Source organism: Spermophilus citellus, assembly GCF_964194105.1.
Source record: "Spermophilus citellus genome assembly, chromosome: 3".
In the NCBI taxonomy this organism is placed as follows: domain Eukaryota; kingdom Metazoa; phylum Chordata; class Mammalia; order Rodentia; family Sciuridae; genus Spermophilus; species Spermophilus citellus.
This window is the reverse complement of record NC_138184.1, coordinates 199,854,857-199,982,608: the sequence shown is the minus strand read 5'-3', so window position 1 is coordinate 199,982,608 and position 127,752 is coordinate 199,854,857. Positions and strand designations below refer to the sequence as shown.

Here is a 127,752-nt window from a genome sequence, read left to right as displayed (position 1 = left end):
CTACTTATGTTCATTTTTTTAAAAAGCTCGATCATTAATAATTGGTTCAGGTTTCTAATTCATTTCTTTAATTTCAGTGTGCTTTTTCAAACTCATTAAACAGGAATAGATCTCTAAGTTACAGTGAGTAAGGAATAATTTAGTTGTTAGGGCTTGTAAGGATAATCTCTTCTTCTACCAGAAAGTTTAAGCATCACGGTATATATGTAGTTTTACTTGAAGATTTTTAAAATTTAATTATTATTTCTGTAGCACTGGGTTTATGTGCTACTGATGTGTTTCCACTAATTGAGGAATATTTCTTGGACAGAAGTGTGTGTTTTTTCCTTTTCTCTCTTCTTCTGCCCTTACTTAATCTTTTGACATTTCCCGGATAGACAATTGTAATGATTCATTGCTCTGCCTCCTAGACTGCAGCCTTATAAGTAGAGAATAGTACAGTTATAAATCAAAAACTTCCAAGTACTGTGATCACATTATTCTTGCTCATGTAGCTTGCCAATGAGTAGAGTGCATTTTAATTTAGCTTGTAAGTTTTATCACCTGAAAAAGATTCTTCCTGATGAAACAATTGAAAAAGAAAGATGACCAGTAACTTACATCTTTCAGTAGTGATTGCCATGTGATTATATATAAGCTTTTCTCTCTTATTTGAACTCAGGCCTAAAACTTAACTGATAAGCCCTATTTCTTCATCACATGTTCTTATTTAATATACAAAATTATTTTTTAGGTATAACTATATTTAATAATTAAAATATAGCATATTTATACTTAAAATTATTTAATATGTCTTTATAAGTAAGAGTTATTGTGGAAGTGGGCACAATGATATGCATCTGTGTATGGTAAATGTTCTAAATTTTTTTCTGCATCGATTCATGTACTGACCAGTTTCTTTACTCAGTCATGAGATTCTTCAAATAAGATGTTTAAAAACATATTTGGATATGCTAAAATTGAGGTAAAAACCACAAAAGTTTCTTCACTTAGACTTTCTGTAATAAAAATTACATTCAGAAATCAGCCATCTGGCTCCAAAAGGAACTTGCCTGACTCAGTTCTACCTGGATCTTTCCTTTTTCCTTGTGCCGTACCTTCCCATTTTGTGGATAGCCAGCAGGAGTATTAAAAAGTCAGCCTACACCTAAAATCACTTATTGTACCTCTGAGAAAGATCATATTAGTTGCTTTAGGTGCTCGTAGTAAAATAACGTTAACATCTTACTGGTCAGTTGTAATGTAAATTAACTATTAAAAATCTTTAAATGGGTGAATTTTTTTCCCCACAAATGTTATATTTCAGGTGTCAGCATAGGAAGCTCTTAAGCTTAGGTGTGTCTGTAGATTTTAATTTTTTTTTAAACTAAATTGTAAACCATAAGGATGACTAGATGGATATCCATAGGACAGAGGGCAGGGCCTTTGAGGCATAGACACTAAATGAAAGTCAGTGTCTCAAAGAATGTTTGCAGTTTCTAGGAGAATACCCTTCTTTCTTTAAATTTGTACTTTTATCAATCTAGCAAATCTTGGGGAACCAAGTTAAAGATTTTTCTGCTGAACAATATTAAATTGCTATTTGCTCTCATTTTTTTACCTACAAAATTGATGTTTTGTCAGCTTTTTGCTGCCATCACCAAAAGACGTGACAAGAACAAATTTAGAGGAGGAAAAGTGTATTTTGGGGCTTATAGTTTAAGGGGTGTCAGTCCATAGATGGTTGACCTCACTGTTTTGGGCCCAAGGTGAGGCAGAACATCATGGTGAAAGAGTGTGGCAGAGAAAACTGGCTCAGGACATCACACCAGGGAGCAGAGTAAAAACTCCCCTCACCACTGACAAAATATAAACCCTATGAGCATGCCCCTACTGACCCTCCTCCAGGGACACATGAACATCCAGTTGATCCCTATCAGAGGATTAATGCACCAATTAGGTCAAGGCTCTCATAACCCAATCATTTCACCTCTAAACTTTCATACATTGTCTCACAGAGGAGGTTTTGGGGGACACCTTATATCTAAACCATAACAGACAGTTTCATATGTTCCAACCTAATAGCTTCTCTTGCTTAAAAAAAAAAAAAAAAGAAGAAAAGAAACTTGATTCATTACCTGAAGAGTTGGTATTAACAACTATTTCAAATATTGTAAATCTTAACTTTGGTTATATTTAGGATAGTTTCAAAGATTGACAAAAACTTATGACATTCATTTTTGAAAAGCACTTTTAAATATTTTTCTTTTAACAAAATTCCTTCTAGTATCTTGGATTAATGTCCCTAGCTGACATACCTAACAGTTAGTTTGATTTTTAATTTTCCATCTCCCTCCTTTACAATGTGTATTTCTAAGGACAAGAATCTTTCTGTTTCATTCTACTATAGTATCCCTGGATGCTTTAACAATGCTTCTCTCAGTTACCATTTCCTGAATTAGTGAATGCTGTAAAACCATTCCACTTACTAACCACAGAAATAGAAAATTTTCTTAAAAGATGCATTAATAAAGTAGAAAAAAGGCAATTTTTTTCAAAAGTCGAGAGCATTAAAAGCTATAAAACAGATTAGAAATAATTTATCTAAATCCTATTTATAATATAATTTTAAAATATTCTAGAGAATAAAAATGAAATAGAGCAACATTTTAAAAGGCATTGGTTACCCAGAAGTTGTTTTTATCTTTTGTAATTCATAATCTCCATACGTAAAGATAATTATAATTTTGTTAATTTTCAGCTTTTTGTATTAGCTTTTATATCATTGATATCTAGTAGTAACTATTAAAACACATTTAAAAGAATTTTCTAATAATGAAAATTGCTAAAAAATATTGTTCTCATAAAAATATTGGGTTTTTTCTTTTTTTTTTTTCTAATTCTAGAACTATCACAGGTTGGTAACTTGTAATCTCCAATGACAATAATAAAGCCAGTTCTTAGCTAATGGCCAACACTCTCCATATTATCACCTATCTCTTCTTAATAAGAATATCAGCTCACCATAGACAATACTGCTTTTCCCCTTCTTAGTTTTCACTCTTTTTATCTGCCTAAATCAATCTGATTTTTAAAAATATTTTTTAGTTGTAGATGAGCACAATGTCTATTTATTTAAATATTTATTTTTATGTGGGGCTGAGGATCAACCCAGTGCCTTATGCATGCAATGGCAAGTACTCTACCACTGAGCTACAACCCCAGCCCAAATGCAACTTATTTTTAAAAGTTGAATTTAAACTTTGTTTACATAATCAGCTTTTTTGCTGCTGTGTCTAAAAGACCCAACCAACACTATTGTAGAAGAGGAAGTTTATTTGGGGGCTCACAGTTACAGAGATCTAGAAGATAGCCAGCTCCATTCCTTGGGACTCCAGGAGAGGCAGAACATCATGGAGGAAGAGTGTGGTGGAGGGAAATGGCTCACATGGTGATCAGAAAGCAGAGAGAAGGGTCTCCACTTGCCAGATACAAATATGAACCCCCAAAGCCACACACCTAATGCCCCACCTCCAGCTAAATCCCACCTGCCTCCAGTTACCATTCAGTTAATCCCATCAGATAATTGATTCACTGATTGGGTTAAGGCTCTCTCATAGCCCAGTCATTTATTCTCTGAACCTTCTTGCATTGTCTTACGTGAGCTTTTAGGAGACACCTCACATCCAAACAATAACAAACTTCATCTCTGTGAAACCAAGTACTGAATCATCTTTTAAACTATTCTAACATTAATCATCTGGTCCCTTATTTTTGTCCTATCTTCCATTCCTTAAGTAAGGTTGCAACTCCAGGGTAAAGATAGTATGGACACAGTAAGGTGCTGTCCACAAAGTAAATATAGAAAGAAAGCCTTGACAATGAACTAAGAAGTTCTGAATTCATTTTTCCTATCTTGAAAACAAAATTCCTCTTCCCCTTGTGTTCCCAAAGGAATGCTGTTTTCAAGATCAATGAGAACGTACATTGCTAAATCCAACAATCATTTCTAGTTGTTATGCTACTTGACTCATGGGCAGCATTTAACAGTTGATGTATTGCCTCCTCTTCCAAGCATTTCTTTGCCATGCTTCCATGACAACCCCATTTTTGTTTTATTTCTGCCCTGATAGGAGATAGCCATTCCTTCAGTCTCTTCATACCCCCTACCTCCAAACTGGAATTCCCAAAGCTCAGTCCTCAGATTTCTACCCATACCCATTCCTTAAGTGATGTCAACTAATCAGGTGACTTTAAATATCATCTCTGTGCTTATGACTACCAATTCTATAGACATGAACCTTTTCCCCAAAATTCAGCCTCACCTCCACCTGCTTGCTTTATCCCACCTGAATAGCTAGAGAACATCTCATATGTAAGAAGCCTGAATCCAAACCCTAATATCCCTATTACTGTCCCCACAAAAACAGACAAATAAAAGCTCCCACAGTCTTTCCCATCTTAGCAAATAGCAATTACATAGTTTAGACAAAAGATTGAAGGGTCATTTTGATGCCTTTTTTCGCACACCCCATGTCTTGGGCTAAATAGTCTTTCCAGCTTCCTTTTCACAGTGTATCCATATTTAGCAACATTTCATTACCTCCAATGTGATCATTTTGTTCCAAAACAGTATCAACTGTTGTTTCTTGGATTAATGTCCCTAGCTGACATACCTAACAGTTAGTTTGATTTTTAATTTTCCATCTCCCTCCTTTACAATGTGTATTTCTAAGGACAAGAATCTTTCTGTTTCATTCTACTATAGTATCCCTGGATGCTTTAACAATGCTTCTCTCAGTTACCATTTCCTGAATTAGTGAATGCTGTAAAACCATTCCACTTACTAACCACAGTTTTTGAAGCTGCTAGACAGCCCTGCATTTGATGAGACATTTGGGAAAAAAAAATTCTTTTGGGATATGGACAAAAGGCTAAAGATATATTCTATTTGGCTGTCATAAAAATATAATTTAATATATAATATTATATAATTTAATATATAATATAACCCCAATAAAGTGGGGTCTTTCTACTCGATGGCAACTCGCCCTCACTATGGTTCCTGACATTTCCTTTTTTCTCACTTTTTATTGGGGTCAAATGTGAGGTGTCATTTGTTATTGTACTTCACTAATTTTTTTCTTGTAGTAGTGAATTATTTCTTTGCACTCAAGTATCTGTTAAAGTAAGAAGATGAAAAAGTAAATCAAGAAAGCCATGAGAGGTGGGGTTGTGGCTCAATGGTAGAGTTCTCACCTAGCATGTGAGGCCCTGGGTTCGATCCTCAGCACCACATACATACATACATACATACATACATACATACATAAATGTTTAAAAAAAAAACATGAATTTAAAAGAGAGATTACATTTGTGTGTGTGTGTGGGGGGGGGTAAGTAAAAAGTATTCCTCCATGTTCAGTAGGGAAACCATGACTATCAAAAGACCATTATGACGGCTCCAGAGGCTGAAGCAGGAGAATTGAGAGTTCAAAGCCAGCCTCAGCAAAAGCAAGACACTAAGCAACTCAGTGAGATTCTGTCTCTAAATAAAATACAAATAGGGCTGGGGATGTGACACAGTGGTAGAGTGCCCATGAGTTCAATCTCTGGTACAAAAAAAAAAAAAAAAAAAAAAAAACCCTTATGAAACTATAGTAAAAACCAGGACCCAGTACATAGAAATGTATATGTGAATGCCAATGTAGATAAAAACAGATTATTGAATTGAATAAAAGCCTGAAATTTCTACAGGACTTGATTTCACATGAAAAACTTTAAACAGTAATGTTGCGAAATTCAGATATATAATAAGTGAAAAAAATTGCATCAAAACAAGTTACACACTGTGAATTTTTTTGGGGGGGGAGAGAGTAGACCAGGATTGAACTCAGGGGCACTTGACCACTGAGCCACATCCCCAGCCCTATTTTGTATTTTATTTAGAGACAGGGTCTCACTGAATTGCTTAGCACCTCCTGGTTGCTGAAGCTAAGGCTGGCTTTGAACTCTCCATCCCCCTGCCTCAGCTTCATGAGTCACTGGAATTATAGGCATACACCACCAAGCCAGCACACAGTGTGAATTTTGACTGGTAGAAATTATATGCCAAAACGAAATAAGCTTTTAAAAATGACTAACTGGAAAAACTTGTTTCCCTCAGCATATTCAAATGTGCCTGAGACCTTACAGGGGGAAAAAAATTGTGAAAGGTATAGTTTGTGCCATTTTCTATTGCCGTGGATAAAAATCCAGATGGCAGTTATATTTGTGTTTTCTGTGAGAACTCTAATGTAACCAAGTGATTCAAAAAGTCTTATCAGGTTCATAATAAGGAAATGGCTCATTAATGGATTGTTCTGATAGAATCTTAAAGTTTTATATAGGCTTATCTTAATAAAGTTAATTAGTAAGTATGATAAATGGCTATTGTGAGATCCATGGACTTACAAAGTGAAATTGAAATTAAAAATTTCTGTAGTGACATGGAACTTAAGTCCACTCATCCTGTGAAAATGACTTCATAACTAAAACTGTTAAGATAGTCGTTGATATCACAAACTGTGTTCCATGGCTTGTATTACAGACAGTTCAGTATTTAGCTTATGAATTGAATATACCACATAGGAGTCTTCTGTGTGACAGGAAGTTATCCAACATTGTCCTTAGAAAATTTTGGAATGATTGAAGGAGATTAAAGTCTTCACATCATTCTAGGGAAAATGACTCCTATAGTTTAATCACAAATACTGAAATATAAACCTATCTTATCACTTTGAATATTACTCTGCAAAAGAATGCTGAAGTTCCAGACTTGGTGGTGCACGCCTCTAATCCCAGTGGCTTAGGAGGCTGAGGCAGAAGGGTCACAAGTTCAAAGCCAGTCCCAGCAACTTAGCAAGGCCCTAAGCAACTTAGCAAGATCTTGTCTCAAAATTTAAAAAAATTAAAAGGACTGGGGATTTGGCTCAATGGTTAGCAACCCTAAGTTCAATCCCATGTACCCCCCCCAAAATTTTTTTTTTTACTTATTTACATTCATGAATTGAGTTATAGGCTATAAAGTTGGGTTTCTTTCCACTAAATGTAGAATTTTTTAGTTTATATATGTTCTCAAGAACCATCCAGTTATTTCATTCCTAGGAACTGTATCTACTTTTTATTACCAGTACCATACAGTTTTGATCACTGTAGATCTGTAGTATGTCTTGAAATCTAGAATTGCCAGCCTCCAGTTTAGTTCTTTTTGCTTAAGATTATTTGGGCTATTTTGGGGGGTCTTTTTTGCTTTCATACGAACCTTGGGATTGTTTTTGCTACTTCTATGAAGAATATCATTGGTATTTTGAGAATTGCATTGAATCTGTAAATCACTTTGGGTTATATAGACATAACTTCTTCTAATAAATGAATGTGAGATGTCTTTTCTCTATAAGTGTATGTGCGATTTCTTTCATCAGTGTTTTGTAATTTCTATTGTAAGAATCATTTCCTTGGTTAAGTTTATTCTTAGGTATTTATTCATTTATTTAATAGCTATTGTGTTCAGGTTGGATTTAATAATTTCTTTCTCAGCCAATTCATTATTATATAAAAATGATACTAATTATAGCTTGATTTTTACATCCTGCAAGTTTACTAAATTTGTTTACCAGTTTTTTTGGTGGAGTGAGTCCTTAATTTTTCAATTATATAATCATATATGCAAACAGTGATAATTTTACTTCTCCCCTATTCTGCTTGTATGCCTTTTTTTCTTTCTCTTGCCTAATTGTATCTAATATTTTGAAGTATTTCATATATATAATTTGGTCAGGGTTTTATCATGAAGAAGTGTTGAATTTTATCAAATGCTTTTTCTGCATCTTTTGAAATATGATTTTTATCCATCATTCTGTTGATATTATTAATTACCTTTACTGATTTGTGTATATTGACCAATCCTTGCATCCCTTGGATAAATACCATGGTGAATGATCTTTTTGATATGTTGTTGGATTTGATTTACTAGTAGTTCTTTGAGAATTTTTGTGTCTGTGTTCATCAGGAATATTGGTCATAGTTTTCCTTTTTTGTTGTCATCTGGTTTTGGTGTCATGTTAATGCTTGCCTCTAGAATGAGTACAGTAGTTCCCTACCTTTCAGTTTTTTGGAATTATTTGAGAAGAATTGGTATTCTTTAAAACTTAGGTAGAACACAGTGGAGAAACCATCCAGCGCTGGGCCTTCCTTTGTCAGGAGAATTTTTTTTTTTAATTGTAAGAATCATGTTTTATTTATATTGTGATCTTGCCCAAAAGAAAAATACACTTTATTCATTCGTTCAACAAATAGATTCTGAGTACCTACTATTTATGTATAGGCATTTTGCTAAGAGACACAAGGATGCCCTGTCAAAGAATTGGTTGCATAGAGCAATAACTCAGGAAAGTTTTGTATTAACTTATGTCATAATACAATAGCATTGCATTTAGATACTGTGGTCCAGTAAAAATGATAGCTAGAGAGAAAGTGCCTAGGAGGGAAGGTCCCTGGGATATAGGAAGGGTATGTACCATGATCTTTGTCAGAAGAACTTTTTAATTCTGATCCAGTTTCATTGCTTGTTATTGGTCTGTTAGCTTTTTCTATTTTTTTATAGTTGTTTTGGTAAATTAGAAGTGTCTAGAAATTCGCCCATTTATTCTACGTTTTCCAACTTGTGAACATATGGTTGTCCATAAAGGCCCTAATGATCCTTTGTATTCTTGTGTTATCAAGTGTGATATCTGTTTTCATCTCTGATTTTATTTGTTTAGGTCTTCTCTGTTTTTTTCTTGGTTTGTCTAAGTTTTGGGTTGTCAATTTTTTTATCTTTTAAAAACCTAACTCATTTGTTTATTTGTATCTTGATTTCCTTCATTTCTGCTCTGATCTTTGTTATTTCTTTCACTAATTTGGGGGTTGGTTTGCATTTTTCTTGTTCCTTGATTTGCATCATTAAGCTGTTTATTTATTTATTTATTCAGTATAAGAGCTTATTACCAAGAACTGCCCTCTTAGTACTGCTTTTGCTGTATTCCATAAGTTTTGTTATGTTGTGTTTCCCTTTTCATTTGTTTTAAGGAATTTTCTAATTTTTCTTTTAATTTCCTTGATGACTCATTGATTGTTCTACAGCTTGTTGTTTAGTCTTCATGTATTTGTGTAATTTCTTAAGTTTCTTTAGTTGTTGGTTTCTAGTTTTATTTCATTATATTCTAGAAAGATACATGCTATGACTTCAAGTATTCAAATTTGTCGAGACTGTTTTGTGGCCTAAATACACAGTCTATTCTAAGACTGTTCTTTGTGCTAATGAGAAGGATGTGTATTTTACAGCTGTTGAATCAAATGTTCTGTAAATGTTTAGGTCCATTTGGTGTATAGTATTGTTTAACCCTGAATTTCTGTGTTGATTTATTTTTGTCTGAATGAACTGTTCATTGATGAAAGTGGGTTTTTAAGTCCCATTATTGTCGTATTGAAGCCTTTCTCTCGAATTTGATCTAATGTTTCCTTTATAAAATTTGGTGCTTCATCATTAGGTGCATACACATTTATAATCATATCTTCTTATTAAACGAATCCTTTGATCATTCTGTAGTGATCTTCTCTGTCTCTTTTTAAAGTTTTTGTCTTAAAATTTATTTTGATAGAAGTATAGCTATCCTGCTCACTTTTGTTTTCTATTTGCATGTGCTATTTTTTTTTCCAATTTTGCACTTGCAGTCTGTGTGTGAAGTGAGTTTCGTACAAGGAACACATCTCTGGGTCTTAGTTTTCTAATCCATTCAGCCAGCCTGTATTTTTTCAGTTGGGGAACTTAGTCCATTTACCTTCCAGTTTATTATTGATAAAAAGACTCTTATTATTTTATTAATTCTCTCTAGTTTTTTTGAATATCTTGTGTTGTTTTTTCCTCTTGTTCATTTTTTCTGGTTTGGTTTTACTGTATTGATAAGATTTGATTCTTTTTTTTTTTTTCTCTTTAGTGTGTCTGCTCTTCTTGTGCATTTTATACTTGTGTTTTCATGATGGTAGTTATCTTTCTTTCATTTTTGAATGTAGGACTCCCTGAAGCGTCTTTTGTAAGGCTGTCTGGTGGTTATGAATCCTCTCAGTTTTACTTCAATTCTACAATGTTCTGCGGTGAGAATGTTTTCTGGTGAAGTCCATATGGACCTCTTAGGTCTGGACCTGGACCATATCTTTCCCAATTTGGGAAAGTTTTCAGATATTAATTTATTGAAAGATTTTCTAACTCTTTTCTCATCAGATTCTGGAACTCCCAAAATTTGAACATTTGTTTAATGGCATCCCATAACTGAGTCTCAGAGGCTGCCTTCACTTTTTTATTTTAAAAAAAAAATTTTTTTTTTGTCTGACTGGGATATTTCAAAAGACTTGTTTCCAACTTCTGATAGTTTTTTTTTTTTTTTTGGCTCAATTTAGTCTGTCATTGAAGCTTTTAGCTGTATTTTTTTAATATCACTTATTGAGTTCATTTCCATGATTTCTGTTTGGTTCTTGTTCACAATCTCTGTGCTAAATTTCTCATTCATATCATAAATTTTTCTCCTACTTCATTGAACTGTCTCTTATCTCTCATTGAATTTCCTTATCATTCTTGTCAATTTCTAATCAAGCATTTCCTCAATCCCCTTTTCTTTGGGGTCTTTTGCTAAAAAGTTATTATGTTCCTTGGAGCCATCTTGTTATCTTGATTTTCATACCTCTTGTATCCCCACGTTGATACTTGTGTATTGGTGGGTTAGTTGTTTCTATCATTTTTAAGGGGTAGTTATTGTAGTAAAGCCTTCTTCTGAATATGCATCTTTGGATGTCAGTTGGGCAGGCCACTTTACTTTTTACTTTTGCTTCCAGTTAGACACCATGATATGGTCTCCCTGTAGTTTCTTCAGCTGTACCTGATGATGGCAGAAACAGGGATTTTAGATGCATGCTCCCAATTCCATTGCTGATGTACAGACCAGAAGCACCCAGCAACAGGGGCGGGGTGCAGGCACAGGGGCACTCACCCTCAATTCCAGCAACCAATCACAGGCCAGAAATAGGGCTGTTGGGTTTTTTGTTTGTTTTGGATTGGGTTTTAATTATTTTCTTCATTTTATTTTCTTTCTGCCTCCATAAGTTCTTGATTTTTTACTCAATTTTTTTTCATAAAATCAAGTAAAACAAGCCAGTACTTGTTTTATTTTGTTTAATAAGCCACCATTTCAAAGAAGGAATGTGTCCTTTTTGTGAGATCAGACTAGAAGATAATTAATATTCTGAGTAGCAAGAGATTTGGGGGTGGGGTTGTTTTGTCTTTCAGGAGGTGGGTAACTCAGGAGAAAATAGTGGGTTATTTCTAGTATAGAGAGAAAACAGGAACTAAACTAGAACTAAGAATTTGCCATTGATTTTCTTGCCTCCTTGCATCTTGTGCCCACCTTAAGACTCTGGCATTAGAAAAAGTGATAGAAGAAACATTTTGTTGAAGTTTGAGGGATTCATCACTTCCAAAGTGCATGTATGTGCAAAGGAAATGGAAGAGAAGCTTTTTCTCAGAGACTGTAAAATTTAAAGTGGAAACTCTGAAGAGGTGATATATGGGTAAGAATATTCTGGGAGAGGTTTAATGGAGTAATGGGAATGGTAAACATACAATTGGATATTTACACACATTATTAAGTTACAGTCATATCAAGATGAAATGGATACAAGATACACACACACATTCAGAGAAAGAAAGGAAGCCTGGGAATGGATTTTATTATAAAAGATATTAAAATAAGGTAACAGCTTTGTTTTACATTACAGGGGAAAGATAGAAATATTCTTTAAATAATCCCGGGACGATTGCTTAATTATGGGGGTAAGAAGATTAGATTCCCATTGTTATTCTTTATATCAAAAGAAATGAAAATGATTAATGGGTTTGAAGATATGTAAAATAAGACATAGAAAATGTAAGTGAATATCTCATTTCTAGATGAGAAATAGTTCATTAAGAAAAAATCAAAAGGTAAAACCAGAATTGCTACATTCCATTACATGAAAATTTAAAACTTGAGCATGCCAGGAGACATAAATAGAAAAAAATTACAACCTGGAAAGTTTTATCATATGAATATTTAACAAAAAATTAATATCCTGAGTATATAGAGAGGTCTTATGATTCAGAAATACCAGGGTGTTTTCCAAATTTCAGTTGGTTCCTAATTTTATACAAAAAGGTCACTTCATTCAGATACCTTGATGTATATTTCACAAATAATTTAACTTGGAAGAACGTCAAGAAACCAGAGTACCAAAGCTAGGCTTTCTAAGGATAATTTTTGGGAATCAGGAAAAAGGGGACAAATTTTCTTAATGGCCATTATGTTATGCCTTCCTAAACATTTTCCAGTCTAAAATCAATTAAGAGTGGGTTTTACTGAGCAGGAATTTGGAGACTAAATGGCCCATCTGTCTGTGTAGGATCATGAATTCAATTTTTTTTCCCCTAAAGAGAATTTTGGCCTAACTGTAGAGTTATATTCTTAAGTTTCCCCAAAAGATGTCACTCCTACACCATCCAGTGTCCTGCTGAGACCACTCTTTTCCTAGAACCCCAAGATACTTGAACTCTAGCTATAAGACATCCATTACTGACTGAACCCCAGCTAGCTAATATTTATCATCAATGGGATTAATTGTGTCAAAAACTTTATAATGGACTATTAAAAATTTGCTTTCTATTACTTCCTCATATTCTTTAAAATATACCCCAGAATTAAACACCTAACAAAGATCACCTGGACAATAATTTCCCTCCTTACCCCTGGAATTCTCTTGAATTTGAAGTCATTGATCAGAATTGGAGGACATTCTACAAGAGTTCTATGAAATTAGTCATTGTGTCAACTGTAAGAATATTGTTGGTTATGTTACACAATGAGCTCTTTTTGTGGACTTCCCATTATTTCATTCTAGCCATATTGGAGTATTTGTGCTTCTTCTGAGTTTGCTACCATGTTCTGGACACTGTGACTTGGCTTTTTATTTTTGCTGATAAAAACTTAAGATAAATTTGTGCTTTATCCCCAAATCCAGGACACTTTGGTATTCATTATTTATATTAGCGTTATTTTCATTTTTTTCCTTTCCTACTTCAGATGATGTTGTCTGGTTATAGTTTGCCTTGACCTATAAACTGCTTTACATCCTTTCTTGAAATTAAATGTCTTCAGACCACACCAGCCAGGATGAGTAATAGAGTCATATTATACAAATAGTACTAATTTCACCTTAGTGCTCATGCTTAGACACTTAGTAACTTATCTCCCCATTATTCTTCCTGCTGGCTCCTAAAATGTCTCCATAGCAGATATTTAGTTTTCTGCAATTCTCTTTATAAAAATAAGACTGTTCATTTCATGTATTCTTTCCTTCTCAGCCAATATTATTTTCCTTTTTTTTCTTAAGATTATCAAAAATTCTAGTAGTATCTATTCCTATTTCTCCCCAAACTGCCAATTCTGTTTCACTTTTTTAAGGTTGCTGCTCTGAGGACCCAGTGCCAGGCTACAGCCTCGAGATGGTGGTACACACTTGCCCTCAGTACAAAGCTGTAACCTCCTCTGAGGATATTTGCTTCTTACTGCCACTTTGTCATGCTACTGCCCGGGAAGTGGCTCACTTTAGACCATGAGTCAGATGCGCTCTCTCCACTGGAATGTCTTCTCAGCTGCCTGTATTTCTTGTATGCCAGGGGATGCCAGAGGATTGAGGGAAAATGCTGTTTCTTGTGGCTTAGTTTTCCTGGCCCTTCAGAAAAATATGAGACACTGTAACAACCTGATGTGATGGTGTGATGGTACTTAGAAGGAGGAAGGTCTTCCTCCTACCTAAGCCTTACCTTATACGTGGCAACCTTTGGAGAAATGGCAATATTACTTTTAGGGAAGCTCAAATCTATAAATTTCCAATCTATGATCTGTGTCAAAATGGGCAGCTACCAATGGCAGTGAAGGGAAGAGTAAGAAGTAACGTGGAACTCAAAGGTGTTGAGTAGACCACACAAAAGGGTAGACTATTTCTCTCCTTATCCCTTTTTCCAAGTACACTAAAAAGAAGCAATATTAAAGAGGCCTCTTCTATGCATAGGTCAAGAAAGAATACAGTATTGAATATAATATTGAAGCTCAGGGACATTTATATATTGGAAAGCAATTTTTTGAAGAAAAACAATTTTAGTTTTTGTGCCAATGGGAGAATTAAACTTAAGTTATTTGCAGTTTTTAAATTGTTTTTCTTAGTACAATGCCTGTTCATTTCCTTTATCTTTTTGTACTATAAAGGCTTATCTTGGTGATCTATAACCATTCTTTGTATAATAAGTATGACAACCTTTGGTCTGATTTTGCACATAACATTTCATTTCCCAGTTGCTGTTTCTTATCTCTTATCATGAATAATTTTAACTTCTTACATAAATTTTAATTTTTAAAACTCCAGTCCATACATGTTTTCTGTTTTTGCACAGCCCTTTCCTACTTAAGGTCCTTCTAAAAGCTGGCTTCTTTTTTTAGCCCTTGGTATATAGCCAGAGAAGTTTCCTTAGGTGTGGACGGTGTTGCTTCCAGAATTTGAAGCAGATTCCCATGCTCTAGGCGCTTCCTTTTTTGTAGTAGATGATACAAGTTGCAGCAATGTGGGGTTGGTTGGGGTTTGCTTGTTGTTATTATTGTTTTTGTGCACATGTCTGTGCACACCCCTGACTGCTGAATTCCTAAAATGTTTACTTAGAGCTGGGTGCCATGGCACAGGCCTATAATGCCAGCAACTAGGGTGGCTGAGGCAGGAGGCTTGAAAGTTCAAGTCCAGCCGGGGTTATTTATTTATTTATTTATTTTTTTTTTTAAAGAGAGAGTGAGAGAGGAGAGAGAGAGAGAGAGAGAGAGAGAGAGAGAGAGAGAGAGAGAGAGAATTTTTAATATTTATTTTTTAGTTCTCGGCAGACACAACATCTTTGTTGGTATGTGGTGCTGAGGATCGAACCCGGGCCACACGCATGCCAGGCGAGCTCGCTACCGCTTGAGCCACATCCCCAGCCCAGCCGGGGTTATTTAGCAAAACTTGTTTCAGAATAAAATAATAAAATGGCTGGGGGTGTAGCAGAGTGATAAATCACACCTGAGCTCAATCCCCAGTATCAGAAAACACAACAGAGTTTATTTAAGAGCCAGGGTTATTAATAGTTTAATGGCATATTTTCCTCACTCTAGAGTGCATATGTTTTACCAAGACCTCCAGTACCGTACCAGCATGATGTTTTCAACACATCAGTGCAATATTTTGTGAGATGTATGAAGAGTCCAGAATTTCTTCAGAATACCTTATGACAGTGATGAGAGTTACTATAGCCTAGATGCAAATGAATATTGTTTCTTTTATGTGAGTGCAAACTTTTTCTGGTTGAAATAGAAGGAGCACGTTGATTAAACCAGGGGACATGTACCTGAGGCCTCACATGTCTGCTCTAGCAGTGAAACCATGTCTGGGTTTCAGTAATTTCACAAATGTGATTGGGTTCCCACTTGGTTGTAGTACTGTTAATCCACATGATCCATCTGGTTTCTGCAGGACCAGACTGGTGAATTAACTAGAGTTCTGAAAGGTCAACTCTGCACCTTTTGGAACTTTAATGATTGTGCTAATAACTACCACCACCCTTGAGATAGGAAATTTTTTAAATTTACCATCATTTCCAATGGAGGAGTGGTATTAAAATTTTCCACTGGGCCTTATACTCTGTAATAGCTCTCACCTCCTAGGCAAAGGACCCAACTGGGACTAACCCCTGCTTCCAAGTATGTAAATTCCAGTTATGCACTCAGAGAAATAAGCACTGGGTGGATCCATGGGTCTATGAACTCACTTTAGCCAGGACCCTATTTACCACTTAACCCGGGGGTCCTCCCTACTGCCCCGGGTCTCTGCATGTCAATGTCAAATAGGCCTCAAATGTCTGGTTATCCCACTTTTCACAGCAAAGATCACATGAGTAAATGTCCATATATACTCTATGATATATAGTTTTCACAGCTTCATAGGGCCCTTTCTCTTGGACAACTCTTTAGTCACTGGGTTCCAGATCTGAACAAAGTCTTAAGTTTGGAAACTAAACAAGAGATTTAAATGGTGACATTTTACCAGGCTGCTTCTCTCAACCTTCTTCTCCATTCTTACCTTCTGGTTGTCGATGTTAAGTAGCATAGCAGTACCTGCCCATATATTTCCCCCTGGTATACCATATTATCTATCTATACTACTACTTGTCACCAATACTCCTTTGACTTTTCCTAAGACTTCAATGGTTACAGTTGTTCTGACAATATGTGCCACCATCTATATTGTTTGAAGGCCAATGAACTTTATCATGAATAATAAGCGTAGGTCTTCATATGTCCCCATCTGTGTTGCAGAGTCCCAGGTTTCACATATGGGATACTCACCTAGCATCACAGACCTGCCTTGGCTGAGCATTTAAAGCTCTCTGGGGCTCCATCACTCAAGTTATTAATCCTGCACTTCCTCCTCAGCTTGTCTGTTTTCTCACTGCCAAATAGAAATCTCTCTTTGTGAGTTAATTTTTGGTAACTCGTGGCTAGAAAACTTAACTGTCCTCAGTTTCCTCATTATTTATCTGCAGAACATACATTCAACTGACTTAAAAACCTACTATTTCCACTGTTCTTGTAGTCATTGTTCTTCCCCAAAGCTTCAAGTTCCACAGTGGTCACATTGATGAGAGTTCTCTCCTCCATGAGGACACTGCACCAAATCATCACCAGTGAAAACTTCAGCAATTAAGCCATCATTTTATGCAAAGGACTCCAAAGTCTACATTCTACTTACTAAGGGATCCTCATTGCCAGCTGAGCATGAGTGAGCCAGTACCCTAGCTTCATTTACCATCTACATCTCACACCGTCTACATCCAGGCACCAGTGATGTTGATTTAGGTCCCCTGGAAGCAGATAGAATTAGACGTGCAATAGTTTTACCAAGGGAAATGCCTGTGGAGAGTAAAGGAGAAGTACCAGGGCTCATCAGAGAAGGTCATTAGCTCACAATTCAGATCTGACCTTTGCATTTGGATGCCAATACAGGCCTGACACTTAAAGAAAAGCGAGGTAAGATGTCCCTCACAGTGCCGGGCAGCTTTGGGAAAGTTGACTAGAATGATAGAACCCCAGATCTAACATTGCCTACCTGAGGTGTCAAAGGTTGAGCAGCAGTGTACTGGCTCTGGTACCCCCTGCCATGTCCAGTCAGGCCTGGGATCAGCAGCCCAGGGAAAGTCAGCACTTCTCACAAAGTCCAGCAGTTGGAGGTCCACCCACTACCCTCCTCCTAGTGTCATGTTTAAAGGAAAATCTGAGCAGTGTGTTTCCATGGCAGTCACAAAGAATAATGAGGGAAAGATTTGTTGTTAAGAACCGCAAAATTCACAATTAAATTCATATGCCACCTCTAAGAAAAACTGGGAATAGAGTCATTCATATGTGTGTATATATACATATATCTCAATATCATAGTACAGTGGACATAGAACTTTTAATAAGCAAGAAAGAAAATATAGTATGTGTCTAATGTCTTGACAGAGAAAGTGTAGCTTAAGCATAGAAACAACAGAAAGCAAAATGTATACGATAATACTAGTTTATGAGATAAATGTTTCTCTTAGTTGAAAAAAATGCCATAAACAAAATTTAAAATCAAAATTGAAGAAAATGTTAAAAAAAAAAAGAATAGACCTACTTTTCGCATCCTTACATAAAGGACCCTTACAATTTTTTTAAAGAAGGTTTTCTCCAGCTTATGGCTGGTCTGTAGTTTATGATCCCACATAGTACCTTGCTTCATTCCAGGGCTTCAGTCTCCATTACATACATAGTTTAACTTGGAGGGCATATCAGGAAGCAGCACCACTCAAAGCTAGTTCTTCTATGGAAGCTTTATGGAGTTCTGTCTCTTTTTGAAATGTTCTGCAGTGGACTTTTGGTTACAACTTCCTTAAACATTTTATGGAATAAAATTATTGAGTCTGTGCTATATGGAGCAGAAATTTGGACCTTCAATGCCCCATCTGTCTCTGAATAGAAAAAAATTCAAAGTTTTTTTTTTTCCCCCTGTGGTAAATCTTGGCCAGTTCTTACCCATTGCCTCAGCTTATCATAGTGTAGCTGTGTAACTACTCTGGTTAGGATTTCAATATGCAAAGGAAACCTTCCTCCTAACCCTACCTTCCTAAATAGATAATTCCTGAATTTACACTCTCAGCCAACTTAACATAATAACTATGCCCCAGATATTTGCCAGGGGTTTTACACTTTTAAATTTATTCTGATAAATATATTTTTTAGTCTTACTACTTGCATCTTATTTATGATTTTTTTAATTTGTTTATTGCTCTTTAGTGCTGTGACTTATTTTTCTTTTCTAATGTTGTAACAGTCTGGTTTTTATTTCTTTTCTATAGATTTGAGCCTTTCACGCTGCTTCTACCATACCAGTGGTTATTGTTCATTCTTGCCTTCAAGTTCTAATAGTATTTGAGTGGTGTCACATATAAGGAACAAATATATTATGGGAACAGAAATTAAAATTGTAGCAAGTACATCATTTTCCACATGAAGCATGTGTGACTTCATTTTTGGCAAGGTGCTAGCTTTGAAAATACCAATGGAGTTATAAGAGGAGATCTGAAAGAAGACACCAGAGGATTGCCAGGCTCCTCTCTCTTAGCATTCTGGTCATTAAAATACCAGGGGAGCTATGTGGAGAGAGCAGAAATAGGAATGTATACTGCCACCAGCCTTGCCCTCTAGGGCTTCTTCCAAGGGCAAGTCCTCCGTTACTTCTTTTGACATGTTTATTTTTGAACAGGTAATGTATTTAGATGGTTCAAAAGGCAAAAATATTAAGGCAAAAGTGGAAAACTTTGTTTTTCCTTCACAGCCCCTCATCTGCCTAATTCTTATGACTACTGCTTACCAACTCCATATAGCCACACCGACTGGCTTCTTCTGTATTCTTATAAAATTCCTTTATATACTACCAGGAAATAGGAACATATACTCCCTATTTTTCCTCTCTTTAGCATAAACTGTACCAGATTCTATACTTTCTTTTCATCTAACAATATTCCTTTGAATCTTTTCCCATCAATGCATAATTTGCCCATTCTCTGTTCCTGATGCATGGTGTGGATGGTATAGGTGTAATATTCATCAGTCCCAGTTCCCTACTGAAGGCTCGTTCCAACCAAGTACTATTAAATATAATACTGCATTGAATATCCTTATTTACATATTATTTTCCACTCATAGAAGTTTCCAGCTATGGAACTACTGGATCATAGGGTACATGCATTTTTAATTTTTATATACTATAAAGTTAGATTGCTTTCCTTAGGGACCCTAGGAATTTATACTTCCAGCAATAACACATCAGTGCTGTCTCCACCAAAACAACAGCTCCCCTCACCTACCCCACCTGAAGAGCCGAGAAAACTGTGATACTTGAGGCAATGAAGTTTTGGGGTAGTTTGTTACATATCAGAATTGTAGCAATGGATAACTGACACATTAAGAAATAAGGTATATGGCATATTCTGTTTGAAGGATACCTCCCCATCCCATCTTTCAATTTTTAGGTACTTGGAATTTCTCACAAAATAGGCTTTATAGGCGTGTGAGTCATTCCATTGCAGAGTTGGTAGACAACATTATGTCTTTTTTTTTTTTCTCCAAAGAGAGAGTGAAAGAGGAGAGAGAGAGAGAGAGCGAGAGAGAGAGAGAGAGAATTTTTCAATATTTATTATTCTTTAGCTCTCGGCGGACACAACATCCCCGTTGGCACGTGGTGCTGAGGCTCGAACCCGGGCCGCACGCACGCCAGGCGAGCGCGCCACCGCCCGAGCCACACCCCCAGCCCCAACATTATGTCTTGTTAGGAATTGCATGGATAATCAATAAAGAACTCTTCTATCTCAATGATCCTGCTTTTCTTGGCCTGGAAGCTCATGGTCTCAATATTCAGATATCTGAACATAAGAAGGAGCAATTTTAATTATTCATTTCAATGTTCTAATAATTTTCAGACACAAGAGATCACCAGAGATAAATTAGGTCATAACTCTATTTGCTTTTGAAATGTGTTTGCTCCTCTTCAGGTTTGTCTAAGATAGCCTTGTGTTACACATTCACCTGGAACTAGCCTGGACTTCATTATCTTCATCCATGGATCTCACACAGAACCTTTGAATACTTCCCACTGACATAGACATTACCAAGTATTAGCATACATGGCTTGTTAATGTTTCACTATCTGTTGTATCCCATAAAATTTGTTTCAGAGGATTATTACAAACTTATATACACAAAAAATTGGCAGATAGATGACACTGAAAACTTCTGAGATGGCACATCAAACCTGCTCTTTGCCTTAGTAAGAGATGGCCTTTATAGCTAGGAAAAAAAATGTTCAAAACTGAACTCTTGATTTTATCCTTGGATATCTATTCTTTTCCCAGCCTTTACAAACTCAGTTAATTAATTTAAAAATGTATATATACCTGAGAAGTAAGGTCATAATTCCAGAAGTCATCTTGATTCGTCCTTTCCCGACATTTCTTTAATCCTGACATCAGAAAATTTTATCAATTCTACATTCAAATTATTTCTCAAAGAGAAGCACTTCTATTCACTTCTTCTTCCATCTTAAGCACAAGAACAGTTGCTCTTTCCCTTTTGCATTAATTTCTTGCTGTTTCATTCTTGTGGTTTTAAGAATTTTCATTGTGAGATAATTTCAGATTTGCAAAAAGTTCTAAGTGTAGTAGAGCTATTCCCAAACATTAATATTTACTAAATATGAATATTTTACTGTACTTGCTTTATTCCTTTCTGTCTATAATTCATCCATGCATGCACACAGTTTTCTATAATAGCTGACAATAAGTTGCAGACATGATTCCCCCTTTTACCTTTGGTCTTAAAAATAGCATTCCATTATGTGATCTCAGTTTAATCATCAATACCAGGAATGCTAGGAATCTAACATTCATATAATCCTATTATATAATCCACATACTTTATTCACATTTTAAAAATTGTCCCAATAAGGTACCTTTTCTGATTCAGGATTCACTTTGAACTCACACATTGTAAGTAACTAACATAACCAAGTGTTAGTGTCCTTTAATCTGGAGTATCAGATGGAGATCAATTTTGGTCTCCATGAGCTGAATAGTTTTGAAGAGTAAGACTCATTATTTTATAGAACATCCTTAAATTTGGTACTGTGGGATTTCTTCTTATTTGGATTTATGTTAGGCATTATTGACAGGACTACCCCAGAAATGGTGTTGTGTTGCTTTCATTGCATCATATCAAGAGACACATGGTACCAATGTGTCCCATTGTTGGTCATGCTAACTTTGAACACTTGGTTAAAATAGTGTTTTTTTCAAGTTTCTTCACAGTAAATTGACTGTTTTATCCTTTGTAATTGCTTGAGTTGAATTGTGTTCACCCAAAAGATGTAGATCAAAGTAAGATCTCACGCAGATATTTGCACACCTGTGTTCACTGCAGCACTATTCACAATAGCCAAAGGGTGAAAGCAACCGTATGTCTATAGACAAATGAATAGATAAAGAAAATACACGAGATACAGACAATGGAGTATTATGCAGAAATTCTATACATGCTATAATATGGATGAGCCTAGTGAAATAAGGCAGACATGAAAGAACAAATACTTTATTATTCCACTTATATGAAGACTGAAGTGATAAAGTAGAGAGGTGGTTACCAGATGGGGGACAATTAGTGCTTAATGGTATGAATTTCAGATTTTCAAGATGAAAAGGTTTTATCTGTTGCACAATGATGTGAACGTACTTAACACTACTAAAGTGGAGCCACAACTATTGAACTGTATGTCAGAATGTTTAACACAGTAAATGTGTCAAATAATGTTATGTGTATTATTTTTTACCATTATGAAAAAAGAATTCTAAGACAAAAGTGCTCATTCTAGGTGGTAATCAAAGAAATATTGATTGAAACCAATACCAGCAATAGATGTTATTAATTTTGTCATTTTTGCCAACCCATCTTTGTACAAGTAAGGGTGTAAAATGGCTTTACTTTTTAAAAAGCATTTGGCAATTAATTTATTAAATGTGAAAAAAATATGAAGTCCTAACCCCCACTACCTAAAAATATGAATTTCTTTGGAAATAGGATCATAGATGTAATTAGTTAAAGATATGGTCATTCTGGAGCATGGTTGGCTCTCAACCCAATTTGACTGATATCTCAATAAAAAGAGGAGAATGGATTGGGGTTGTAGCTCAGTGGTAGAGCACTTGCCTAGCATGTGTGAGGCACTGGGTTCGATCCTCAGCACTACACACAAAAAAAAGAAAGTAAAAGTATTGTGTTTATCTAAAAACTAAAAAAAAAAAAAGGAGAAAAGACACAGAGACACGGACAGAAACAAGAGAATGTCTTTTTGACAGAGACAGAGATGCAAGCACTGCAGCCTCAAGCTAAGGCACACTAAAGATTGCCACAGATCAGCAGAAGTTAGGAATAGGCAAGGAAAGATTCTCCCTGACAGATTCCAGAGGGAACAAGACTCCTCTGGCACCTCGTTCCATTCCAGTTTTCCAGCCTCCATAACTGCAAGACAATGCATTTATGTTATTTTAAACCAAGTCTGTGGTATTTTGGTACAGCTGCCCTAGAAAATTAATGGGAGATCATTTTAGGCTAGAAGATGAATCTGTTTTCCACATGTATAATTTCCACATGTATAATGATTGAAGGTGTATGTGTGTGTGTGTGTGTGTGTGTGTGTGTGTACATGTATTTGTTTTCTAGCTCTGTCCAGTAGGATGGCTTGGAAGCAATAATATCCTACAACACTTCACATCCAAATCTTGGTTTCTAGATCCAGGACTCTTAGAAGAAATGAATAATTTCAGGACTGTAGTAGGAAAGTACTAGATGAGCCCCAAATATCTACTTGTTCTAGAGAAGGAGAAGATGCTCAAAGAATAATGAAGATTTGTCAAAAGAATTCAGATGTCAGCAAGGCATTCACCATGGCCAAATACAGGCCAACTTGATTAATGAAATAAATACAATAAAGTACTATGGACTAGGGATGAATCCCAGCAACTAAATAGATATACGTATGCACACATTTGTGCCAACACACACACACAACTTCTATGAGTTTATTAAAAGCTATGGGATTCATGACGATGACTTCCAATACCAGTCCAATACTGCAGAGTTTAACATTTCCCCTTTCCTTATTGTAACTCCCTTTACCAAAGGTAAGAAAGGTAACTCTGACTCTCCATAAAATCCTTCTTTGTGTACACAATCCTGAAAGAAAAATAGCTTTCAGAATCATGAACCCACACTGCCATTAAAAAGTAAAACTACTAGAGTGTTATATGTTTACAGTTCTTTTCATTTTTGTGTTGATAGTCAAAACACTGTATTCCAGTTAAATAAAGTTAGTTCTAACCCCATCACTTAAGTATGGTTAAGTTATTCATTTTAAGTGTGTTGAATTCATTTGTGATTGTTTCTTATTGTGGATGTTCATATCCTTGGGACATTTATTTACTTATTTTATTTGAGTATGTGAAATATTAATGAGTCTAAATATAAAACAAACACCAAAATATAAAACAAACACTCAAAGAGGAGTTATCCTTCACCTTTCACCCTTTCTTCTCCATTTCCATCCCCACCCCCCTTAGGCAGCCAATCTTGGTTTGGGGTTTAATCCTTCCTGTGGGGATTCCCTCCGCCCCCTCCTCTCACCCCCGACAACAAGCACAGTCATCATGAATATTTCTCTTATTTCCCATTGTTTTTCTTCTTCTTTCTTTCTTTTCTTTTCTTTTTTTTTTTTTTTTTGTATAAAATACTACAGGAACTTTTCTACTTTGCATGTATTTAACAATGTAGCTTGGAAATCACTTTGTAAAGCAATTACTAGAGATAGTCTTCATTCTTTTTTACTTTATTATATAGATATTCATTATATAGATTTCTAGATATGGCCTTTAAGTCATTTCCAAAATACAACTGCTACAATGAACAACTGTGCAAACCTATTTCAATACTGTTGGAAATGTGTATTACTGCAAGTGGGACTTCTGGGTCAAGACACACACACACACATGTAGTTTTCTTAGCTCTTTCCAAATTTTCTGAAGCTGTTGCATCAATTTCCTTTTCACTACCAATATCTGAAAATATTTGTTTCCTTACAACGTAAGTGATAGAAAGTTTTGTCATCCTTTTTGAGTTTTTACTGATCTGAAAAGTAGGAAATAGCATCTGAATACAACTTTAAATTGAATTTTCCTAATTATGAGTGGATTTAAACATTTCCATGTTTGACCATTTATAGAGCTTTAATAATTTGTTCATGTCATTTGTCCATTTTTTGGAATAAACTATAAATACGTAGTTTCTGAGTACTGTGAATTCTTCTAGGGAATCATTGAAGTTTTCATTGCAGTTATTTTCCTGTTTACTTCAGAATTTATTTGTTTCTTATCATTTGTCTCTCTTTATTTGGGTGAGAGATTGTTTTCATTCTTTTCCTTTGGATGTATTTAAAATAACTGTGTTAAAAGCCTTGGTCTAGTAGGTGCAACCTCTGTGCTTTCTGGAACAGTTTCTTTTCCTTTTTCTTTTTAGTGATTCTGGGGCTTAAATATAGGGCCTTGTGCATGCTGGGCAAGTGCTTTTCCACTGGTTTCTTGACAGTTCCTGTTGACTGCTTTATTTACTGTGTATTGGCCAGACTTTATTTCTTTGTTTTTGTTTTGTTTTGTTTTGTTTTGTTTTGTGTGTGTGTGTGTGTGTGTGTGTGTGTGTGTGTGAAAACTGGATATTTTAAATAATATAACACGGCAACCCTGGAAATCAGATTCTCCTCCTTGCTTCTGTCCTCCACAGAGTTTAATGCTTGTTTTGTGAATTTTCCAAACTAATCCCATAAAGTCTGTGTTCTGTCGTGTGTGGCTACTTAGTCTTTGCTTAGTTATTTTAGTGGTCAGCTAATATTTAGATTTCCTTAACTGCTTTTGCCAAGGGGCTTTGTGTGCATGCTTGCAAATCCTTTAAAGACTCAAATAAGCCGGTGGTAACTCTACTTAGTGTTCACCACCTGATTGCACAGAGCCTCCAAGTCGTGAGCATGCATATAGCCCTATGCATGCCTGTGGCCGTATAGATTCCAGGACCATATTAAAACTTTCCAAACCCTCTATGGACATTTCATTTCCCCCAGGTTTTCCTTTTAAGCTCTTTGGTTACTCTATTGTTTTCCTCAACTACCTCTGGTACCTGGAAATTTTTTGCCACATGTCCCAAGGAAAAAGTTTTCCTACTGAGAGAACTCTTGAGTCAGTGTCAAAGGCAGCTTGTAAGTAATTCATTCAGGGATCCACCAGATGGGTAAAATAAAACACGTGTCCTCAGCAGAGGTTCTGAAGGCACTCGGGCCTCATTTTGTCCTGTTTGGTGACTACCTCCTTGCTAGCTTCCACAGTGATTACCTGCTGTGTAGTTTGCAAAGCTACTGTGTGGAGCTACAGAGGGAAGAATGGGAATGCAGTAAAGTGACATGAATCTTGCTGTTCTTAACAAGCTCTCTTAAATAAACCCTCCTTAGGTTGCTGCAAGGATTTGATTAATTTCCAGAGTTTTGAAAATTTTAACTCTCACAATTCTGGCCAGTTTTCTCCTTTGCTGAGGAGAGAATTTTCAGCAATCTTTACCATCTTGGTGGACCCAGTGCAATTTTTAAATATAAGTTGGATCATGTTAATTTTCAGCTTCAAATGGTTTCCAATGCTCTTAGAATAAAATCCAAACTCCTTGATCCATGAGTATAAAACTAATAGAATTCTGTTTGCATTTCCAGAATTATCCCTAGTCCACTTCCCCTCTTTCAATATACTTCAACTTTATAGAGCTCCTTCATGTTCTTAGGACTGAAGTGTCCCCCAACCCAATGGCCTATCATACATAGAGAATTGGCTTCTGGCCATTTTGCTAGTCCTCCCCCACCCCCCAGTTGGCCTTATTTTCACCCAAGATTCAACTACATCAGAGAAGAGCCCATTCCTCTGTCAGCCATCATAGGAAAACTGAATTTTATCTCAGAGGCTCTCTGCTCTGAGAGGTCTAAATCCTGTCCATCAGGATACAGGGTTCTGATTAGCCAGACCTGGGCACCTGTGCCAGGTCTCTTGCCAAGGCAAATGGAAGCACCATATTACAAGTACGGCAGGGAATGATGGCCAAGAGAAAGACATGCACATATGGTTGCCAAAGAAGGGTGAATCAATACTGGGCAGAAACTGCCACCTCCTGCTTCCACTACATTATCTTTGGGTTTGGACTCAAGCTATTTCCTCTGATGAGGGTGCTAAGCACAACTGGCACATGCTCATGTTTTCTCTTCAGCTAGACCTATTCTGATCATTCAATCTAAGTAGTTCCCTTTCCTCATTCTTTATTACAATCCTCTTTTTAAACCTTCATAAACTTGAGATCAGACATCAGATTAATTCCCTCAAAAAATATTTATTTAGCACCAACTAGTGCCAGATAGTGTACTAGACTTTGTTTATGGTCTTTCATAACACTCTGTTTTATTAACCACTGCATGATTCAAAGCCTAGAGCATAAACAAGTATTCACTCAATGAATGAATGAATGAAATGGCCCTGATAGTCAAATTGATTCAGTAAGATTTTGAAATATTTAAAATAGAAATAGAAATCTATTATTCTGCCAAACCAGTGTATCTCAATCTTTCCTCATCATCTTACCACTTAACTTATTTCAGAAATACTTGGGGACCAGGAGAATCTTAATCACCTAAAATCAAACATAAAAACTACATGATACACTAAGAGGAACTGTGAGATGAATGGAAAGTGAGACAATCTCACCACAGAAATTGTTGTAGCATATGGACAAACTTTAAACATGTAAGATTTATTAACAAAGAAATAAAATTTCTACAAAATAATAAGCAATATTACATTTTAATTTGTGAAATGTTAATTCAAATACCATTCCTGACTTTCTCTGACCATTACATTCTGGCAATTATGCAGCCTCACTTACTTGTCCTATCATAGGACTCACTGCAACACATTTCAGCTACCTGGGGATACTCGGGGGACTCATCAACTCCCATGGCTTCAATGACTACCTATGCTCAGGTGACTCATCAGTCACAGCAGCAGCCCACACCTCTATTCCAAACTTCAAATTCATATCTCGACTTTCCTACTTCTCTTATTTTTTTTCAAAGGCACCTAAAGTTCACCTTGCGTAAAATTGAACTCATATAGTTTTCTTCAGTCCTGGTTCTAACTCAGCAGTGTCTATCACAACTATAGCACCACTGTTTGACCAAGAAAACCTACTCATCAGAATTGATCCCTTTTTGTTCCTTGACACCATTTCCAAAGTATTAATGTACAAGCAACCACTATTTTACCTCTTAAATAGTTCTCGAATCTCCTACCACTATCATTTCTCCACTTATATCTATGATAACCTTGGTCTATCCATACCCCTTCACTCACCTAATTCATCTATTCTCTACACAACGGTTGGATTACTCACATAAAAATGCAAAATACATGTGACAGAATCCCTACAATTTTTTTAACCAATAAATTAAGGATTATTAGGCTAAGCAACAATCAAGGGGACATTATTTGAAATTTTCCTCTTCATCAAAATATTAAGTCAGAGGAAAGATCACTTTTTAGGTGGATTTATAGAGACTAAAGTTATTATCAACGATTTGTAAGATGCAAGCCAATGGTTTCATCCCCAATTCCTCAATATGGCCATTAAAAACCAACATAACTCCAATTGCATTTTCTAATCCCCAGCACAGCACTTTACTAGAATAGGTGAGTAAAGTTCTTGATTCTCCATCCACAGCTCCTTGTTTGTTGATGGTGCATTACCTTATTCCTGCTCACTTGGGCAACCAGAACACTGATTTCACCTGGCAGGGGCAGCAGTTTATTAAAGCTGTCTCTGTGTCACAGTGGAGTCCTCTGGAGCCTTGATGACCTAAAATGTGACCCTGACACAATACATTTACAACCTACAGCTGATTGCTCCTGGAGAACAGTGAGTGACAATGCCCTAGTTATCTTAGAAAGAAATGAGTTAGAGATCCCTCTTCAAGAAACAAAAGAACCAACATTCTCTGGTAAGTCCCAGAAAGAAGTGGGGGTTCCACTACCAATGACATGACAAAGTATTCTTCTCAACAGAAGGCAAGTTGCTGCACAAAATAAAAACAGCTAATCTTTTTTGGATTTTGGAATCGGGTTGAGATCACATTTGTGTGACTTTTGACCAATTAACAGGTAACACAGAAATGTGCCCAGAGCAGAAAAAAGGAGGTTTTCCTGATGGTCAAGTTTGCAATAAAAGCTGCCGTGCTAGCTGGCCTGATGACCATGTCTAACAAACAGTGTCCAAGATGCATGCCAAGAGACCAACATGGTATGAGGAAGCTCTGTAAAACTATGAACATCAAAGTTACCAGAGGAGACCCTGTGGCACTTAACCATATCACTATCAGTAACTCTTCTTTCTGTGCAAATACCTCCTGGGCTGTTTCTAAAACCAAATATCTGATTATGAACTCAGGTAAGTATGTACCCTGGGCTATCCTGCTTGAAGCAGATGTTATCAGTTCCATAATCTACATTAACACTGGGTTTCCTCTAGAACACTCTAAGAAGTATGATATAAAACAACAAGAGCAAGAACAAGAATATAGGTGGGATTATATCCACACCTATAATCCCAGCTACTTTGCAGGTAAAGGCAGAAGGATAGCAAATTCAAGGCCAATCTGGGCAACGTAGTTGTCAGACTCTGTCTCAATGTGAATTTTTTAAATAAAAGAGTGGAGGATAGAGTTCAGTGGTAGAGTGCTTGGTTACCATCATGAGACCCTGGGTTCAATTCCCAGTACCAGGAAAACACAGATACACACATACACACACACACACACACACACACACACACACACACACAAAAAAAAAAAAAAAAGCTTTTCAGTCTACAAGAGTTAAAGCACTGTTTAAATGGGTTGATCAGTTGGAGCATAGACGCATAGCCTTATATAGTCATAAGAATTACTTAATAAAATCTTGTTCAGAGAAGATGAATACATGAACCTATTCTGAAGTAAATTTGACCAGACATTAGGCTCCATTAATGTTTATTTTAAAGATCACTTTTTATTGTAACAAATATAAAGTCATCAATGTCTTACAAATTGTCAAAAATGATTTAAGTACAAAAAAAATACATTAGTAAAACCAAAGTTATATTGTATTATTTGGCACATACTTAATACTGTCAACATGCACACCATATGCCAGAAAAGCTCATGCATTATTGGAAGAAAAGAGAAATAAGATGCAACTGCTATAACTGTGTGATTATAAATTCATTGCTTCAGTCAGTTTTCTTTCTTCAGGGATACCATTTACCTGCAAGGTGCAAGAATGAATATGAGCATGAGTTAAGCAAGATACAGACACTTTTAGATTCGGGGCAGTGTGAATTATGGCAAGAAGAAATTTTCTATCTTCTTAACATAATTTAAAGTAATTACATTGCATTATTTCTTTGCATTTCATTAAAGAACAATTTCTAAATTAGCCATCCCCTCCCCTTCTTGGACCAAAGCTGGAATGTTCTGTATTTCTCAAAAGGTATGGCCTGAAAATTCCTCCCACAATAAACAAACAGAAAGAGGTTGCCTGCGGGATGTATGACTGTACCTTTTAATCGTGGCTTTTAAAAAATACCATGTGGGTTGGAAGGGCAGAGAAAATGAGAAAACCTGAAGGGACATCAAACCTAATGGCCTGGGCCTGGGCCAGAAGGCAGTGCTATTGTCAGCTTCTAACTGCTCTATTATCCCAGTTAGTGCTCAAGTCCAGGAATACAACGCCAGCAGCTACTTCACTTCTTAAACTTTAGATGAGAATTTAAAAGAAAACAACAAATTACATGAAACAAGCTTCAAAATCTACTCTCCCCTGATAACTTCCATTTGGTAGCTACAAGTAAAATTACTTGCTATCCAAGAGACAAATTTGTGCCTAAATTACCTTCATGGCATAGTGCTTAGAGGTACTTGGAAAAAGACAGTTATTGTTTCATGATAATCATGTAGCTGCCTCATTATGGTAGGATAACCAGGATGAAAGAACAGAAAGACTCAACCGTACTCATGAAAGTACATAAACAGCACCACATCCATGCATTTGCAGACAGAACAGAATAATTTAGAAATAGAAAAACATTTTTTTTTCATTTTTATAATGAACAGAATGGGAACAAGGAATGTAACTGTGCCCACTTAGCTCCCCTCTCCAGGAGGCCTGACTCCACTTAGTTACCAGTGTGTCAGAGGTAGAAACACAACAATTTTTCATAATTATGCAAAATGCTAAGGTGGCTTCTCTTCTGAAGCACTTAGACACTGGAGCCTCATTGATAAAACAAGAAAACAACCAAGAGGAGACAGTGCATTTCAGTCAATAACATGATCCAAATTGCAGAAAAACATAAGGAAACAAGAAGGTAATTGGTCATGGTGCTAACTAAAAATGAGATCCATGCTTTCTTCACTCAAGCAAAATGCCTGCTCCCCAAAACCTGCTTTAGAAAAATAATTTTGAAAATTAACTTGAACATCCTGAACTCCCCTTGGGCAAAGTCTTTGGCTCTTACCACATTGGCTCTGGCATAAATTCTTCTTGTATTTGGAAAAGTTCCCTATTACTAAAAAGCAGTACACTAACAAGTCTACTTGCTAAAAATCTATTGTGATTATCAAACTGGTAACATCTGTGAAAATCATCCCTAATATTATCTACTTAAGCTTTCTACTTCTCCTCATGAGTAAGTAAAATATGGATCTTTATTTTTATATACTTTTTTTTTCTAGAAATTATCTCCCTTTTCCTCACCTGTCTCTGAAATAATCAAGAATCAGAAGACAAATATTTCAGGAGACATAAAAGTCTATGAGATTAATGAGGAAGAGGTTCTCTTATTCCTATTATAGAAATATTCCTTTAATTTTTTTTCTGCTTTTAAAAAATAGCCATGAAATTAATGGTAGTAAGGATTCATTTTTTTTTCTCTATTTAGGTGACACACATTTACAACCAAGTTTGTTTCTTCATCAATCTCCTGAATGCTTACAAAGTAAACACCACCACATCAATATATTGAACAGTCTTGTTGGAACACATTAGCATTTGATTAAAACAAGCATCAAAATTGTGGGGAAAAATTCTGATAAACATAATATCATAATTAAAATCTGATGAAAATTTTTATTGTACTTGCCTCAAATCTTTGAAAAGTTGTCAAACGAAAATCTCCTTAAATTCCCGAAAGCAGTAATAATAGAGAAGATAATTTCTGAATGAAAACATCCAATACATTTCTACATGTGCCTGAAGTTTTTAAGACTAACTTAATAGTTTCCCTACCACAAAGCCACTATTCATACTTAGAATTCCACACTCAACTTACATTTTTAAAACTTTTCTTGCTTTTCCAAAAGAGCTACAAAGGCATTACTGGTTGCCTGGCAATTAGAACTAGGAATCAACCACTAATTAGAAGACAATCATGAATAAGTTATCTACTTGGTACTGAAATGAATGAAATAATTGGCTGTGGAAAATTTTTAGGGACACTTGAAAGACATAAACTTAAAGAAAGCAAGTCTTAGGGAAATAGAATAGTTTAGGGAGAATTGTCCGCCATCTTGTCGTCACTGGTCATGTTATAACAGCTTTCTAAAGCAGCTTTAAAACCAGGCCAACCATTTTTCACTTATCCCCCTGAAGCCTCAGTGATTAGTCACAAAGGTTTCCTTTTGTAAGAATCAGTTTCAAGCTGCTCACTTACTGAGACAAATCCTGGATGCATCCAAGCTAAAAATCTTTCATACCAAGGGGAAGAATAGGGTGCTTGGCTAAAGGAAGGGGATTTTATTCAGTCTTCCTTAATTAGACAGGACCTCCATGGATGCTTTTGCTGTAAGATCATTTACTCTGTGTTTATCATTCTGATGCCAATCTATGCAATAATCTAAGCTATTATTCTGAGGTTCTAAGTCTGATTAAGAAATGATACAAGTGTTTTGCCTTACTTGGTGAAGCAAAAACTTCATAAATTATATAGTGCTACAATTATCTTTTAATCTATTAGCTTCATCCACAAACATCTACTTAGTATTTTTAGTACTCACCTGTAGTCTGCTGTTGGGGAATCTGAGTCTGGTGTGGCAAGTTCCTAGAAATGATTAACATTATTGAGTAAAACAGTGTTTGCACACATGTAAATAGAGAGCAGACATATTAGGACAAAAATCTGCAGGAGATAAATTCCCATGTCCTGTAATCCAACATAACTCCTCTCCCACTTCAAGAGTTTATAGATGAGGAAACAGGCCTAAGATGGATAAATGATAGCAATTTTGATAATATTCGTGGAATTTTTACTACATGCTCTAATTTATCTACTAACAACCCTAAGAGGTAGGTATTGTTATTTTTTTCCATTTTACAAATGAAGAAATAGGCTTAGAGGTTCAAGGCCACATGGCTAGAAAGCAGTGGATAAAGATGTGAACACAGTGATTGCAGAAATTGTGTTCTTAACTTTCATTCTTTCAGATCTAGATCTAGAAAACACACACACACACACACACACACACACACACACACATTCATACACCATCCCTGGTCATGTCACAACAGCTTTTTAAAGCATATTACCACCTTCAATCACTTTTCCCAAACCTGTGCTTTTTTATCCTCATGCCAGGGAATGGCTACACACCCAAACATGTTATTCGAAATGCAGAAGTCATCCTCAACCCTCCCCTCTCGTTCAGTTCCTACATTCAATCACTTGGGATCTTAATACCTTTCTCCTGATCTCAGCTGAATCTCTCCCCTGCTTCCCTATAGCCACTACCAAATTGGTTGAAATCATTACCATTGCTCATGTAAATTCCCACAATCTGTCTGACTTATTTCATTGTTCACATTCCTGCTCCCTATAATCCACTCTGTGTATTGCTGTCAGAATGATCTTCTAAAACACAAATCTGATTTTGTCATTCAAATAACACACATCTCATATTCCTTATATCTACCTGCAAATTGAGTTTCAGGTTTCTTAGTGCAGCCATCAGTATTCTGGTCTCTATGAAAATACTTCATCGGCTTGAAACAGAACAACTAACCACCACAGCCACAACCATGTCCTACATCCAACCAGCACCGATTTGTCTTTGCAAAGTCAACTCAAAATTGGTTACAGCAGACATGTATTACTCTTATGAGTGAAAAATTTCCATAAGGAATGTTATCCAAATATTTATCATATTTTTTTCAATTAAAAAATAACATGCCTCCTCTTCTCTAAGCACCCCACCCCTAATTAGGTTACCATTTAGTAAGCATTCATACACAGGTTTTCATTGTATTTCTCTGCAAATAATATTTCATCGCCCCAAAGTGCCTAATAAGTAAGGATCATTCTATGTAATATCTCCAATAGGAATATGCAATGTTTTAGTGAAGATGCTTACAAAGACTCATACAATACATGTATTTGTGAGCATGCATATATATCCATTTGATGTTTCAAATTCGGTTATTTCTACTAGTTTAGGAAAATGTACAATTTGAGTTCTATGTGGAAGAAACTCCAGGAACCTGCTCTTGCTACAGAGTAAGGTTTGATCCAAGCCAGAGAATTTCAGGTTTTTGTTTCTCTTCAGCAGTGGAATTCCTTTTAATTAAAATCCTAAGCAGAACTCTGATGTACAAAGGAGATAAATGTGAGGTTTCTCTGGGTTGAAACAAGGGAGCCAGAATTCCTGCCTGCTTTGTTTCCTTTGCCCTATATGTTGGCCCCTAAAGCCTGTCTAAGAAACCTCCAAGAAACAAAGTTTGCAAATCATTGATCTGAAGCATTTCAGCCAGGCAAATATTATGTTTCAAATATAATGATCTAAAGTGAAAAACGGTGCATGCCAATTAAATAGTGTTTAAACTCTTAATCTAAGTTAATGCCTTTGAGTGATTTTTTTTTAAAAATTCGGTTTCATTTTAAATATATTGTTTAAGGAAATAACAAAATCAATTCTAATTTAAGGAAATTATTTAATAATCTATTCTAATGATGATATTCTTTTTTGCTGTTGTGTATTAACCACACTTATGTTCATGTGGTCTATGGGAGTATTTCTTTTGCTTTGTTCTTCAATATACCACACAATGTATATAGGTTTGGGTCACAAAAGTAAAAAAGATGAAGTTAGAAGCCACAAAAAGGAACTAAGTTCAGATTTAAAGATGGAAAAGCAACCACCTTTACTACCAAAGTCACAGTGCAATTACATGAGCATTGGGGGTTGGGGAGGAGATGTGTAATTGACTGGGCTCATTCTACATTCTAAACTGATAGAGTGCTCCCTCTGCACACCTACACACACCACACACAAGCACATCTTCACTATCATCTTTAATTCTACCTTGTCCATTAAAGAATTAAAGCAACACATTTTTGACAAAGAGGACCAGGAAAGCATAGAACACAGCTGTCAAACACAGCTGTGGTTGGTAAACAAAGACACAGGTTTCTTGAAAGCCTAGATTAAGCACACTCCAAATTCAAAATCAGTATTGGAATGACTGGCTGGATCCCCTCTTGTTGGCCTTCCCAAAGTCCTCTTCTGTGGAATTCTGCTTGGAAATCGCTCATCAGTCAATCCATGCCCTGTCATTTCTTCTCTAGCCTCCACATTTTCCTCTTCCACAAAACTGCTAAACTTTCTAAATCACAATGGTCTTAGCTAGGTGACAATAAATGGTTGGTTAAGAAAGTGTCACACACAAACTAGCAAGAAATTCAGAAAAGATATCTGAGAAAGTGATTGTGTGTACTACCTTGGTTTGGGGATTTAAAAAAATCTGCAATATGTGTCACAGTTGGCTATGTTTGCATGATGCACATGCACTCTGAAACTTCAACTGAAACGATAGATGAGTTATATAGCAAAAGTGCTTATGTGTGCAAAAAGGTGCTCAACCGAAAAAATGTTGAGGTTCAACTTCCCCCATCTAAGGTGTGTACATCTAGCTATTTTTGCAAAATGGCTGCCCAAACTTGTGACTGCCTGTGAGTCTGAGTGTCAGAGTGTTAATGTATCTATGATGGGCATATTCAAAGTGGTGTATTCCACTAAAGAACTGAAGGGAGGTACCTCCAAAGAGCACTGCTTCAGGCATACTGGAAAAATGCCTAAGACTAACTCTACTGGAGTTAAGACACAGAGAATGCAGGAAGAGAGTGGGAGTGTTTCCATCCTTGCTGAAAGCAGGCTGCTACAGTCAATTATACTGGAGAGTGGGGGTTGACTTCAAATAGAGGCCCTATAATCCTTCGAAGAAAAGACCTTTATACAGTCATAAAACTACTTAGAATAATTAAGTTATTAATGGACAAACTGAAAGGTTATAATGTGTAAACTGCAGCATTATGCAGAAAGTTAAGAAAACTAATTCTCGGAATTATTAGCATTAATTATTTTCTAATTTTATTGCCATAATTACATGCATTTAAACAGAAAATTGTGTAAATTAGTCATTGCAAAAAGTTCATTCTTTAAGAAAGCAAAGGTAATAACTTGCAAATTAAGAAATAAGTGATTTGGGGGAGTACACAATTATTTGTTATTTGTACAATTGTTTCAAGGTAATTTGACATTCTTGGATACCCTGTAGAGTAATTCTATGAGTAAGGTGGATGATTATCAACCAATTACATTGCTACTTGCTCTAAGACTCAAAAGCAAAGTAATTTGCATAAAGCCATAGAATCTATGCCAGACTTGAAAGAAAACCACATTAGTTATGTAGAATACAAAACATTTCTCTTTTGAAATCTTATGAATACATTTAAAAATGAAAATAGTAATATATTTTAAGAATTTCCCACTATTTAAGGAAAACTTATATTCCTCAACCTTGATTTTGCCACACACACACAAAAAAAAAATCTGTAAAAAAGGTGATAAAAAGGTGACTTAGGTATACAACTACTTTTGTTAAGGAATCAGGTTATTGCCTGGAAGATGGAAGGGAGGGAGGAAGATCACAAACAAACTGTAAACATAATTCTTAATTTCCTTGATTTTAGTTAAAATTAATGTAGTATTCTATATGACATATAAAGGAGAAAGAGACATTCATCTGTTTCTTTTAACTTTCCTCCTGCTTGTATAAAGACAAGCATAAACCTATCACAGCTTTAAATTGAAGCAGTACAAACCTATAGACTCAAAATCCATCAAAGGACATTGCATCTATCCCTTTTAGGGTTTACTCACTGAATTAAAAAAAAAAATTAAAGTCAATGACTCTGAAACATCCCTGGTTGCTTGAGAATTTTTGTCAAAAGGAAATGATTATCTTGCTCCCCTGAAACAGTCTCTTCAACTGATCTCAACTTTTAGTTAAACTTAATTTTTTATTTATGGAATTTTACCATGAATAAAATGTTGGTTCTCATTACCACCAAGGGGAAGACATAATGATACAATACTTCAGTAAAAACTAAAATGATTAGTTACTATCTGTAATTAAAAGGCATAATTCTACCTTTATACTTGTTAATTTGCAAAATATTAGGCACAATCTACCTCCTGTTTTTGAGGGACACCCAATTATCCTGGATTAGGTATTTAATGAATAAGGAAGATTTTTGTACAGTCAATTAAAATCTTCCTGGAAAATGTGGGGCACTTTCCCATAATATTCCCATAATATTCACTCACTACATAAGTGTGCTCTATGAAGATACCTCCCACGCAGGAAAAATCTGTTGGTAATGAAGTGGTTAAAAGAAAATAATAAAAAGGAGGCAGATTTTCCCCCTAAAAGGCAACATAATTCCTCACAAATTTAACAATATCTTATTTTTTAGAATACTGAATATTTGGGATTCTCCACTAATGTTTTTTTCCAAAAGCATAAAATTGCCAACTGACTATACTTTCAGAGTAGTATTTAGGTTTTCAGGGGATAGCATTTTTTCTGTCCCATTCAGACACTGTTTTCTAATCAGGGATAATCTCTCACTTGCTCACGATGTTTAGTTCAAGCAATTTAAGGAGGTGTGGAAAAGTCTAGAGACTGATATGCTTAAATCTACAAACAGCCTAAACTTTCTAGACAAAACCCAGTGTCCTGCTTCTTGTTCATACTTCAACACATAGTCCTCAGGGGCATTTAGAAAAAAAAAAAAAGTTCCTCCTTTAAAACTCCAGGTGGAGGTCTGTGAGAAAACAAACACTTCTTCCCACTCTCCCTATACCCCCACCAGAAACACCGGAGGCTCTGGATTTCCAAATCCTAAACTTAAGTCCTTTAAATCAGGGATTCTCTACCTTTTTCCTGTTCTTCCATAACATATGCCTCCACTAGATTCCAAATCTCCAGACTCAGGCCTCTGAGATCTGCACTACAGAAGTTTTACAGCAACTGACTTGCAATGGTGGTTTGGGGACAACTACATTAGACTCTCAACTTTAAGATATAAATTTCTATGAGTTGAAATATTTTTTTCATTTAAATATTTACAAAAGTTTATCTTGAGGGATATCAAGCAAATCTGTAATAGATTTTTGATATTAAGCCTTTGGTCACAAACATAATCTGTAACCACAACAATGATTCTTTGGGCAAAGGCAATGTACACTTAAGAATTACTTTACAATGTGATTTCCAGAAATGAATTGTAAATAAAGAGACTGCCAGTAGGGATAAAAATTTTTTTCTACTATCCATAGTAACATTTACTTACTACAAAGATAGCTGCAAAGACAACTTAGTACAGGTGATGCAGAAAGTCTGACCGGTTAAGAGGATTCGGACATTCTACAGAACAGCCGGCTAGAGCCTCTAACCACAATCGAGGCCACTGGACACGAGGAAGGTCTAATGAACTGCCCAGACCAGAGAAAAGTAGGGAGATATGATGACTGTTGTGTCCTAGAGAGTATCTTGGAAAAGAAAAATAACAGTAGTGGAAAAACTAGTGAAATCTTAAAAAAAAAAAAAAAGTCTGAATCTAGGTAACAGTAAAGTACCAATAACAAGTACTTTGTGGTGATTATCTATTTGCCATTATCTACAAGGTGTTCACAATGGGAGAAACTAGCTGATAGTATTTGAGAAATGTTTGTATTGTCTTTGCAGCTTTCTTGTACCTCTAAAATTAAAAATATATATTAAAGAATAAGTACATTAGTAAAGTAAATTGACATTATATTTCTAAGACTATGTGATAATTTATAGCCTGCTCATAATTCTTCTGTGATTTGAGAAGCAAAAGGAACACTACAAAATGAAAGCTCTCCTTTCCATGTGCTACATTTTCCAATTCTACCCTAGCTTCCCTTTCTACCACCTCTTTACTGTAAGCTAGATCCAAAATCCCTGAGGTCAATGACCATACTATCTATCTCTGAGTAGAGATCAGGATAGGTAAATAATCTAATCTCAGCACTGACCTAATTTAGTTTTGTCTCTTATCACTGTCTCAATAAATCATCTACAAATGATTGAACACTTTTTTTTTTTTGCTGGATAATTCACAGTGCCAATCTGGAGCCCTGTAAAGCATTTTATCAAAAAGGAAAATATTATTATGTAATTGACAACAGTGGCAGCCCCTCATTACACAGCTGTCATGAATTCTCTATACCTCTGATGTGAATCAACTTTTTCAAAATACCAAGCTAACATCTATGCAAATTTTATTTTTCCTTTCTTTTTTTCAGTGGTGGGAATTGAACTCAGAGGCCACTGAGATATATTCCTAACTCTTTTTATTTTTTCATTTTCTGAGGCAGCGTCTTATTGTGTTGCTCAGGCTGACCTTGAACTTGTGATCCTCCTGCCTCAGCCTCCTGAGTAGTGGGATTAACAGTCATGTACCAACTTGTCCAGCTATACTCAACTTTGAATGTTCTTGAGTCTTGCTTAGACACCCACATAAATATTTAGCCATATCCTTACACCTGAATGTTTCTGGTGTCAAGTCTGAAGAATAAACACAACATCCAGTAGCTGGCCAAGTTATTTAATAATGATAAATTCAGAACACTTCGTACGACTATGTGAATATGTAAAGATGAAACTCATGCCCTTTTGAGAAAGGGTTAATTAGTAAATACAAGGTAGCATTATCCAAGCACATGCCTAGTTATCAGGCACTGTAATGCCTCATCAAATACAAAATCTCATTTTAGTTCTGAGAATTCAGTTCCATCCAAATGACCAAAATATTTATGTGTCTATTTGATGCTGAAATAAAACTTTTAGAAAAACAGCTATGTTTTTCAGTTGAAGAGTAAAAGTTGAATTTGTGTAAAGGACAGCTAAGATGAACCTGATACAACAAGTCCCCTATTATCTGGCATGGTTGGAAAATGAGGTTAATCACATATTCTGGCTTATAGGGAGTTACCATAGAGACCATGCACATATTATCCATTTCCAAGAATAAAAGAAAGATAATATACACTCAAAACTGAAACGACACCGAATGTAATTTAATTTTCCTCTGATGAGTCAGACACACTTGATGATCCTGCAGTACCTCAGAATAATCATTGTGAACATCATCAATTATCTATGTACCCTATTTATATAGAAGTGCTAGTTAATGGAGCTTTTCCATTAGCAGAAATTTGAATAATACAAAGGTTTTCAGAACTTAAAAACACATGTAGGTTGAAATTGTTGCAAATTCAATATAATAACCTATCGCATTTGCAAATAGATCTGATAGACATAATGACAGTATTGATGGGGTTATGGAAGGACCAGGAAGGTGCATTTGGTCTTAAACTAGACAGGAAATTTTATTTTGCTTGTAAGAGTAAAACATTGCAAAATTCTAGTCACAGGAATCAAAATAATTTTGATGGAACTATTCTTATTCTCATATATATGGTTAAAAAGGGTAAAATGGTAAAACTCTTAAATGATACAAGTCTTAAAAAATGACAAAAGTCTTTTTTCTCTTCCCTTAAAACTTCATTAGCAGAGTTTTAATTATTTACAAACATTTTCAAGTTTCCCTGCTTATTATAGTAGTTTTGTATTCTATAATTTTAGAGCAATGTTAGCTGAATACCAACCTTGTTTCATGGGTTTACAAAGCACACATAAAATGGTCTAAGAATTCCCATAGCTTAAAAAACAAACAAAACCTGGTTTCCAAGTATATTTGACTGTTTCATTTCCTTTTTTTTTTTTTTTTCCCTGGTACTGGGGATTGAACCCAGGGGCATTCAACCACTGAGCCACATCCCCAGCCGCCCCACCCTTTTTAAAATTTATTACAGATTGGAATTTCAGGTGTGTGCCACCATGTCCAGCTGACCATTTCAATTTTAAAGACTACCTATTAGTATTTCACTGACACTCTAAACAATGTAAGAAATATTAGTCAAAAAAAAAATAAGGAAAGCCAGTCTCAGTAACTCAGTGAGGCCCTAAGAAACTTAGCAAGACCCTATCTCAAAATAAAAAATGAAAAGGGCTGGGGATATGGCTTAGTGGGTTCAACACTGGCATCAAAAAAAAATATTCCTTTCATTTTAAAAATTAATGATAAAGTCATTCCCAATTTTCATCTCAAAAAGGCATAAGATATGGCTAAGTTGTGCATTATTACAATGTTCTTGAAATTTTACTAATGATGATCCATAACAGAAGGGTGACTGATCTTTAGAGAGCATAGAAATCTCTCTCATTCATTCACCACACCTAAATTTTGTGGAACTTAAATACTTAGTTCAACCTGGCATAATGTTTCCAAAAACCTCAGATTTTTCTATGTCTAATTTTCCTCCACCATTAAGAAAAAAAAAGACTTGAATTATTCTCTCTCTCTCTCTCTCTCTCTCTCTCTCTCACACACACACACACACACACACACACACAATCTATCCTTTGCTTATATGACCCTGAGTAAATGATATTAGAGAACTGTAGGAAGATATTTATAACATATTTGAATTTCCAAAGTATTTTGGGCAAGTTCATCTAGGCTGACTGTTTACACTATCCATCTCCGTCATTGTTTAATCTTTAAATACTACATGCATTTTACCTGATTACAAAATAAGCACTCTTGATGGAAAAGGTACCCAGCCTGGTTTCCAGACACATTTTTAAACCATGTTTATTTTCATTTTATAATCTAAGGTGTGTGGGTAGTGGGGAGAAAGAGAGAAAGGGAGAGATTTTTTGCATATACATTCCATTTACCTTGAAAAATAAGGAGGACCTCATAAGTCACCTTTGTGACTTTCAGCACTTTGGGCAATTGAATTCAAGTAATTTAACAGATGATTTAAAAAATATTCTTAAAAATAAATGATAGCTTGTGCTAGGGTTGTGGCTCAGCGGTAGAGCGCTCACCTAGCACGTGAGAGGCACTGGGTTCAATCCTCAGCACCACATAAAAATAAATAACTAAAATAAAGGTATTGTAGCCAACTACAACTAAAAAATAAAAACTTTTAAAATATGATAGCTTTACCTACTATTTTATATATCAAACTCTAGCTCTGAGACACAGAAAATTCCTCAGCCTCCCTTCCCATATACCTGTCCTTTTCACAGTCCTCCGGCAGGTTCTCTGACCAGATCTTCCAAAAGAAGAAAAGATTTAAGATACTAAAATATGTTTATAAACTTTTATAAACGTTTATAAAACTGCTCATTTTGATATACAAGCAGACCACACACACACAAAAAAAGAAAAAAACCCCTAAAAACCCTTTATCCTGAAAAAAAATTTAGATGACATAGGGCTGATAATAAAAAGAATAAAAAAGATTAACAAAACCAAATAGTTCTAACATTCTAAAAATCCATCAGTTTGCAATACTTTCGTACATGGTTCTCTTTTCATAATTAACTCATTTTTAAGCAAAGATATATAATGGTTTATTATCAGTATTAATGTCTTAAACATTAAGGTGAATGCAGTCTTGTTTGGATTACTGAAGAAGAAAAAGAATTTCCTGGAAGTATTTCTACTCTGTTTGTTTCAGGCTAGTAAGAATGCTAGCTACATTATCAATGAACTTTTTGTATTGTCTCTTCCAATTATAAACAAAAGCAAAATCAAGGAAAGCTCTGGTCTTTATAGACATTAGTAAGTATATATGGGCACTTTAGTGGCTCTGGCTCTGAGGCAATACTTACTGCTGTGTTTGCATCAGGGGCATATTCGTGCTATCGTAGCTGTCTGTGTGTAGAGGAGGAATGATCTCCCCAGTTACGGGGTGAAACACAGGAAGCGTCGACAGGGGCCATGCAATCTCTCTGTTCTTGGACATATCTCGTAGCTCCTTTGTAGATTTCTGAATAGCACTATGATGGACCAATTGGATGCTATGTCAAAAGAAAAGAAAAACAAACAACAACATATATTTAAAATCACATATTAGCCTGATACTTCATCAATTTAAAAAAGTTATAAAAATGCTTTTTCTTCTAAAATAACAAGACATTATTGTTCTTTGGGCATTTTATACATCTCACATACTTTTAACAGAGCAGAACTGAAAATTACAAACTGATTCTGAAGTAATCTCAAATTAAACTAATCTATGAAGCACTATGTTCATATTACAGCCCTTAGTAACAAACTAGTTTTCTATTTAGTTTCTATGATTAAGATACAACTACAATAACTTTTATTTTGTGGCTTCTGGTGGGGCATTTATAAATACTCACAGAAGTTTCATTTTATAGTAGGTTATTACTGTAGATTCAGGAAAACTTGTATGAAAGGTCTTTTCGTCTGTTCTCTGGTTTATAGAAATGCAGATTGGGAAATCACATAATATAAATGGCAAGTTAATATTCTGAATCTGAAGTATTTTAGGTTTAACTTTTTATCTAGGTAAGCATAGTTCTCAAACCCTTTTTATGTTTAGTTTCTATCCCTCCTAAATATCTCTATTTAGAAAGCAGCTTTCACATTCATAAAATAAACTATGAAAGATGATGAATGAAAAAAAAAGCATGACACACATGTATGGAGCATGATGGGCAATGGAGAAGTGGAAAAAATGATAAGAACAGGAAAGAAGACACTTACTCTGGTGTTTGCATGTTTCTCTTTTCCCTAGAAACAAAACAAAATTTATGAATTAAATAATAGCATTGATATTTGGAACATTAAGACTATATGCTCATGGAATCTTGCATGATGTGGAAATGCTGACAGTGTTACTTTTAAATGCAACCAGGCAGCATTTGCCACCAGGTTTATGATATTACTTGGATGAATACACACACAGCGATGGAATACTGATGAGAAACACACAGAAAATGAAAAAAAATGGAGATTAAGAATCAAGCTCTTGATTGAAATAAATTCTATGACATAATGAAATCAGGCTATATGTAAAAATGGAAGAACTTGTTACTTGCTGCTTTATTAATTTTTTATCCTTTGCTTTGTTACCCTGACTTCCAGATAATCTCAGGAGGTTACCTTAATTGACATAGATGTCCTCAAAGTACTAACTATTCATGAAGACTCATTACTCAAATTTTAGCTTATTTTTCTTAATTAACTCCTAAACTGTTTTTTAAAAATATATTTTAAACATTTAGATTGTGACACCCTGTTTGACAGCAGAATGATTTCATGAATGCTGACCATCACTCTGATCAAACTAAGACAATTCGTTTATTTAAAGGGCAATTACCATGTCAATAGATTCCACAGTCTCTGCTCACAAAAGATGGCTTGTGTAACCAAAGTATCTAGTCTCAATTATTCTTGGGACTGTTTTGCCAGCATGAATTTATATCTAGCCTTAATAATTTTTGAATAAAGTAATTATGGGCCCTAATTTGGTTTACTAGACTCAAAACTATTTTAATTCATTTTAAAGGAATAAAGTACTACAGTTTGACTTGAACACAATTTCAATTCATTTATAAAGTATTATATGAACTAAATGAAACTTTGCTCTTAATGGAATCATCTAGGTTGCTATCTTAGCAGGCTCTCTAATTTTTTTATTAGTGTTTTAAAGTACTCACACGCCTTCCCGTCGGCAGCACATGATATAAGCAAGTATTAGAAAAAGGACCAGTGCTACTGCCGAGGGCACAGCCAGTGTAATTAGGAAATCCGTGTAATAGTCTCTGCTTTTCAAAGAATCAGAAGGGGGTTTGTACTCTCCACCATCAGGCAAAATCCCCTCTCCACGAATCACTTCCTGATAAGTGGACACTTGCTTTGTTTTATCAACCTGATACAAAAGAAGACAATTATACACCAAATTAATAGCTGCAAACATTAATGAGATTTTTAAGATCTAGACACACCAAAACATTCTTTGACAAATTACCTTAAAAAGCCATCTTTTCCAATTATGTTATCACCTTGAATTTCCAATTATTTATTGGAGTCAGGGAGAGATAATGAATGAAAGTAATAAAGGCTTTATCTTGGCTTATTTTCTGCATAATTCTCTCAACATATATACATTTGCCTCACGTGTAGACATACATAATAAATGTATGTACATGTGTGTGTAATTTTCTGTTTCCTCCAAAGCAGAAGTTCTTTACAGTACTGTGTAAATTTCTTGTTTTCTAGTGACAAACCTCAGTGCAGATGTTAACAAACCACAAAATGGCTGATGAACTGGTATGAAGGTTTAGTTTCTAGGGTCAATCAGTGAAAGAGAGGAAGAGAAAAGAAAAACAAAAAGGATAGTTTCCCAAACTGTTCTTGATCTTTCTGCAACCCAGCTGACACGTTTTTAGAAAAGATAGTTATGGAATATGAAACCCTTCCAATGCTATAGTTTTACTAAATTCTATCCCAGGATCCAAGAAATGCAGACTTGCATTATGTTAATTTACCTCCATGTTAATGAAACTGCTTTCACAACAGAGTTGTATTTAATGATAGTATGGTTTTTAGTAAAGGGTGTTAAAAGGGTACCTGTGTAAAATCTGTTGCAGCATTTGCTACCAGAAAAAAAATGTTGGGGAGAATTATTTATGGCATTACTTAATATCCTCTCCCAAAAGAGTACACTTGAAGAATTTTGTTAATAATGCAATGCTTTATTTCTGCCAAGGAATTGATGTTCTGTGTCCTTCTTAAGAATGGAAACTAAATAAGTGATGAATTTCCTCTTTAAAAAAATATTTTTAGTTATACATGGACATCTTTATTTTTTTAAAATTTATTTTTATGTGGTGCTAAGGATCAAACCCAGTGCCTCACATGTAAGAGGCAAGTGTTCTGCCACTGAGCCACAACCCCAGCCCTGAATTTCCTTTTTTATCCTGGACATTAGTATACTTGTTTTCAAACATGACTTTACTATCTATTATAAAGTTTAGGTCCCAATATTATCATTTTTAAGTTCTCTATTTATTATATGACTTTTATTTAAGCCTTCTGAAATCTTTTGTGGCATATAAACAACTACATGTAAAATTAAAAAATGAAAATTCCCAACCTTTCCATTATCGTAAAAACTAAAATGTTCAAAGCATAAGTCATTTTTAAGCTTTCAGAAATCAGATAATATTCCTACACATAGGCTCATGTTACAACCCCAAGTAAAATAGCATTGCTAGGGTCTGCCTCTGACTCTGTTGAGAGGAATCTATTTAAGTTATGATAGCAGCTGCTCAGTCCTTCACACCCTTGTATGTTTAGCACCATGACTGAGTTTTTCAAACTCAATATTTGCCTCTAATGCACATAAACCATAGCAAGAGAACAATTTAATTTGATTTAAGAAGGTAAAGGGCATTATTTCTCTAAGATGCCAAGGACATGAGAAGAGTAGTTCAGGGCAAAAGGCCACAGGGAGTGCTAAGTATTGCAACGTGAGTAACATGTTCTCCAGTACTGGAGCCTGGCAAGCTGCCTGCAGTGGGCTCTCTAAGACATGAAGTGACAGTTGTGTTTATGTGTCGATAACTTTGTTCAAATGTCAACTTTAAACTTAGATCTAATTCATTCGCTGCCAATCATAAAGAGCTGACAAAAGTTAAATCTAAAGGTCACAAACAAATTAAGACAACTTTGGTACCTCTCAGTTAGCAGGATCACAGTATTATAAAGAGATATACAAAAAATACAACTAGTATACACATATAAAAGTATTTTATATATATATTTATATAGATATAAAACTTCACATTTTTCTAAATCTTACAGCATGCAAATTAAAAAGTGGTATAAAATATAAAAATATTTGATGTTTATGAATTTATTCTTAAGAGTGTAAGTAAGATACTAACTTTCCTCACTTGGAATTGTTTCTTGAACCTTAAACTTTTCACACAATTTGTGTTTCCAGGACATTGAGAGCATAATATTGGCTTACTTTCAGATTTATTATAGTACTCCATTCTCTCCCTCCAAAGTAAGGTAGTGGTAGCAAATTTCAGAAGAGACTTTTACACAAACCATGCTGACTCCATAAGCTATGCTGATTAACAGCAACCTGCAAGTCCAACAGGTTCATTTGGACCACCTGTCAAGCTAATCCAACCTCAGCAACTATTCAAAGGTAAAGTGAGAACAATAATGGAGATACTCTTTCCTAAATGGAGGCAGTGTCAACGAATTTACCAAATCCTTAAAGTCAAGCAAGTCCATTGCAGTTAACAAAGTAAACACAGGATTTGTTTCTAAAAGCTATTCAGGTTTTAGTCAAACATTACGTCCAGCCACATCCCTCCTAACTACATTTGCAAAAATAAAAGTAAGCAAAAACTCACCAATGAAATTTTGCACCAGTCAATGTAAAATTGAGTACGAAATTTTTTATCACAAGTTATTACAGGCTCCATTTCTTGACTGCATCTCAATTGATTCTGTGGATTTTCAACTTCTCGTAAACAAGAAGAAAATGGGACATCGGCACCAACCATGACATAAACACTGTAAAAATGTGAAACTCTCAAGTTATCCTTTAAGAAAATTGAAAACACTGAAAAACAATCTCCCCTGAAAGCAGGATTTATCCTTTTGAATTGAGGGATTAACTAGAATCATCCCTAAGGTAAGAGCCTAGGCTTTAAAAGCAGTGATTCATGTAGGGGCTTCCTTTCAGTCATTCCTCCATTCAACCAATATTTACTGAATGCCTTGGTGTACCAGATACTCTATGCATTCTACATTAATTTCCATAAATTTTATTTCATCCTTTTTATTTCATTCAAAATAATCGTGGTCATATTCTGACTACTATATTTCATAGACTACTTACATCAAAAATATTCTTAAGCTGAATTGTTTAGAAAATTAACTATCACTAAAATAATAAATAATCATAAATAAAACATTTTTGCTTGATTTCAATATATATAGTAAGATTGTGAAATGGCATCCCTGGAGATATTAGGCTCCAATCATGCTTTGTTATTCTACTCAACCATCCTGTCCACTTTTACAGTACACAAACCCCTAACACTTGGTCTCTTGTTATGAGACCTTCTCTAAATCATTTATCTAAAAACTTAAGAACTGTTGTTTGGTAATTACAAACAAGAAAAACAAATTTTATATTTTTGGTGTGTATCTTAGCAATGATGACGAAAGAACTCTACTTAAATGACATGATTTCATAATAAAACAGAATGTAGTTAGCAGTAGCATTTAAATAATCTTGGAACAGTTTGAAAATATGGAATCTCACTTGCCATTCAAAGGAAAGAAAAAAACAAGAAATTACTCTAAATAAAGATTATTTATTTTCTTAATGTTTATAGCTAATTATAAAATGAAATAAAACTATTAAAATTGCAGCTATCCTTTTTGCAGAAATTTACAAACTTACCCTAAAATTCACATGAAAATTTCAAGAAACCCAGAGTAGGCAAAAAAACTCCCAAAAATGTGACTAAGAAAAATAAGTTTAGAGGACTCATAATTGATGATTTTAAAACTTAATCAAGACAGTATGGCACTGACATAGAGACAGACATGATCAATGGACTAGAATTCAGAGTCTAGAAATAAACTCTAGTATTTAGTAAACCAATTATCATCACAGATACCAAAACAATTCAGTGGGGAAAAATTTTTTTACAACTAATGGTGCTAGAAAAACTACATATTCATGTACAAAAGAATGAAGTTTGACTCCCTATCTCACACCACATATACAAAAATAACTCAAAATAGATCAAAGAAGACCTCTGGTTTCTGATCCAGTAAATAAAAAGCTTGGAAGGTACTATACCATACTAACAACAAGTTTTTAAAAACTGAACAAATTGAAAAATAAACAATTATTTTTAGATCTGTAGGAGAAGAGAGTTCACAAGGCAAATGGCTGCCCCTAAATTTGGAGAGACCAATAAGCAAATACAAAGAATCATACTTTACTGTAGAAGAATCTTGCAAGTTAAAACCTCTGGAGAACCAGTGCTAGGGTAGGAAAACCTGAACTATAATTGACAGAGGCTCATTGTAGAAAAGTCTGACAGTTAAAACTCCAGAGGAATCCAGTTATTGGAAGCCCCTTTCCCTCAGTGATACGTACACACACCTATGTGAGTTTTATCTCCAGGAGCTCTACCAGGTTCTTATACTAATATTCACAATCTGCTTTTGCTTTCAGCAGGAGGAGAAGAAAAATGTATTATGTATTAAAATACATAAAATCATTCTGTTCTTCTTAACAAGACTTGTCTTTAAGAGAAACTTACCAGAGACTAACCTGCTAGGGATATATTAGAGCCTAACTGACTGGGGAAGGGAAATAACCAAATATGACCAGATCTATCCTTCCACAAAGATAAAGGTAAATGCCCAACCAGGCTACTTCAGCCATTCTGTCCAACATAAAGTGTAGTTCACATGAGAGGCCCGGGTGATAGTCACAGTTCAGAGACATAAGCTCATTAAACGACTAAGAAATAACCCATGACTATAGAATGGTTCCCTGCCACCACATCTCATTACTAAAGGCTGTAATTTATTTCTATTTACCCAACATTAGTCCAGTTATCAAGAAAAAAATTACCAAATTTACTAAATGCATAGCTTGACGGGACTGAATAAGCATCAGAAACACACTCTCAGAGATGTCAGGAATGCTGAAGTCATCAATATGAAATCAGAACAACTACTACTAATATGCAAAGAACTCTAATGAGTAAAGTGGACCGGCCTTGTAAGAAATGTTAAAAGAAATTGGTTAGAGCGACAGAAAATGATATAGGTCAGAAACTCAGAATGCTTATAAAGAAAAGTGGGGCATCAGAAAAGGAATAAGTGAAGCTAAAATGAAAACTTTTGTTTTTATTATTCTTAATTGATACAATAGACAATAACTTGTTCAAAATAATAATAGCAACAATAATGCTTATATATAGCTAAGTGTGTATGGGTGCTTATATACAAACAAAATGGTTGAAAGCTATGTTACAAGAGATGTGAGGGAGGAAAAGGGAATATTTTATTATTGTAAAATATTTGTACTATCATGAAGTTTTACAGTGTTACCTGAAAGTGGACTTGGATTAGTTGTACATACATATTGCAACCACTAAAAAAGGGAGAAAAAGAAGTACAATGTGTAGGAGGAGAAAAAATGGCTAAGACTGGAGGATTGAGAGTTCAAAGCCAGCCTCATGCTAACTCATTGAGACCCTGTCTCAAAAAAAAAAAAAAAATAGGGCTGGGGATGTTGCTCAGTGCTTGAATGGCCCTGAGTTCAATCCCCAGTAACAACAACAACAACAACAAAAAATCCCAATTAAAATTTAAAAAAGTAGAAAACAAAAATATGAAAACGAACAAGGGCAACTAATAGAAATATAGTCTATAGTAATTTAATTAATAGTTATTTTAAATAGCAATGGTCAAATTCACCATTTGGGACAGATTGCCAGAGATTTTAAAAACAAAATACAATTATATGTTGTCTATAAGAAATCTATTTTAACTATAAAAACACACCAATGAAAGTACATGGGTGGAGAAAGATATGGCATGCTAGCACTAATCAAAAGAAAGTGGGAATGAGGCTGGGAATATAACTTAGTAGTAGAACATGTACTTATTATGCACTGGGTTTAATTCTAAGCACAAAACCAACAAACAAAAGGAGGAATAGCTATAGCAAGGAAAGTTGTCATGGGGGAAAAACGGGTATTACCTACTAAAAAAGGCATCAATTCTCCAATAACAATCCTTAATGCATTTTGTTAAATAATAGACCGTCAGCATACATGAGTCAAAAACTGATAAAAACTGCAAGGAGAAATGGATGAATTCACTATGATAGAGATTTCCATATTCTTCTATCAGAAAGAATACTGCTGGACACAGCCAGCAGGTGGAAAATCAGTATACACATAGTTAAGCTCAACATCATCTATTAGATTAAATAGATATCCATAGAGTATGCCATCTAATAACAACAGCAACAAACATTCTTCCCTAGGTCACATGGAACATTCACCAACATTCTGGGCTATAAACACACCTAAAAAAATTGAAAAGAATAGATAGCATGCAATATCTGCTCTCAGATCCTGGCAGAATTAATTAGACATTAAGATCAAAAAATAACTAGAAAATTCTAAAGTACTTGGAGATTAAGCAAACACACTTCTAAATACACATGTATCAAAGAAGAATCTTAAGAGAAATTTTTAAATATTTTGAATTAAATGAATTGAATGAAAATAGAACCAAAATATATCAAAATTTGTGGAATGCAGCAAAAGCAATACTTGGCAATGGATTATGGCATAGAAAGTATATATTAGAAAAAAGAAAGACCTAAAATCAATTAGCTAAGCTTTTAGCTTAGGGAACTAGGAAAAGAACAAAAGGTTAAATCCAAAGTACAGAGAAGAAACAATAAAATTAGAGGAGGAAGTTGGGCATAGTGGCACACGCCTATAATCCTAGAGACTTGGAAGGCTGAGACAGGAGTATTGCAAATTCAAGGCCAGCCTCAGCAATTTAGCAAGGTCCTAAGCAATATAGTGAGACACTGTATCAAAATACAAAAGGCTGGGGATGTGGCTCAGTGGTAAACTGCCTCTGGGTTCAATTTCACTATCAAAAAGAGAGAGAGGAGAGAAAGGAAAATGGGGGGGGGGAATTAATTAAACTGAAACAGCTAGTTCTTTGGGGGGGGCAATAAAACTGATAAGCCAGGAAAACTGGAAAGAGAGAGAATTTCTAATACCAAAAATAAAGGACAGACATCATTAGAGATATTATGGGTATAAAATAATAATCAAAGAATATCACGAACAACTCTATATCCACAAAGTTGATAATTCAGATGAAATAGAAAAATTCCTTGGTAGAAACAACCTGTCAAAACTCATACAAGGAGAAATAGACAATATTTACAGGTTTTATCAAGTAAACAAATTGAATCAATAATTAATGAGCTTCCAAATAAAAAAGAACCAGGCCTAGAGGGGTTCATTATTGCATTCTTCCACATGTTTAAGGAAGAAACTGCGCAAATTCTCTAAAATCTCCCAGAAGATTGAAGTCAAAAGAATATTTTCTACACCATTTTTTTTTTGGCTTAAACAACATAAATTTATTTCTCATAGATTTAGAGTCTGGAAAATGTGAGACGAGGGTTCTACACCATTTTTTAAGGCCTACATTTTAATACTAAAATCAGACAAAGACATTATAAGAAAACAAAAGACCAATACCTCTCATGAAAATAGATACTAAATTCTCAATAAAATATTAGCAAATTGAGTCCAATTTTTTTTAAAGAGAGAGAGAGAGAGAGAGAGAATTTTTTAATATTTATTTTTTAGTTATCGGCAGACACAACATCTTTATTTGTACGTGGTGCTGAGGATCGAACCCGGGCCGCACGCATGCCAGGCGAGCGCACTACCGCTTGAGCCACATTCCCAGCCCGAGTCCAATTTTGTTTAAAAGAAATTATAAACAATGACCAAGGAGTTATGCAAGGTTAGTTCAATAATTGAAAATAGATCGATATGATTTATCAGATTAATGGAATAAAGAAGGAAAAACACATGATCTTATTAGTAAATAAAAAGAATTATCTATTAATTAAGAATTATCTATTATTAAGCATGATCCTATTAATAGAAAAAGCATTTAAAAAAATCCAATATCCACGAATGATAAAAACTCTCAGTAAACTAGGAATACAGGAGGAACTTCCTTAATTTAGTACAGATTATTTACAACAAACAAACAAACAAGAAGAAGAACAAAAAGCCTTACAGCTAACATTATACCAAATGGTGAGAAACTGAGATCTTTCCTATTAATATCAAGAACAAATCAAGATGTCACGTCTCACTACTAGTTTTGAATGTCATAATGGAAGTCCTAACTAATGCAATAAAAAAAGGAAATTAGGGGCTATGGTTGTAGCTCAGTGGTAGAGGGCTTGCCTAGCATGCATGAGGCACTGGGTTCAATCCCCCCACCACATAGAAAAAAACAAATAAAATAAAGGTATTGTGTCCATCTACAACTAAAATATATGTATATATTAAAAACAAAGAAAAGGAAATTAAAAGTATACAGATTTGGAAGGAAGAAATAAAACAGTCTTTGTTCAACAAATGATATGATACAAAAGAACAGATTTAAAAACCCCTAATAGGTCTGTAAGATTGTAGAATACAAAGGTTAATATACAAAAGTAAATTATTTCCCTACACATCAGGATGAATAGGTGGAATTTGAAATTAAAACACCATTCCACTTACATTAGCATTCAACAAAAGTAAATACTTAAATAAAACAAAATGTGTACAAGAAAAAAAATGTGTACAAGATACAGATGAGTAAAATTATAAAACTCCAATAAAAGAAATCACAGAACTAAATAAATGGAGAGACATTTATTCTCATGTTCTCTTCCATGGATAGAAGACTCACCACTATCAAGATATCATTCTTCCCTAATTAATCTACAGAGCTGATATAGTTCCAATAAAAATCCCAGCAAATCATTTTGTGGATACAGACAAACTTATTCTAAAGTTCACATGGAGAGACAAAAGACAAAGAATGTCCAACAGGATACTGAAACAGAAGAACAACTTGGAGAACTTATACTACCACAACTCAAAAATTCCTGAAAGCTACAATAATCAGAATGGTATTGTACTAACAAATAATAGGAGTGATATATATATATATATATATATTATATATATATATATATATATATATATATATATATTTATATATTTATAAATATATATATAATTATTTTTTGTATATATATTTGCACAAAATGTATATGTATATATACACAAAATTTAAAAATAATAAAATAAATATAAATAAATAAAATTAAAATAATAGGAAAATAGTTAATGGAACAGAACAGAGACCCCAGAAACAGACTCACATAAAATTGATCTTTGACAAAGGAGTCAAGAAAACATACTGGAAGAAATTAAGTCTTTTAAATAAATGATTCTAAGCATCTGGACATATACCTGAAAAAAATAAATCTAGACACAAACCTTATACCCTTCACACATATTAATTCAAAATGGATTATAAACCTAAGTACAAAATGAAAAACTATAGAACTACTAGAAGATAACAGAAAAAAATAGGTATAACCATGAGTTTAGTGATAATTTTTTAGATACAACAGCCAAAGCATGATTCATGAAAAACAAAGAACTGATAAGATGGACTTCATAAAATTAAAATTTCTGCCCTGCAAAATACATGTCAAAAAAAAAAAATGAGAAGACAAGCCACAGCCTGGGAGAAATATTTGCAAAACACGTAACTGGTTTTCAGAGAAACCTGTTATTCAAGATACACAAAGAACTCTAAAACAATAAATGAAAACCTGATGTAAAAAATGAACCAAAGATCTTAACAGACCCCTCACTTAAGACATATGATGGCAAATAAGCATATGAAAAGATGCTTCCCACACATGTCATCAGGGAAATTCAAACTAAAATAACAACGAAATATAACCATGTATTCAAATCCAGAACATTGTCAACACCAAATGATGGTGAGGATACAGAGTAACAGGTGCTTTCTTTCACTGCTGATGGAAATAAAATATGGTACAGCCACTTTGGAAGATAGTTTGGTTGCTAGTTACCAAACTAAATATACTCTTCCCTATGATCCAGTTATCCCTCTCCTTAGTATTTTACCCACAGGAGCTGAAACTTAGGTCCATACAAAAACCTGAACACAGATATCTCAGCAACTTTTTAAAATTTGTTCTAATTAGTTATACATCATAACAGTAAAATGCATTTTGACATCATACATATATGGAGTATAACTTCTCATTCTTGTAATGTCTGGGAACTTTGTAATAATGTCCAATTCATTCTACTATCCTTCCTACCTCATGTTCCCTCCCCTACCTTCACTCCCCTTTGCTATTCTAAAATACCTCTATCCCCTCAACACCCTAACTGTGAATTAGCATCTGCATATCAGAGAAAACATTTGGCCTTTGGTTTTTTGGTATTGGCTTATTTTGCTTAGCAAGATATCCTCCAGCTCCATTCATTTACCTGCAAATGCCATAATTTCATTCTTCTTTAAGGCCGAGTAATATTACATTGTATATATATATATACCACATTTTCTTTATCTATTCATTTGCTGAAGGGCACCTAGGTTGTTTCCAAAGGTTAGCTACTGCGAATTGAGCTGCTATAAACATTGATCTGACAGCATCACTATAGTATGCTGATTTTAAGTCCTTTGGGTATATACTAAGGAATAGGATAGCTGGGTCAAATAGGTAGTTCTGTTCCAAGTTTTCTGAGGAATCTCCATACTAATTTCCATAACGGTTGCACCAATTTTCAGTCCCACCAGCAATGCATGAGTGTAACTTTTCCCCCACATCCTTGCAAACATGGCTGCATTCTGCCTGGAGTGAGATGAAATCTTAGAGTAGTTTTGATTTGCATTTCTCCATTTGCTAGAGATGTTGAACATTTTTCATATATTTGTTGATTAATTGTATTTCTCCATCTTGGGACATCAGCCAGGGTCTATCGCAACTTTATTCATAATTGTCAAAACTAAGGGGCAAAAAAAAAAAAAAAACCTAAGGGGCAACCAAGATGTCCTTTAGTTGGTGAATAAAGTGTGGTATATCCAGAAAATGAACTATTATTCAGTGCTAAAAAAAGAATGAGCAATCAAGCCATGAAAAGACATGGAAGAAACTTAAACGCATGTATAAAAGAAGCTAATCTGAAAGAGCTAAATATTGTATGATTCCGACTATATGACATTATGGAGAAAGCAAACTATGGAAACATTAAAAAGATTAACAGACGCCTCACTTAAGACATATGATGGCAAATAAGCATATGAAAAGATGTTTCCCACACATGTCAAGGGGTAGGGGAGAAAAAAGGGATGAAGAGATGAAGCATAGATGATTTTTAGGGCAGTGAAATTACTCTGTATGATATTATAAAGGTGTATATAGGCCGTTATATGTGTCCAAAACCTACAATGAATACCACCAAAGTGAAAACTAATGTCAACTATGGACTTGGGATGATGATGTGTCAATTGAAGATTCATCAGTTACAACAAATAGACCATTCTGGTGGAGGATGTTGATACTGGGGAAGGCTATTCATGTGTTAGGACAGTGTTTTATTTGGGAAATCTCTGTATCTCTGTTAAATTTTTCTGTGAACCTAGAAATCTTCTAAAAATAGTCTACTTAAAAATAGGTATCAAAGACTAAAATTAAAAGTGAAAACTATGAAATTCTGAGAAGACAACAGGCATAAATCTTTGTGATGTTGGATCAGGCAATAGTTTCTTAGATGTGACATCAAAAACTCCAGAAATAACTGAAAAAATATATATAAGTAAACTTTATCAAAATTAAAATATTTTATGTTTCAAAAAATATCAAAGTAAATACAACTCACAGAATTGGAGAAAATACTTGCAAATCATCATTTATCTTAATAAGTTGTTATTTTTTAAAAAGAAATGAAATAAAAATGTACCACAAAAATTAAAAGCTAGTAAGAAATAACTATGAAGTCATGGTTGACCCTGAGATGACAACTGTGTTCTAGAATACAGTGACAAAAATTCATTTGCTCTTTATGTCAAATTTATATTAGGACTTAAATTTTATTTAAAAGAACATTTTTTAAAACTATGGTACCTTTAGGAAACAAATATTAAACAAAGGACTGAAATTAATGATCAAATTTAAAATTCAGGAAAAAAAACTGAGGTGAGAAATTAGTGGAAAAGTTTTTAGATGATCACTGAATATAAACACATTCCATTTAAACAAGTTAATACTTTTAAGCTTCACATAAAGCCAATTTCTATCTTATTACCTGCTTGGCCAACACCATATTTTTTCTTTGTTAATTGTGAAATATGTTTGTAAACAGAGACAAATGGATGTTTCTTGCAACTGTTAACAGCCCTCTTGCTTGAACATGATAGTAATTTGCATTTATAATAAGATTTTTAATTAATTTATTTAAAGACAACATAAATGGGCATAAGAGTTTTTGATGCTGTGCAATGTTTTTTCTCTTAAATTATAAAAGCAATATAATAATATTACAGAAAACTTAGGATATAAAAACAAAACTCATTTACATTACCAAGCTAACTATTTTCATTTTCCAATGTACCTTGCAGAATATTTTTCAAATGCTTATATTTTAACGTAATTGCAATCATTTCTAAAATATAATTTTGTATCCTGCTTTTTTGCTTAATGCATCATAAGCATTTTCCATATTGTAGTCTTCATAATTATAGCTTTATGGCAATATAATTTTTTAAGTGCACATGATTTATTCAGCAATTATTTCAGAGTTGGACATGTAGTTGCTTCCAATTTTTTTGATGTTATAAATAATATTGCAAAGACTCTCTCTGCATATTCTTTAATGTTACTATCTTAAAAGAGATGCCTAGATGTGGAAACATTTTTATGACAGTTGACATGTACTGCCAAATTACTTTCATCTGCACTTGGATGATCCATAAACTTCTCTAACTTAATATGTTCCGAACTGAGCTCATCATCACCCCACCCCACCTCCACCTGTTCCCCCTTCTGTCTCCTTCTCCCTCTGTGATTGGCATTCCCAGATGCTCAAGTCATGAACTCAAGCACCATCATCTTTGACTCTTCTCCTTCTCTCTGCATTTCAATCCATCATCAGTCTCTGACATTTACCCTGAAATAACTCTCGGGCACATGTGTCCACTTTATTCCATTTCCCTGCTACAACTCTGGTTCTAGTCACCATAACCTCACACAGGGAATAAAGCAACAGCACTGTAATCTTTCTTCTTAAACCCAGTCTTTGCCATTGTCCTAAGGGAGCCCTTTGCTGAATGAATGAATGAATAGCATTATACGAGTTAAAAACACACAAAAGAACACAAATATTATGTTCAAGAGCAGTAGGTGTTGAATTTGCCTTACAAGTTAAAAAAAAGTAAATTTATTATTTCCTTTGTAGAATGAGTAAGTTTGAACATGTTGGCTTTTTAAAATAAATACATAAATTGTATGAGGTCTTATGTAATAAGAACAACTCTACACTATACATGCTAAAATTACATTTTTCAAAATCTGTTTGCCTTTTAGGTAAGTTTTTGATATGAAGAAATTTAAAATTTTTATGCAGTGAAATGAGGATGATCTTTAACTTTTTGACCTTAGCACATATGTGTTTTCAATATTTCAAATGTGTGTTATTGGCTTAGATGGGGTTATATTAGCAACTGCAAGGCCCTCAATGAATGTTAACAAAACAGGGTGTGCTTCAAAATGGTAGGAAATCGTGCACACTAGAAGAATTGTTTCTTATGAAGAATTTTTTCTTCCAATTTGAACAATTCAATTTTCCATCCTTGATGTAGAATGTATTTACTGAGGCCTTTGAACATCCAATGTGAAGGACCAAGTAAAAGGCAAATAATTTAATTCAATCTCTGCTTTTTTCATCAACAGCCAGATAAATAAATCCAGTGACTGCGTGTTTTTCCCTAATTGTCCAACTCATGAATATATTCTACCTGTTATTTTGTGCATAAAAATGTTACAAAGCCAACTTGGAAGAATGTGTCCATATACATGTCCCAGGTCCCTGGAAACACTTGAGCAGCACAGGACTTTTAGCCTTTTCCCTTACCCCACCTCTTTGTTCGCACAAAGAACAAAGGGATGTGATTATTCCTTAGAGAAGTAAGGGTTTTAAAGGCTCTAAATTCTGTAAGAATTGGCCTGAATGCTCACATTCCTCTCATTTGTGTTTCCCTGGCAGAAAACATGGACGTCGCTAGGTCACCTAAAGTCCCAATACCTATCTCATTACAGCATTTCTTCATTCAGTCTTCCCCTAATTCCACAAGTGTGATCTTTTCTAAAATAAAAACTTAAACATCAACCATTTTCTGCTACAGTCCCTAATTGCTTCAGGATAAAATTCACAACTTTTCCTAGCTTACAAGGCCTTCATGGTCTCTGGTCTTTGTCCTCTGCATAACAATCACTTCTGAATCCCTTTCCCCAACTTCTATACTAAGTATGTTTTCAATTCCATTACACTCTCCTCAGAGTTCCCCTTCCTCATATTCTCCACAGGCTAATTGGTACTCATGTTCCAACTCAGATCATGCTTCACTTCCTCTGTGAACTTTTCCAGCCACAGACAAGAATGAGAAAGGAGCCCTTTCTGTGAACATCTCACAACACTGACTTCAATTATCTGATTACTCACCTAGTCCCTATAAGCTTGTGAGCATAAGTTGTATTTTTTAAAGTCACTGTGCCCCAGGGACTAACACAATATTCTCCCACTTAAAAAAAGAAAATACTTAACTTTAAATTATGGGGAAAGATGGCAGAACTTAGAATAGATATTAAACATATAGTTGCATAGATCTAATTTATTTTTTGCTATAAAAATGGACTGAAATGGGTTTCTACTTTAAAGGCATCTTCAAACATTCCTATTTCATGTTACCACTTTTCCAAAAAATAAAGGATATATGTACCAAAAATATAGGAGGGACATTATTTAAGGATAATAAGTAATCCTATAAATTATCAAGCATGAGGATAATTTCAGAATTCTACAGACTGGCTCAGGATATGACTTTCCATTAGACCAATATGTGACAGCTATTGACTTACATTCTTTTCCTCAAGCACAACTTTTCACTGAGGACTCTGACATAGGACAAAAATCAGATGATTACTTAGAGTATTTTTTGAGATGGTCTAGAAAATAAAGTAGGATTATCTGTTGCTGATTGAGGCTAGATCTACATGCTTTGGTAACTAGAGGAAATAGTGGTAGCTTTGACAATCTCTTATGAAAAGTGAGTATATTCTTTAATCCTCACACCCAATCATTCCCTTCATAGTCACCATTTACACCACATCATTCACCAGTGGTTGGCAGCTATGACATGCCTAGAATGAAATATGAACCCGCTCTTCTTTCCACCAGCTTTATCCCAGGCTAAATACATCCACAAGTCCTCAGTCTCTGGCTTGGTGTCAGGAGCAAAAGCAACACCAAGAACATGCCCAGAGACAGCACAGTTGTACTGGGGTTATGAATCTGGCGAGTGAAAATGAATCTTTTCAGAGGGCTCAACCTTCCTTTGCAGAAGCTTACTCACTTTGAAATAAATCTTTATAATTGTTTTCTGTTTGATTTAGAAGTTTGAAAGCTGTCAATGAGTTCTGTAAAGATGAAAAAATACACATCAAAAAGGATGAGGAGCTGGGATGCTACAGAATGGGTTCTTAATGATTGATATTTAATGACCCGTTAGGCTATAGAAGGACACTTAATGTATCCAAGTAAATCCTACTGCTTGTATATAGTATTAGACCCCTTGGATAGAGTCTACTACTAAGAGCTACACACAGTCATCTGCTGTTTATTTGATTATGTATACCAAATAAGGAAAAATATGCAGTTAGTAGATTGTGGCTGCCATGACATATCCTAAGTATTAAGCAGAACACATTTATTAGGTGCTTGGTTAATACTTCTGAAGTATATAAATACGTTTTTAAATAATTTTAGAAAAGTAAGGGAATCAATTTCTTGGCTATCTCTGATCCTCACTCTTAGTCTTTATAGTATTTAATTTTTTTAAAAAAAGAATCTATAGTCTATGATATTTTCATAAGAAAATACAAAGGCTAAAGGTATATTAAGTGAAGTAAAACAACAATATACATCACTAAAAAGGAAGGAAGGCACGAAAAATGAGTTAAGCACAGAATTTATTTCTAAATTTAAGGCAATAGAGCTAAAAAAATTATTTTTGTAATCATGACCTTAGATGCCAACTAAAGAAAACATGCAAAATCATTCCCAGGGGTAAACTTTTCTTTTGGAATTATACTTCAAGTAGGATCCTATTTCATTGGGGCTTGTATAGGAACACTGAAGTAATGGAGTTGGCATTGGGTACAATTTATAGAAATGCTATTTTTAAAGACTTCTCATATGAATACTTTGTAAAGGTTAAGGCTTAACATTAAATTAAAACTCATGGAAAGCATTTCAAGTTGGGAAGGGATCTGAGACAAGAGTCTAAATAAATGCCACAGGACTGACTCTCTCAAATAGCTGACAGCATATGCCACCCTCTAGCAGGTGTTGGGGGTCAGTCAGCTAATGATTGAATTCTCAACAAGTACTTGGAGGACGAAAATTCTGTTCTTAATTTAGAGTCACATGCTCAGGCCCAGCCCTAAGCTCAAAAAATAAGAATCTCTAAGTTGTATCAGAGGCTAGCAACCTATCTGTATTTTTAATCATGTTTTACTGGTGATTCTCAAGCTGGACATGGTTGGGAAGCACCACTTTAGGTCAGTTTGGTTTAGAGATTGCTTAGTTGAATCTAGTTTAGTTTAGATTCCAAAAGTGGTGTCTGTATGACTGACTAGAGAAGGGGTGAGCCCAAGAGAAAATGTAACTATGAAAGACTTTACTAGTACTTGGTTTTCCTACTGTTTTCTCCACCATTTTCTCAGTACAGTGCTAAGAATTGGACCCAGGGGTGCTTAACCACTGAGTTACATCCCTTTTCATTTTTTTTTTTTTTATTTTGAGACAGGGTCTCACTAAGTTACCAAGGCTGGCCTCCAACTTTCAATTCTCTTGCCTCAGCCTCTCCAGTATCTGGGGTTACAGGTGTGTGCCACCTCGCCTGGCGTGATGCTTGTTTTAACAATCATCAAGGGACACAATAAGAAAACTATTGATAAAGCTCCATATTGGAAGAATTTTTTTCAGAAGGATTTCCCTGCCCATCTGGTTTCCTGGTTCTACTTTTTTAATTATTCAGTGGGAAACAGGTTCGTATTTTAACTCTACAGTGAAAATTTGAGCTTTAGAGTTGTATTTTCATATAGAAAGTCAACCAGCACAGAGACAAGAGATAAGCCAACTATTTTCCTCAAAGCACTTCTTACATGTGCTTGAGTGACTTCAAAATCCATTGCTATCCCATAGAAGATAAACTTAATTCTGAAATTAAGTTGGACTTCACAGATCACTGATTTTCTCCATCCCCCTTCTGCCTACTCCCTCAAACTTCATTTATTTGTATTTGTGATCTTTTCTGTTATTTCCAACAAAGTTCTCTTCAAAGCTGCCCTGAAATCTAATTCTTACTAATCCAGGTATCCTAGTTAATTTCAGATATCACCTGTATGAAAGTGTGACCAGGATTATGGATGAAGAAGTTAGAAAGAGAACATGTTGTGCAAAATGTGATTTATTCCACATACTGTACTTATAGAGGATTGGGGGGAAAAGCAATTCTGTATCAACATACAGATTAGAAATTAAAGATGGAAGGTTTGGCTTGATGTTGACACTGATGCTTTCAATTTACCAAGGCAGCAGTGTCCTTGACTCCTCCAAGGCTACAGGTCATACTTTGTATTCCTACTGCTTGAAAATTGACAAATCCCTTTTAAATGCTTTGTCTAGTTTAATCACTATAACAACCCTGCAAGAAAGTGTTTCCCCAAGGAGCAGAAGAAGAAATTGAGGCCCAGAGGACTTCGGCGTTTGCCTGATGTCACCCAGTCTGTGAGTGACAAGGCCAGGCTTTAGGCTCTCGTGTCACAGGAATGGTTTCAAATCCACTCCAGCTATCAGTCACCGACACATGGTGGAAAGAATGTTAAAGGCGAAGAAATAGTTTCCTAGAATAAAGTTACAGCAGTCAGTGCATCCTTCTACAGCAGATAACTAGGGCATCAATTTCCTTTGAAATTCATGGCCCTAAATAATCAGCTTCTCTAAAGAAGGTACAAAAGACTTGGTGCTATAATTTATTATGCTGATCTGATCTACAATTAGATTTCACAGGACCTGAGACTCCAGATTTAAAGAACCATTAATATAACCTCTTTTGTCAATATAGAAAATTGCTAGTATGTTGATATTTTTACAATATCTGTTTTTTATTAAAAAGAAAAATGTAATAGGCCATCTTCCATCTACGTAAGTTTGATAAGAGCACCATATTTAAAAATCCATATTTAAGGCAATGAGATAAAGGTCTGCTTACCCCTCCTTCATGTCATTAATGGGAAGCGGCACCCTGCCGCCCCTGTCTAGGGCCGATGTGATGTTTATAGCATTCAGGCGCTCAGGCTGCCACACATTCTTCACTGCCCCCAGAAAGTCTCCAAGAACCTCACTGGCCAACATTTCTTCCACATTCATATTTTTAATGAAGAATTCTGCTTGATACGGCAACGGGAAGTCTATTTTGTTTGTGATAAAAGAGTACACGTGATGTTAATAAACTAGTCTTTTTAAAGGGAAACAAAAATAATTTGATTTCTGTTAAGTTCTGTCACAACTCTGGCAGTAGGAGCGATATTAAAACAATCAGTCCTCCACTCCCACTGGTTGAACATCCTTGGATTAAACCAACTGCAGATCAAAAATACTCTTAAAAATTTTATCTGTCCTCAACATGTACAGGGTTTTTCCCTAAAAAATATACTATTCCCATGGCATTTACACTGTATTAGGTATTATAAATAATCTAGAGTTGAATTAAAGTATAAGAGAGGAGATATATAAGTTATGTGAAAACACTGTGCCATTTTCTATGAAGGTTGAGCGTTTACAAATTTTGGTGTCCCCTGGGGTCTGGAAATAAAACCCCTGTGAACACCAAGGGACAAGTGTTTAACACACCTTAAACACAGAACTGCGTCTACAATATAATAACATCTAAAGGCAATTTATGATTGTAGAATTTGGTCCAAAAAAAAGAAAAACTAAATCTGTGTTTTTAATTTATAATAGTACTAATATTGTTTAGAGCATTCTAAAACATTCCTTTTTATGCAATAAACACTGATTATATATACAACAAGAATTCTAAATGCCAGAGCAATTCTACTATTTTGATCACTATGATTAAATATTCTAGAAAAATCATAAAGTTCTCATGCAATTCCATGTCTCACATTGTTAGAGATTTTGTTAGCTTTTTTCATCCCAAAGTTTCATCAGAATTCTCCTTTAAACACTTCAAAATTAATATTTCAATCAACCCAATGTCAAATTCAGATTGTCAATGTAAAAACCTCTAAATAAATATAAAACCACTTTAGCTTCTCAAGTGTTACTCTTGAATTACTAATCATGTTTATATCCTATGTTTTGATTGTTCTATTAAGATAAAATAGATTTCTTTTTTATTTAATACTATTTTTGTAATAATAAAATTTCATTTTTTAAAAAGTATTTCACAAGGCAGACCAAAATCAGAGAATTAGATGAATTATAACATAATTCTCACTACAGGAATGAGGGTGGATTCTTGTATTTTTCTTTAGGCTTTTAAGATGGGAAACCTCATCTTTAGAGAAGTCCAAGAGCTTACAATAATTTGAACTTACCCCATGTGATTTTTCCTAAGCTAAAGGATAAAGGATGTCTCTAAAGTACTCAGCAAAGTTCCAAACATGTAGTAAGAACTTATGGAAGAGTAATACTTGAGCTTTTATTATAATGATATGAAAAGGCTGGTTATCTGAAATCTTACTTTAAAATGACAGGAAAATATTTCCGGACTTTACAAAGATTTAAAGTCCCCAATAGTAATTATACCATGTGTATCTTCTGATTTATTTCAACAAACTTCTTGAATCCATAAAGTTTTTCCACTCTTATTTACCAAATGAAAAATAAAAATAACATACTAAGCACCTGAAATCTTGATGATCTCATTTCTTATGGAACCTCCTTGACATTAAAGAACACTTGGATGCCAGAGTTGAAGTCAGAGAACTGGCTTCAGAGTTTACAACAGAGTTGTCCAGAGCATGGTCATCTCTTCCTAAAGACTTAGTCCTTCAAGGCTCTAGTCACAGAAAGTTCTTAACTTATCTCCTATACTGTCATTAATTCTCCTTGTGATTTTTTTTAGATTTGCACACCAAAAAAATTTGTTAATGCACAGCCTATCTTGCAGTCTTCTAAAATATAATTTATTCTCTTTCATGCAGATAAATCTCCTGTTTATTCACATTTCTTTTCTACTAGAGATAAATAGTATCTTAATGATAGGACATTTCCCCCCATACCTAGAAATATTCATGTAAAAATGAATGATAAAGAGTTTCTTGATGATAAATAATATTATAAATAATACTAAGTATAGTTTTAATGTCAGAAGTCTATAATTCTTCATTTCATTCAATGTTTTTACATTTAGTTTTTTTAAAAGTTTGTAAAATTTCTTTCATATGATTAGTGCTACTTTTTGGAGAAGTGTTGTTTGGCTTCTCTTGATCCCTGCTCCATGACTCCCTATTTGATCCCCACTGTGAAGCCTGTTGCTACCACCACACCCCTCAGAGACTTTGGGCTAAGCAGCTGCCTGCTGTCTACTGGGCCAAGAGCTGCTGTCAGGCCTCCCAGAGATGAGTCATAGCAGCTTTCTAACTCTGGGGAAATCCCATGCCTGCTATATTCGGAAATCACAGAGGCCAAGAGAACAGTAGGCCAACAGATTGGTGGCAGGCCTCTGAGGCGCTAAACCCAATTTAGAGAATCACTTTATGTAGTCTCCTTGAGCTCCATGCTGAGTGAGTCTACACGACTAATTTCCCATTAGGTCTCTCAAAACAGGAGACAGCTGGGCAGGGAGTTGGACTGAGCATGATTACCCTGATTTACAACGTTGTTACTTCTCTTCCTAAACCTTATCTGGGACAAACAGCATGAGTGAAGGCCATGCTCAAAGATGCTCATCCTAGTGTGCACACATATTCTGTCTAGACCAGCAAGGACAAATGCACGACCTTTAAGTTCAGTGGTTTCCAAACAGTTTTGGGTCACGGAACCACATATACAGGGCAGTGGAGCAGCTCTGCTTACCTAACATCAAAGTGGAAGCTTCCAAAAGCCCCTCTACTTTTTCTCCTTCATGTGCACAGCTTCAGAACCCCTGATTTAGATAAACCCCCACACAAACTTTAGATCTTTTGGTTATCTAGCAGTCTTCCATGCTTGTTGGGTCCTCATATATCAATAACAACACCTATTAAGAGGCCCTGTGTTCTACCCTACTGAGACTAGGCTGGAAAAGGAGGAAGGTCAAGCTGTAGACTAGTCAGTCTTTCAATTTATAGGAACTCCCATATTTGACAAAAAGTTTTGCGTCCCACTGAAAGCACATTGGATGAGATCCAATGGCCCAAGACCACTGCAATATAACAGCATAACTCTTGTGATGTATTCCTGAGGAGAAAATTAAGTGTGTCATTATTCTGCTCATTAAGGGCATCCCAATACCAACAGGGACATCTCAGATTGGATACAAATATCCAATCACAATTGTAATCAAAATCAGAAATCTCCCTGATCCAAACATAAATTCCTATCAAAAGCCCTTGGGAAGTAGGAACATGGACAGGGAGTCCTCTGTCTAGGCCCATACAACTAAAGCTTGGACCTTAGTTTCATGTATGAAGGCCATTAACTTATACATTGATACTGCTAAAACACCTGGGGAATATTTCACTTAAGGAGGTTCAAGTCTTCAAGTAGTCTCTCCATGTATGTATTATTAATTTTACTGAAATTGCTTTCTTTCATATTGTCTAAAGGCAGTTTTTAACCCAGCCCTTACTGAATTAGTACATCCTAGTAAAATGTTTTGTGTTTGCAATTGTTCTGGTAAACAGAAGCAAGAATTACCCTATAAAGAATGCATAATGGTTACTATTTTTAGAGGGGAATTTTTCCCGATAGTTCCTCTCCTGTGACCTTCACAAACGATGTATAGTACAGATAGGCTCATCCCATGACTTAATAATTTCAACTACAAAGATTTTAATGGTGTGCACTCTTCCCAACTGCCAACATGGGGTCAAAATATTTGAGAGTGTAATTCTTGGAAAAGTTCCGTTGTCCCTAACTTCAAAATCCTAAGAAAATCACTTACCATTTGGGCATATATGTCTCTAAAATGCAGACAAACTGTTGTCATTACTGATATATGATTAGCTAATTCAGCAGGGAAACTGCTCCAAATTACAGCTTATCTTCATATACAAAGGAACTACTACCTATTGTAAATATTAAAGTAAAATAATAAAAGTAGCTAATAACTACTAACTGTGTACACGGTGATATTTTCAAACACTTTTCAAGAGTTATCTCAAAGAATCCTTACTACAGATATATAAGAGAAAACATGTTCTTGGTAGCATTTTACAAATGAAGAAAACAAGGGTTTAAGAAGTGGCACACTTGTTCAGCCCCCTATCCTTAGTTCTTCAGAGTAACATACCATGTTGTTTTACATATTTAGATATGTCTCAATTTTCTTTGCTACATTTACTACTTCATCAGTTGAATTAGGTTTGTGGTGTTTTAAAATTCTTAACTATATTTTATACAGTTATAAAAGATAATGAAATGCTTCTTGTAAATAAGGAAATGATCAACATATTTTTCCGTACCTACCTTCTGCTGACATTATATTAATTATCAAATTATGCCTTGCAGTCTCAAAGGTGCGCCTATTGTAGGCAGTTATCTATTAGAAAAGGAAACTCATATTAAAGAAGTGAAATGTTATTTGTAAAATGAAATTCATTAAGGACAAAAAGGAAAACAAATTGTCGTTCTTCCATTTTCATTATTTGTTGATAAACTTACAATATATTTCTTCTCTGGGCAAAAAAAAAAACTCAGGGCTTTTAGCAATATTATAGGAAAATAAATAATTAGCAGGATCTACTTAACATGCTAAAACAAAAAGTTAAATGCAGAAAGACCCTTTCACATAACGGCTATTAAGTACAGGTAGTGATGCAGATGCATCATTAGCAAATGGATTAACCATTATGGATTACTTACTGGTGACTTTCTAAGATTTCAAAGAATCTAAACAATGCATTTTTTTGTACTTTTAAATGGAGTTTAAGGATTTAAAGGAAAGTACACTTTGAAATAAGCACACCTTTGTGTTATTTGCATTTAGTATTAAACTGCATACCAGTCAGTCAAAAAACCTTGTAAATAACCCTTTGGAAATCATATCTCACATATAGGAGTAAAACAGTAGGGATCATAGTCTATGTAGCTTATGGCACATGCTCAAAAGCACAAATCAATTCCTCCATGGAGGCAAATATTAGTAAACATTTGCAGAGCCAATGAACTTACATCAAAGTCAACTCAGAAATGCCACTGCAAACAACAAACAAAGCAAAGGCCAACAACGGGATATGACTTCAAAAATCAAGGAATAATTAATTTTATAGCAGATATTAAATCATTCAGACACAACTATAGTACCTCGAAAAAACAAATGATTGTGTCAAAGTCTTAGAATCCCAGCACTAGACTTCTGGCAGTAATTTCAGCTGTAGTTGATAGTGAGACAAAAGGGTAGGATAAAACTGGCTCCAACCAAGAAGAAAAATCTTTGCATTTAAAAACAGATATCAAAGATTTCTATATATTACATATGATCTTCAAAAGAAATAACTGCAATCTTGAGTTATTTAGAGAAAAGTTAAGAATCAGAATTTTGCAATAAATAGTTCCAAACCTGGACACAATATTTAAAAGGTCTATATTCTGAAAGGCATATTATTCCACAAAGTTAAAAGGATTTCTGTCTCCAGTTTGTGAAATTTCCATTGAATCAAACACTTCTTTGCTGCTAGGCTCACACTGAACACTAAAATTAAGACCAGTCACTAAAGAAAAGTAGAAATTATTGTTCAAACAAAGCCAATAAAAAAATGCATATAATAGGTTTTATTTGAGAATTTTCATGGCTTATAGAGTTTACCCTACAAAAAATACTTCTAGTGAGAAAAAAATTACCAATCTTCTCCTATTTGTTATACCTTATAGGTTCAACTAAAAAAAAATGTATTTTCAACAGTTTTGGGTCTCGATTATTTTGTGGGTTTCCAGTGTCTTGCTATAATAACCATATTTTCGTGTCTAACCTTCCCATATTTCTCACAAATTTCATTACTATTTCATAAACTCTAAGAAGTATTTTTTTTTAAATCACAAGCTACTGAAAGGAGTGAAGAATAGTCCTTATTAGGAGGAAAATTTTATTATCTGAATTTATATTTAATGTTTAATTTCAACATTTATAACAGAATGTAGTCCTACCACTTCTAATAAGATATTTAAGTACTATAATAACATTAGCCAAATTATACTTATATTACAAAGATGTAAAGACCTTCAAAGCTGAGGGTTGTGTGTACAGTTTATTTCTGATCCTCTACTTCTAATACAATGCCTGATATATTTTAGATATTTAAATTCTAAATATTATAGATAAATATCTACTGAATGAATTAATCTATATATTTATAACATTAAATAATAGGTGAAGATATGCAAAACTTTTGCCTAAACTAATAGAATGATGTTCTTAAAATATCATACTGATACCAACACATGGATGTAAAAATAAGCTATTCACAGATAAATTGCTATTTGTGTTCTATGAAAACTATGCTAAATTTTCACCATTATCTTTTCAGCCTATCATATGATACATATTCATAATATTATATTCAGTAACAAGATCTAAAACCCATTTATTCATTTTGCCAGGCAAGCATTAGTTCAGTGTTAGGCTTACCATTCATTGCACCACTATATCATGATTTATTAATCTATTCTCTTGCTGATAGAGTTTCGGGTCTCTATTATTTTGTAGGTTTCCAGTATCTTGCTATAAAAATATTGTTTAATGAGCATGCCTCCACGAAAATATCTGAAAGTATTTCTTCTGGTTAAGCCAAGAATTAGGACTGCTAGATCATAGGATACAATGATACTTAAATATGTGAAACAGTCAGTAGTTTTTCAAAGTAGTTATGCTAATTCCCACATCCACATGCAGCAGATTTAATGATGGTAACATTCTCATTGTGTTTTTAATTTAACTATTACTCATTACTAGTAAGAGTAGCACTTCTTTTTATATTTCAGATACTCACCCCTAATCAGTTACATGTATTACAAATGTTTTCTCCCAGTTTGTGGCTATTTTTAAATAATTTCTTTTTGAGGAAAAAAATTTACAAATACAAGGAAATTGATCCATCTTCTTCCTCTTAATTTAAAAATATTTAGGTCTTACTGGATACATCCTGAGCTGTGGGTGTAGCTTACTGGTAGATTTCTTGCCTGACCTGCATAAGGCCCTGGGTCCAATCTCCAGTACTGGAAAGCAAGAAATAATTCTTTCATACTTAAAAAGAGTTTTTCAAAAGACTTTTTGTTTTTTATTGGTTGGTTGTTTTTGTGCTGCAGATGGAATCCAGAGTCTTGCACATGCTAGGCAAGTGCTCTACCAAGTGCTGTCTCCTCTGCCCAAGATAGCCTTCTTCTTATATCAGTCATCACAGTGCTGGCTAAATATCTGTTTCTTTCCCAGTGCCCCAAACCCTGGACCAATATGGAGGGACTTAACCATTACTCATCTTTCTAGCCCTAAGTACCTGCACAATCCTTGTCAAATATGATGTCAGCTGAAGGACTACACTTCAGTGAACAAGAAATTTGAATATAAAATACAGAGCAAATAATTATTTTAAGTTTGCATTTAGTTTCTTAAAAATAATTTACATTCTAGTAATATATTTCTTCAAAAATTTCATTTAATTTTTAGTTAATTAAATTATATTTTCATGTAAAAGCTAAAACAACAAACTTTATAGATGAATGGAAATATTAACTGATGTTAATATTAAAAATATTAAAATGATTGCCATGTAATTTTAATTTCAATGCTTAAAATTTTCTCTCTTTCTCTCTCTCTACACACACACACACACACACACAATTTTATTCTTTTTAAGTAAATTACCTCAATGATAGTTGGTTTCCCCACATTTTCAGCTGTTGGAGAACCATATAGGACTCCATCACTATATGGAGTTCTTTGGATATATCGAAGCCATCCAGGTCGATCTGGGTAACCCATTAAATTTGTATTGAATGTTATGGGATCATTACTAATCTCCCCTAGATAAGAAACACAAAATTAAGACATAAGACAGTTACTTTCACACATGTTGCTTTGATAGTTTCAATCAAAACATTCTGTCAAAAAAAATTTTTTTTTTACATTTTTAACAAATTAAATACACAAACAAAAAAATCCATCTGAGAATTTAGAGTAGGGCTCCATGTAATGAAAAATTATTTTGGTTGTTTAATTTGTCTAGAAATCTGATCCAACTGAAAAAGCAAATTCATACAATTTTCTTGGAAAATTTTTGGAGGAAGTAATTAAGAGTACAGCTGTTACAGCAATGATAGAATAGCTCTACATCATCATTAACCATACTGATAAATTCATTCTTTTGAGAAATATTCCTTTCATCAAATTCCAAATATCATCAAATTAATGCTAAGAGATGTCCAGAAAATTAAAAAGGTATCGCCAACATAAAAATAACATAATTTTAAAACTTGGGGTATTAGGATGAAAAAGATGTTACAAATCCAAAACAACTGTAGTAATGACATTTACTAATAATAAACATTAATGACAGCATGATTTATTAGCATGTGCCTGGCCCTTTGTTAAATGCTTCATAAACACTGTGTCATCTGATTTTTAAAACATACATATGATGAGACTAATCCACAAAGTTACAACTATCTTATATTTGATAAAGGGGCTAAAAGCATGCAATGGAGGAAGAATAGCATCTTCAACAAATGGTGTTGGGAAAACTGGAAATCCATATGCAACAAAATGAAACTGAATCCCTTTCTCTCGCCATGCACAAAAGTTAACTCAAAATGGATCAAGGAGCTTGATATCAAATCAGAGACTCTGCGTCTGATAGAAGAAAAAGTTGGCTCCGATCTACATATTGTGGGGTCAGGCTCCAAATTCCTTAATAGGACACCCATAGCACAAGAGTTAATAACAAGAATCAACAAATGGGACTTACTTAAACTAAAAAGTTTTTTCTCAGCAAGAGAAACAATAAAAGAGGTAAATAGGGAGCCTACATCCTGGGAACAAATTTTTACTCCTCACACTTCAGATAGAGCCCTAATATCCAGAGTATACAAAGAACTCAAAAAATTAGACAATAAGATAACAAATAACCCAATCAACAAATGGGCCAAGGACCTGAACAGACACTTCTCAGAGGAGGATATACAATCAATCAACAAGTACATGAAAAAATGCTCTCCATCTCTAGCAGTCAGAGAAATGCAAATCAAAACCACCCTAAGATACCATCTCACTCCAGTAAGATTGGCAGCCACTATGAAGTCAAACAACAACAAGTGCTGGCGAGGATGTGGAGAAAAGGGTACACTTGTACATTGCTGGTGGGACTGCAAATTGGTGCGGCCAATTTGGAAAGCAGTTTGGAGATTCCTGGGAAAGCTGGGAATGGAACCACCATTTGACCCTGCTATTGCCCTTCTCGGACTATTCCCTGAAGACCTTAAAAGAGCATGCTACAGGGATACTGCCACATCGATGTTCATAGCAGCACAATTCACAATAGCTAGACTGTGGAACCAACCCAGATGCCCTTCAATAGATGAATGGATAAAAAAAATGTGGCCTCTATACACAATGGAGTACTATGCAGCAATAAAAAATGACAAAATCATAGAATTTGCAGGGAAATGGATGGCACTAGAGCAGATTATGCTTAGTGAAGCTAGCCAGTCCCTAAAAAACAAATACCAAATGTCTTCTTTGATATAATGAGAGCAACTATGAACAGAGCAGGGAGGAAGAGCAGGAAGAAAAGATTAACATTAAACAGAGACATGAGATGGGAGGAAAAGGGAGAGAAAAGGGAAATTGCATGGAAATGAAGGGAGACCCTCATTGCTATACAAAATTACATATAAGAGGTTGTGAGGGGAATGGGAAAATAAACAAGGAGAGAAATGAATTACAGTAGATGGGGTAGAGAGAGAAGATGGGAGGGGAGGGGAGGGGGGATAGTAGGGGATAGGAAAGGTAGCAGAATACAACAATTACTAATAGGGCATTATGTAAAATTGTGGATGTGTAACCGACGTGATTCTGCAATCTGCATTTGGGGTAAAATTAGGGGTTCATAACCCACTTCAATCTAATGTATGAAATATGATATGTCAAGAGCTTTGTAATGTTGTGAACAACCAATAAAAAAAACATACATATGATATAATATGTAATTTTCTATATTATGTAACTTCTCCATGGGTGGTCATATTAAGTGGTAAAAGTAGACCTTAATCCTGGCTGAATTCAGAAATTTTGATCTTAACTGCATGTTTGCATCTCAAAGTGTTAGAGCTACTTCTCTAAAGGTTTAATCTTATAATTTTGAAAACACTGGATGCCCCATAAGGAAACATTTTTTAAATAATTGATGAAAAGACTACCTTTTTGCTCAAATACTATTAAGAACATGTCTACCTTTATTTTATGAATGTTTTCACAGACTCTATATTCATCATACGCTCCTCCAAAGAAATATTTATATTAATTCTAATGTGTAAAATGTGTTCTAGCAAAATACAATTTTCAGAAAAGTCATTTTTGTTACTTGAGAGTTATAATTTAATGTGTTTTTTTCTTGCTAGTCTCTGTATATCTTCATTAATGTGATGGCACTTGTGATAATTCAAAATAACATATTTAAACTAATAGTGAATTAAATACGACTCCATAATTGGTATTATTTTGAAGGAAAAATTAATCTTCATTATATTATTATGAATTTTTATAAAATTATCTGATATTATAAAGGCTTTTTGAGAATGCTTACTTAACATCATATTTCATTCTCTTCTATAACATGTACAGTTTTTCAAAAATCAATATAAGAATGTAATTCTTAATATGGAAAATCACAACTGTTCAGTTATAATTATTTCTATGTGAATATAGGTAGATCATTTGTCAGAGGCATAAAACTTCAAATTAAGAATTGAAAAATATGTTTTCTTTAAAGTTCAAAAATATGGGGAATAAAATTGATCAAAGTATGTTATATGCATATTTGAATATGCTACAAAACCCACTATTGTGTATAATTACAATGCAACAATAAAAAATAAAATTCAAAAGTAAATTATTTCCTTCTGCAATTAAATTAATAATCTTAAAATTATAAATAACCTACAACAAGCAATTTATTATATATCTAAATGATTTCAAATAATGTTAATGATATTTGATCATATAGATTATGTACAATGAACAAAAAGGAACATTCTGTAATTAACCACCTTCGTTTACATAAAGAACATACCAGGTTTTGGGTAAGGTGGAAATTCCCCCTTAAAATATTCTCTTTCCAAAACATGAACAAAGAGGACACCTGCAGATGGGTATACATTCCGATCAGAGTGCACCTTTGAGAAGATAGTGTACACTGAAAATAAAGGGGAAAGATAAGAAACAGACAAATAATGACATACATCCTTGATAATTCAACATAGCCTGAAAAGCAGGTTTCACTCTATAGAAATTTCTGAGAAAGCTGAAACAACATGAAAAAGCACTGTTAATAACAGTTTGTTTTTAAAAGGAAATGATTTTAGTATAAAACATGGACAAACTCTTTTACTTAGGTTTAGAATCTTGCCAAACACTGTTAATAAAATTACATACATTTAATATTTTAACTGTTATTTAAAAAATGAAGAGATCCATAATATTGTTTTGGTAATTTCTTTTTTACTTGAAATTCTGACCAACAAATACATCACAGGAACTGATCAATTACATAATAACCATGGTTTGTTTTTTTTTTCCTCTTTACTTTTTTTTAAAGCAAGTACCTAGAGTAATTTTTAAATGATGAGAATCTATACCATACTAATTATTTTCTAGAAAAAGCATGTCAGACTATATAATATCATTAGAATACATAAGAAAAGCTTGAATATACTTATAAAAATGCATTGGGTACTTTTTCTGAGTATACATTCCTCATCTCTCTTCTAGAAATAATTAATTTACTCCATTTCCCCTGATCTTGACATTTAATAACTCAAACAGTATAATCTATCATACTATTCCACATCCTAAATAAGCAATAACAATTACACAATACAATACAGTGCAAATAATTTCTTGAAGTAAAATGGAGACAATTTCATGATTTACTGTTACTTAAGACATAAGATGTGAATCCATTAAAATGGCCAAATTGGCTTGAGTAGTTTCCACCTATTGTTTTTCTTCTGATATCATCATTTCTACCAACACATTACTGCCATTACCCTTGTCACCTCTACCATCTCTTTTGGTTTTCTATCTTCCTGATTGGCTAGTGGCTGCAATTTTTAGACAGATAAACCCTATCAGGCCAGTTCTTTCTCTTAGTCACTGATGGATTTGTAAATGTGGTAATTAACCTTAAGAACCCCAAGGCTGCTCACACCAAGCTCACAACTTACTAAAAGCCCTGGATAGCAAGATCATTGACAGTAAATTTTTCAGTGTAAAAACAGAAACTCCTGCAAGATGTTTCTTTATCTGAAACATTGTCCCTGCCATTCTGTTGATGGCTACCAAAAAAGTCAAACTCAAGTAAAATATTTGGCTTATAGCTTCCCATATCTATAACTTGACTACGAAAAACATGACTTCAAAGGCTATGCAAAAGAAGAAAAGAAGCTACAGTTAGGTTTAACTGGTATGTAGGGAAACTCTCTTTCCCAACTAGTCTTCATAAACAGTCTTCCTGGGAAGTTTAGAGTGCCCAACTTCTACCCACAGATTGTTTACTCACCTGTAGAAGTGATCCCAATCCCAAATGATGAAGATAAATGAAACACAAAAATATAGTAAGGATGGAAATTTGACTTTGTTTTTCAATACTGCAGTGTGACCTAAATCCTCAGTGCTTTAGGGAATTCGATAATGAGACCCTGTCCCTGCTTTCATGAGTTCACCATCCAGTTTGGAAGACCAACACATACCTATGTAGTTATTGTTCCAGAGGAATAAATTGCTCTGGCAATACCTAGAAGGATGGGATGAGCAGTTGAGGTTGGAAAGTTCTGAAAAAGATCTTTGGAAGAAGTGGAACTCGGTATGGCTTTTACAACACTAGTCGGTTTCCAAATCTTAGAGATGAGCAATTCAGACATTCAGCAAAAAACACACATGCAAGACACAATAGTGGGATACTATGGGGCCCTTTCAAGAAAGCAAATTAAGTCAATTATGCTAGATCCTGGGTTGGGTTTTGTTGTTGTTGTTTTGTTTTGTTTTGTTTTGTTTTGTTTTTTGTTTTAAGGGGAAGGAAATCTGGGAAAGAAAGAAGAGTCAAATTGTGGAGAGTTCTGGACTCCTGCTGGGAAGTTATTTCACTTTATGTTAAAGGTGTTTAAATTTCAGATCACAACCATACATCCAAAGCACAGGAATATTTGAGTAATCTAAATGAATCTCTTCTGAACTTATCTAATTCACTCTTTCTAGAGATTAAAAACACCATGAAGTATAAAGACAGTTTACCTTGTCATATTCTCAACAGATAAGAGTGTTGAGCATGTGTTTACGGAATGGATGAAAACACTCTAATACAAAGCACTGCAGAGGCAAACACAGGTCTCATGCTAGTGGACTAAGCATATTAAATTTTTAATTTAAGGTGTTGCATCTTACAGATTACTATCCTCCATTTACATCACCAACTACTAATAAGTTTCTTAGTTTTTGCTGCTTTACGGTGGTTAAAGCTAACTTATAAAGCAAAAGAAAGATTGTTCTTATTAAATAATATTAAAAGGATTCTGTTTTGTATACAGCCCCCCACAGGGCCTCAAGTGGCACCATTAAAGGGTACCTGCACTCCATATCACCTCACTTCTAAGGACTAGCATTCAACATCTCAGATTCTGCCTTCGTTAAAAAAAAAAAAAAAAAATTTCTGTGATCTACAGAGTCAGGCCACAATCTACCACGGCCCTCCTGGGTTTTAAGATGACATGCACATTTCTTTATTCATGTGTACTCAATTGCCTTTCTGCAATCTCCTGAACTGCATACTTGCTGGTCAGTTACCTTGGCAACTCCACAGTAAAGCCTGCTTCACTTTAAGTATAGTATGCCATTCACTTCGAGAAAAACATGATACAGATGTATGACACATTCATCATCCAGAAATGGAAAATGACTAAGCCACTATGTTTTGTTTGGGAAAATAATACTTCCTTTCTGTAGCATCAGTTTAAATTATGGGCACCCACACAACATTTTAGAGAAGAGTGTTCTCCTTTTCCCTTTCCCATTTGTTACTTGCAAAACAAATAGCTCTTCAACAGAGGCTATTTGGGCAGTATTTACACCTATCCTTCCTTTCAAAAACAACAAATGACACAGACAATTTGAAGCTCCAGGCTCTTGTTCTAAATATGAGCCATATCAATAATGCGGATAGGTTCTGCAGCAACACCCACAGAGGCTGTTACTAACAGTTAACACATGTTACAATCATATATGCCTAGACAGTACTCACAACCCGTAAGCTCAAAACATATTGTTTTCCTTAAGAGCAAGTCTTGAAAATCAAATTTAAACACCCTAAGAATCCTCAACACTAAGATCTAATAATCTCTGAAATATACATGTGTATGGTGCCATGCTAATCAAGCCGAGGTCACAGGGTCTGGCTTCTCTGTGTATCGCATGGTTTTGCAATCTTCTACAGCTGCAAATCCATTACCTCTGCAAACACATGCCACTGGATACAAATGAAACTGGAAACCAGTGTGTGGCTAAATCCGTGTAAATCTAACACCATTAATGGGAAAAACAATTAAACCAAAAGTCCAACCCACAGAGGATCAAAAACATTATCTTCAAATAGCAAAGATGGTTAGATTTGCAAAGATTAAAAACTTCTGACGGCAAGTTGATGTAAGTCATAGAAATTTTTTTAAGGAAAAAATCACATCTCTGAGTAGAAAAGAGCCAAAAGGGTACATCAGCAAGTAGCCAGAATGATTATTTCATCCTCTCTGAGCTCTGATCTCTCTCCTGACTGTGCTACCAAAATCTTGTTCACAGAACTATTCTTGATATGTTTTAGTCATAGGGTATAGAAACTACAGACCATTTCAACAACTGTATATTATGTGACAGCACAGAGCCAAGAATCAAATAACAGATTGTGATAGCAGTAGCAATAAAGTGAGACCTCATGCTAGCCAAATTGCATCCTGTCTTCTCATACTAAGAGTCCGTTGGAAATTTTCTCTCCACGATAAAAATATAAGGATGTGCATTTGTGTGTTTACAATTACCTAAAAACAAAAGCAAATTTGGATGTACTTGGTAAACATTAAATTTTGAAAGTACTATGGTGGTGCACTGCTAATGAATCTAAGACATATAACTTCACAGTTAGCACAGTGATCATTATTAATGGCGTCTGCACAGGAGCAGACATGCATGCAGTCCCTTTTCTTCAAAAACTCCAGAGGACACTTACCAGACCTTTTTCTATGTCACCAAGAACAAATACGTGGCCATAAAGATAAAATAGCTGCCGAGTATGAGACTTGAAAGTTCCAACTAGACTTAAATCTTAATGCTGTCTCCCTTTTGAAATCTTTGAGAAGAAAGTCATAAATTATTGTCAATATTCATGTCCAAGAGGCATTTATTAGGTACCAATTATGTGTATGTCTCTCTTATACATGCTTTACCAATGAATTAATCACTTTAAAAAGTTCAATTTATATCATCATTCTCTAATTTTTAAGGCTTACAAGGATATAGCAAAATCTCATTTTACCAGGCACCCCACAGAACGAATTGTTTTAGAGAGCTGATTTTTTTTTTAATGTACTCAGCGGTAGAACCTTTTTCTCGATGCGTATAAGATCATCATCTTGCACATCAATTATTGCACTCTACTCTATTATGCAGTGATGCCCTTATGGACTGTTTGGTTGCCTTGTCATTTACCGATCACACTAGTGGGTCCTAGTCCACTAAAGCTTTTTAAGATTGTGTGTTTTATAGATTTTCTGTTTTCTCCTCTGTAGACAAGTTGTCAGCTGTCATTTCTCATTGCTATCAGTATGTTTCCTGTAGCAGCTTCTCTGTCCCCTCTAATTTGCTATTATTAATCTGCTGCAGGTTTAGAAACCAGACTACTAAATGAGATGGGATTGTGTGTTAAAGTAAGAACAAATACATGCTGTTTGAACACACGCAGTGCTCTACTAGATGGAAAAAACAAAAACGGGAGCCTGCATTTGCAGTATCTATTTTGGCTGCCCAAAGAGCCTTTTGTGGCATATTTCCTGGTCCTTATCTAATGCAGTATACTTCTAAATAGATAATCTTACCATAGTTGGATACAGCCATTACTTGAGGCAATAACAGCATAAACTATGTGTATTAAATACATTCAGAAATAAAAAAGTATACAATTGAAAGACTTAATTCAATCTATAGATTATACAGACTTGAGATATCAAATCAAAATGGATGTAATGTTTTGTATAAAATAATTTCTTACATGTTTGATATGTGGATAATTTAAACAAAGATCTATGGATTAAATGATGTATTATCCTCAGCAATATCTAAAGCAGCCTAAGAATATTGTAGTAGACTGTAATAATTAATATGAAATTAAAGTCTGTTTCTAAAAGCATTTCAATTTTGTTAATTTGCCTCTCATGTTCAGAGAGTCTCAGGATGTAAGTTATTCATTGGGAAGCATCACAAAGGTGATTTGAGTCCAAATTACTTAAATAAGATACTGCACATTTCTTAATAATTCATAGCATTGCCTTTTTAAAACTGTAAGATTGTACCTTTATTTCTATTCATTGTTTTACAGTTTGCAATTTTTTAAATATTTTTTATTGGTGCATTATAATTGTACTAGGGTAAATTTGTTGTTTTATATGTGTATATGCATACAATAAACAATATAATTTAGCTAATATAATTCTCCAGTATTTCCCCTTTCCCTCCTCCTGGCAGCACTGTCTTAATGTTAAGTATTATCTGGAAAAAAATCTGAATGAGAATGATGATGATTTTCAAATATGTTTTAAGATTTTTTAAAAGCATTAAATAGCTCCCTATCTTATACAGCTTTTAAAATAAAAATGTTATCTAAGAACCTAGGCACAATTACCCTGATAATTAAAATTTTTAAGCACTGATATGAAAAATAAGTTTCATACTACAGTTTTAACAAGTTAAATTTCTTTATGAGCTCAAAGCTTAGAGCCCTGCATACACAGTACTGCAAGCAGCTACCAATTCATCGGCACCGATTACAAGAGATGAATCCCATTTGCTATCTATACTGCATTAAGAGAACTCATTTCAGGTTTCCAGAGTCTTAAATACTTACAGATTCCTTACTAATTTATTTTTTAATATTTTATTACTTTAGTCAAATTGAAATGTAATTATTATATCAGAACATTGCTGCAGAAAAGTATTTTAAGAGATTTCAATATCCAGCCAAGTATACAACCTGTGTTTTTGTTTTTCTAGGATTTATCTTGTGTTTTATCAATTCAACTTTTTAAATCTTGGCTTTGAATCAAAAAGCTTTTCTCAGCAGCCTGCCATTCACCTTTGAGTTTACTCAACATCAAAGTGCTGCCCGCCCTTCACCTGAAGGTGGGCAGCTATTGGTTTTGTTTCAGTCACACAGGGTCCATACCTAGACTACGGAATTCATCACAAGGGCCTGATTAGATTGCCTTTGTAAACTTCATTTCTCTAAAAGAAACGGCCACTTCTCTTTACATGAGACAGAAGGGAAACCATTACTTGAATCTTTTTGCTACAAAAAAAAGCAGAAGAGTTTCTTCATGAGATCTCCCCCCCCAAAAAAAAACACTTACTTAATTTTTCCAAATTGGAATTAAACATCTTGATCATTTTATTTTGCATGTATTTTTCTTTTTGTTTCTAAAATGTCAATGGGAAAGGAGTTGCAAAGCATTGTTAATTGGTGATCAATAGAACACTATTCTCACAGAACGCTAAAAAATTGAAAAGGGTTTTAGATTGTCTGTCTGGGCATGCCAAATATCTCTACTAAGAGAGATCACAGCATTACTTCCAACCTGGATATGGCCTCAGCCCCCACTCAACCCAGGATTCCTGACAGTTACCACCAATTGGAGGTAGCATGCATTTGTTCTCCTGGAGGAGTCAGTCCTTCACCTTACTACACAGAGGATAATACTGAACTCAGAGGGTTCAAGCATATAGAACTAGCAAGAAGAAGAGTTTTGACTTGAATCAGAATAGTCATGTAGTCAATTAACTTCAAAACACAAGCTAATACATTTGGTGGTTATACATTCTACTATTTTTTCCCCACACAAAAGCTTATTATATTGCTTAAAAGCTTAATTTTCTTAATTTTCTCTCCTTGTATTATGAAGATAATCTGAGTTTATTTTATTATTTTATAAAGTGAGTTGACAATCAAGTTTCAAACAAACGTTTGTAAAGAAAGAAACACTCCTGAAGGTTAGAAGAAGAGACATTTCAGCCCTGGCCAGAGCTCAGAAGGAGAACTTCCCATCTCTGGTAGATAGACAATTTTTTCCAAGTCCTGGAACTCTGTGATCCTTCCCCTGACTCTGCCACCCTTCAGAGGCAAAGGAGTACTTTCAGCCCTAGGGGCACTTCCTGCATCCTCTCCAACCACGGAGGAAATTAAATTATCTAGAGAAAGACTCCTATCCTCAAGCCAAGTAGTCCTTTGACTGTCAATAAGCCAAGAAGGAGGCTCCTTTGTTTAAGATGATGGAAAAGAAGTCTGTCAGTTTATCTAACATACATATTGCTTCATTCCCATGAGTATTCAGTTAAAGTATAACTTTAAATTGAAAATAATTATTAATTCTGGGCACAATCATATTTTACTTAGCTTTAGTTTCTTAAGAAAACATAATGAAAGTTTATCAGTAAACCTCTAAGACTGACCCATCTTAGAATATGAGTTTTCCTAAGTAGAAAAGGAGAGTTTAAAGATGTTTAAATAAAGGAATATAAATGTGAAGGCTTAGTCCTTTTTATTTAAATTATTTCACTAGTAAACTTAAAAATTTTAAGTTTTTCACTCTCATCCCAGAGGTGGCAAAAAGTAATCCATATTTAGGGTGTGCTCTTTATGACTTCCACTATTACTTAATATGTGTCAAGGTAGAATGATATTCAATTTGCTGATCTGAGGCAAATTCCTCAGAATTTCTATTTATAGAAGAGGTACTATCTTACTGCTTTGGTTAAGAATCAGAATATTGTTTAGAAAGTAAGTTACAAAAAAAGTTGTTAATTTATTTGACTATTTATTTTTTTACTCTTACAATATGTTGTACTCTCTTGCAATTGCCAAAAGTAATTGATTGGAATTCATGGTCAAGAACATTGAGAAGGGGTTGGGAATATAGCTCATTTGGTAGAGTGCTTGCCTAGCATGTACAAGTCCCTGGGTTTCTGATACAACATTTAAATTGGCTTTATTGTATAAGCTACAAGTATTTGTTACTATAATTTTAAAAGTCATGAATTTTTTTCATACAGTTGATGAAACTTACACTTTCTGTACAAGTTATTTTTGTAATTCAGATCTGTATTGATAGGTAACTAAGTATGAGCTCAGTGGTAGAGTGTGAGCTTAGCATGCATGAAGCCCTGGTGAAAAAAGAAAGAAAGAAACTGTAATGGTAATGATGGGACTTAAATAGGAGAAAGTGACCAGGAAAGGAGGAGGAAAAGAATCTAAAGATGAGATCAGGAGAAACAGAAAATAAGAAATCATGATGATCTGACAGGCTACTTCAGTAGATTAAAGATGGATTGTCTATTTGTATTTTGAGAACTATAGTTCTCTCTCAAGTCCCAAGGAGAAAATTAGTTTGACATCCAATAGGAGCTTGAAATTTGAAGAAAGAAAACACTGCTACTCTTGGAGATTCTAGAAAATGCTAAGTAAAGGTCTTGGAATGGATTTCACTAAGAACAGCATCAAAAGAGATGACTAAGCTGGACCCTTTTCATAAATCGAACAGCAACAGGAGTGGGATGCTCAGAGAGGACAGAAGTTCTAGGTATCAAAGTTAAAGAGAAAGAAAGTAGGAAATGGAAAGGATGGCTATATTAGAGTAGAATATATTGTGAAATCCAGAAGAGTCATCTTTATTTTTATAGACACTTTGCCCCAAAGCTATAGAAACCAGGCTACTAGAAGGTAATGTTCAAGACCACATATATCCAATGTTGTAGGTCAGGGTCCTAAGGATGAGTAATCAAGAAATATTCAGTGAAAGTTCATAATGATAATTGATATTTTGAAAACAATCAATATTCATATTAAGTGAGGCTTTTCCTCCCTAATAAAATGCATTATTTCAAAGGTCATGGAATATTGTTAATGGACATATTTGTAGACTAGAGAAGAAAAATTTAGAAGGATCAGGTCATCATTCAAGGGTCAAGTCACCTTTCCAACAGAAAGCAGTCATCAACTAATTATTTAAAAGCAAAACATCAACTTGGTCTTGCAACAAAAATCCCAAATTAGACAAAATATTTTATAATTTTTCTAAGTTTATATAAATGCTGTTTTAAAATAATATATGTTAATTATACTTTTTTAATGTTTTTAAATGTTATAAATAAGTTGTTATATTAACCACACTGAAACAATTTTTAAAGTGGTGAGCTAGTGACTTAATAAGGGGAAACAAGGTTAAAAACAGGCAAGATTTTTAGTTTTTAAAAATTAGATATAGTTTTTAAAACTTACACAGGGGACAATATATAAAGCTAGTGCAAGGGAAATAATTGGTTAAGAACATAGAGGATCATAAATTTTAGAAGTGTAGGAAAACAAAATTTTATTTTTTTCAACTGACTCATTTAAAAAAACACACACACAACTAAAAATGCAAAAGGAATATTGAAAGCAAACATTTAATTGACTCCCCAAAACAGATTCACATTTACAACCTAAACTCACCATCTTTCTTCCCAGCAGCCATTTTTCTGCTGATAATAAAACTGTTGGCCTGTTTGGTCTTCCAGTTAACTGTTCCATTTATGTCATCAGCCCAGCTTAATAAAAAAGCTTTTCAGAATAAAACAAATGCACAAAATATGAAATTAATGTCAAATTAAGATGAGGATCACAAATCACCTATTAACTGGAACCAGATTACTTCTAGCCAAGCAGTTGTTTAGTTCCAATCAGCAAATGTTGCATGCCAATACAAGGGATGTATGGGGATAGCCAGTAAACAAAACACAGTTCCTGCCCCTAAGGAGCTTACAATCTATAAAGATTGATAATTTATATACAGAAATTTATATGTATTGTATAACATAAGTGATATACACACCTAATTATGGAAAACATAAGTGTTAAAAGAACACTAAAGGAGGAACAATGATCTCTGGCTAGAAATATTGCATTATGCAGATTCACAATTGAGTTTGGAAACTACACTGGTAGCAATAAATATGATTAGGGTTAAGAATACTAAATAGGGGTCTATCACAAGAGTGTAGGGTAGCTGTGAGGTTGAAGCAAAGGAAAGAAAATGTGGCATCAGTTACAAGAAACTTAGAGATACATTGGCAACACTTTTTCAAGTTGCTAGATATAGGGCTAAAGGAGAATCAGGGATGGGTTTGAATTTTTGATCTAGAATGACACAGAACTAGGATTCATTAGGAAGCAAAGGTTAGCTTCAGGAAAAAAATGATTAGCTTAATTTGGGAGTTATTAAATATAGGGTACTAGATGGACATCCAAGTTAAACCATCTAAAAAGATGAGGATAGAGCTTTGGTTCATAAGAGAATACAACTGGGCTTTTGATATAGATTAGAAGTTCTTCTCCAGAGAAATCACTATGGAAGTCAAATTTCCAGTAACAATTCTTAACAATATCATGGGTCCAGGTAATATGCATGAAGCCTTATGTGTGAGTGACCAGGAGAAAATATGTATTCATATTGCTATCCTGTTTTTCTTCATCCAAACTGCTAATCTTATGGCTTACTCCCTATTTTCCACATTTACCTTTCAGATTTGATATATCCGGACACCATTTTTCTGACAATAACATCAGCTTTTCAGCCTATTCTCCCTTCCTCTAGCCAGTACAGGTAAGGCAAGGTTCAACACAGTCCCACAATCCTATAGGGTCTACCCCACAGACTTGTCCAAGCACATAGACTAAAATGTAGTAAGAAAGAATGCACAAAAAGTAAAATGAACAGGAAAGGCAGAGAGAAGAACATGTTAATAAACACACTTGCATAGAGAAAGCAGGGAATGATTCAGCAAAGAGAGAGGTGGTTAGAGAGGTTAGACAACAGAGTCTAAAGTGTCATGTGTGCCAAAAGAAGAAATATGTCAAGGAGAAGAGTGTGATCAACCTCCTTGCCTATTTCAAAAAGGCCAAAGGGAACGAGAGCTTAGAAGAGACTTCTAGATTGGAAAAGTGAGAAGTTACTGGTGACTCCTTGAAAGTGGAGTTCCAATTAAGTCATGAGAGCAGAAGCCAAACTACAAAGGTCAAGATGAGGATGCTGGAAATACAGTTAATCTTTCAAGAGTGCCAGCCAGAACAGGGAAGCAAAGAGATCAAATGATACGTTGAAAAGAAACAAGGTGGAAAAGAGGGATGGTTATTTTAGTACAAGGAAAGTTAGATTTTGTACACACACAGAGGACAACATATAAGAGGAGATAAAAAGACTAAGGATAAAGAAAATGAGCATAATTGATGGGACCTAATCCAAGAAAAAAGTTGACAAGATAGGACCAAGCATTTACTCTACACATAAAGACAATACATCAGGAATGAGAAAGTAAGGAAAAGTGAAGACAGAAACATCCAGTGAAATCCAACAAAGTTAGTGTAAATAGAGCTTCCCACCTTAATAAATCAGAGATGAAATGTACATTTCCTTTTCAGTCTGAATTTTCAGTAAAAATGTTTAACTTGAACTAAATTATGAGAAATAGCAAATTCTTTTCTAAAATGAAAAAAAGAATGCAATTCAAAACTTAGGTTACAAAAACAATCAAGACCTCAGGTGATCATTTCAGTAATAATGGGGACTGGTAATCAAAGATCCTAGCACTCCAACAAATAAGAAACTTAACTGGTATTTCATTTTTAGACTATGTAAATTTCCCTATACTAACTTCATCTATTAAGCAACCAATCTTATGAATGACTTGCCTAATAAATTCTGGATTCATATAATAACTGAAATTACATGCTTTGAAATCTGGATCAAAATACAGTAGGCATTTCCTAATAATTTAAGCTAACACAGGATCAGAAATGTTTATAGTGTCTGGGAGCACAATACTCCTCTCCCAAGATTCCAATCACTAAGTCTCAAAAGTAAGATGCTGGCTATATAGGAATCACCTGGGAATCTCCCCCAAATACATATTCACACGTACCCCAAAAGATTCATAATAAATGTAAGCATATATTCATGACTCCACCATAGAGAGAGGTGTAGATGGGCTGTACAGTTTCATCAGGTGATTTCTCATATACAATTCTAAAAGACTGAGACATGAGTTAGAGAACCAAAGGAATATAAGACATTCATGTAATTCCCTTAAATGTACCAAAATAGGGCTGACCTTAGAACTTAGAAAACCCTACCCTTCTACCTCCAACCACAATATGGCCAACTTGTAAAAACATGGAAGTCACTGCTGGACACTGAGGAAGCCCAACTCACAGAGAGCAAGGAGGAGGCCAACGTCTTCTCTCTTTCCCAAGTTCAACATATATGTGGATCTGACAAGCAACCTTTAGATTTAAACGTATCACCATCAACAGATCTGGAACAAAGTGCTTTCACATATATTATCCAATTCAATCTTTACAAAACCAAATTAATCTATTAATGTGTATGAAGATTGTAGAGGCTTAATCGGAAGGCAAAATGGAATAAGGCCTGCAGGCAAGCAGACACTCTCATGTTCCCCACCTTTTTGGGGACTAGTGTATAGGCAGCTCCTCTTTCATTCTTTCCTTTATTCTAGCACAGCCATTCTCAGACTATGCTGCACATAAGAAATGTTGTTATACACACGAAAACTACAAATACCATACTTTATGAGCAATCTGAAGGATTTACTAGGATAACTCTAAGTCTGGGGTTTTTGTCCTATACTCTTGCTTTCAAAACCTAACAAAACCAGCATAAGATTTAATATCACTGCTTGTTGAATTAATGTATGATCACTCATGCTTTCCAGGTCCTGTATAAGGACAGTCCAGTTAGTGTTTATGGGATGCAAAAAAAAAAAAAATTCAAGTCTTAATTGTTCAAAATTAAGGCAGGGTATAGGGGTTTAAACATGTCTCAAGATGTTGCTCTGTTTTAAGGGCAGCACTGCTTTGAGTATATTCGTTTTTTAAAACTTCACATCCATCCAAACAAAGTCCAACTATAACCACAAAAGACTGAAGCCCTATAAATCTAAATAAAAGGACAATTTTTTTTGTGTGGTTCTACTCATGAGGCAATGTCATTAAAGGCAAAACATAATGCTGAGGGTAACGGAGCTGCTTAAACATTCAAGTCCCTTTCCTTATTAGAGAAATCTCAATAATATGGAAATAACTATTTGTTTTTAATTGTGTGTTCAAGATCATGGATGCACCTGACTAACTTCTTGTATGGGAAATTATTGTCATCTCTACATTGACAAGTGGAGAGTCCTCACTGAAAAAGGCTGGTATTTTGTAGTTTTATTTTAATTAGAAAAGGACCAATGTCTTTTGTTTTTGCTTTTCTTGTTGTTGTTTGTTTTTTTTCAGTGAGAACAAATTTTCTTAGGATGGGAAAATATGACTCAGTTTTTAAAATATTTACCTTGTTTACAACTTTTCAAGATTAAATCTAATGTGTAAAGAAATGTCAATTTGTATAGACTGGTTCTTGGACTAACTCCAAAGATCATGGACCATCCCCAGAAACCTGAAAAGGAAGAGAGAACTACACTGTGTTTACCAGGTTCATGATAATCTCTGCTACAGTTATACCTGAGTGTGAGTTTTGCTCTAATTCATAAAAATAACAGCCAAGAATGCCCTGCATTCTGCCTTTTCACAGCCCAAACTAAGGAAACTTTTATACAACTAGCCTGGATATTCCTGCATACAATTCAACCAACTCTTCAATGCTCCCCCTCCAAAATAATCAAAGTCTGAAGTAATCCAAAAGTGGCTTCCATGTCCTCAAGTTCCCTAGAAACTATACAATACTTAAAGTTTGTCTTAAGATTCTGTGATTCATTCTGAGTCGTGTAGCAGCATGACTACATTTCATCTGGCCTGGGGCAAGCACTCTCTCCAGAGATATTACTCTTTCCCAAACCTGAATAATTTGCAGGCTGGGGGAGGAGGGGATTGCTATTTAATAAAAGCAATTGAAGAACTATGAATAGTGACTGATTGCTGATGAGCTAATCAGAATGTCAAGGGACAGAAATAATAAATAATAACTTACTCAGACATCACTGTCCAAGTAAACAGCAGGACATGCCAAATGAAAATTAATCTGATTAACACACTCACCTTAGAAGCAAACCGTCAAATCTTTCTCTGTCCACTCTTCATTTATCTCTTTTCATATTCTACTCTAAGAGAATCAAAGCCCTTGTTTTCAGAAGTTGGTTGCATAGCTCACATACCCTGCATCTCTTCTCTTCTCTCACCACCCCCTACCCAAGTGGCTATTTTGCTCTTTTACACCCTACACTTTTCTCTTCCCTTTGTTTATCTAACTCTGCTTAATACTTTAAAGTTGCTCCTTATATTTAAAAACTTGTTCATATTTTTCTCTTCAAAAATGTTAGTTTACTATTACTTCTTATTAGCTACTATGTTGTGATTGCTAAAGTGTTAGATACTACACTTAGGATTTTATACATATTAACTAATTTCATCATTACATCAATTATATGAAATAGGTAGTATTAGTTCCATCTTACAGGATTGGAGATGTAGCTCAGTGATAGAGTGCCTGCCTGGCATGTGTGAGTTTCTGCGTTTGATCCCCAGCATCATACAAAACACAAACAAACAAACAAAACCATTTTACAATAAGGATAAGAAGTCTTAGGAAATTATGTAACTTACCATCATTCATATGTTTATTAAGTGGCAAAGTTGGATTTTTAACTCCTTTCATAGCTGGCTGCAAAGTCTATGTCATCCACCCATCAATACTACCCCCAAACAGTTAAATAAAAAAGCAATTTGTAAACCATATATTTTTATGTAATTTGATATATTTATCATATTCAACTTATTATTCTCTTTAGAAAAACAACCTGGATTAGAAATAGCTAGCAACGAGGCAATGCTATTGCTATACAGTGGAAATTAATCCCAAGCACTATGTGTACCAAAACAAAAATAAAACACAAAACAATTCACTGAGAGAGGCAAGCTAAAATGTTAATGAGAACCTATGGGGAAAGAGGAATACCAAAGCTTTGCTGAGGAAAACTGTCCACTATAACCTCTGAAAGATATCAGGAAAAGATATTCCTAAAAGAAGTATAATAGCAAGACATTAAACCAAAAATACTAGAAGAAGTAGCTTTTAAATTTTGTTAAAACAGAAAAGCCTGGCATAGGAGAATGTAAGCAATTGTTTCATAGAATTAAAAATCATTAGAAATTTTGTAATTCTTAGCCTGTACTAAAAACTTGATTAAAATATAAAAGATTTTAGAGTGACATAAAATTGGAGTGTAGAAAAGCAACATTTGCTATGAGTAGAGTATCTGGATTCAAATCTCAGTTTTTGTCTGTTAGGCAACTACTTCATATCTCTGTGCCTTCATTTTCTTATCTGGTAAGAATAGAGCAGTACCCGCATCATGCAGGTATTGACCATAACCTGAGATGACACATTAACAGTCTTTAAAAGAATGCTTAGCACATAACGATGTGCTCAAAAAATTGAACTATTATATTTGTGTTTTAAATAATTTGAAGAAAGATGTGGACTTCTATAAATGTGATTTTTTAAAAATAATCTTCAAGTAGAAAAAAATTATCATTACAGCTAGCATTATATGGCATTCTTTTTTTTTCCCAAAATTATGGTACATAAAAAAATGATAGTCTTTCCAAGGCAGAATAGAGTAAATGCTAGAGACTACCCAGCAACATGGCCAGCAGCCCAGGGGCTCCAACCAGACCAGATTCTACCATGTGGCTTCCCCCAAGTCTGAGAAGCTGGCCTCTCAGCAAGTCCTCCTTCCTTGCCCTGCTTAGACACACTAGTCGAATGCTGCAATTTAACCCTTTTGAAGATAGCCAGATGTAATCAGAAATGAATTATATTGATATCCATACTCCTTGGCTCACATAAACTCTTTGGTATTTATTCTGAGAAAATAATGCAACAAAAGAAAAAAAAAGGAAAAAAATGCCATAAGCACAAGATTCCGACTTTGCACTAAACATAATACCACAATAGGATGGAAAATTAAATGTCCGGTATAGGAGCTGTTGGTTTGATAGACTAGTTAATGGAGAAGGAAAGGTTATTCATTTCTCTTGGTAGCTTTTGCTTTTTTGTTTGTTTGTTTGTGGGTTTTTTTTTTGTTTTGTTTTTTGCTCAAATAGCCTAAGGAGAAAAGTTTGAGTTTTCCTTCCTAGACACAGTAATATCCATAGCAGAAATACTAGTTAACAAAGGAGTACTAGTGGGATCTTCAATAAAAGGGATATATAATGTATGCAGTAGTTACATATAGCATTCCAATTTAATGCCCTCATTTGCAAAACGTAAGACTCTTTTTAAATTAATAAAATTAGTGAAAAGCAGAAAATAAAACAGTATGTGCTCTACTATGTGAAATCTAGTGTAATAGTGCATTCTAGTGGAAATGGGATTAAAAGGCAAAATGTACGTATGAGCTATTGGGCTAGGGAAGTAAAGCTGTAGGGAAATTTTCCTGTTCAAAATAAAACAATGCAATAATGCTTATGTGATATTTCTGATTAAGATACCTCTAAAAGAAAGATATTCTTAATTTGGGTGTTTGCTTTAAATGTCCTTATCTGTCTTTATCATAGATGCCATACATTCTAATTGTGATACATTTCAATGTTATAACCAGGAAGGTATAAACTATAAAAATACCCTCTCACACCCTTATTGCCGTCCTACTAATGCCACTACCTAGAATACAAGCTCTTAATAGTCTCTACAGATTTTCATATTCTATGCATATGCAACATATATTTGTACACATAAATACACACACACCATGCTCTTCTTTAAATAATGTGATTCACACTTTTTTCACTTAGACTATATCTTGAACCTGTTTACATGATACCATATTTTAAGGTTACAGAGCTTTCTTTTGTCCCAATCACAATTTATTTACCATAACCTTGAACTCATCCTGACCAAACAAGAACCCCTGATTGTTCCCTTACAATCTGACCCTCTCTCAGCATTCTTCTTCCCCTGAATGACATTACATCTATACTTATGCAGATGACAGAAATCTAGAAATCATCCCTGACATCTCATCATTCTTCCTCAAATTCAATCCAATACCCTCTTTCATCCATTTTTACACTTCAAAATGTCCCTCTTATCTTCATTTCCTTATTTCCACTAGAACCCACAATGTCATGGTCTCTATCCTGGGTTACTGTAGTCTAGGCTGGTAGTGCATCTATTTGGGCTCCTCCAACCTCTTCACAAAGCAGCTGAAGTACTCCTTTTGAAATGCAAATCTGATCTTGTCCTGCTTACAGCCCTCTGGAAGACTTCCCCGTTGGCCTTAGTATAAAGATGAAACCCTTTATGGTCTCCTAGGTCCCACAAGACTTGTTCTTGACCCTAGCTCTAGCCTCATTCATAGGGCACTCGCCCCTCTTTCTGCTCCAGCATCTCTAAACTTTCTTCAGCAATTTCTTTTTGACATGCTCTACCTGCCCCAGGGCCTCTTGCAGACCTCTTCTTTTTGCCTTCCCCACTGTACCTCACTAGCATTTATTCATCCTTCACAACTCCTCTACTTCTTGGAAAAACCTTACTCTCCCCTTCCCCAACCAAATGCAACCGAATCTTCTACTTAGATGTTCTAATAATGTTTATAGCACTTATCATACTTCTAACGGCATGTTTACCTGTGTAATAATTTGATGATTCATCACAAAGATTGATTTGAAAAAGTAATTTGATTAATCTTTGTCAATTCCATTTAGTGTAAGGAGTTCTGTGATGGGTGGAATTGTGTATTTCCCAGCTTCTAACACGGGGTCTCAAAAACACTCAGCACTCTCTCCTCCAAAAAATAATAAATAAAAGAATTACTAATTCAAAAATACAACCAAGATTTTTTCCCAGTTTTTCCTTATTTACTATCAATACTGCAATAAACACCCTTATCTCTATCTTTGAACTCTTTCATCAATATATCTGTAAGCTGAACTTTTAGAAGAAAAATGGCTAAACACAAAATACTGTACATTTCAGATTTCTGATATGAACATGTAGCAACCTGCTCTGTTTTCACTCCTGCGGTACTGGTCTTTGATTAGAATCAACTATGTAACTACAGAAAATGAAAGATGTTAAAGGTGCTACATTGATTAACTATTTCATAAGTGAGAAAAGCCGATATCACCTTACCACAGAGGGAGAAACGCTAATTTGCTAAGAAGGAAAAAAAAAAAAAAAACGTGGGGCTAATTTTTTTCTTTTCTTTTCCATTCTGAGGTAAAAGAGCAACTATATTTCTATACCTACTGCTAAAAAAATAGGGAACTAAACTATTTCACTTTAACTGCTATCGGAAAATTAACTGTGATCTCTTCTTTCAAATTCACAGTGAACCCCAAATCTCCATAATAATCAAAGTGGTAACCAGATGAATGAGTGAAAAGCTAAAGAATGGGAAAGGATTTACACTGAAGCTGCCTAACCCCTAAACATTTTTTGAAATGAGCGGCTTCATTTATCAGAAAAGAAAGTCTGTCCTTCTATGTCACAACAGATGCCGTGGCGATTCCCGTGGCACAGGCTGCCAAAGATCTATTCTAAAAATCTGATTAGCCTAAGGTAATTAGATAGAAAGTGAGATGTGCTAAAGATGAGTGATTTTTAAATAATAAAATGGATTTAAATCACTACTGCATAAATATTGTATTAAAATTCTTAGATGAAGATTAAAAAAAATTTTTACCAGAGAGGGATCCAAGAAGAAAAGAGTGTTTTAGGTTTTACCCAGATATTAATGTTTCTGAGAATTTAACAGTATTTATGCCATCAAGGAATATTTTGAAACTATTTATTTATTTCCCATGATAACTTTTACAACTTAAACATTATGGATCATTACTTCCCAAGCTCTGGTGCAGGAAACAGCCCTGCATTCAAGGAATTGCAAGTAGCCGCCTGTGGATCAGGTGAATGTTGACAAGCCAGAACCTCACCTTTGAGCATTTCTTTCTCGGAAATATGAGCTCAGCCCAAGAACGCCTGTGGCATCTTCAACAACTGGGAATAAAGCCATCCCTAGTTGCCGTTTGCATTATTACAACCCCACAAAAGTACATGGCACTTTCATAAAAGACAGAGGGAATAAAAGGGGAGAAAGTTGTTCAACATTAAAAAAAAAAAAAAAAAAAACACTGCACACAGACAGTGAGCATGTTATTTCTAACCTAACAATTGAAGTGGAGGAGAAAGTTCTGGGTATGAGGAAGGAGTAAAAGCAGCAGATAAAAGTTGGTTGGTAAAGATGAGAATAGTCAGTCTCTCCTTTCTTCACATCTCTCATCAGAGTCCTCCATAGTTTAGAAGACTCCGGGGCATAAAAATGGTTTCTATAGTCAGAGTGCTACTTGGAAAGGGGGTCGTGGAAGGAAGTCTTGCATCCTCCGCAGATTAAGTTTTAGCAATCACATTTTCAAAGTTAGATCAGATCATCAAAATAAACAATCAATAGGCAGATGGGCAGACATGAAAGAAAAATCTGTTCCAAGACATGTTGGAAACACTAAGAATATGCCCCCTGAGGTAATCAGAAACCAGCTAATCTGACATGGAGTGAAGTTATTTTGCTATTGAAAAGATAAAAAAAAAAAACTGTAGTCATAAGTATTGCAAGGAAATATATCATAAGAGAGTGGGGCAATGACTGAAGGGAGAATTGCCCCACATTTTCTTCTGGGGAAGAAACAGCCAAGGGTTGAGCTGTCCTAAACGAGAGCATCCAGCATCTTGCCTGCTCCCCTGTACCCCTGGGTGTCCCCAACATCCGCGGCCACTCTGCCTGAAAAGCCTGCTCTGCTCCAACAGACAGCAAGAAATAATAGGAAAGCAGTGACTCCAGGATGCAAGCTAAGAACAGGGCATTTTGCAGGGGAAAAAGAATCTTTCATTTTCTTCTCAGATTTTCATGTTTGAAAATGGAATAGAAGAGAGAGGACAGAATGTGTTAAATTACCCTGTCGGCGCTATTTTCAGGTTGTAAGAGATGAACTTGCAACACATAAGACCATTCTTTTTACACAGTTGATGAGAAAAATCAAATAAAATGTTTCTACCACAAGTATCTATGTCAGCTACACTAAAATGTTATCATGGCCTTCAAATAAAATATTCATTGCAAGAAAGGTGACTACTTCTGCAATTGTAAAAGAATAGAACAAGTAAAGTTGATTTTCTTGTTGAGCAGCACAAACTGTTAGAAAGGTCTCAAGTTGAAATCTATCTGTACCTTTCACCCACTGATGCTGGTTCTGCTTTTCCAAGCAAACAGAAGGGAGTTCATGTCTACTTTTACTCCGCTCAAGCTAAACACTTCCAGACCCTCTGAGAATACCTCCTATGACAGAATTGCCAGACCCTTCACCATCCCCACAGACTGCTCTGGAAGTTGTCTAATTTGTCAACGTCTCTCTTTAAATGTGACAGCCAAAATGAACACAATACTACAGATGTAGTTGATTAGAGCAAGGTCTACTATTAATTTTTGTGACATATGGACACTATACTATTAACATAGCCTAACTCTGACATATATATATACACATATATATGCATATATATATATACATATATATATATATATATATATATATATATGTGTGTGTGTGTGTGTGTGTGTTTAACTATATCATGACACTGGTTCATATTAACCTTTTTTCCCCTAAAGAACTGCCACCATACTAAGTCATCTCCTTTCTTCCACACCAATGAATTACGATGCATTTGCTGCTATAAAATATCTTTTTGCTTTCAGCATAGCATTGCACCATATTTGAATGGTGTTTAACTCTAAATTCTGTTATCTGTTTGTAACAGCTATCCCTTCTCCAGTCATCCATGAATTTTAAAGCAAGCCTCCTAGATCTTTGTCAAAATTATTCAAGCAAATGCTAAAAAAAAAAAAAAAAAAAGAAAGAAAGAAAGAAAAAAGAAAAAAAGAAGAAGAAGAAGACTAAGACCCAGGGCAAAGGTTTGTGACCCTACTAGGGTTACTCCCTTACCAAAACCCAATAACCCACACACCTAGCTAGTGCTGGTTTCAGCCTGCCTCCCATTCACCCAGCAATTCTGCTAATTAGTCCTCACACAAGAGCAGCCAGAAGCCTTGACAATTACTTTGCTGAAAGCAAGAATTGCTTATCTTTAAAAACCAAGTGTAAAAGATCTATACATATTAAAATTATAGTTGTATCAAAATATGCATGCACACAGACCAAAGACCAGAAGAAAAGGAACATAAGTGGAAATGTTTATTCCAGTGTCAGGGTGTGGAGACTGTGTGTTGGGTGGGGGAGTGTTATATGTTGTTTTAAAATTCAATATTGTCTTCAATACTTTACATTATTTGAAAAATCAAAATGTGGTAATTATGTAGAGATAATTTAGCTTAGGAGCAATCTATGTGAAATAGTTTTGAGAGCACTGAGACTCTATCTGTTCCTATCAACCTGAAAACTCTGAGCAGGAAAACAGTTATTTGAAATGACTTGTTGATCCTTAGAAACACTGGCTTTAAAAAGATTTTTTTTTAATTTAAAAAAAATATAGTACTTAATGTTTCTGGGGAGACAGACTGAAGAACTGAATCCTAAATTTAGAACTCGGATGTTAGACGTGTGTGTCCATTTGTCTATCTGTCTCTTGGAAAGGTTAGGAAAGTATGGAAAGAAAAGAGTCATCATGCTTATATTTCTGTGAAGCTCTGAACTAAAATTCAGCAAAGTGAAAAAATTTCCTTTTCCAGCCCAAGACTCTCTAACAGACACATAAACCCATATCATCTATTCATCTAGAGTTATTTTTACACTAAGAGTAGGAAATAAGATAAATAATAGAATATTCATTTAGGTGTTTATAGAGTTTGGAAGAGTAAATTTTAAGAAAGGAAATTGATTGTAAGTATGTGTGGACAATTAGTAAGAAGAAAGAAGGAAGAAACACAACACAGAGAAAGAGGCAGGCTGATTATTTTGGAGAAAATGTGATCTGTAAACACTGGTCTTATCAGAAACACAAACAATCTGGATATTTGACTTGAGAATTTTTAACAAGACAGGATTTCTTCATTGCTTCAGTATTTTGTTTAGAGGATGATTTTCATCAATGGAAAACCCGAGTGTTAGAAACTGGAAACATGTTATCTTTATCTCTTTGGGGTTGTCTCTAATCAGTTTTTTCTGGAACTATTCCTTGCTATTTTCAATGTCTGTGAGACAAGTGAAAATTCTACTCTGCTTAAAAATATAATTTGACTACCATACTAGAAGTTATGCTAAATATGAGATAAATCAACAGCTGTTAGATTTATGGCAAACTGTTATAAAAATTGATAAAATGAGTATTACAAAGTCCAGTTACTATTTGACAAATGAAAATTCTACTTTGCTTAGAAATAAGTTTTCCCTACCTTCTTAGAAATTAAGACAAATACAGGTGGCAAATCACAAGGCTCATAGATCCATACAAATTGCCCTTTTAAAAATGGATAAAATGTCCAAATAGAAAGTCCAGAAATTATTTGACATGGGAAAATTTTAGTTTCTTTTGAAATGCAATTTCCCACTCCACTAGAACTAAAATACATGAGGTAAATCAACAGCTTCATGATAAATGGTAAATTGTTATAACAGAGGTAAAATATCCAAAAAGAAAGTCTGATTTTTATTTGACAAGTGAAAAATCCCTCTAGGTTTTCAAATGCAATTTTCCGACCATACTAGAAGTTAAATATAGGTGGTTAATCAACAGTTTGATATATCCATGGCAAATTCTTGTAAAAATGGATAAAATGCCTTTATACAAAGTTCAGTTATCATTTGGTAAAGTAAATAATGACAACTAACACCTTGTTCACTTTACATTTGACCTTGTAAAAATGGGTAGGAAACCATCAACATCGGGAATAAATATCTGAGAAAATCTAAAAGTCATTTAGATATTAAGTATCAAAAGTCTTTAAAGTCCTTATCTACTAATATTTATTGGTTTTTTGTTTTTAAATTTGTTTTTAATAACACAAAAATATCTAAAGTATCTACTGATGTTTGTTATTTTAAATATTGTGTTGTTTTAGATAGCAGAAAAGTTTTATCTAAACTAATTATCTATTGATATTGCCTTTTCCCTTAGAAAAATATATTTCTAAGCAAAGTGAAAAAGATTTTTTTTTCAAATATAGAGGGAAAAAACAGGAAATACAACAAAATGACAATTATGTATATGTAAGAATAGTGAAAACAGAAGAAATTCTACTGTTTTCTGGTTTTAAATATTTATATACCAAGGTTGTTCATTAAAATATTTAATTAGAAATTAATTTATTTCATTTAAAGAAAACTCTGAAAATTTAATCTTATTTAATATTTAAAGGCTATTTGGAAGGAAAACCCTTGAGGAAAATTAACTTGATTCCATTTTTTAATTTTCAGAAAGTATATATGTAATCATGAAAAATATATATTCTTTAGATACCTATATAAGAATAGAGAAAGTATAAAAAAGCAGATTCTATAATATTTACTGGTATTATTGCAGGGTGAAAAGGTTACAGGTGATCTTGATTTTCTTCTTTATACTTTTCTGGGGTTCTTCCCCTGAATTTTGGACGATGAGTAGAAATCATTTTATTATGATAAAAATACTAATTAAGTTTTTTAAAATTTTACAAAAATAAATCCTGGCTAACATTTTGAAATTAAAACATCAAACTGATTTAAACTTTGAAAGTCTCGGATGGGTTTTTTTAAAGTTGAATTTTCCCCATTTTTCAACTACACTACTTTTTAATTCATTTTTTTAGGAGAACAAAGTCTATCAGTTAACAACTGGGTGAAGTAACTTGGGTTAAAAAACAAACTGCTAAGAATTTGACAGTCGGGCAGTCACCAGAACAGTGCTCTAAAAATTCCTAGAATTATTATGTATTGCAGAAGAGGGTTAGATTAAATTAAAAGTCACTTCTAAAAAAGTATTGTGTTCTCCCAACTTCTAGAAAAATGCCTTTCATGATTGGAAATCTGCGCTTCATTCATTCAATTGTTCACAAATCTTAATGGTGAACATTTATTTCTAATTAGATGTAAAGTCTCACTAAATGGACTAAGTTTACTTCATTCCTAGAAAGGTTCGCTTTTTTAACCGGCTCCCCACCACTTTGTCAAGCACAATGGGTAAAATTCTCATTTATCCTCTAAGAATAAAATAGGTGGCATCAATGTTACCAAAGTATGTTCAATTTTAGTCTCTAAAGACTAACGTGTTTCATCTGTGTTTCAGAAATATCAGTTGTAAACAATTTTATTTTCTCACTTAAACTTCTTTTACTAAGATTAGCAACAGATTGTCAGTTTTCCTAATGCATAACACTTTGAGGCGGTTTAGATGGGAATCTGCACTACGGCTTTTATTTAGCATTCTTTCTCATCAGTAATTTTCCCCCACTTAAAAAAAATGTTTATTGGTATACATTCACACAAATATTCGGGGCCGAATCTCGGCAATCCGCTTCAAAGGATTAGACGTGCGGTTACCATAAGCAAACGCATTCATTCACCCTAAAAGATTTAAGAAAATGTAATGTTTGTAGAGAAAGCGAGGTCTCTATGTAAACCTCCGAAGCTGAGAGCCTCCAAAGCCCGCCAAGCACAGTGGAAGCATCCACAGCTGTTTTCAATTGTTTTTGCTTTCTCAAAATAATGCACTTGGTGGGGCAAACGGTGCTGTTTGCAGCATCTCCAGCCCCCAAACCGGGGTTAACCCTGACCTGAATGCCCTGTTTGGCTCCCGGCATCGCATGATTTCGCTTCCCTGCTCGGTAAAAACCTAAGAAAAATGGGATTTCCACCTCGGAGAAATGCGTTTAGGAAGAAGAGTGAATTAGGTGTTTTAAATGTCGGGTTTTAGTGTTCTCTCTCAATCAGATTCAAGAAAAAGAAAAAAGATGTTATTTGAAGAGGGGGACGCGGTTTGACACCTATTTCCTTTGGCTCCTATCTAGGCCAAGGAGCCCCAATAACGGGGTAACATCCCCCCAAAATGGGCAGCGACCCCCTGGTCTTTGCTACAAGATCGAGAGAGGTCCAACTAGGGGGCTGGGGTGGGGGGTCAGAGGGTGCTGGGAATGGAAACTGGAGCTGAAATTTCTGCGCCCGCTGGTCAGGGAGGGGCCAGTGGGGGTGCAGAGAAAAAGAAAAGGCCAGGGGTCAATCCTGAAGAGGGACCCACAGTCCCCCGAAGTAGGGTACAGGGCATTCTGAAACGGGGATACAATGGGGCATCAAGAGGGGCTGGAGCCCAAAGGGCGAGCCCGGGTACCCGAACCCGAGTGGGGGAGGGGGAGGCGGCGGCCTGTTTGGCCCAGGACCTCCACATCGCGCGCAGGCCACTAACCTGTCAGCAAGAATGTGCCAGTGGTCGCGGGGCTCATCCTGCGTGTCCCCCGACCCTGTCCAGTCCAAGCACAGGGGTCTCCCAGCTCCCACCACCAGGGCAATAGCATTCTTGGCCTGGCTAGGCCGGCCGTCCTCGATTCTCCCCTCCCCTCCCTTTCTTCTTTCTTCCCAGCTTGGCCAGTTCAGCCTCAGCATCCTGCACCCCCTCCCTAATCCCGTACTCCCTCTAGCGGCGGGCCACTGAAGCGTGGCCATCGCCCCCCTCCCCCCTCCCCCATTCTTCCCGCCCCCGCACCCCCCTCCGCCCCCCAGCCCGCAGAGCACGCTGGGATTTGGCGCCCCCCTCCTCTGTTCAGCCTATATAAGGCAGGCGATCTGGGCTCCGGGTACACGCGCTTCAACTTCGGTTGGTGTGTGTCGAAGAAACCTGACTGCGACCTGAGGAGAACATCGGAGAGGGTCCACTGGCCTCTCGAGAGGTCCGCTGAGCGGGCTCGCGTCCGGAGCCACTCCGGGCTGCGGAGCACCCAGTGGAGCCCACGCCTGGCCAGGTGTGGGACCCCTTCCTTCCTGTCTTCGCAGAGGAGTCCTCGCGTGGTGAGTATGCGGTGAGGATGTTTTTTATTTTTAAGATCACATTCATTCCCCGTTTTTATCGGGAGCTGCGGGAGATGGAGTAGCGCCCCAGAATGTCTCCACGCAAACCTTGTCACGCCTTCACTGGCAGAACCCCGAAACTGACTGGGGGAAACCAAGCCTTCAAGGCTCTGGTTTCCAGGACCCAAGTCCAGATACGGTCTGTAGACAGACATGAGCTGCAGACAGGAATGAGCTGCAGACGCACATGAGCTACAGACTAATTTGCAGATAGCTCTACAAATGCGCTACAAAGTGCTATGTGCTAAAACTAATTGACGCTTCCATGCGCTACACACTGATAAGCGCTTCAGTTGCGCTACAAACTTGCGCTTCATGCGCTACAAACTGATGGGCACTTCATGCGCTACAAACTGAGGGGCGCTTCACGCGCTAGAAACTGATAGGCGCTTCATGCGCTAAAGATTGGCGCTTCATGCGCTAGAAACTGATGGGCGCTTCATGCGCTAAGGACTGGCGCTTCATGCGCTAAGGACTGGCGCTTCATGCGCTATGAACTGGCGCTTCATGCGCTAGAAACTGATGGGCGCTTCTCGCGCTACGGACTGGCGCTTACATGCGCTACAGACCTGTAAAAACTGCAGCGATATCTGAGCTGCAGACTAAAGATTAGCTTGCGCTTTAAATGCGCTTCAAATTCTAAGCTGAAGACTAGCTTTTCAAAAGCGCTACAAAAATGATATTAGCTATACAATAGCGCTTCAATGCGCTATAAGGCACATGAACTGCGGAACAATTTACACCTAAAAGGCTTGCAAAGTGGAAACTGCTGCAGAGGTACATGAGCTGCAGGCTGTTTGGCGCTACAGATAAACCAGCTATCAGAGAAAAGGGCTGCAGAGTACAATTACTCTGCTTCTTAGATGGGGACCCCACCCTTTCACCTTTTCGAATGGCTCCCACTGTATTTCTTTGCAGGATGGCTCTGTGCATGATGGTTCTGTTAGACAAAATGGAGCCTTGGGCAAAAAAAAATAGTGTTTAACATTCTGCCCACACCATTCCTGCTATGGCAGTGGAGTGGAAGGGCGCTAACTTTTGGGGATGGCAGATTAGGCTGCCTAGTTATGTTGATTGAAGTGGCGGTGTAGTTGTCGTGGTGGCGCGAATCGGTGTCCAGCAACAGTTTGTGGAAACTGTCGGTTTGCTGAGTTTGGGGGGGGGGGGCTGGATCTGGGGTGATTGCTCTTGCTGCATGAAATGAATCTGGCTGTTGGAGGTTGGTGGGAGGGGTTTGGGGGGGCGGGATCTTGGGAGTGGCGTGCAGACACTCTGCAGCCGTGTAGCAACCAGTCTCTGGCCTGCCCCGCCCATCCTAACGCGCCTTCTCTGCAGTATCTGCTCAGAACGCGCTTAGCGCCTCCCTTCCTCCCTCCCAGCGCCTACTCAGAGCGCGCCTCCCCTGCAGCGCGCCTCCCCAGAGCGCGCCTCCCCAGGCCCCGCCTCTCCAGCGCTGACTCTTGGAGCCAGTCTACCCAGACCCCGCCCCTCCCTGAGCCCCCTCCTCTGAGGTGGCCTGCCCAGACCCCGCCCCTCCCCGAACCCCTCCTCTGAGGTGGCAGCCCAGATCCCTCCCCTCACTGAGGCCCCTCCTCTGAGGTGGCCTGCCCAGACCCCTCCCCTCCCTGAGGCCCCTCCTCTGAGGTGGCCTGCCCAGACCCGCCTCTCTCTGAGGCCCCTCCTCTGAGGTGGCCTGCCCAGACCCCGCCTCTCCCTGAGGCCCCTCCTCTGAGGTGGCCTGCCCAGACCCTGCCTCTCCAAAGCTTGGCTCCACCCTGAACCTGCCTCCTCTGAGCTGGCCTGCAGCCCCTCCTTCAGCAGAGCCTTCCTGCGCTTGCGCAGTGTGAGCCCCCCCCATTAGGCCTTGTCCTATGCGCCTGCGCGCCTTCAATGCCTGAGCCTGGCTGCACAGCCCCGCCCCCCTGAGGTTTCTCTGCTGCGCGGTTTTGCTTTTTGTCCACTAGTATCTAATAAGTACAAGAATAATAAATAAGAACAATTAACAACAATTATACCTGGCATTTGTAAACACTTTTTATAAGTGTTTTGCATATATTAAATAACAGTCTTACAATTTAAACTGATGTTTATGATGGGAATGTCTAAGCTGCCTTGGCTGTGCCTCTAAAGGCAATTTAGCCAAATGTTTTTATTATAAATTAAAAAATATTTTCACATTACCTTTTTTTTTAAAAGACACTAGTGGACCTACTGGAATTGAATGCTTTGGTGAATACAAAGCAAGGAACAATTTGGGCTGTGTTTGTTTCATAGGAGTTTTAAGTGGCACATTGGTGCTGCTGGTTTGGCCTTTGATCAAGGATGAAGTGTTTGTGTGTCTATGAAACTGGGGTTTATTTTCCCCATTGGAAACTAAGGGATTAGCCCTGGCTAACCTGCCTACATACAATAAATTGTGCCTGGCACATGGTAGGCATTCATTAACATGTGTTAAATGACTAGAGTAAATTGGTTTATTTGTCTTCTTGCTTAGTGTTGCAGGTCTTTTCTGTTTTCTTATTCTGCTTTGGTGCTTTGTTGTCCTGGGTTGTACCTTCACATATCTAAGAGTTTCTTAAAAAAAAAAAAAAAGTATGCATTTTTGAACTTTAATAATGTAAGCTGTAATTATAAAGACACTAAATTAATTTAAATTATTCCAAATAGCTTTTTTCATAAAAAGCTAATTATTTAATATTCCAAGTAATTGGCTTTTTTCATAAAAAGCTAATTATTTGTTATCCCAAGTAATTGGCTTTTTTCATAAAAAGCTAATTATTTGTTATCCCAAGTAATTGGCTTTTTTCATAAAAAGCCAATTATTTGTTATCCTAAGTAATTAGTTTTTTTCATAAAAAACTAATTATTTAAATTTTGGGCAAATAGGTTATTAATGGTATACATTGACATTTAAAATTTGTGTAATGAAACATAAAATAGTTACAAAATATAGACTGTTTCAACTGGCATAATTAAACATCTGTATTACTTATTGCCAGTCAAATGTACCATGTAAAAATATTCTAATTAATGAAGAAATTAAAAACCTGGTTCTCTATATTACAAACTATGAGCCAGGAGTTTTTTTTAAGGGGAGAAATGGAAGTTTTTTGGCTTCCAAACGTCTATCACACACCCCCCCCCAATTCCCTGGCCCCTTAAAAATATACAATCTATGGAAAATATGTACATATAATTACAGCTTTAAGTCTGCTGCTTCTTTGGGAATTCTGTGTCTGCATATTAAAGAGGTTCAAAACACTGGTTTAAAAAAAAGTGCATATTAATAGAACTTGTATTTTACAAGTGATGCACATAATACTTTAAAAATTTGGACATTTTGAAAATTTAAAACAATTAAGAGTTGCTTAATGGTGTTTCATTTACTAATGGGATGTATATGTATGGTTTTTTGGGTTTTTTGTTGGTTTTTTTTTTTTTTTTTTTTGGCTACTCTTGCTCTTTGGTGGATTTGGGGTATAAGTTTCTAGAAGTCATTGTGAAAAGTTGATAATTAATCAAATGTACTTAATTACTAAGTAGACTAAAACTGAAATATTTATTATGATTTCTGTCCCAGGCAGCTTGGCTTTTTGCAGTGTGACCTCTCGGTTTTCAAGAATGGGACCTCTTGACCCCACCTCTCCAATCCAGTCCCTATAAGAGGGACTTTAAGGAGCCAGACTTTTATTAGTCAAATCAAGTTGAAATGCTCCTTGCATCCTGTGAACTTGCACTGTACCTGGTGCTGTTAAACATTTTTGTAATTTACTTAAATTTAGTATTAACCTGCCTGCCCACTATTCTGTTAACTTTTAATGGGTTGACTACTTTGCTTTGGTCTTAAGAGTCCCACCCCAAAATTGCAAATCCCAGTGGGGGCTTGAGTCCTAACACTGGTAAAGGTCAGAGGTCTTAAACTGGTGACTTTGCAAGCCAAATAAGGCCTCAATTTTATATGTATATATATTAGTGCTATTCAAACAAACAAAATGTAATGTCTTGAGGGGGACAGAGGAAGGGGCATGCATTCCCCAAATACATAATTGTAGCCCCTTCCTTTGATCTTAACTCCAGTCTCTTCACTTGTAAATTACCTTTCTGTATAATGAAGGCTTTTGAATTTTTAATTCTTATTGATTTTGTTTCCCTAAACAATATATTATTTGATGATTTCCAATTGTAATTTCTGTCCCATCATTTTTTTAATAGATGGTAAAATCATCAAACTTCAGCTTAAATATAGCCTACCCCAGTATCTGTTATTGACATGGAGATTAACCTTCCTGACCTGTGTCAAGCTGCACTAGGCCATGCTGTGACTGCCCTGTAGGAAGCCTTGTCTGTTTTGATTAAAATGTACACACAAGCTAAGTGACACCTTAGTCACCTGACCTTTGTTTATTAGTTGTTTTTTAATGAGACATTAAAATTCTTAATTTAATAAATAAAAATTGTATTATATTGTGCTTTGCATTGCCATTGTTACTATATCCTATTGTTTTTAAAGAGCTGGAAATGAGACTGAACATTACAGGTTATGATGTGTTTGTTGTGACTTCTAATGTTTGTAAGCTTGATAATATATTATCTTGAATGTCAATTATTCATTGTGTTTGTAGCATAAGTTACTAAAGTAATTAAGTTAAAATTATTAAAATTACACACTAACCCTTGTCCCTTAAGGACCTTGCTTGCTCTATTGCCACGCCTTGCAGAGACCATATCAACAGCAAAGAATGTAGGGGAAAATGAGGTGGTATAGTGGATAAGAGGGGTGTTAGGAAAGGGGGGGGGGGGCTCATGAGTGATTTATTACCATATCCCCTTTTATCTTATACCCTAGAGGTTGAAATATTAGTTATTTTCCACTTAACTTCTTTAATTAACATTTTTTTAACTTTATGTAATTTATTTAATAACCGATTTTGCTTTGATAGGTCAGAGAGAAACAAGTTATGGTTTAAAAGTTTTGTTTACTTAAAAGTTTTGAACTTTTAAACTACAAAGTGTTTTAAACATTTTAAACTAAATTTAAATATTTTTTAAAAACTTTTATACTGTTTAAAACTTTTCTTAAACTTTAAAAAGTTTAAAACTTTTTTAAAGTTTTGAACTTTTAAAACTTTCAGAACTTTCAAAACTTCTTGAAGTTTTAAACTTTTCAAGTTAAAAAAGTTAAACTTTTAAAAACTTATTAAACTTTCTAAAGTTTTAAAAACTTTTTAAACTTTCATATATTATATATTAAGTTTTAAACTTCTTATGTATTTAAATTTTCCAGATTTGGGATTTGAAATTATTGAAATTTTAAATGATTAAATCACTCTAAATGCATTTAACACTATTTTTCAGGAAGACACTTTATTATGACTTATTGTGTGATTTATTAACATCACACTCATAATTAGAACATTTAATTCTCCTATACCACCTCCAGACACATCCATTCACCCTACCCCCCTACCCACCCGACTCCACCTTCCACCCTTACCCCTCACCTTTCACCCCCTACCCCCCCAGCCTTCTACCCTCTATCCCCCACCTTCCACTCTCTACCCCCTATCCCCCACCTTCTACTCCCCAACCCCCACTCCCTACCCCCTACCTTCTACCCCCTATCCCCCACCTTCCACTCCCTACCCCCCACTCCCTAACCCCTACCTTCTACCCCCATCCCCCACCCCACCTTCCACTCCCTACCCCCCCCTTCTATCTCCTACACCCCCACCTACCAACCCCAACCCCCAGACTCCCCAGCCCTGAGTACAGCTTTGTCCCACCTGAATATTACAAACCTTTGGGGTGGGGCTATGGTGACAAATCTTGATTAAGAACCAGGAATTGCAAACTGATGACCTGAAGGATCAATAAAGTCCTGGAGTTGTTTGACCAACACAGTATTTAAGGGGGGGGGGGACAAACAAACAAAAAGAATAGCTTTAGTATGTAAATGGGTGCCCAGGTCACTATAGTTGCAGCCCCTCCCTATTTAAACAGAAAGTTACCTTTCTGTTTTCTAATTAATAACCTTATTAGTGCCAACAGACAGTTGTTGAACATTTGCTATGTGGTTTATCTGCATGATATTATTAAATTGAATTTTAATAAGTAATTATGACTTAATTATAATAATTACTTAACTATTATTGGTCATCTTTGAAAAAAAAAGTCTCATTTTCTAGCCTAGTTCTTGTTAGGAGGCATCAATTAATATTTGTTGAATGACTACGTAATGAGGAAGGAAACTGACATATACATGTTGCTGTTAAGTGCCATTTCTGACCCAAAGAGAATTCTCTTTGGGAAGTTAAATTATGGTCAGAAAAGTAATTAGACAGTCTTGTGGTTTTTTTTGTGGTGGCGGTGGTTGTTGTTTGATTTGATAATCAATTATGTTCTCTGTAGAGGTGGACAGAGGTCATGAGAATTGGCATGTATTCTTTTTCAGAGCTGATAAATGCAGGCATCTCTCTTGTTGTGGTTGTTTTTAGTTGTTGTTTAATTGATTGGGATATTAGCTGGTTTTCACCTAATTTCTTTGATTGCAAAAGTTATTTTGGAATTGTTTTGAATAATTTATTTGGTATCTATCTTTGCCTAAAAGTTTCTTGCTTCATTCCCTCCATACAAAAGTACTTATTTTCTGTGTCTTAGCATTCTTTATAGCCTATAAAGGTGAGCATAGTGATGTTAAAGTTTGCATATTGATGAATCACAATGAAAAGGTGATTTTTGAGGAAGAAAAGGTGATTTGAGCATCAGAGAAAGAAGAGTGCTTTCATTATTTGTTGTCCTGATTGATGACTTCATTTGTTTTTCTTTTGAGGATGTGTTTTCTTTGTTGGCTAATTATTAACATGAGCAAGTAGATCAGAGAGGTGCATTAAATACTAAACCTTCTTTGCATTGTGCCCCTTTAGATATATATGTTGAATGTATACTCTTATCTTCATTTACAGAAATAAGCGGGTTTTGAAAACAAAGAGAAGAAGGGGTGCAAGAGGGGGCCAGGATCCAGGCCTCCACCCCCACAGAAGTGAAGCAACACCTGGGAGGTCTCCTCCCACACCAACCGTCACCCTGGGTCCCGACTGCCCACCGCCTCCCCCTCCCCCTCCCCCCAACAACAACAACAACAACAAGCCCAGCGGCCACAAGAGCCCCTGCGTCCCAAACATGACGGAACGCAGGAGGGATGAGCTCTCCGAAGAGATCAACAACCTGAGAGAGAAGGTCATCAGGCAGTCCGAGGAAAACAACAACCTGCAGAACCAGGTGCAGAAGCTCACAGAGGAGAATACCACTCTCCGTGAGCAAGTGGAACCCGTCCCTGAGGATGATGAAGACGACATTGAGCTCCAAGGTGCTGCGGCGGCTGCTGCCCCACCCGCTCCAATTGAGGAAGAGTGCCCAGAAGACCTGCCAGAGAAGTTTGATGGCAACCCCGACATGCTGGCTCCTTTCATGTCCCAGTGCCAAGTCTTCATGGAAAAAAGCACCAGAGATTTCTCAATTGATCGTGTCCGTGTTTGCTTCGTGACAAGCATGATGACCGGTCGTGCTGCCCGTTGGGCCTCTGCCAAACTGGAGCGATCCCACTACCTGATGCACAACTACCCTGCCTTCATGATGGAAATGAAGCATGTCTTTGAAGACCCTCAGAGACGAGAGGCCGCCAAACGCAAGATCAGACGTCTGCGCCAGGGCATGGGCTCCGTCATCGACTATTCCAACGCTTTCCAGATGATTGCCCAGGACCTGGATTGGAATGAACCTGCCCTGATTGACCAGTACCACGAGGGTCTCAGTGACCACATTCAGGAAGAGCTCTCCCACCTCGAGGCCCCCAAGTCGCTGTCGGCGTTGATCGGCCAGTGCATTCACATTGAGAGAAGGCTGGCCAGAGCTGCTGCTGCTCGCAAGCCACGCTCCCCACCCCGGGCGCTGGTGATGCCTCACGTGTCAAGCCACCACCAGGTAGATCCCACCGAGCCCGTGGGAGGTGCCCGCATGCGCCTGACCCAGGAAGAAAAGGAAAGACGCCGTAAGCTGAACCTCTGCCTCTACTGTGGAAACGGGGGTCACTACGCCGACAACTGTCCTGCCAAGGCCTCAAAGTCTTCACCGGCGGGAAACTCCCCGGCCCCGCTGTAGAGGGACCTTCAGCGACCGGGCCGGAATTAATAAGGTCCCCACCAGATGATGCTTCATCTCCACACCTGCAAGTGATGCTCCAGATCCATCTTCCGGGCAGACACACCCTGTTCGTCCGAGCCATGATTGATTCTGGTGCTTCCGGAAACTTCATTGATCACGAATACGTCGCTCAAAATGGAATTCCTATAAGAGTCAAGGACTGGCCAATACTCGTGGAAGCAATTGATGGGCGCCCCATCGCATCGGGCCCAGTTGTCCACGAGACTCACAACCTGATTGTTGACCTGGGAGATCACCGCGAGGTGCTGTCATTTGATGTGACTCAGTCTCCGTTCTTTCCTGTCGTCCTGGGGGTTCGCTGGCTGAGCACACATGACCCCAACATCACTTGGAGCACTCGATCCATCGTCTTCGACTCCGAATACTGCCGATACCACTGCCGGATGTACACTCCAATACCTCCCTCGCTCCCACCACCAGCGCCACACCCGTCACTCTACTACCCAGTCGACGGATACAGAGTTTACCAACCAGTGAGGTATTACTACGTCCAGAATGTGTACACTCCAGTTGATGAGCACGTCTACCCAGATCACCGTCTGGTTGACCCCAACATAGAGATGATACCTGGAGCGCACAGCATTCCCAGTGGGCACGTGTACTCCCTGTCTGAACCTGAAATGGCAGCTCTCCGAGATTTCGTGGCGAGAAATGTGAAGGATGGCCTGATTACCCCAACCATTGCACCCAACGGAGCCCAAGTTCTCCAGGTCAAGAGGGGGTGGAAACTGCAAGTTTCTTATGATTGCCGAGCTCCAAACCATTTCACCATCCAGAATCAGTATCCTCGCCTATCTATTCCTAATTTGGAAGACCAAGCGCACCTGGCAACCTACACCGAATATATTCCTCAAGTACCTGGATACCAGTCGTACCCCACATACACCACGTACCCGACCTACCCAGTAGGATTTGCGTGGTACCCAGTGGGACGAGATGGTCAAGGAAGATCTCTCTACGTACCTGTTATGATCACTTGGAATCCACACTGGTACCGCCAGCCTCCGGTACCGCAGTATCCGCCGCCGCAGCCGCCGCCGCCGCCGCCGCCGCCGCCACCGCCGCCTCCATCTTACAGTACCATGTGAATTCCTGTCATGTCCCTTCAAGATCTCTTCCCTCAAAGATTATTCCTGTGTAGCTTCTCAATCAGTGACTGTGTGCTAAATTGAGCTACTGTATCTTCAAGCCACATCCTCTCTGAAAGGCTACAGAAGGTCAGGGCCACCCTGAACTGGCACACATCTTAAAGCACCAGAAGACCTTCAAAATAATATTTACCAAGAAATTATCTCAGTTTTTTACCTTGACTGCCAATTAAAAAGTTTACTTTCCAAAGAGGTCTGAAACCTCTGTCACCATCTAAATTAATGGCTGCCAAATTTCTTTACAGAGAAGCTGATGCAAACACAGGAAATGCTGATTTCTTAAGGGAGGGGGAGACCAGGAGGAGGAGGACATGACCCTTCTTGCAGCTTCGGGACTCAGTGGAGGACCGAGGCCTTATAAAGGAAGCCACAGTTTTTGGTGCAGTGAAGAAAGGCTTCCGTGATCCTCTTGCTGCACCCTCAGAAACTTCACCATCTTCAAACTCCACTTTCATGGTTCCGTTAATTCTCAAGGAGCAGCAAGTCGACTGGTTCTCCCAGAAGCAGGCAAACACCCCTGCGACATGTAACACCTCAGGCCTGAAAAGTAAGTGCTCTCAGACAGACTCTTGCATGTTAAGAGTGTGCCTTCACATCCTGGTGCAAATCACTGTACCCAAGAACTCTGGCTTTGACACAACATCTTACCATCATCATGCCAGTAATGGCTCCAGGTGTGTTAGGTGTCTGTGAAATGTTGTGACCACCTCTCAATCATGTGTGAGGGCTAAAGATTAGCAAATCAAAGGACTCCTAAATCCTGTACCCAACTCTTAAAAGAGGCTCTGAGTTAATTGTTACCAACTTGTGCTGGGACTTCAGAAAGAATTCTCACGAATGTTGTTAATTGGCTGGAAAAACACCAGTTGAAGTTTGGGAAGCATCTGTCTACGTCTCTGCCTCCATTTGCATCTGGGCATTCCATCATCAGTCCCCTCATTAGACTGTAGCATTAGGATGATTGGAGAGGGGAAATGATTTTGCACCCAGACCCACACTCCTGTGCATGGGAGGGAAGAGGAATTAGAGCACTGGGCACTGTCTTGAGGATATGGACTTCTTTAATGAGAAGATGACCTGAGGGTAATCACCTCGAAAGAATCAAGCTGCCAATGGATGAAAGGCCTCACAAAGCAACTGACAACACAAGAGTTGTCTTCAATCCAGTGACACCTCTGGTGTCTCCTGGACTCTTTGTGCTAACCTGGGACTGCCTGACTTCTTTAACCTAGTCCCTTGCTACTACCTTGAACCACTTGTCTAACCTCTCTCTTTCTGTTTAATTCTCTACTACTGCCATTAACCCTGCTACAGGATTTATATTCCAAATTGCCTGAAGAGGAGTCTTAATGGTGAAGTTTCCTTTTCATCAGCCTCATCTTTCATATATTCATTATTATCCCCCACCCCTTATCCTTGCATGTTTAAACACTTAAAACTTCTATCTATAATAGTGTTCTTTAACAGTGTTTTAAAGTGTTGGCTATGCTTTCAGAAGTTTCCATTGAATGACAAAGTACTATTCAATTCTTATTGTTAAATTAAGTACAAATTTTAAAAAACATAGCGCAAGATATCTCTTTACTGTGAACTTCTTACAATACTGTGAATGAGAGGCTCCTCCGAACTGGAGTATTTATACTAAATCTTCAATTTATTGGACTTTTTAAATTGCACAAAAGAAAAACCTAATTGGCTATTTAGTCTAAAACAACTTTTCCTTATTTTCTTCAATGGAATCAGAAAGCTTGTCAATCACTTGTGTGTTTTAGAGTATTTTTAAAATGGTGCATTTGTGCTTCTGGACTATTGTGAAGCGTTACTTCCGTTTACCTCAAATCTCAATCCATCTTCCATACATTTGAATTCAAATTGTTGTGTGTCAAATTTACAGTTTTCAATTGATCTTCAAGCTGCAGAGTGCCTAGAAATGGGTCATTTTCTGCAGCCCTGGCATGTGCACACGGACATTTGCCACCATTGCAAGCAGAAGCCTGGCCAACAGCAAAACGATCAGGGAGAGCATGCTGGCGTGGGTTCACAACTCACAAAATCCCTGACACGTCGGACTGTTTACTGAAGCTTGTGATTGACTCTTTGGCAGTGTGTACTATGCTCTACTCCTATCTATACTATCTTTTAGGTGTTAAGGATAAGTAATCTTACATTTATTGCTCTATAGTATTGAAATTTAGTTAAGTTTCCTTTCTCATTTTGGTAAGTTTCCTTTCTCAATTTGGTAAGTTTCCTTTCTTAATTTGGTAAGTTTCCTTTTTCAATTTGATAAGTTTCCTTTTTCAGTTTGATAAGTTTCCTTTCTCAATTGATTTATTTTGTTTCTGTTGATCAAATTTATGTTAATTGGATACTTTAAAACTTTCTTTTGGCATTTCCAACAAAAATGCCTTTATTCATAAGGAAGAGACAAGAAGTTAGAAAGGGAGCAAAATAAAAACAGGAAGGAGATAGATAAATAAAACATCAGAATTTGCATTCTTCATTAATTAAATCAAGGAAGAAGATCTAAGAGCTCCCATTGCTAGTCAAGCCTGAAGATAAGTAAGTATGATCATCATGTTAGGATATTGAAATAGAGAAGGTTTACATACATTTATAAAGGGTCAATTCAGTTTGAGTGATGACGTATTTGTTCAATCATGGGAAGACATACGGTGAGCTTGCAGGTGCACAAAATAAGATGGACACATCTAAATGGTGCAGTCTGGAATTTTGTTTAAGTTTGTAGGTACCTCTTGGACTCCTGAATTGATCCAGTCATCACCCACCACAGACATCTCACATCAGATCCTGTTCCAAGATGGCAGCAGAGAACATCCTGCTGGAAAGACCTGAGCAGCAGTGAAGGACCACCAGAGGAAAAGAAGAACCATGTGACATTTTCATCTAAGAGATCACGTGTCTGATGGGACTGAAAGTTCTTTGTTGTTTCAGATTGTAGAACGATGTTAAATTGGTCTGTGGAGTTTTGCATTGTTTTTATTTCTTTATGTAATCAGTTTAAGTAGTAGGGGATATATAATCATAGTATTTTAGGATGGGAGGGACTATTAAGTAATCTTAAGTGGGTGGGACTATTTAGGATAAGTTAGGATAAGATTATGTATTAGATATTGCTAAGTGGACACGTGTACTTACTTATGACCCTTTACCCCCATACCTCTTACCCCTAATGATTTCAAATAAATTCAGAGGGAACTGCAGGGAGATCAATCTATTCAGAATGAATTGGACATGGATTAAATGTTAGTAAAAGTTCACATGTGATTGGATTAATTTCATAAAGGCCCTGGGTATTAACTTCAGGGATCAATTTGTGGAAAGATAGGTGCCCCTTGAGAGTTTGTTGCTAAAATGAAATTGATGATGATGATGTGGTTAATATTCTTGAAATTTGAAAGAAAGTGATGAATAAACCCTTGCTTTTGCCCCTGTCAGTAGCCCTCCTCCTTACCCCTACCCCTTCACTCTAACCCTGCCCCTCCTCCTTACCCTGCCCCACCTCCCAACCCCTACCCTTCCTTCAAACTATTATTGTATTCTCTTTACTCTATATTTCTCTGTATTGACTATATTGCATTGATGTTCTAATAAAAATTCAATAAAGATTTAGTGGTTAAGTGCAAACTGTGTCCTGATCATTTCAGCGTCTTCCTTCAGGGCACGAGGTGGGGAGATGGGGAGGGGGAGAAAGGTCACAGTGGGCAGGGGGGGAGAGAGAGGGTGGGAGTGGGTGCATTTGGGAGGGAGATGGTGTATGAAGAACATGTCAATAACACCACTCAATGTCAATGACATATCAAGAACACTTCAGGAAACCAAGTATATATTCCAGCTGCAAAGGCCAACATATAAAATAAATCAACCAATTAACAGTGACTCTGGTGACAAAATAACAACATTTATCTTCTAATCCAAGTATGACTTGGAATAATTGAAATTTATTAATAGGGAGGGTGGGCACTGGGGAGGGTGGAGAGTGGGAGGAAGGACTAAGGGAGCACTAGGAGGGTGGGAAGAGGGGATGGGGAGGGATGGGAGATTGTGAATTTGGGATCAGGGTGGTGTATAAAGAACACATCAATCAAACAACCCAGGGTCACTTATATACCCAAAACACCTCCAGGGAATCAATTAATTTATCCCACCAACACTTCATTAACATATAAAAAAGCAACCAATTAATAGCAACTCTAGTGACATGACAAACTTTATTACTAATATTACTTAGAATAATGAGATTTATTAATTAGACTGGGGAGGGTAAAATGGGGGAGGGAAGCAGATGGATCACAAGAGGGGATGTGGGAATGGGCAGAGGGGTCATAAAGGTGGGAGGGGGCGACTTTGGTATGGGCATGGTGTATAAAGCACACATCTATCACACAACCTAATATCAGTGACAAACCTGGAATACCCCAGAAAGTCATATTATTCCAGTTGTAAAACATTAACATGTATAATAACAACATCATCAATAGCAACTCCAGTGACAAAACAAACTTAATTATTAATATCAATATTACCTGAAGTGATCAAGATTTATTGATTAGAGTGGGGAGGGAAAATGGGAAGAATGGAGTCAAGTGGATCCCAAGAAGGGTTAAAGGGATGTGGGGATGGGCAGAGGGGTCAGGAAGGTGGGAGTGGGTGAGGTAGGGATGGGGGTGGTGCATAAAGCACACATCACACTACCCAGGGTCACTTATATAATCAATATATATACTTATATACCTCCAGAATGGGGAAGGTAAATGGGGGGAGAGTGGAGGTAAATGGACACAAGAGGGGACCAGGGGGTGTGGGGACGGGCTGAGGGGTCAGGAAGGTGGGAGTGGGTGAGGTTGGGATGGGGGTGGTGAATCAAGCACACATCACACAACCCAGGGTCACTTATGTACCCAAAACACCTCCAGGGAATCAATCAACTTATTGCACCAGTAGCCCATTAACATAATAAAGCAACCAATAGCAACTCCAGTGACAAAACAAACTTCATTATTAATATCAATATTACCTGAAGTGATCAAGATTTATTGATTGGAGTGGGGAGGGAAAATGGGGGAGAATGGAGTCAAGTGGATCCCAAGAAGGGTTAAGGAGATGTGGGGATGGGCAGAGGGGTCAGGAAGGTGGGAGTGGGTGAATTCGGGATGGGGGTGGTGCGTAAAGCACACATCAGACAACCCAGGGTCACTTATATAATCAATATATATACTTATATACCTCCAGAATGGGGAGTGTAAATGGGGGGGAGAGTGGAGGTAAATGGACACAAAAGGGGACAAGGGGGTGTGGGGATGGGCTGAGGGGTCAGGAAGGTGGGATTGGGTGAGGTTGGGATGGGGGTGGTGAATCAAGCACACATCACACAACCCAGGGTCACTTATGTACCCAAAACACCTCCAGGGAATCAATCAACTTATTCCACCAGTAGCTCATTAACATAATAAAGCAACCAATAGCAACTCCAGTGACAAAACAAACTTCATTATTAATATCAATATTACCTGATGTGATCAAGATTTATTGATTAGAGTGGGGAGGGAAAATGGGGAGAATGGAGTCAAGTGGATCCCAAGAAGGGTTAAAGGGATGTGGGGATGGGCAGAGGGGTCAGGAAGGTGGGAGTGGATGAGGTAGGGATGGGGGTGGTGCATAAAGCACACATCAGACAACCCAGGGTCACTTATATAATCAATATATATACTTATATACCTCCAGAATGGGGAGGGTAAATGGGGGGAGAGTGGAGATAAATGGACACAACAGGGGACAAGGGGGTGTGGGGATGGGCAGAGGGGTCAGGAAGGTGGGAGTGGGTGAGGTAGGGATGGGGGTGGTGCATAAAGCACACATCAGACAACCCAGGGTCACTTATATAATCAATATATATACTTATATACCTCCAGAATGGGGAGGGTAAATGGGGGGAGAGTGGAGGTAAATGGACACAAGAGGGGACAAGGGGTGTGGGGATGGGCAGAGGGGTCAGGAAGGTGGGAGTGGTTGAATTCGGGATAGGGGTGGTGCATAAAGCACACATCACACTACCCAGGGTCACTTATATAATCAATATATATACTTATATACCTCCAGAATGGGGAGGGTAAATGGGAGGGAGAGTGGAGGTAAATGGACACTAGAGGGGATAAGGGGGTGTGGGGATGGGCTGAGGGTTCAGGAAGGTGAGAGTGGGTGAGGTTGGGATGGGGGTGGTGCATAAAGCCCACATCACATAACCCAGGGTCACTTATGTACCCAGTACACCTCCAGGACATCAATTAGTTCTTTCCACCAGCAGCTCATTAACATATGATAGTAAAACAAGCAATAGCTGTTCTAGTGACCATAACAAACTTTTTTATTAATATCAATATTATTTAGAATAACAGATTTATTAATTAGACTGGGGAGGATAAAATGGAGGACAATGGAGGCAGATGGATCACAAGGGGGATGTGGGGATGGGCAGAGGGGTCATAAAGGTGGGAGGGGGTGACTTTCGGATGGGCATGGTGTATAAATCACACATCCAATTTCACAATGCTATATCAAATGACAGACTTGGAATACCCCAGGAAATCAATTTATTCCAGTTGTAAAACATTAACATATATAATAATAAAGTCATCAATTAATAACAACTCTAAGAGATAACAAACTTCTTTATTAATATCAACATCGCTTAGAAAAATCAAGATTTTTTAATTAGACTGGGGACAGGAAATGGGGGGAGAGTGAAGGCAAATGGACACAAGAGGGGATGAAGGGATGTGGGCATGGACAGAGGGGTCAGGAAGGTGAGTTTGGGATGGGGGTGGTGTGTAAAGAACATATTACCCAAACCAAGACAATTATATACCCAGAATACCTCAGGAAATCAACCAGTTTATTCCAGCTATAAAACATTAACATATACAGTAGTAAAGCAAGACTTTAATGACAACTCTGGTGACATAACATTTTAATATTAATATTACTAGAATACTTTAGATTTATTAAAAAGAGGGGAGGGAGGACATTGGGGAGATTTTGAGGGAAAGTGGGGAGGGCAAGTGATGGAAAGAGGATGGGTAAGTGGAAGGGGGTGGCATGGTGTATAAAGAACAAATCAATCACACAACCCAGAATCAATGACACACCTAGAATATCCAGGAAACAAATTTGTTCCAGTTGTTAAATGTAAGCATATACAATAACAAAGTCATCAATAGAATCTGTAGTGACAAAACAAACTTCATATTTAATATCAATATTACTTAGACTTCTTGACGATTGTCAGTTGGAGTTGGGAGGCTGAAAGTGTTGGGGGATAGTGGACGGATCCCAAGAAAGGTTGGAAGAATGGGTAGAGGTGGTGGGAATGATGGGAGTAGGAGTGAGTTTGGGATGGGGGTGGAGTACAAAGAACACATCAGTCACACAGCTCAGTGTCAATGGCATATACCAAGAATGCTCCAGGAAATTAATATATTCTAGCTGTAAAACATTAACATCTAAAATAAAGCCACCAACTACTCGAGACTGTAATGCAGTGACATAAAACAACTTTATTTTTATTATCAATATTATTGGAATATTTAAGATTATCAATTAGAATGGGGCTGATGGAACAGTTGGAGAGTGGGGGTAGGAAGAATGGGTAGAATGGAGAGGATGGGGGTGGGAAGAGAGGGTGGCATGTTTGGGATGGAGTTGACTTATAAAGAATACATCAATTACACAACCCAGCATCAATTACATCCCCAGAATACCCCAAGAAATCAACTGATTTATTCCAGCTGCACTGGAAGATCAGAAACATATATAATAATAAAATAACCAAGTAATAGTGACTCCAGTGACATAATAAATTTTATTATAAATATTACTTGAAATAGCTGACAATTATTAATTTAAGTAGGAAGAGAGGGAGTGTGGAGAGAGTTGAGGGGAAATGGGATCACATAAAGGGCAAATGGGAGAAAAGAGGGGGAAGAATGGGAGGGTGTGAGTTTGGGGTGGGGGTGGTATATAAAGAACCTATCAACCACACAGGCCAGAATCAATGATATACTGAGGATACTCCAGTAAATCAACTAACACATAACAGTTACAACAGGTTAACATATAAAAAATCACCAATTACAGCAATTCCAGTGATATAAACCTTATTCTATATCACTATTTCTTGGAATACTTGAGATTTATTAATTGGATTAGGGAAGGAGGGGCCACAGAAGAGTGGAAGGTAGAAAGGAGTGGAATGGAGAAAGTGAGGATGGGAAGAAGAGTGAGGAGGTTGGCAATGGAATGAGTTTGGATTTGGGTGGTGTATAAAGAGCACATCAATCATATAACCCAATGTCAATTATAACCTAGAATACCCAGGAACTCAACTAATTTATTCCAGCTACAAAACATCAACATATAAAATAAAGCCACCTGTTAATAGTCCAATGATAAAATAAGACAAAGTCCATTAAATACCAATGTGGTTTGAATACTTGAGATTTATTAAAGGATTGAGGAGTTCAGGGGTAGGAAAAAAGGAGACTAGGAAATGCAGGAAAATAGAGAGGAAGGGAGGTAAGGAAGGGAGGGTGATTTGGGGGTGGGAGTAGTGTATAATGAACATATCAGTCAGAATCCTCTATCAATGATATACCCAGAATACACCCGAAAATCAACTGGTCTATTTCAGCAGCAAAACTTCAAGATCTTGAGTAGCCACCAATTAATAACAACTCTAGTGATAAAGTAAACTTTATTTTTAGTGCCAAATTAATAGAAAGTTATAAAACATTAGTGAGAACATAATACGCACTAAATGCAGTAGAGATGAGTTAAACAACATGCAAATTTATTTTTATACCAATGAACACTAAAAAAATTAGCATGAGTGATTTTCATCTAATTGAAAAGTGGCAAATGGAGTCACAAGATGCTCATTTCATTCGATTTTCAAACGTAATGACATCAGTCTGAGTTAATCTGAAGAGAAAATCTTATTTTACCATTTTCAAAGTATTTATGGCTTTAAAGTGTGATGACATGGGAGTCACATAAACATGGTGGCTTATCAGGAAGATGGTGATTAAAAGGAAAAATTGAGATTAATAACAAAAATTTTACAACTAAAAGCTGTGTCCTCTCAGAAGGATGCTCTGAAGAGATATCTATCCAGCCCAGCATCCTCAGATTCCCATGGTGTGCAGGGTGGTGGGTGGAGAAATTGGGAGTTGGCCAAGAACCACTTAGCTATCAAATGTTTTCTTGATGTTACTGATAATTGAAAAAATTCTGTGTAAAATGATTAGCAAAATCACTTGGAAAGGGCTGAGATTGTGGCTCAGCGGTAGAGTGCTTGCCCAGCCCCTGTGAGGCCCTGGGTTCAATCCTCAGCACCACATTAAAAAATAAATAAATAAAATAAAGGTATTGTGTTAAACTATAACTTTAAAAAAATAAATATTTTTAAAAATCACTTGGAAAGAAAATTGAGATATCATATTCATTCGTGTTTTGTTACACCTATAGTGCTTGCCATCTGTACTCCCACCCCTCTTCATAATTGACAAAATTAAATTTAAACAACAACCACAAAATAGGTGCTGAGCCTCAAGATTGTATAAAATTAGGCTATGTAGCTGGATCACGGACTAGTTCCTAACATTAAACTTATGTTACACAGCAATGGAATTAAAAATACATTTTATGAAATAAATCCCTCTTATCTAGTATAGTGAATGCCACTAATTAATCAAAATAATTTTTATGTGAGATTCACACTGTTAAATTTAAACAACAAATGTACATTCATTTGTCAACCTTGTTAGAGGCCTATTTCACAGATTAGAGCACTCCGTTGCTTTTTTGAATAAATTATATTAACAGCACAATGTAGAAACAACATAATATGGAAATATGGAAAATAACTTTTTTAAAAACATAAGAAACAATTAAATATTTGTTGAGATTAATGACTTTTGATCCACATCTCAACAAGTACACTAACAAATTTCAGATAAATCAAGAACTATGAAAAGGAGGAACTTATCAGTATGAAGAAAGTAAACAAAATAACAACAACAATAACAACTAAGATGAATGGTTTTGAATTAATAAAAATAATGAACACACAACTGAATGAAAAATACTCAGTTATAAAAATATTTTATAACTATTATAGTCTGTTTTGTGTTGCTATCACAAAATACACGAGGCTGGATACTTTCTAAAGAAAAGAATTTTATTTGGTTATGATTCTGACTCTGATTCAGAGTCCAAATGGTGTGGCACTGTCGTCTGGTGAGAGACTCCTGGGTATATCATAACATGGCCAACATGGCAAAGAATCAAAATGGGAAGTGGTTATGTACAAAAGAGACCAAACATTGGAGTGGCCATGTATTGTAACAACCCAGTCTTTGGGTAACTAATCCAGTCCTTTTTGACCTAACCCACTTCCTCGAGATAGACATTATTCCCCTCTGAGAGTGGTGGCCTTGGACCTAGTTAGCTCACTTAAAGGCTCCACCACTTTAATACTGTTATATTAAGGAATTAAGCTTCAATATGAGTTTTGATGGGAACAAACCACATTCAAACATAGTACTAACTTACCACCCACAGTACCTAATATTTTCCTGGAGAGATTAAGTAACAGTCCCTATATTTTACTCCTTTTCTCACTTCTTTGAATATTATGTGGGGAGGAATTGGATGGATGGATGGATGGATGGATGGATGGATGGATGGATGGATGGATGGATGTGTGTGTTCAGTATAATGTATTGATTTATTTTGATGTGCGAGATATTAGGCTAGGTTTGGGAGGAAACAGTTCTGGGCACAGCTCTTGAACTGAGATACCTAATGCAGGCATATGGATATATCTCAGTTGGTAGAGTGCCTGGGTGCCTCTGCATGCACCAGGCTCTGGGTTCAATCCCCAGTACCACCAAAAAAGAGAGAAAGAGAGAGAGAGAGAGAGAGAGAGAGAGAGAGAGAGAGAGAGAGAGAGAGAGAGAGAGATATCTAATGCAATTAAGAGTGAGCATCTCAAGATTATCTAGTACCCCCTAGAAGCACTACCATAATTGCTTTTAGGCAATATAGTTACCCAAATCATTTGTGATCACGCACTTTTTAATTTAGTCTAACAGGTATTGCATAATAGTTGACATTGAGTTATTTTTTGATACACTAAAGTTCATAAACATTTATTTATTTTTACTAGTGCTTTTCAACTGAGGATTAGAAAGTTTGGATGGCTTTTTCCTCCCAAATTATCCTCTCAAGCAACCCTTTTAACACATGAATTCCTTAGTTTTGTTCTCAGATAATCCCTAGAAAGAGTTGATGCTTGTATATTTAGAATCTTAGGTCCCTAGTAATTCATAACAATTTATAGAATAACATTTTGACCCAAGAAAACACTTCTAAAGAGACAGCAAGTGAACCTAGGGAAGATCATTAATTACTGTTTTATACATAGCCTTATAGTCCTCACATGAGAAAGTCCCTGAATAAAAATTAATTATAATTTACATAAATTCATATCACTAGCTAATTTTCTTAAGTTGTCCATGTAGAAAACCAAGAAAGAAATAGGTGGAAGTTATATTCAGAGGCTACCTCTCATAAAAATTCATTATAGGTAAAATTGTTTCTTAAACAAGTAAACAAGAACACATTTTTAATAAATACTATTTCTAAGTAGTTTAACATTATTTAAACCTCATTTACATCAACCTGAATTAGAATGAGCCTATAAAATATCACAACATCCTACCTTCTAGACCTAGGTTGATTTCAAGATGGCGCATTATTCAGAACTTTGAATCACCTAGGTACCATCCTAAGTTTCTCAATGCCTGACGTTCTTAAGGTTAATCGGAGTAGGGTAAGTGACATTTTACTAGCTATAGGGTCACAAGATTGGCACTTCAAAGTACCCTGTCAGTCCAAAATTGAAATAATGCCCAATTCTGAAAACCTTGTTACAACCATCTCAACCTCATCAAAACCAGGGTTGATTTTGGCAAGTTTTGGCTAATAATCTCTAACCTCTTTTGAAGAACACAGGAAGTTAGGTGTGAATTAAAATGCATCTTTATTAAAGTCAGGCTATGTTGTAGAATGTAATTTGGGCTTTATGTTAAAATTAGCCTTCCTTTTCTTTTTCTCCATGCCAATTTTGGTTCTGAAAATGAGAAATGAACAGAGTTGACACCTACATAGCCCCTTGGGAGAGGCACATGAATTACTACATGCCTGTCAGGAACTTTAGAGGACAAACCCTATGCAGATGTGAGCACAGTACGGAACTTAAGCTCCAGTCTGTCCTCAGGACATTGTCAACAACAATATAAAACAGTAGGCTCTGTTTATACTAAATTGTACTTATCATACTAGATTGTACTTATTTGCATACATGCAAAATTTACAACCAGATGCCTAAGGGTAGCCGAAACACATGTACACTCAACCTATTTGGGTTCTCTATGTATAAAAGTTCTGGTCATTCAGAGCTTGATGAAAAAATAGGTACAGCTGCAGAGTACCTATTGTCCCTTTGTTCCCTAACACTGGAAGATAACGTGTCTGAGCTGGTGATTCTAGGATTCACTGTAACAGTGTCCCTCATAATAATTCTGTGATGGCCTAGACAGCTGCTTTGAAGAGAGCATTTCTACCTATAAGATGATTGATGGACTGTCATAGACACCCACCTAAAAGCACATTGTATATTTGCTGATAGAAAAAAAAAATGTAGGTTAGATGGATTAGATAGTTTTTTTGTACTTATATATCCCACATAGTCAACTTATTTAATTAATGTATCTAATATATTTATTTTAGATAAGATTGCTCCCCATGTATGTTGAAGCCCTAACCCCCCAATATCATTTATTTAGAGAGTGGATTTATCAGGAGGTAACTTGGGTTAAATGAGATCAGAAGAGTGGGGTCTTCATCCAATAGGACAGTTATCCTTCTAAGAAAAGGAAGACACCAGGAACACCACACAGAGGAGGGCCATGTAAGGACACAGCAAGGAAGTAGATATCTGCAAGCCAAAGAAAGGGTTCTCTTTAGACACCAAGCATGGTAGCACCTTGATCTGGGACTTCCAGGCTCCAGAAACAGGAAGGAATAAATTCCTGTTGTTAAACCTATCAAGCCTTAGGTATTTTGTTATGATAGCCCTTGCAGACCAACACAACACTGTTGTTATATTCTATAAATATATAATTTTATACTTATTATAATATATAGTAGTATAATAAACATATGTATAGTACAGTATACTAAATATTAGTGTTATATATAATATTCTATAGTCATTTGATATGCTCTATATTATAAATATAGTACATAATAATAAATGTAAGCATAGCACAGTATAATAAATATATAATAAATAAAGGTATAATAAGTATAAATATGTACATATACTATTTGATATATATTATCAGTAAGTCAATGTAAGTAACTGAACAGCTTCCCTGTGGCTGCTTCTTGCAGTTCTAGATCAAAGATAGTGGAATATCTGTAGTGGCTTCACCATAGACCTTACAGACCCCTGTAGCTCTGCAGCCTTGCTCATGACCCTGACAGAGATTGTCTTCTGAAATTCAAGAGCTAAATTGAAAAAATGGACAGTATTGTGTTTTGATCAGGCCTCAGTAAGAAAGTTCAAGGGCTATGTGGACCACAAAGGAGCAGTCTCTAGCTGGACATGGTACTGAACCATGGAAGAGATGGAGTGCAAGAGGGAAAGGTCTTTTAATTAGTTATTAGTGCTTACCAGAAAGTATTTACCATAGAAAAGTCAGTAAGCAACCGAGAAGACAAAGTGGTAGATTGCAACTTTACATGAAAAGTTCAACTTCAACAAAAGCTGTCAAGCCTGCATCAGAGTTAGAATTCTACCTTTTCCCAATCCTACTTGCTTCTCCTGCATTCCATGAGTGTTGATTCCAAGAGACTCCCTAATTAGCATTAAGCACTCTAAATTCAGTCTCAGATTTTGTGTCCATAGATGCCAGCTCTTTTAATTTCATATTTTATCATTTCCATGCCTGTCTCTATAGAATTATTACACATGTACAGATAATATGTTAATATGTGGTTTATTTTTACATAGTTCCAAATACGGTTTTGTGTTTGGATAATTTCACAGCTTGCATTTTTGTGTCAATATTTTGGTAATATATAAATATATCTACACTCCACCTATTTTAATAGCTGCATACTATTCTATGTCAATTATTCATGTACTTCTTCTTTGTGTCCCACTATGGCAGAACATCTCAACACTTGCTCTCCTCACAAGTAGACAGAAAAGGGCCAGAAAGAGGCAGATTCAACTTTACTTCTATTCCCTGTCATTCCCTACATCCTGTTTCTTCCCCAACCCTAGTTTCAGAACTTTACCTAAATAGCAGATGTTAGTCAGGAAAAAAAAATATTTTACTGGTAAGCGCTCACAAATCAGGAGATTATTTTTGTAAATGACATTCCCTTTACCATGATGACAAAAGAAATTTATATCCACTGAGAAAATTTCCAGTGGCAGGGTCTACAATTCATTCTACTGACATCCCTCCTTTCTGTTTCCTCCAGGAAGATAGGCCTATTGGAATCCTGGAAGAGTTGCCTGCCAAAGTTTATATAAAGAAATGGATCTGAGTAGTAAAGGGGTGGACTGTAATGGATGTAGAGTGGGCTTCTCTCCTAGCTCTCCACTCATTAGTAATTTTCTCTTACAACATTGCATGATAGCCAACTGAACCTATCTGATTCTCCAGCATATCTTATACCCTCATTCCTATGGGTCTCCATTTGACTCTGTCAGTCTTATTTGAAAATATTTTCTCTTTAATTATTTGATCGTGTTTCGTTGCTGAAGAAAATTTAGACTGATAGTTTATAACAGCACTGATTTGAATCATGGCATACTAATAGTCTTCCTTTTTTCCTTCTCCTGCTTTCTTACTTCTTTCCTTGTTTTTCTTTTCTTTTTCTTCTTCTTCTTTTAACTTTAGTGGATTTCCATTCATGCACAAAAGTAGTAATACCGGCTGGGGCTGGGGCTCAGCAGTAGTGCACTCGCCTGGCATGTGTGATGCACTGGGTTTGATTCTCAGCACCACTTATAAATAAACAAAATCAAGGTCTATCAACAACTATATATATATATATATATATATATATATATATATATATATATATACACATTTTAAAAAATAGTAAGACATTTTTCCTTTTGCTCTTCCATAAGATTTGCTCCCAGGAGTAAGAGTGGTCACTCTCAGAATTTTCTAAGCATACATATCAAACACTTAACACAAGCACATATACATATTTTATTAATTTACTAACATCATACTATAGACTGCTCTAAAACTTGTCCTTTTTTATTTATTTATTTTTAGTTGTAGTTGGACACAATACCTTTATTTCACTTATTTATTTTTTTATGTGGTGCTGAGGATCAAACCCAGGGTCTCGCACGTGCGAGGCGAGTGCTCTACCGCTGAGCTACTCAGTAGATCAAGATCACTTTTTAGAGTATGTAGATATCTGTCTGATTTCAGAGCAGAATGATGTTGAATAGTACATGCATAATTTCTTTTACTGTTGCTATTCAAATGGGTGCCTAATGTATTATTGCAAATAATCCTGCCTCAAATTAATATTTCTGTCTTATTGAATCTTAAAATGACAACAAAGGTGGGGAGCAGTCAGCTTCAGCTGGGAGGAATATTTATTACCAAAGTTGCTTAGAATTTCTGTTACATACTGATATTAAAAAAGATCAAGTTTTATATTATTTATTTATTTTTATGTAGACTCCCTGATTGCCTATATCCTGGTCAGGACTTCTACTGAACCACCCTTGGTAGGTTACTGAGTTCTTAAAATAAGAATTGCTTGGTTAGAAAATGTGCACACATTTGAAATTTATGATGACTATCCCTAATTCCTCCCACCATCAAAATATTATACAAGTTTATAGTCCCAACAATAGTATGAGAAAGTGGCAGATTCCTATACTTTAAAAAATGCTGGGTATTATTGGTATTTATTTTTACCAATTGAATAGACAAAAATATAATCTAATTGCTATTTATTTATTTATTTATTTGATCATTGGAGAGTTGAGCTTCTTCTCTTATTGACCTTTTGTTTTTCTTCTTCACTGGACAATCATGTCGTCAAATACATTTTATCAGTTCCTTGATAATCTCTGGCTATATATATAGCAAGCTTAAAAAAAAACTCTGTCAAAAGTCAACTAACAAAAATACATTTCAATATATTTTTTGTTTTGCAATGTTAATAATATTGACATCTAACCTTTTAAAAATATGTCACATTAGGGATATTTATTTTACATTGTTAATCCATTTTTCTGTCATCATTTGCTGAGCAGACCCTAAGATCCATGGTTTCCCAAATGATCCACAGACTCAGTGCAAATCTTAGAACCTGGATGGAAAAATTTTACCTTTTATTTTCACTAACATCTGATATTTATGATTCCTTTCAATAATAAATGCACAAAACAAATTACATTCACAACAACAATATCCCTGACTTGATTACCAACAGAAATTAGAGGTATTTTCATATCTAATTATAATTAGCATGTATTTTAAAATATCGTTTTCACTTATCATTGCCTTGAAATTATTGCATTTATTAAACTTACTGCTCAAGTTTTGGCCAAAACAATCCTATTGGAAAATAAAGCTTTGTATTCTTTGCCCAGATAGAGCCCCTATAATGTTGGGTGATGCTTCTGATTTTAATTACTTTCAGGAAAAATTGCTTAACACATTCACTTTCAGTACTTAGAACAAAACTCTTCCTACTATCTTAAATTTTACCAATTGCCATAGAACTCATTACTTAAACAAACCAAAAAAGGAGTCTGAATCATTACATTTAAGAATTTCTTTTTTCAGGGAAATTGGAGCAGATATGAACTCTATAACAGAGATGTTTGTTGGCCTTTAAGAAAATAAGTCTTGATACACTTGTTGAGGTAAAAGTTACACATTTTCCAAAACAACTGCAATAACAACAACAAAATCCTCTTTGAACACTGTCTTAGTCCATTAGTGGCTATAACAAAACAGTCTGGGCATTCATAAGCAACATAAATTTATTGTTCATAGTTCCAGGGGCTGGGAAGTCCAAGATCTAGGAACCAACAGATTCAGTGACTGGTGAGGGATGATTCTACTACAAAGAAGATGCTCTTCTGTTGAGTACTCACATGGCCAGAGGCCAAACAGGCTCCCTGGAGTCTCCTTTGTAAAAGCTAATCTCAATCCTGTGTGTGGTGCCCCAGTGACCTAATCTCTTCCCAAAGCCTCCCAGCTCTCATTAACATTGCTTTAAGGTCAGATTTCAACATATGAATTTTTGGAGCATGCCAACACCCAGAACCCCCAGACCACAGCAAACGCTACAAAATAAATCATTTTGTGGAAGTTTGATTTTGCACATACATATTTTAAATCATATGAATCAATTAAATTATTCAAATAAAGATTTCATGTAATTAATACAGTTGCTGTTGAAAAATTACAAGTTTCCTTAGATAGTTTACTGATATGAAAGAAGAGATCTGAGATTGATTCTAGCAAATTTTAACATGCAAGAAAGTGTATTTTACCAAGATACAAAATTATTTGTAGAATTTTCTCAAAGGAGGACTCTGAAAATACCTGGAAATATTTTAGAAATCCTCCAAAATTAGTCCTTGATGACATTCAGGCTTGATTTCTGCATTATTTTTTTCATGAATCATATTTTTTTATTTATAGGAAGTTTAATAACAAATTATTAGATTAGGATTATGAGCTTTATTGTAAAACTGATTAATGTC

The 127,752-nt window shown here is 35.9% G+C and overlaps 2 protein-coding genes across 7 annotated transcripts; one reads left to right on the top strand and one right to left on the bottom strand.

Annotated features, from left to right (window-relative positions):
• Positions 1 to 29,368: 29,368 nt before the first annotated feature.
• On the bottom strand, positions 29,369 to 100,006 carry SGCE (sarcoglycan epsilon). 5 transcript variants are annotated; one of them, XM_081288159.1, is made up of 12 exons: positions 99,815 to 99,992; positions 83,866 to 83,973; positions 74,143 to 74,265; positions 70,722 to 70,879; positions 67,331 to 67,403; positions 62,904 to 63,102; positions 47,069 to 47,231; positions 44,354 to 44,565; positions 43,398 to 43,424; positions 42,497 to 42,685; positions 32,443 to 32,486; positions 29,369 to 29,653 (listed from the first exon to the last, which is right to left on the bottom strand). In XM_081288159.1, exons 1-12 carry the CDS (start codon positions 99,921 to 99,923, stop codon positions 29,637 to 29,639), a joined length of 1,422 nt encoding a protein of 473 aa, XP_081144285.1. In that variant the 5' UTR covers positions 99,924 to 99,992; the 3' UTR covers positions 29,369 to 29,636. The 5 variants fall into 5 exon arrangements, with proteins under 5 accessions (XP_081144285.1, XP_081144281.1, XP_081144282.1 ...); XM_081288155.1 differs by lacking the exon at positions 83,866 to 83,973 and having other exon boundaries at positions 99,815 to 100,002; XM_081288156.1 differs by lacking the exons at positions 43,398 to 43,424; positions 83,866 to 83,973 and having other exon boundaries at positions 99,815 to 100,004.
• A 204-nt stretch (positions 100,007 to 100,210) lies between these two features.
• PEG10 (paternally expressed 10) lies at positions 100,211 to 108,630 on the top strand (the record flags this gene model as incomplete). 2 transcript variants are annotated; one of them, XM_081286373.1, is made up of 2 exons in its annotated part: positions 100,211 to 100,413; positions 107,436 to 108,630. In XM_081286373.1, exon 2 carries the CDS (start codon positions 107,653 to 107,655, stop codon positions 108,628 to 108,630), a length of 978 nt encoding a protein of 325 aa, XP_081142499.1. In that variant the 5' UTR covers positions 100,211 to 100,413; positions 107,436 to 107,652. The 2 variants fall into 2 exon arrangements, with proteins under 2 accessions (XP_081142499.1, XP_081142498.1); XM_081286372.1 differs by having other exon boundaries at positions 100,211 to 100,424.
• Between the last annotated feature and the right edge of the window lie 19,122 nt (positions 108,631 to 127,752).

Excerpts from the sequence above, each read along its gene's own strand:
- SGCE (XM_081288159.1), bottom strand. The coding sequence starts at position 99,923 with ATGCTATTGCCCTGGTGGTGGGAGCTGGGAGACCCCTGTGCTTGGACT. Across the intron at positions 63,103-67,330 it reads TAATATAATGTCAGCAGAAG|ACTTCCCGTTGCCGTATCAA; the intron begins GTAGGTACGGAA and ends CAAACAAAATAG. Across the intron at positions 42,686-43,397 it reads AGAAACATGCAAACACCAGA|CATCCAATTGGTCCATCATA; the intron begins GTAAGTGTCTTC and ends CTTTTGACATAG.